This window comes from Tachyglossus aculeatus, chromosome 14 (genome assembly GCF_015852505.1).
Source record: "Tachyglossus aculeatus isolate mTacAcu1 chromosome 14, mTacAcu1.pri, whole genome shotgun sequence".
Lineage (NCBI taxonomy): Eukaryota > Metazoa > Chordata > Mammalia > Monotremata > Tachyglossidae > Tachyglossus > Tachyglossus aculeatus.
Genome location: NC_052079.1, coordinates 20,312,277 through 20,436,172, shown reverse-complemented (window position 1 = coordinate 20,436,172; position 123,896 = coordinate 20,312,277). Strand labels below are relative to the sequence as shown.

Here is a 123,896-nt window from a genome sequence, read left to right as displayed (position 1 = left end):
GACTCATTGCCGAGACTGTTCCACTTGAAGAGTAAAGAAACTATCGCAAATGCCAGTGCATCAGAACCTAAGAGTGGTCGATTATCATGTGCAATTTTTTTTGTAAAGAAATTTTAATTTATAATAAAGTTTAACAGTTTAAAGAACAGTTAATATTTGAACTGCTTTGTACTACAAATTGTTGATACACAACTATTTTGAATATAAGCTCGCTTTCTCGAAAAGAAATTGCTGTCTTTGTTATCCGTGCACTTTTTGCCAACTTGGGGAAAGGGCTGGCACGTTATTCGCTTACCGAAAGCCAAAATCTCACTAAGAGGACTTTTAATGAACGGAGAGCCCCTCACCGAACCCGCTCAGCAGTGCCGTGTTATTCATTCATTCAGTTGTATTTATTGAGCGCTTACTGTGTGCAGAGCACTGTACTGAGCGCTTGATTATTACTGTTGCAGCAAGACCGGGGCAATTTTGAAAATGGATGGGAAAATCCGTCGTCAAAGAACGGTTTCCTAGGCTAGGGCTGAGGCTGCTAGAGTGGGAGCCGTAGTGTTTGTTGAGTGTTTATTGAATACAGAGCACTGTACTAAGCGCTGGGAAAGAATACACAGTTGGGAATAGTCGCGTGACTAGAATTGTCTGTTTTTCCTAAAAACTTTTTCCTTCCCCCCGGGGTTTGTTCATTCATTCAGTCGAATTTATTGAGCGCTTACTGTGTGCAGAGCATTCATTCATTCAATCTTATTTATTGAGCGCTTACTGTGTGCAGAGCACTGTACTAAGCACTTGGAAAGTACAGTTCAGCAATAAAGAGACAATCCCTGCTCACAACGGGCTTACAGTCTAAAAGCAGTGCGGCTCAGTGGAAAGAGCACAGCCTCTGGGTCAGAGGTCATGGGTTCAAGTTCCGGCTCCGCCAATTGTCAGCTGTGTGACTTTGGGCAAGTCGCTTAACTTCTCTGGGCCTCAGTTCCCTCACCTGTAAAGTGGGGATTAAGACTGTGAGCCCCCCCGTGGGACAACCTGATCACCTTGTTACCTCCCCAACGCTTAGAACAGTGCGTTGCACATAGTGCTTAATACATGCTGTCATTATTATTATTATTAGTATTAGAAGGGGGGAGACAGACATCAAAACAGGTAGACAGGCATCAATATAAATTAATCGAATTTTAGATATCTACCCACCAAAGCAAGTCAACAGGCATTAGGGTAAATAAATAGAATTATAGATATGTACGTATTTAGCAATGTTGTGAAGACAGAACTGATGCCATTATTCTTATTAGAAGGGGGAGACAGACAGCCATCAAAACAAGTAGGCAGGCATCAATATAAATTAATCGACTTCTAGATATATACCCACTGAAACAAGTCAATAGGCATTAGGGTAAATAAATAAGATTATAGATATGTACGTATTTAGAAGTGTTGTAAAGACAGAACTGACGGGATTTGGTTACTCTTTCACTGACTTAGTCCCCATGTTCAAGATTGTCCCACCTCACCTCCCCTTTAGTACGACACATCCAGTTTAAGCCTCTTGGCCTTGCGTTGTGCACAGTGTCGCCACATCCCTGCCCCAAAGTGACCGTCACCACTGACCACGTGCGCCAATTTGTACTTCCGAAGCGCTTAGTACAGTGCTCTGCACATAGTAAGCGCTCAATAAATATGATTGATGATGATGATGATTCAGTTCATTTGGGAACCAAGTGACGCCGAGGGAAGCCTACTTGTGGGTTTGCCACAATGAATTTTCTATTTTTAAACTTCAAAAATACTACTGTTTTGCAAGCAGCCTGGTGAAGATTTTGGGTCATTTTTTTTTTCTTGGGAGGGTAGTGGAGGGAGAGAAGCAACTAAAAGCTTTATTTTGCCAGATTAGAGCGGCATCATTCTCCATAATAATAATGATGGTGTTTAAGTGCTTACTATGTGCCAAGCACTGTTCTACGCGCTGGGGGAGATACAAAGTAATCAGGTTGCCCCATGTGAGGCTCACAGTGTTCATCCCCATTTTACACATGAGGGAACTGAGGCCCAGAGAAGTGAAGTGACTTGCCCAAGGTCACACAGCAGACAAGTGGTATTTTAGTGTCTGGGGCCTTTCTGATAGAAACTCCCCAGAGCAGTGTGGAAGCTCTGATTCCATACTGACTTGGAAAAAAAGGTATATCGACCTTCAGTTTCCTTCCCCCCAGGAAGCGTAGGTACGGGCTTTACTTAGCGGGAAGTGTCGCATTTTTTAAAAAGTACATACGTACGAAATGATACCAACTAACCTCTGAGATATTCCTCCAAGTCTAGAGGTGAGAAAGTAAAAATAAGACAGGGGAATTAAATATTAATTTTCCGTCTGCCAGACAACTATCACCGTGGCCCAAGTGGAAAGAGCACGGGAATATTTTCCATCGGCCAGACAGCTATCACCGTGGCCGAAGTGGAAAGAGCCCGGGCTTGGGTTCTAATCCCGGCTCCGCCACTTGTCAAGTCACTTCTCTGTGCCTCAGTTGCCTCATCTGTAAAACGGGGGTTAAGACTGAGCCCCACGTGGGACAACCTGATAACCCCGTATCCAACAGTGCTCGGCACATAGCAAGCGCTTAACAAATACCATTATTATTATCATCACAGCATCAGGAACAACATCACAACATCAGGTGCTGCTAAAACCTTGGTTTCTAAGCGGTAGTAGCTAACAGCTAAAGGGTAAGATCTAAGAAATAGCTGCTACTGTTGTTAATATAGACCAATCTTAAAAGACAGGAGGATCAGAGCCGTAAGCAGCCAGAAGCCACTGGGCTGCAAGTCACTGCAAGAACTACTGGCAAGTCTCCCTCCTGGCAGTGAGCAAGCGAAGCCTGGCAGACCAATGCTTCCCAGAGAGCGGATTTAAAAATAGGGAAAAGCCAAATTCCGCTGGCAGAAGTGGCGGGGTGGGGGCAACGGCAGCATTCCCCGGAACAGACTGGGGAGTTTTCCTCGCGTCTTTGAACGGTGCGGTTGTCAATCCGGGACCAGGCGGAGAGCGGGACTTTGTCGTCACGGTCACAGGGAACGAAAGCTCGTCGCAAAGTGGACTAGGTAGACGCCAACAGGAGGAACACAAACATCCCACACCAGATGTGCACTTGGATCTGAGACCTTCGAGGTGCCCCATCCCCACAGCACGTACGTACGTATATTTATTATAAATTCTGTATATTAACGCCCTCCCTTAGACCGTAAGCCCGTTACGGGCAGGGAACGAAAAGGCTAATTCTGTTGTACCCTCCCAGGCGGTTAGCACAGTGCTCCGCGCATTGTCGGCACCCGTTGATCGATTGATGTGAACAAATGAACATATCGAACGAAATTCAGGGAAAAATTCGGTTACACAAAGCCCCCGAAAAACAAATGCTTACGCAGAATGGAAGACTCAAACGGTTAGGTTTGAAATCCTTCCAGAGTCTGTAGAATCTACCCCTTCCTCTTCACCCTGACTGCTAGTGCCTTTGCACATAGTAAGCGCTTAATAAATGCCATTATTATTATTATTATTATTATTATTGTGATCCAGGCACTTGTACTACCTGATCTCGGTGCCCCCTGGGCTCTGCCCTCTCCGGTCTGTACTTCAACCTGCACCCCTCTCATTTTTCTAAAAAATCATTTTGCGTGTGCCTCACCGCTCTTCAGAAACCTCCGTTAACCATCCATCTCTGCATCAAGCCTAAACCCCTCTCCGTAGCCAGCCCACAAACTTTACTACTTAATATAACCCCAATCCCATCTCTTGCCGTGACTCCTTGCTCAGCCCTCCCTTTGGCCTGGAATTCCCGACCCCTTCATCAGTCGTATTTATTGCGCGCTTACTGTGTGCAGAGCACTGTACTACGCTTAAAAAATAATGGCATTTGTTAAGTGCTTACTATGTGCAGAGCACTGTTCTAAGCGCTGGGGGTGGATACAAGGTGATCAAGTTGTCCCACATGGGGCTCACAGTCTTAATCCCCATTTTACAGATGAGGTGACTGAGGCTCAGAGAAGTTAAGTGATTTGCCCAAGGCCACACAGCAGACATGTGGTGGAGCTGGGATTCGAACCCATGACCTCTGACTCCAAAGCCCGTGCTCTTCTCCACTGAGCCACGCTGCTCCTCCCCTTCATAGCTGACTGACCACAGCTCTTCCCATCTTCAAATTCCTACTAAAAGCATGTTTCAAGGAAGTCTTCCCAACTAGCCTCTCACCTTCCCACCCTATTTTTCCTCCATCATTACAGCACTTATTTTCATTTCCTTTTATCGCGTTGCTTCCCATCTCCCCCTCTAGACTATAGCGCATTGGGAGCGGAGAACATGCCTTACCAACTCTTTTGTATTGCATCATCATCATCATCAATCGTATTTATTGAGCGCTTACTGTGTGCAGAGCACTGTACTAAGCGCTTGGGAAGTACAATTTGGCAACATATAGAGACAGTCCCTACCCAATAGTGGGCTCACAGTCTGTCCCAAGTGCTTATTATAGTGCCCTGTATATAGCGGCGTGGCTCAGTGGAAAGAGCCCGGGCTTTGGAGTCAGAGGTTGTGGGTTCAAATCCTGGCTCCGCCACTTGTCAGCTGTGTGACATTGGGCAAGTCACTTCACTTCTCCGGGCCTCAGTTCCCCCATCTGTAAAATGGGGGTGAAGACTGCGAGCCCCTCGTGGGACAACCTGCTTACCTTGTACCTACCCCAGCGCTTAGAACAATGCTTTGCACATAGTAAGCGCTTAACAAATACCAACATTATTATTATTATTATTATTATAGCGAGTGCTCAATAAATACATTAATTATTTGAAATAAACACCTGGGATATTATCGTACTCAAAAACAAGCCTCGTCCCCAAAGCCACTCCTACCCAGTGGTCCACACCCTCTCATCCATGAGAACCAGAGAAGCAGCGTGGCGCAGTGGAAAGAGCACGGGCTTTGGAGTCCGAGGTCATGGGTTCAAATCCAGGCTCAGCAAATTATCAGCTGTGTGACTTTGGGCAAGTCACTTCTCTGCGCCTCAGTTACCTCATCTGTAAAATGGGGATTAAGACTGAGCCCCCCCCGTGGGAGATCCTGATCACCTTGTAAGTTCCCCAGTGCTTAGAACAGTGCTTTGCACATAGTAAGCGCTTAATAAATGCCACTAAAAAAAAAAAACCCCAAAACCCAGTGCGCACTTTGCTTCTCTAACTCCAACCTTCTCACTGTACCTTGATCTCGCCGATCCCTTCGGCCACATCTTCCCTCTGACCTGGAATGTCCTCCCTCCTCAAATCTGACAATTATTCTCGCCCCTTTCAAAGCCTCATTAAAGACACCTCCTCCAAGAGGCCTTCCATGCCTAAGCCCCCCCTTTCCCCTTCTCCCACCATCTTTTGTGTCGCCCTGACTTGCTCCCTTTATTCACCTAGACTGTAAGTTCATTTTGGGCAGGGAATGTGTCCGTTTATTGTTCTACTGTGCTCTCCCAAGCGCTTTTTACAGTGCTCTGCACACAGCAAGTGCTCAGATTGAATGAGGCACAGCGCGTGGGTCGGCATGAGAAGCAGCGTGGCTCAGTGGGAAGAGCCCGGGCTTTGGAGTCACAGGTCATGGGTTCAAATCCCAACTCCGCCAATTAGCTGTGTGACTTTAGGCAAGTCACTTCACTTCCCTGGGCCTGAGCACTGTTCTAAGCACTGGGGGAGATACAAGTTTATCAGCTTGTCCCAAGTGGGGCTCACAGTCTTAATCCCCATTTTACAGGTGAGGTAACTGAGGCTCAGAGAAGTGAAGTGACTTGCCCGGAGTCACACAGCTGACAAGTGGCAGAACCGGGATTAGAGTCTCAGTAGGGATGGAGGAGACTGAGAGCACAGGATAGCCGGCTGGGAATAGCCACCCAAACTAAGCGGTTACCACAGTACTCTTCCCTGTGGTAACGGAGGGGAAAAAACAAGGAAAGAGCTGGTTAAGTCCATTAAAGCCCAAGGTGAATATTTTCTGTTTAAAGTGGAGAAGGATTGGGCAGACCATTGGAGGTTTTGGAGCTGGGAGACGTGTACTGAGCGATGTTTCATTCAATTGTATTTAGTGAGCGCTTACTGTGTGCACAGCACTGTACTAAGCGCTTGGGAAGTACATGATCTGGACAGCGGAGCGAAGCAGAGACTGGAGAGTAGTGAGGCTGGACAAGTTCACTTTCACATTCACCTTCACCTGAAGGTTCACTTTCATCGCAGATTTTAATATAAAGATCCAACTATTGTTACTGGAATCTCAGGGCTCAATCGTCCGACGCTATTTGCGATGCTTAGCCCCTGTAGTAACGGTGAAAGGGAAATGAAATTTTTATTCATTCATTTCATTCATTCAATCGTATTTATTGAGCGCTTACTGTGTGCAGAGCACTGTACTAAGCGCTTGAGAAGTACAAGTTGGGAATATATAGAGATGGTTCCTACCCAACAACGGGCTTACAGCCTAGAAGGGGGAGACAAACAAAACAGAACATGTGGACAGGTGTCAAATTTTTATAACTGTTTAGTTCCAGGAAATAAGCTATTCATTTTATCCAACAAGAGGAAGATATCAAGGAGATTTGATTATAAGCAAAACACCACCACTCCCACCCTGCAAAAAAAAAAAAAACCAGAAAAAAAAGCAACAAACCTAAGGAAATTGGACGTAAGATCGCCTTTCAATTCCAGCTAGCTCTCTTACATTTATTTCTGCTAAAGAAATAAGTTAAATAGGGCAGGCACCAGTTTTAGTCCATTTCTCCATGTGCTTTTTTCTTGCTCATTTTGAAGAATTTATCCTTAGTACCTGAAGATAAAGAGGTCTATATACGTTGTAAATGAAAATGGGCTTTGTTACAGATAATCCGTCCGCAACAGTGTGAGGCGGCTTGCTTTCAGTTAAAGGTGATATAAACTTATAAATAGAAATATAAATTATATTGCACCTGGAATGCCCTGTTAAATTTTGGCGGAAACCGTACCCAACAGCCAAACAGACGTGGTGATCGGGTTCGGCTACGATTGTGGACTGACTTTATTGGAGAAAGTTGGGTCAATATTTGATCTGTCACAGTTGTGGGGAAAGCTTTTCGGAACAGTGACTGGTGCCAGAATTCCCGGTTCTCTTGAAAACCGCAGCCGTATGTTCACAGATAAATCGCAGGCTCTTGGAACTTCTGATTTCCTGTCTTTGATCTCTCAATCACTTGTAAAAGCTAGAAGGAAATGTTGGGATTTTGGAGAAAGGGGACAGTAGTTTTGTGAATACCATGGCCTTAGAAAATTTAGTGAAATAATGCAGAGTGCAAATAATCTTTTTTTTAATGGTATCTGTTAAGCTTTTACTATGTGCCAAGTACTGTACTAACCATTGGGGAAGTCACTTAACTTTTCTGTGCCTCAGTTTCCTCATCTGCTTAACGGGGATTACATATCTGTTCTCTTTACTACTTAGACTGCGACCCTGGGAGAAGGTCTGGGTCTGATTTAATTATCCCACCCCAGTAATAATAATGATGGTATTTGTTTAAGTGCTTACTATGTGCCAAGCACTGTTAGATACAGGGTAATCAGGTGGTCCCATGTGCGACTCACAATCTTAATCCCCATTTTACAGATGAGGTAACTGAGGCCCAAAGAAGTGAAGTGACTTGCCTAAAGTCGCACAACTGCCAACTTGTTGCCAACTTGTACTTCCCAAGCGCTTAGTACAGTGCTCTGCACACAGTAAGCGCTCAATAAATACGATTGATTGATTGATTGATTGATTAGAGAAGCAGCATAGCTTAGTGGAAAGAGCCTGGGCTTGGGAGTCAGAGGTTGTAGGTTCTAGTCCCGGCCCTGCCACTTGTTGGTTGTGTTACTCTGGGCAAGTCACTTTACTTCTCTGGGCCTCAGTTACCTCATCTATAAAATGGGGATTAAGACTGTGAGCCCCATGGGACAACCTGATGACCTTGTATCTCCCTCAGCGCTTAGAACAGTGCTTGGCACATAGTAAGCGCTTAACAAATACCAACATTAATATTATTATTATTAATTATTGTATCAGCCTCCTTGGTGACCTCCTGTCTCTCCCCACTCCAGTCTTTACTTCACTCTGCTGCCCGGGTCATTTTGCTACCAAAACATTCAGGCCGTGTTTCCCCACCCCTCAAGAAACTCCAGTGATTGCCCAAGCTGGGGAGGTTACAGGGCGATCAGGTTGTCCCACGGGGGGGCTCACAGTCTTCATCCTCATTTTCCAGATGAGGTAACTGAGGCCCAGAGAGGTGAAGTGACTTGACCAAAGTCACCCAGCTGACAATTGGCGGGGCTGGGATTTGAACCATGACCTCTGACTCCAAAGCCCGGGCTCTTTCCACTGAGCCACACTGCTTCTACAGCCCAGCCCGCACACTTAGCTCTTCTAGGGCTAACTTTCTCTCTGTGCCTCGATTTAACCTATCTCACCACCTACCCCTAACCCACGTCCTGCCTCTGACCAGGAACGTCCTCCCTCCTCAAATCCGACAGGCAATTAATTACTCTCCCCCACTTCAAAGCCTTATTGAGGGCACCTTTCCTCCAAGAGGCCTTCCCAGCCTAAGCCCCCACTCTCCTCCTCTCCCACTCCCTTCTGCGTCTCCTTAACTTGCTTCTTTTATTCTTCACCCCTCCCAGGCCCACGGCACTTATCTGTAATTTATTTATTTGTATTGATATCTGTCTCCCCAGCACTCGGCCGTAAGCACTCGTGGGCAGGGAACGTGTCGTCCTGCATCCTCCCAAGCGTTCGGGGCTGTGGGTTCGTGATAACGAGATTGAGGAAGGGCTAGGGGATGGTAAGGGGTTTCTGTTCGATGCGTGTGTGGAGCTGCAACAACTGGAGTTTCTTTCCAAAGGTTTGGGTTTTTAATAGCTTTGTTTTCGTCGCCCAGCCATTCTGTCGGTCCAATGCTCTAGCAATCAGGAGTCCTGGGTTCTAGCCCCAGTTTTCCAATGGGTTGCACCTCTGCCTCTCTCTCTACCCACTCCGTGCCCCAGTGGGAACACTACTGGCAAGCCACTGACCCTATAATGAATTCTTCTGCACAGGTTCCCGGTCCTGACGTCTTCAGGATAGCTCCCGAAGGCTCGTCTGTCACTCCTGATGGGAGAATACATCGGCTCAGATGGTTTTAATAATAATAATGATGGCATTTGTTAAGTGCTTACTATGTGCAAAGCACTGTTCTAAGCGCCAGGGAGGATACAAGGTCATCAGGTTGTCCCACGTGGGGCTCACAGTCTTCATCTCCGTTTCACAGATGCGGTAACTGAGGCCCAGAGAAGTGACTTGCCCAAAGTCACACAGCTGACAAGTGGCGGAGCCAGGATTTGAACCCGTGACCTCTGACTCCTAAGCCCGGGCTCTTTCCACTGAGCCACGCTGGGTTTCTGTGCTTGGAATTGTGGGGGTTTTTTGCTCATTTTTAAAACTGTTTCCGAAACTGATAAGGTGCTGGCTCTAAAATTCAAGACGTTATTACTAATAATGCATTTCGACAACTCAGGTTGGGGTCACATTAATTCAGGACCAAGGGGGACATGTCATCTTAGAGAAGCAGCGTGGCTTAGTGGAGAGAGCACGGACTTGGGAGTCAGAGGTCGTGGGTTCTAATCCTGCCTCTGCCACTCGTCAGCTGTGTGACTTTGGGCAAGTCACTTAACTTCTCTGGGCCTCAGTTACCTCATCTGTAAAATGGGCTTTAAGACTGTGAGCCCCATGTGGGACAACCTGATGACCTTGTATCTACCCCAGCACTTAGTGCTTAGCACATAGTAAGCACTTAACAAATACCAACATTATTATTATTATGATTATTATCTGGATGGCATAGCCCCGATTTTTTTGTCACCTGAAATATTTGGCTAATTGAGATCCATCCACGTTGCTTTTAGGGCCTGGATTATCTGTATTTAATAATAACAATAATGATGATGGCATTTATTAAGCACTTACTACGTGCAAAGCACTGTTCTAAGCACTGGGGAGGTTACAAGGTGATAAGGTTGTCCAACGGGGGGCCTCACAATCTTAATTCCCATTTTACAGATGAGGTAACTGAGGCACAGAGTAGTTAAGTGACTTGCCCAAAGTCACACAGCTGACAATTGGCGGAGCCGGGATTTGAACCCATGACCTCTGACTCCAAAGCCAGTGCTCTTTCCACTGAGCCACGCTGCTTCTCTCAATTTGTATTTATTTGTATTATTCATTTATCTATGATGTCTGCTTCCCCTTCTAGACTGCTCACTGTGGGCGAAATGCGTCTGCCAACTCTGTTGTATTTTCCTAAGCGTTTAGTACAGTGCTCTGCACACAGCAAGTGCTCAGTAAATACAATGGATTGATTGATTGCTAGATAATTTGCTTATGTAGACTTGCTCTCATTTCTTTTATGGTATTTGTTAAGTGCTGACTGTGTGCCAGGCACTGTAGTAAGCGCTGTGGTAGATACAAAGCTAATCAGAATCAATCAATCAGTCAATCAATAGTATTTATTGAGCGCTTACCGTGTGCAGAGCACTGTACTAAGCGCTTGGGAAGTACAAGCTGGCAACATATAGAGACAGTCCCTACCCAACAGCAGGCTCACAGTCTAAAAGGGGGAGACAGAGAAGAAAACCAAACATACTAACAAAATAAAATAAATAGAACAGATATGTGCAGTCCATGTCCCACATGGGGCTCAGTCTGGATCCCCATTTTACAGATGAGGTAACTGAGGCCCAGAGAAGTTAAATGATTTGCCCAAGGTCACACAGCAGACAAGTGGTGGATTGGCCATTAGAACCCAGGTCCTTCTGGTCCCAGGACCGTTCATTCATTCATTCATTCAGTCGTATTTATTGAGCGCTTACTGTGTGCAGAGCACTGTACTAAGCGCTTGGGAAGTACAAGTCGGCAACATACAGAGACGGTCGCTACCCAACAACGGGCTCACAGTCGAGAAGGGGGAGACAGACAACAAACGAAAACATATTAACAAAATAAAATAGATAGAATAGTAAAACCCGCTCTCTGTCCACCAGGCCATGCTGCTTCCTGGGGAAATGCCCTTATTTAAAAACAATTTCAATTTGAAAGTGTAATTTAAAATAATTTAGAACCAAACCAAAACTCCCTGAGATGCCAGTTGAACTTCCATTTGGGGCAGGCCCAGCAGACTGAGAGCGGTCGGCGTGGTGTAAGATAACATTGGTCACGAACTGCAGAAGCAACTAGACATCTGCTTTTGCGAACAGTAATATAGCTGAAATACTCTTTACATTTTACGGTTACATTTTATTACAAATTCTTTTTTATTTGGTACACCAATAGAAAAGGAAGAATGTAATCTATTTACAGACACTTTACATTTACATATATTACATACAGATAACAAATGTAGTAAAATTAGACAAAAGAATGCAATACTTAAGTATCAGGATGCAGCTGTACATGGTTTATTGTCATGTTCCTTACGAGTTATTATAGCTTTACTGTAGTAATAAATACAGTTCCATATTTACACATCTTATAAAAAAATCTCATTAATGCACTTTTCCAATTCTAAGTTAAAACGTCTGATCAAAATATTTCGAACATGCTTATAAAAATAAACGCACCATTTGGTTCGGATGTTTTACAGACTTATAGAGCTCTGATAAAAGAAACGTGAATCCATCTTCTAAGACTTTATTTCGCCTCGCAAACATCTTACATATGTATTCAATATGGCCAAGCCGAGAAGGAATGCCACTGACATCCCGCTGATCAGAACAGATGAAAAACAGTTAAGCCAAGCTAAAGGACAAGATAACATGCGTGGTTGTTTAATCTGGAATGTCAAGTTTCATTTTCTAGCTACATGTTGCACTCCTGAAAGTGCTACACGGATTGAGAAGACAACCACGACTTACTTAACATTTGTCACTTCTGCATTCCGTCATCTTCCAAGGCGTCCATCCATCCAAATCAATTAATTAAGCCCTTACTGAAAAAAAAAAAAAAGAAAATCGTATTTTCTAGGTGTGTCCCTTGCCAGTAATGGCCTTTGAAACCTGCAAATCCAGTTTTAGTCACCAAGGGAGCTCCGCGGGCCCAACAGAAACCATCTTTACTTGATTGACTTGATGGAAATTTGGATTCATTTAGCCCGGGAAATGTCCAACCACGCTTTAAATCAGTCTTGAAACAAAAAGCAGTTGCTCTGAAAAAACAAATTTTGGATCCCGTCCTGATTCCTATACTGTCAGGGGACAGGAGAGATGAGCCGAGTCGGGTATTTCACCAAAGGTGAGTGTTTCCCTAGTTTCTTCATTTTCTTAATACCGAGGTCTACTTTGGGCAGCCCTTCTCCTTCCAGTTAGTTTGAGAAGTTTTAGAAGAGCTTCAGGAGCTCATTTTTTTGAGGAATAGTTTCTTGAGTTGACAGGCCTAGAATGATCCCACCAAAAACCTACCAGGAATTCTCGAATGACACTTGGGTCTACTGCCTGCGATCGACGCTGTGGTAAAAATATCTCCCAAGTCATTAATCGGAGGAGTTCTCAACAGGCCTCTTGCTCACTCGTCCTTCTTCCCCGGAGCTGGGGAGTTTCGGAGTGTTTCCATGTCAGTCGTTCATCTGAGTTTCTGGTCTCAGATACCGTTTTCGGAGGTGGGCCTGAGGAATAGCCTCCCTCTCCGTCGCCTGCTCCGCCAACTTTAGAAGTGCCAACTCTCTTTCGTCCACTTGAATCAGAGACAGGGCACAAATGCCACAGACGAAAGAGCGCAGCTTTCGGTCATCGGACAAGATGGTGGCGTTCGGGAAGCGGAGGATCTGCTGTAGGAGGCTCTTGGAAAGGTCACCAGGGCTTGAGTGGAATCACAGGACTGCTTCTCCACATCATCAGAGTTCACCGAGATCAGGCTGGTGTGATTCGCTCTTCTCCAGAAGAGAGTCTGTTTTCGGAGGCTGCCTATGTCCTCTTTAAAATGTGGATTGAAGAGTATGTAAAGGAGTGGGTTCAGGCAGGCGGGTAAGGGGACAATCACCAGGAGAATGGATTTGATCACTTCGGGGCTGATAAACGTGAGGTTTAATAAGGTGGAAAAGGACAAGAAGGCCACAGGAGAGTAGAGTATACAGTTGGTGAAGAGTAACAGGGCTACGTGTTTCACCATTGAGCAGTCCAGAACCGTCTCTAGTTCACGCTTTTCCACGCTGCAGTAGAGTCTGGTGTAGGCGATGGTCATCACGAGGAAGCAAAGGGAATTCAGCAAGACTAGGGCCACCATATAACCCGTGGGGTTGGGCTCTCCAAAACGCCAGGGTAGACAGAGCGGGGAAGTGCCGCCGTATTCACGGCCCCCGAACAATGGGACCGCCGCGATACACAGGGCCAACAGAAAGCAGAGGAGGGCGGTTATTTTCAGGCCGGAAAGAGAGGCTTTCGTCGCCAGCTTTGCCGAACACCTGACAGAGAAACTTCGCTCAAGGGTCGCCAGGGTAAGTAGGAAAATAGACGTCTCTGAGGCGAAAGTGTTCAGAAAACCTGTGATCTGACAGCCCACCCAACTCTCCCACCACGCACCGTATTGTTCAAATCTGCCAAAAGTGAATGCATCCACAATGGCCAAAACGCTGCTGGAGGCGCCGGTTAAAGCGTTCACCACCGCCATCAGTCCAATTAAAAGTTTGATGGAAGAAATGCCCAGGGGAGCTCTAAAGACCGTCGAGATCACCAGGGTGTTGCAGATAAAGGCCAACCAGACTATGGTCCATACTCCGATCCGGATAAGCCAGCTACCAAACAGGTGGTCACACGGTTTGAAGGGCCCTGAAACGACAAAAGAGAGAGAGGGAAAAAAATCCGGGTCCACGTGTGGTTCAAATAATAATTCTCGGCTTTCTTTTCATTCCTCTTTTTAGGAGCTTGGACCGAAATGGGAGGGAGGAGATAATAATAATAATAATGATGGTATTTGTTAAGCACTTACTATAATAATAATAATGTTGGTATTTGTTAAGCGCTTACTATGCGCCAAGCACTGTTCTAAGCGCTGGGGTAGATACAAGGTCATCGGGTTGTCCCCTGTGGGGCTCACAGTCTTCATCCCCATTTTACAGATGAGGGAACTGCGGCCCAGAGAAGTGAAGTGACTTGCCCAAGGTCACACAGCTGACAAGTGGCGGAGTCGGGATTAGAACCCACGACCTCTGGCTCCCCAGCCCGGGCTCTTTCCACTGAGCCACGCTGCTTCTCTACTTACTATGTGCAAAGCACTGTTCTAAGCGCTGGGGGGGATACAAGGTGATCAGGTGGTCCCACGTGGGGATCAGCCCCATTTTCCAGATGAGGGAACTGAGGCCCAGAGGAGTGAAGTGACTTGCCCGAAGTCACCCAGCTGACAGTCGGCGGAGTCGGGATTTGAACCCATGACCTCTGACTCCGAAGCCCGGGCTCCTTCCACTGAGCCACGCTCCGGGATGCGGTCATGGGTGCAGTGGAGTCCAGCAAGGGTTTTATGAGGTTGGTGGAGGTTCTTGAGGAGTCGGGAAAGTAGGGATGGGCAGGGGATTTGAGGAGGGAGTTCAAAGTCTGTAGCAACTGGAGAGGGCATTGGGCATGGATGTCGATAAGGTTGAAGAAATAATTTTGTTGGGCAGAGCACAGCGCGGTTTAAAAGCAGAAAAGGATAAATTTGAAGTGGACAAGGTTGGCCTGATATGTAGATTTTCGCCAGCAGCCTCCTGAGGCTCACGTAGAGGAGAGAAGGAAGGGAACTGTGAAGGTGATCCAGGGCTATGGGTTAGCGGTACCGACAATCAGTCAATCAATCAATCAATGGTATTTATTGAGCGCTTACTATGTGCAGAGCACTGTACTAAGCGCTTGGGAAGTACAAATTGGCAACATATAGAGACAGTCCCTACCCAACAGTGGGCTCCCAGTCTAAAAGGGGGAGACAGAGAACAGAACCGAACATACTAACAAAATAAAATAAATAGATATGTACAAGTAAAATAAATAGAGTAATAAATATGTACAAACATATATACATATATACAGGTGCTGTGGGGAAGGGAAGGAGGTAAGATGGGGGGGATGGAGAGGGGGACGAGGGGGAGAGGAAGGAAGGGGCTCAGTCTGGGAAGGCCTCTTGGAGGAGGTGAGCGAGGCCCGGCACGGGGCTGTAGTTGCCCCCGTCACACTCTACAGAGAAGCAGCATGACCTAGTGGGAAGAGCACGGGCCCCGGGGGTCGGCCGACCTGGGTTCTAATCCTGGCTTCACCTCCTGTCTGCCGGCTGATCTTGGGTCAAGCCGCGAAATTTCTCCGTGCCTCAGTTACCTCGGAGAAGCAGCGCGGCTCAGTGGAAAGAGCCCGGGCTTTGGAGGCAGAGGTCATGGGTCCGAAGCCCGGCTCTGCCAATTGTCAGCTGCGTGGCTCAGGGCAAGTCCCTTAACTTCTCTGGGCCTCAGCTGGAAAATGGGGATTAAAAGTGTGAGCCCCCCGTGGGACAACCTGATCACCTTGTAACCTCCCCAGCGCTTAGAACAGTGCTTTGCACATAGTAAGCGCTTAATAAATGCTATTATTATTATTATTATCTTTAAAATGGGGATTAAATACCTGAACTCCCTCTGACTACGAGGCCCATGTTGGACGGGCTCTGTGTCCAGCTTATTTGTGCTAACCACAACACTTAGTACAGTGCTTGGCACATCTTCTTCAAATGCCATCGAGTCGTTTCGGACCCATAGCCGCTCCACGGACACACCCTCTTCACAACGTCCCATCTTTTATCATAAAGTCATTCTGGTGTGCGTGTCCACAGAGTTTTCTTGGTAAAGGTATGGAAGTGGTTTACCGCTGCCTTCCGCGCTGTAAAAACCGCGTCTCCGCCGCAGTGTTTTGATCTCTTGAACGCAAGTGAATCGATTTTGTCGGCTTGGCGCACGGTAAGTGGTTTTCTTTTTACGCTACCTGTTAAGCGCTTCCGACGTGCCAGGCACTGTACTAAGCACTGCATTAGATGGAAACGAATCAGGTTGGGCACAGTCCATGTCCCACGCGGGGCTCCCAGTCTGAATCCCCATTTTGTAATCCTTTCTGTAGATAAGGTGACTGAGGCACGGAGAAGTGACGTGACTCGCCCAAGGTCACACGGCCGACAAGTGGCGGGGCCGGGATTAGGACCCAGGTCTTTCGGACTCTGAGGTCCTTGCCCTGTGCACTAGGCCAGTCTGTTCCTAGTGGAAAGAGCATTTAACAAGCAAGTATTTAACAAATACCACAGTTATCATCACTATTATTGCTTGCCACGCAAGCACAGACCTCGGAGCACAGGCCTCGGAGTCAGAAGGTCACGGGTTCTAATCCCGGCTCCACCATTTGTCTGCTGGGTGACCTTGGGCCGGCCACTTGACTTCTCTGGGCCTCAGTTACCTCATCTGGAAAATGGGGATTGAGACTGTGGGCTCCACATGGGGCAGGGACTGCGTCTAACCTGGTTTGCTGGTATCCACCCCAGTGCTTAGTACAGTGCCTCGCACGTAGTAAGCGCTTAACAAATAGCAGCAGCAGCTGTGGGGATGGAGGGGAAGTTGTGCAGGGGGGAGAGGGGCATAGGCTTGGGCCCGTGTGAGTAGGGATAAGAGGAGGGTAGTAGGTAGTCCCCTGCTACTCTCTCCCTCCATTCCAGGGTGTCCATTATGCTTCCCCCGACTTGACGCCATGCTGGGCTTACTGCAGGAGCAGATGACAGACATCTTGGACGCCTCAGGTAGGGGCCGACCCCTGTGGGGGCTAATCTGTGCCATAATAATAATTGCGGTATTTGTTAAGCCCTTACTATGTGCCAGGCACTGTACTAAGTGCTGGGGTGGATACAGGCAAATCGGGTTAGACACAGTCCCTGTCCCACGTGGGGCCACACAGGCTCAGTCCCCATTTTACAGATGAGGTAACTTGAGGCACAGAGAATAATAATAATGAAATAATGATTCATTCAATTGTATTTACTGAGCGCTTACCGTGTGCAGAGCACTGTACTAAGCACTTGGGAAGTACAAGTCGGCAACTTATAGAGATGGTTCCTACCCAACAACGGGCTCACAGTCCAAACGGGCTCTGTTAAGTGCTTACTATGTGCCAAGCACTGTTCTAAGCACTGGGATAGATACAAGGTAATCAGGTTGTCCCATGTGGGGCTCACAGTCTTAATCCCCATTTTACAAATAAGGTAACTGAGGCACAGAGAGTAATAATAATAATAATGATGATGGTATTTGTTAGGTGCTTACCATGTGCCAAGCACTGTTCTAAGCACTGGGATAGATACAAGGTAATCAGGTTGTCCCATGTGGGGCTCACAGTCTTAATCCCCATTTTACAAATAAGGTAACTGAGACACAGAGAGTAATAATAATAATAATGATGATGGTATTTGTTAGGTGCTTACCATGTGCCAAGCACTGTTCTAAGCACTGGGGTAGATACAAGATGATCAGGTTGTCCCACGTGGGGCTCACAGTCTTAATCCCCATTTTACAGATGAGGTAACTGAGGCACAGAGAATAATAATAATGATGATGATGGTATTTGTTAAGTGCTTACTATGTGCCAAGCATTGCTACAAGCGATGGGGTAGATACAAGGTGATCAGGTTGTCCCACGTGGGGCTCAGTCTTAATCCCCATTTTCCAGATGAAGTCACTGAGGCCCAGAGAAGTTAAGTGACTTGCCATCTGGTCCACAGCCCCCATCCAACAGCCCGCAGTTCCCCCAGTTCTGCCCTCGGCCTGACGCATCAACCGGGAAGAGCGGTCGCCCTCCTCCTCACATCACCTGCCTAGCGGCAGGAGCCCAAAACTAACAACAGCTGGTTAGAAATCAATCAATCAATCGTATTTATTGAGCGCTTACTGTGTGCAGAGCACTGTACTAAGCGCTTGGGAAGTCCAAGTTGGCGACATATAGAGACAGTCCCTACCCAACAGTGGGCTCACAGTCTAGAAGGGGGAGACAGTCTAGAAGGGGGAGACAGTCTAGAAAGGCATCTGGTTCCGAATAATAACTTCCCATATCATCATCAATCGTATTTATTGAGCGCTTACTGTGTGCAGAGCACTGTACTAAGCGCTTGGGAAGTCCAAGTTGGCGACATATAGAGACAGTTCCTACCCAACAGTGGGCTCACAGTCTAGAAGGGGGAGACAGTCTAGAAGGGGGAGACAGTCTAGAAAGGCATCTGGTTCCGAATAATAACTTCCCATATCATCATCAATCGTATTTATTGAGCGCTTACTGTGTGCAGAGCACTGTACTAAGCGCTTGGGAAGTCCAAGTTGGCAACATATAGAGACAGTCCCTACCCAACAGTGGGCTCACAGTCTAGAAGGGGGAGACAGTCTAGAAGGGGGAGACAGTCTAGAAAGGCATCTGGTTCCGAATAATAACTTCCCATATCATCATCAATCGTATTTATTGAGCGCTTACTGTGTGCAGAGCACTGTACTAAGCGCTTGGGAAGTCCAAGTTGGCGACATAAGAGACAGTTCCTACCCAACAGTGGGCTCACAGTCTAGAAGGGGGAGACAGTCTAGAAGGGGGAGACAGTCTAGAAAGGCATCTGGTTCCGAATAATGACTTCCCATGTCATCATCAATCGTATTTATTGAGCGCTTACTGTGTGCAGAGCACTGTACTAAGCGCTTGGGAAGTCCAAGTTGGCGACATATAGAGACAGTTCCTACCCAACAGTGGGCTCACAGTCTAGAAGGGGGAGACAGTCTAGAAGGGGGAGACAGTCTAGAAAGGCATCTGGTTCCGAATAATGACTTCCCATGTCATCATCAATCGTATTTATTGAGCGCTTACTGTGTGCAGAGCACTGGACTAAGCGCTTGGGAAGTCCAAGTTGGCAACATATACAGACAGTCCCTACCCAACAGTGGGTTCACAGTCTAGAAGGGGGAGACAGTCTAGAAGGGGGAGACAGTCTAGAGAGGCATCTGGTTCCGAATAATAACTTCCCGTGTCATCATCAATCATATTTATTGAGCGCTTACTGTGTGCAGAGCACTGTACTAAGCGCTTGGGAAGTACAAGTTGGCAACGTATAGAGACAGTCCCTACCTAACAGTGGGCTTAGAGTCTAGAAGGGGGAGACAGTCTAGAAGGGGGAGACAGTCTAGAAAGGCATCTGGTTCCGAATAATGACTTCCCATGTCATCATCAATCGTATTTATTGAGCGCTTACTGTGTGCAGAGCACTGTACTAAGCGCTTGGGAAGTACAAGTTGGCAACATATAGAGACAGTCCCTACCCAACAGTGGGCTCACAGTCTAGAAGGGGGAGACAGCCTAGAAAGGCATCTGGTTCCCAATAATGACTTCCCATATGCCATTCCGGCCTTCGTCGTTTTGCCGGTGCCGCCAACTGAAGCGAACCGTTCCTCTTTCCCATCTGTGGGTGACAAAGTCTCCTTTTGGGTTTACACTGTTTGTCTCTGGAGGTGTCACCAACAAATTGGCTCTCGCATTAAGACCATCCCATCTGGAGACGTCCCCGACCGGCCTAATTTAAGCAGGACGGGCTGAAATTTCGGGGCCCGTCCCCCTTCCCGCTCTAAGTTCCGCAGAACACTTTATGCTCTGAAAGACCTCTTCGTTATTTAGCGCTTCCTGTGTGTCACGCACAGTTTTAAGCACGGGGGTAGATAAATGATAATCAGGTTGGACACAGTCCCCGTAGGCAAGCGGTGGAGCTGGGATTAGAACCCAGGTGATCTGATTCCTAGGCTTGTGGTCTTTCCACTAGGCCACACTGCTTCCCCAAAGACCTAAAGAAAAAAAATACCCTTGACAGATGCATGAATCTTGTATCCCGATACACAGGAGACGTGGGCCTGTGTCGACACCCGTCTCCTTCCATGCAGGCCTGGGACTCTCAGTAATCAAGGGGGGTGAACGGTGGGCATTTTCTGAGCCTCAGGCTCAGGGGTTGAGGGTAGTGTGAGCCCCAAGAGACATCCCCGTGGCCCCAGAGGGACGTGGAAAAAGAGGCGGCAGAAAGTGGGTGTTCTCCTCAGTGTCCTTTTGGTCCTCCTCCTTGTCTGCCACACTTCCCCCATCTCTACCTTCCTCCTTGCTTCCTTCCCTCCCACCTCCCTCCCTCTTTGCTCTTCTATAATAATAATTATGGTATTGGTAAAGCGCTTACTATGTGTCAAGTGCTGTTGTAAGCGCTGGGGTAGATACAGAGCCACGTGGGGCTCACAGTCTTAATCCCCATTTTACAGATGAGGTAACTGAGGCACGGAGATATGAAGTGTCTCGCCCAGGGTCAACGGCAGACAAGTGGCGGAGCTGGGATTAGAATCCATGTCCTTTGACCCCCAAGCCCCGGCTCTTTCCACTAAGCCACACTGCTTCTCTATTATGCTGCTTCTTCTCTGCTATTAGCCCCACTTTCCCTTGCCTTGCCTGTCCCCATTCTTCCTTTTTCCCTTCTCCACTTCTTTTCTTTCCTTCTTGTGCGGTCACTCTAGATTCCATCTACATTTTCAACAGATAATGAATCTTCCCCGGAACACTGCCACTAGGCACCATCGCCGTGTTTTCCAAAGACAGTGAAATTCCAGTATAATGATTCAAAGGATAATCTCTTTGAAATTTCTGCAGGTTACAACTATGAAACATGCATCCGTGAACACAGGTTTCCGATCATTCTCTACCTGGACGCGGTGAGCACTGCACAGAATGATCAACCTTCAGATCTTCCTCGAAGTCAAGCAGAAAATCCTCAAATTCGCGTTCATCTGCGGAGGAGAGACGCGCCTGTGAGTTACATCCCATCCGTATTGGCATATCTCATTCATGCGTTATAGATAATTGACCTTTGTTTGCAAAGAGGATGTCACTGGGGATGATGAGAATTTGGATGGTGATGATAACAATGATGACAGTGGTTACATTCTATGGAATTAGAGTCCTCAAAAATGCTATTTTTGGTGACAGGGAAACCTTTATATGACTTGACTTTGATAAGCGCAGCTGTCGAGAGTACAATGAAAATGTTACGGAACCCATTTCATTGGATTGAAAATGCTTAATGAAAGGTTGGATACCAAATACAAATCCATCAATGGTATTGAGCGCTTATTGTGTGCAGAACATTCATTTATTCATTCTGTTGTATTTACCGTGTGCTAACCGTGTGTCAAACGCTATACTAAGTGCTCGGAAAATACAATTCAGCACTGTACTAAGTATTTGGGAGAGTTCAATACCATAGAATTGGTTTTAATGTTTCCTGCCCTTGAGGAGCTTACAGTCTAGTGAGGGAGAGTAAATTACAGGTAGGCGATGCAGGAGTATAGAAGGGTATGTTCCTAAGCATTGTCGGGCTGAATGTCAAAGTGCTTAGGGTGTATGGACCCAAAGGAATAGGTAACATGGAAGGGAGGAAGAACAGAGTGGGAAGAGGAGAGGTTAATCAGTCAATCAGTGGTATTTATTGAGCGCTTACTGTGTGCAGAGCACTGTACGAAGCACTTGGGAGAGTACAATATAACAGAGTTCATTCATTCACTCAATCGTATTTATTGAGTGCTAACTGTGCGCAGAGCACTGTACTAAGTGCTTGGAAAGTACAATTCAGCCTTTCAGCAATACGATTCAGTCTTTATTGATCACCTGCATGTAGAACAATTGTACTAAGAGCCTGGAAGAATACACTGGAGATAGAAGGGGTGACTGTTGCCCACGATCTAGCGGGAGAAGCAGACGTAAAATCGTTTCCAAGCAGAAGGAAGACGGACTCAAACACTAGAGCATGTAAATCGGTGTGTTCCAAAGTGCTACAGGGAGTTCAGGTTGAGAGTGCCAAAGTGCTGAGATGATAATAGGGAAGAAATGACTTGGGGAGAAGGAAAACGGAAGCCTCTTGGAGAAGGTGGGATTTCGAAGGGCTTTGAAGATGGGGAGTGGTGAGATCTAGCAGATTTGAAAGGAGAGGATGTGCAGGCAGGAGAAAGAGTAATAATGATAATAATAATGATGGCATTTATTAAGTGCTTACTATGGGCAAAGCACTGTTCTAAGTGCTGGGGAGGTTGCAAGGTAATCAGGTTGTCCCACGGGGGGCTCATAGTCTTAATCTCCATTTTCCAGATGAGGGAACTGAGGCCCAGAGAAGTTAAGTGCCTTGCCCAAAGTCACACAGCTGACAATTGGCAGAGCCGGGATTTGAACCCATGACCTCTGACTCATCATCATCATCATCAATCGTATTTATTGAGCGCTTACTATGTGCAGAGCACTGTACTAAGCGCTTGGGAAGTACAAATTGGCAACATATAGAGACAGTCCCTACCCAACAGTGGGCTCACAGTCTAAAAGGGGGAGACAGAGAACAAAACCAAGCATACTAACAAAATAAAATAAATAGAATAGATATGTACAAATAAAATAAATAAATAAATAAATAGAGTAATAAATATGTACAAACATATATACATATATACAGGTGCTGTGGGGAAGGGAAGGAGGTAAGATGGGGGGATGGAGAGGGGGATGAGGGGGAGAGGAAGGAAGGGGCTCAGTCTGGGAAGGCCTCCTGGAGGAGGTGAGCTCTCAGCAGGGCCTTGAAGGGAGGAAGAGAGCTAGCTTGGCGGATGGGCAGAGGGATTGGGGGCATTCCAGGCCCGGGGGATGACGTGGGCCGGGGGTCGATGGCGGGACAGGCCTCCAAAGCCCGGGCTCTTTCCATTTAGCCACGCTGCTTCTCTAGGAGTAAGGGGCTTGGTAGACATGTTCCCTGCCCACACTGAGTTTACGGTCCAGAGGGAAGTCTTGACAGGAAAGAGAAGGACGAGACACCGGAGAACTCGGAAAATATTCCTAAATTGGGTAAGTGCCACGTGACTGGATCTGCTTGGAGACCTTAGGGGGAATGAATGACCACAGGGGGAATGACCTCACCCATTGGGAGCCCCTCCAGCCCACAGCTCTCTGCTCAGCCAAAATTATCCTTCTTCCAACTGACCTTGAAGATGCAGCAAACCAGCGTCTTTCTTGTGGAACTCATCCGGAGTATTGTTGTCAGCTCGGTTCCTCTGACCGGGAGGTTTGTAGAGGTTTTCACAGGCTCCAAATGCACAGCATTGGTAAGCGTAAGGCATTTCCATGACCCTTCGCGTTCAACAAACATACAGTCGAACATTAAATGGGATGGTGTTTTCTTTGTCACTCTTTCAGGCTCTTATAATAATAATAATTTGGTATTTGTTAAGCGCTTACTATGTGCAAAGCACCATTCTAAAGCGCTGGGGAGGATACAAGGTGATCAAAGCACCATTCTAAAGCGCTGGGGAGGATACAAGGTGATCAGGTTGTCCCATGTGGGGTTCACAATCTTAATCCCCATTTTACAGATGAGGTAACTGAGGCACAGAGAAGTTAAGTGACTTGCCCAAAGTCACATAGCTGACAACTGGAGGAGCTGGGATTTGAACCCATGACCTCTGTCTCCCAAGCCCGTGCTCTTTCCACTGAGCCACGCTGCTTCTCTTCAAGCATGACAAGCCTGCACATTTTCCAAACAGAGATCTGGGAGTAAGAGTATTTATTTTGTACATTATGAAGCACAAAATAACCAAGTCACACATTCCCTGCCCACACGGACCTTACACTCTAACAGGGAGGAAAACCGTAAAAATAGCTACAACTCGAGTGGACAAAATACATAGTTGAGTAGACGTGAGTGCTAAGGAGGATGCAAAAAAGTTCATGATTTCTAACTTCTCTGTGCCTCTGTTACCTCATCTGTAAAATCTGGATAAAATAGCCTCTCTTCCTCCCGTTTAGACTATGGGACAGAAACTGCTTGTATTATATCTGCCCCAGCGCTTAGTACAGTGCTTTGCACAAAATAAGCACTTAACAAATACCATGGCTATTATTATTAGAGTTGACCAAAGGGATTGTTTGCCTTGGAGCATTGGAAATTAACGACACGTAAGAATCCTCCAATTTGTTTTCTTTTTTAAAAAAAACAAACTACTCCCTCTGAATTAAAAATATGTAACAGGAGTATTAATAGTTTGAGAAAGAGCTCCCGTTTATTAAATGTTTTATCTTTGGTCCTGTAGATCAATAGATAAGATGTAGTTTGAAGTTGCAGATTGTTGCACATTTACTATTTCATGTGAACGTCAATGGTTCTATTAATTTTAAGGACATACTCACTTCAGTTCCGGAAAGTTCTCAAATGCTATCAAGCTCTGCAAGGCTGGATTTCCTGTTAATTTTAAATGGGTTAAACCACGTAGCCCAGTCACAGGAAAAGATGACAGATGATTGGAAGATAGATCCCTGCGTAACATCAAATAACAATTAGCTTTTAGGAATCAGCTGTCAGAAGAAAGTTGATGTTAAAAAAAATACATTAAAGATCAAATTCTCCAGTAAAACAACTCTGAATGTACTTTCCACCTGAATCAGAAGTGGGGAAAAAAACCCCAAAACACCAAACCATTTTTTCATAAATAGAAGGAATATCTACAAACTTGATGACCCCTTTTTTGCTGTATTCGCATAGGAGAATAATAATAATAATGGTATTTGTTAAGCACTTACTATGTGCCAAGCACTGTTCTAAGCACTGGGGTAATAATAATAATAATAATAATGGCATTTGTTAAGCGCTTACTTTGTGCAAAGCACTGTTCTAAGCGCTGGGCACTGTTTTGAGGTAGCTACAAGGTAATCAGGTTGTCCCACGTGGGGCTCACAGTCTTCATCCCCATTTTACAGATGAGGTAACTGAGGCCCAGAGAAGTTAAGTGACCTGCCCAAAGCACACAGCTGACAAGTGGCGGAGCCGGGATTAGAACCTACGACCTCAGACTCCCCAGCGTGTGCTCTTTCCACTAAACCACGCTGCTTCTCCAGCAGGGAATGAAATACTTACAGTTTGATCAGAGAAGGTAAAGAAGAAAAAGCATCAGGGTGAATGAGTACAATTTTGTTCCAGGCTAAATCCCTAGGAAAAAGCAAATGAGAGAACGATATAAACCCTTAACATACATCCCAAAGGCTACTCTGTAAGATTTGTGGATTTGCATTTCAGTATTTCTTTTTGCCAACAGATTTCTATCTGGCTTTGAAAAGGAGAAAAACATCCTTTGAAATAGGTATGCTTTTCACAAAGAGCATACGTTAGGAAATTTGGAAAAACGACTCTTCGGGTTTAAATTTTCAGGTTTATCCTTTGCCTGTTAATGACTTTGTTTCAAAAGTTTGATAGACCTCATTCATTGATTCTTAAGTAAAGATAAAAAGGATGAGTCCTAAATACCCATTTTTTTTGCGGGGGGGGGGGGCATTCTATATATTCCTACCTATATAATAGCAATGTTATCAAGGGCATACTTTGAAAAAAGCTGGAGAAAGTCAGCATCTAAAACTGATTGGATATTTATCAATAAGTTTCAAAGCAATACACTTCTTAAAAAGGAAAAGTAATAATTCCATGGCTTCAATCAATCATATTTATTGAGCGCTTACTGTGTGCAGAGCACTGTACTAAGCGCTTGGGAAGTACAAGTTGGCAACATATAGAGACAGTCCCTACCCAACAGTGGGCTCACAGTCTAAAATTAGACTAGGCTTTAGATTTTTAAGTAATCAACCAAAGGGGCTTCAAATGCGGAAGCTTTTAAATTTTAAATCATAGCTAAGGCCTAATTTTTAGCTCTTAATTCCAATTATAACAACAACGATAATAATAATAATAACGATAGTGTTTGTTAAGCGCAATGTGCGAAGCACTGTACTAAAGATAATCATCTCTGACACAGTCCCAGTCACCCATGGGAAGGGAAAACAGATATTGAATCCCCATTTTACAGATGAGTAAACTGGCGCAGAGAAGTGAACTGACTTGCCCAAGGTCACACGACAGGCAGGTGGCGGAGCCGGGATTAGAACCCATGTCCCCTGAATTCCAGGTCTGTGCTTTTTCCACCGAACCCATATATCAAAACAAAACACATAAATATCAAAACTTGACTTCAGACAAATTTCTACCCGTCGCCCCAAGGATCTTTACCGGAGTCTTTTTTTTGAGGAGCAAATGGACAGATTACCATTTTACTTCTTTTCATTTCTGTTTCCTTTCTGATCAAAAGGTGTGTATTGTATATTATGTCCACCCCAGCCGCATTATGTTCACCCCAGCACTTAGTGATTGACGGGGCTTGCCACGTAGTAATCGCTTAACAGATGCTTTCATTATTATTATTATTTAAATGGCCACTGAGCAGTCAGATTGTCGAATGTCAGGCAGGTAGGGAAGGAGGGAGGGAGGAAAAGCAAACGCCTGAGGCCTGGACAACACTGAGAGCTAAATTTAAAATTTTCCGGGGAATCCTGTGCTCTTTCATGGGAAGCACTGACTGAATCTAAGAGTGAAGAAGATTAAATGAGAGAGATGGGGGCAGAATAGGCTGATTCAGGGCAACTCTGTTTTGTGTTCAGTTTTCATAAAGCTGTTGCCAACTTGTACTTCCCAAGCGCTTAGTACAGTGCTCTGCACACAGTAAGCGCTCAATAAATACGACTGAATGAATGAATGAATGAATAAAAAGTAATCCCAGCCAATTACAGCTAAGAGATTCAGACTGAACGTTTTCTTTCTTCCTTATTAATGTTTAACTTCTCGAGATCCCTCCCAATCAATCAATCAATCAATCAATCGTATTTATTGAGCGCTTACTGTGTGCAAAGCACTGTACTAAGCGCTTGGGAAGTACAAGTTGGCAACATATAGAGACAGTCCCTACCCAACAGTGGGCTCACAGTCTAAAAGGGGGAGACACTTTATTCCTTGCTATCTGTCAGATCCAAAATGTTTATTCTGCTTGGACAATTAAGGACTAAGGAGCCAAATGTGATTTTTAAAAGTATTTAGCAGAAGGTCTTGAAAGACACAGAAGGCTATCACGTGCTTGAGAACCCAGGAAACAGTTGTAATCCTTGTACTCACAGTGAACGCAGGGTTCTCAGCTCCTGAAATGTGTCGGCTTGGATTTCACAGATTGCGTTGTGCCGTAAGTCTCTGAAATGGCAAGCAGAGTCTGATCATCATCATCATCATCAATCGTATTTATTGAGCGCTTACTATGTGCACAGCACTGTACTAAGCGCTTGGGAAGTACAAATTGGCAACATATAGAGACAGTCCCTACCCAACAGTGGGCTCACAGTCTAAAAGGGGGAGACAGAGAACAAAACCAAACATACTAACAAAATAAAATAAATAGAATAGCTATGTACAAGTAAAATAAATAAATAGAGTAATAAATATGTACAAACATATATATACATATATACAGGTGCCATGGGGAAGGGAAGGAGGTAAGATGGGGGGGATGGAGAGGGGGACGAGGGGGAGAGGAAGGAAGGGGCTCAGTCTGGGAAGGCCTCCTGGAGGAGGTGAGCTCTCAGCAGGGCCTTGAAGGGAGGAAGAGAGCTCCTTGAAGGGAGGAAGAGAGCTTGAAGGGAGGAAGAGAGCTGATTGGATTCAAGGATCACCCTCTCGTAGGATTTAGCTACCCATATGGATCCAACAGACACAATGCCTCAGAACACTTCCCCCATGCCACACCACCAGTGGCGAAATGCATTTCCCTGAAAAAAACTCGATTTATTATTCCGAAACGCTTTGGCGATGCTTACGGACTTACATTTTCTGAAGTTTCTGGCAAGCTGAAAAATGGGGTAAATCTTCAAGCAGGTTATAAGACAGATCGCTGAAAAACAGAAGTAACCAAAGGGGAAAATTACTTCTCTATAATTTAAAAGAAAAACGTTTGTCTCCTTTTAACTCCATTAAATGGTGGTCTCCGGTAGAGAAACATTTCGACTCTAAACTGGAAGCTCTCTGTGATCAGGGACTGTGTCTACCAGTCTGGTGTATTCTACTCTCCCAAGCGCTAATTACAGTGATCTGCACACGTTAAGTACTCAATAAATACCACTAATTGACTGTTCTCTCACAGATAGTAGAGTGCTCAGTGAGGGAGAAGGGAGAGAAAGCCGGGAGAAGAAAGGCTTTATCTGGGAAGGCTTCTTGGAGAAGATGTGACCTTAACAATGCTTTCCATGTGGAGAGACTGGTGGTCTGGGAATTCCAGGTTAAGGGGAAGAAATGGGAAAGGGGTCAAGGGTGAGATAGATGATCGGGGCACGGTGAATTTATTCAGTTTATTTAAACTGACACTAGAGGAGCAGGATATGTGACTGTGAGCCCACTGTTGGGTAGGGACTGTCTCTATATGTTGCCAACTTGTACTTCCCAAGCGCTTAGTACAGTGCTCTGCACACAGTAAGCGCTCAATAAATACGATTGATTGATCGTGGGCTAGGCTGAAGACGTCAGCTCATTGTGGACAGGGAATGTGTCTGTTTATTATTATATTGTACTCTCCCGAGTGCTCTACACACGGTAAGCGCCCAATAAATACGACTGACAGATTGACTTACTGGTAGGCGATTAGTGAGGTGAGGTAGGATGGGACAAGCTGATTGAGGGCTTAAAAGCGACCGTTAAGGAATTTCTGTTTGATTTGGAGGTGGATGGCCAGCCTCTGGAAGTTTTTGAGGAGTGAAGAGACACGGACTGAACATCTTTGTTGCTAAATGATTCATTCATTCATTCAATCATATTTATTGAGCACTTGCTGTGTGCAGAGCACTGTACTAAGCGCTTGGGAAGTACAAGTCGGCAACATATAGAGACAGTCCCTACCCAACAAGAAGCTCACGGTCTAGAAGGGGTCAGAGTGAAATGTGGATCGCATACTTAGAGAAGCAGCGTGGCTCAGTGGAAAGAGCACGGGCTTGGGAGTCAGAGGTCATGGGTTCTAATCCCAGCTCTGCCACATGTCTGCTGGGAGACCTTGGGCAAGTCACTTAACTTCTCTGAGCCTCGGTTACCTCATCTGTAAAATGGGGATTAAAACTGTGAGCCCCACATGGGACAAACTGATCACCTTGTATCCCCCCGCAGTGCTTAGAACAGTGCTTTGAACATAGTTAGTGCTTAACAAATGCCATTATTATTATTATTATTATTATTATTATTATTATTATCATCAGAGGAGACAGGAGGCTGGGAGGTCGACCAGGAGGATAAGGTCTTGGGGCAGCATGGTGCAATTTGGATGGAGATGTTGAGTTTGAGGTGTCAGCGAGCCATCCAAGTAGACCTGACCTCCCTCTTCATCTGCAGTCTTGCTTTTATTTTTGTCTGCCTCTCTCGTCTGCTCAGGTAATCTTTCTAAAACACTATTTGCCCTCTTCCAAAACCTTCATCTCCACATCAAGCATAAGCTCCTGACCCTTGGGTTTAAGCAGTCTATCAGCTCTCTCCCTCTACCTATCCTTTCTTTTGTTCCACTAATGATAATAAAAAATTACGGTATTTGTTAAGCACTTACTATGTGCCAGGCACTGTACTAAGCGCTGGGGTGGATACAAGCAAATCAGGTTGGACACAGTCCCCGTCCCACATGGGGCTGTCTCAATCCCCATTTTACAGATGAGGTAAGTGAGGCACAGATAAATGAAGCGACTTGCCCAAGGACACAGAACAGACTAGTAGAGGAGCCAGGATTAGAACCCAAGACCTTCTGAATCCCAGGCCCGTGCTTTAGAGAAGCAGCGTAGCTCAGGGGCTAGAGCCCGGGCTTGGGAGTCAGAGGTCGTGGGTTCTAATCCCGGCTCCACCGCATGTCTGCTGTGTGACCTTAAGTCACTTAACTTCTCTGGGCTTCAGTTCCCTCATCTGCAAAATGGGGATGAAGTCTGTGAGCCCCATGTGGGACAACCTCATCACCTTGTATCCCCCCCAGCGCTTAGAACAGTGCTTTGCACATAGTAAGCACTTAATAAATGCCATTATTATTATCATTATTATTTATCCGCTACACTCAAGCTCCCATTCTCCATTCTTACCAAGTTCACCTTCCCACTGTGCCTCATTTCTCATCTCTCCCACCTCTGGCCCCTTACTCTTTCTCCGGCCTGCACATCCTCTCATTTCAAATCTGCTAGATCGTACCACTCCCTATCTTCAAATCCCTTCAAAATCCCACCTTCTCCAAGAGGCTTCCGTTTTCCTTCTCTCCAAATCATTTCTTCCCTATTATCATCTCAGCATTTTGGCACTCTCAACCTGAACTCCTTGAAGCACTTTGGAACACACCTGATTTACATGCTCTAGTATCTGAGTCCATCTTCCTTCTGTTTGGAAATGATTTTATGTCTATTTCTCCTGCTAGATCATGGGCAACAATCACCCCTTCTATCTCCAGTGTATTCTTCCAGGCTCTTAGTACAATTGTTCTACATACAGGTGATCAATAAATACTGAATCGTATTGCGGAATGGCTGAATTGTACTTTCCAAGTGCTCTGCACACAGTAAGCGCTCAATAAATACCGTTGATTGAATGAATGAATGCATGAAAGTTAAATTGCTCAATCACTACCATAGTCCCAAACCTTACTGTATCTTCAGCTGGGGAAAGGTAGCTTTTCTTAACAATTTAAAAAAATTCAAGTCCCATCCAAAATATAGTATTAAATGTTGAAATCATTCCACTACAAGGAAAAGAATTCGATCCAAATTCAACAAAGGATAGAGTAACGGAAACATCTGGAATAATTTACAGTAGAGTACAGCTAATCATAAACAAGCCAGGGGAACTGCAGAAATTTCAAATAAAGGAAAGAAAGAGAACAGATAAAAAAGGATATGCATATGTATATTTGCGATTGAGTCTTTTCTTCTATGATAATTAATCAACTAACATGTTTCAGACATGATTCTAGGTTTTTTTAAGTAATCATTCTGCAACTAAAAATGATGCTCTGTTTTTTAAATATCTACCTTTATCCTTTACCACTGGCAACAACATTGCTTGGGCCTTTCAGTTACTTCCTCTAAATTTGATTTCTGGAAGGCAATTAGTTGGTGGTGTAAGCCTGCAATGTATTTTAGTTGGGGAAAAGCAGATTAGCCAATTAAATCTAAGTCACGACACACACGAACAGACATTTTATGAACATTTTGCCCTGATCGCCTCCCTGCCGCCATGGTTGTGTGTGGACCTGGGCGAGAGTCGTGAAAACGGGATTTCCTGAGACTTGGTTAGAGAAAAGCGTAAACCGCGGCAAGCAGTGTGGCCTAATAGGAAGCGCATGGGTTTGGGAGTCAGAAGACCTGGGTTCTAATCCTGGAACTGCCACTTGCCTGCTGGGTGGCCGTGGCTCAGTCACTTAACTTCTCCGTGCCTCAGCTTCCTCATCTGTAAAATGGGGTTGAATACCAGCCCTCCCTCCTACTTAGACTGGTAGATTCATGTCAGTCAGACACTCGAATTTACTGAACGCTTACCGTGTGCAGAGCATTCAATCGTATTTATTGAGCGCTTACTGTGTGCAGAGCACTGTACTAAGCGCTTGGGAAGTACAAGTTGGCAACATATAGAGACGGTCCCTACCCAACAACAGGCTCACAGTCTAGATGTTATTTATTGAGTGCTTACTAGGTGCAGAGCAGTGTACTAGACTCCCCTGAGTCTCAAGGACTCAATACGAGGGTTTTCCTTGACTGACTGAGAGGATAACAACAACAATAATATTAATTGCGGAATTTGTTGAATGACTACAAATAATCGGTCAGACACAGTCCCTGTCCCATATAGGGCTCACAGTCTTAATCCCCATTTTTCAGATGAGGTAACTGAGGCTCTCACTGTACTAAGTGCTTGGGAGAGTACAATGGAACAATATAATAGACACATTCCCTGCCTAAATTGGTGTGGGACAGGGACTGCGTCGGATTGCTTAGTACAGTGCTCTGCACACAGTAAGCGCTCAATAAATTTGATTGATTGATTGATCTACTTACCTTGTATCGACCCCAGCGCTTAGTACAGTGCTTGGCACACAGTAAACACTTACTAAATACCACAACTATTATGATTACAATTATTATGACTATTAATGACTATCAATAATCTCAATGATAACAATCAGAATCGTAAGAATATACTGGCTGAAGGGGAGAGTGTAGGGTCTCTGTAAATGAAGAGCACAGATTCATTACCTCCTTCTCCTTCCCCTCCCCACAGCACCTGTATATATGTTTGTACAGATTTATTACTCTATTTTACTTGTACATATTGACTATTCTATTAATTTTGTTAATGATGTGCATTTAGCTTTAATTCCATTTGTTCTGATGTCTTGACACCTGTCCACTTGTTTTGTTTTATTGTCTGTCTCCCCCTTCTCGACTGTGAGCCCATTGTTGGGTAGGGACCGTATCTATATATTGCCAACTTGTACTTCCCAAGCGCTTAGTACAGTGCTCTGCACACAGTAAGCGCTCAATAAATACGACTGAATGAATTTAGCTTTAATTCCATTTGTTCTGATGTCTTGACACCTGTCCGCTTGTTTTGTTTTATTGTCTGTCTTCCCCTTCTCGACTGTGAGCCCATTGTTTGGAGTCAGAGGTCATGGGTTCGAATCCCGGCTCCACCACATGTCTGCTGTGTGACCTTGGGCAAGCCACTTAACTTCTCTGAGCCTCAGTTACCTCATCTGTAAAATGGGGATTAAGACTGTGAGCCCCCCGTGGGACAACCTGATCACCTTGTATCCCCCCAGCGCTTAGAACAGTGCTTTGCACATAGTAAGCGCTTAACAGACGTCATCATTATTATTATTATTGAGAAGCAGCGTGGCTCAGTGGAAAGAGCCCGGGCTTTGGAGTCAGAGGTCATGGGTTCAAATCCCGGCTCCACCAACTGTCTGCTGTGTGACTTCGGGCAAGTCACTTCACTTCTCTGGGCCTCAGTTACCTCATCTGTAAAATGGGGATTAAGACTGTGAGCCCCCCATGGGACAACCTGTTCACCTTGTATCTCCCCAGTGCTTAGAACAGTGCTTTGCACATAGTAAGCACTTAATAAATGCCATTATTATTATTATTATTATTATTATTATTATTAGGGACCGTCTCTATATGTTGCCAACTTGTACTTCCCAAGCGCTTAGTACAGTGCTCTGCGCACAGTAAGTGCTCAATAAATACGACTGAGTGAATTTAGCTTTAATTCCATTTGTTCTGATGTCTTGACACCTGTCCGCTTGTTTTGTTTTATTGTCTGTCTCCCCCTTCTCGACTGTGAGCCCGCTGTTGGGTAGGGACCGTCTCTAGATGTTGCCAACTTCTACTTCCCAAGCGCTTAGTACAGTGCTCTGCACGCCGTAAGCGCTCAATAAATACGATTGATTGAATGAATGAATGAATTACAAGGGCCCAGAACCCCGATGACATGAGAGAATCCATACTAGAGAAGAGGGACTTGCTGGTTAGCTTACGTCTCCTCGGCCTAGGAAGACCTTGGGCAAGCGCTCTCCTTTGGGCCAAGAAAAGACTCGAGTTGATCCACAGATCGGCTGAGCCTCAAACAATGGGAAATAACGACTGGCAGGAGAGCTGGGCAGCGGACGGGACATTCAGGAGGGCGGTAGCAGGAGAGGGATTGCTTTTCTTGAGCAAACTTCCATGAAGATGGGGTTGTCAAGAGGAAGGCTGAAGAACGGACACAGCCTGAAATGGGGCCGACACTACAGCACACTGCGTTTCCATCCTTAAGTACAGACGACGTGGGAGGGAGTGTTGGCCTGCTGATACTAATATCATTATTATTACAGCACCAGTCTCCTCAAACACCCTCCCGTGTTTAAAATCAACCTGTCGGCCCCTTCATCTTTATATAATTGGGGTATCCGGATATAATTTCACAAGACTTCGTGGAAAGACCACAGGCCCGAGAGTCAGAGGACCAGGGTTCTCATCCCAGCTCCGCCACTTGCCTGCCGTGCCATCTTGGGCAAGTCACTGCATTTCTCTGTCCTTTAGTTTCTCTATCTCTAAAATGGGGGTTAAATAATAATATTTATTTATTTATTTATTTATTTTACTCTACTTATTCTATTTATTTATTTTTACTCTACTTTTACTCTATTTTCTCTACTTTATTTATTTATTTTACTTGTACATATCTATTCTATTTATTTTATTTTGTTAGTATGTTTGTTTTGTTCTCTGTCTCCCCCTTTAAGACTGTGAGCCCACTGTTGGGTAGGGACTGTCTCCATATGTTGCCAATTTGTACTTCCCAAGTGCTTAGTACAGTGCTCTGCACATAGTAAGCGCTCAATAAATACGATTGATGATGATGATGATGACGGTATGTGTTAAGCGCTTACTATGTGCCAAGCACTGTTCTGCGTGCTGGGGGAGAAAAAAGGTAATCAGGTTGTCCCACGTGGGGCTCCCGGTCTTCATCCCCATTTTACAGATGAGGTGACCGAGGCACAGAGGAGTGAAGTGACTTGCCCAAAGTCACACAGCTGACAAACGGCGGAGCTGGGATTAGAACCCACGACCTCTGGCTCCCAAGCCCGGGCTCTTTCCACTGAGCCATGCTGCTTCTCTAAATATTATTAAATATTAATATTAAAAACTCGTTCTTATCCTCCCCTCCTTCATTTAAACTGTGAGTCAGATGTAGGACAGGGGCTGTGTCTGACCTGATTACCTTGTATCTAACCCAGAACTGAGTACAGGGTTTGGCACATAGTAAGTGCCTAATAAATGCCACAATTTTTATTAATTTATTAATTCCCCCTCTCCATCCCCCCCGTCTTACCTCCTTCCCTTCCCCACAGCACCTGTATATATGTATATATGTTTGTACATATTTATTACTCTATTTATTTTACTTGTACATATCTATTCTATTTATTTTACTTTGTTAATATGTTTTGTTTTTGTTCTCTGTCTCCCCCTTCTAGACTGTGAGCCCACTGTTGGGTAGGGACCGTCTCTATATGTTGCCAACTTGTACTTCCCAAGCGCTTAGTACAGTGCTTTGCACACAGTAAGCGCTCAATAAATATGATTGATTGATTAATTTCCCCTATTTAAAAATTACGAAGCAATTTGTACCACTGCTCCTCATCCACTGTAGGCTTCCCTTCTAGAATTTAACTTTCATGTGGCTTTCTTCTGTCGGCACGAGCAGGGAACCTTTCTGCCAATTCTGCTGTATTGTACTTTCCCGAGTATGTAGTTAGTGCTCGGTAAATACCACTGATTGATTGATAGCAGCCGGAGAAGCATCTAAGCACTCACTTGATGTGGTCCTTGGGCATTTGGAAAATCCAGAAGATTGAAGTGATTGACTCCAAACCCACAAGGACCTTCCACATGCTGTAAGACCCAACTCCTGATTTTCAACAATGAGCAGATGAGACAAAACAAGCGGTGTCCCACAAAAGCAACGTTCAAAGCAACATTAGTTCTGCTAAAAAAACTTCCGCCTCCAATATTACCGTTGCAGGAAACTAGATCTCGGGAGAAGGAGAAGTCCAAATAAATGGACTCCACACAAAATCTGCTTTAACAGCTTGTTCTGGATGGACTCCAAACCCCTTTCCGTATTGACGTGATTGATTTGCCACGGGCGAATCTACCCTTCAAAGCATTTACTGTTCACGTACAGTAAAACGAGTCAGAAAAAAATATAATTCATTTCTCCTTCCTCTGGCAATCACAAAAAGATATGATGTGGAAAATGCAGGTGTATAAATAAGTACCTAGTATGTAGTAACTGCCACATAATTTATCTTCTCTTTTCAATATTGGTCAGGTCTTTCCTAGTGATCTGTGTGCAGGATTCTGCAACTGAAGCAAGATTAGACAACTAGAATAGGGTCCGGGGTAGAATAATGGTTTAAATCGTTGGGAAAGAAGCTAAAATTCTTTTGTCAGTGGAAGAGGAACCGAGAGCATCTAAGTAACAGTCTTCAGGTAAGCAAAGGAACAGCACAGAGTCGAGGCTATTTTTTCGTATCTGCTGAAGACAAGAAAGAGGAAATAAGCTTGAATTTGCAGCAAGGAGGATTTAAATTTGACTTCAGGAAAAGTTCCTTATCGTAAGGTTTGTAAGATGCTGGAAAAGATGATCCAAGAATCTTTCTGGACATTTTCAGGAAGAGGTTTTGAAAGGTTTCGTTCTGTCTGAAAGTAGGATAGGCGCAGGTCAGGTCCAGACAATTCTGTTATAATAATAATAATGATGGTATTTGTGAAGCGCTTACTATGTGCCGAGCACTGTTCTAAAGCGCTGGGATAGATATAAGGTTATCAGGTTGTCCCACGTGGGGCTCACAGTCTTCATCCCCATTTTACAGATGAGGGAACTGAGGCCCAGAGAAGTGAAGTGACTTGCCCAAAGTCACACAGCTGACAAGTGGTGGAGCCAGGATTAGAACCCATGACCTCTGACTCCCAAGCCCAGGCTCTTTCCACTGAGCCACACTGCTTCCCCATCTCTCAACAATAACAACAGCAATGGCATTTATTCAACACTTACTATGTACTAAGCACTAGAGAGAGACACACGGTTATGAGATAGGACACGGTCCGAATCCCAACATCGATTTTTATCCCCATTTTACAGATGAGGAAACTGAGGCTCAGAGAGGTCAAATGACTTACCCAAGGTCACAGAGTAGGTTCCCGGCGGAGCTGGGTAACCTTGGTTTTGGCGAGATTCTTAGTGACAGACAAAAAGCTTCAATTAACTAATTACCCCTTCTTCTAGACCGTGAGCCCGCTGTTGGGTAGGGACCGTCTCTATATGTTGCCAACTTGTACTTCCCAAGCGCTTAGTACAGTGCTCTGCACACAGTAAGCGCTTAATAAATACGATTGAATGAATGAATGAATGAATACCCCCGGGTGGACGGATTTGTTGTTCACCTGTGGAAATAATCTTTACTGAAAGATCATCATCAATTGTATTTATTGAGCGCTTACTGTGTGCAGAGCACTGTACTAAGCACTTGGGAAGTAAAGATCAGGTCGATGTCCTATCAGAGCCGTTGAAGAGGTTCTGAAAGGGTTTGGGCTGAAGCAGTTTCCTCTGGTGTGGAAGGACATTGACATTTGCGAGTATTTTTTAATGGCATTTATTAAGCGCTTACTATGTGCAAAGCACTGTTCTAAGCGCTGGGGAGGTTACAAGGTGATCAGGTTGTCCCACGTGGGGCTCACAGTCTTCATCCCCATTTTCCAGATGAGGGAACTGAGGCTCAGAGAAGTTAAGTGACTTGCCCAAAGTCACAAAGCTGACAAGTGGCAGAGCCGGGATTTGAACCCATGACCTCTGGCTCCAAAGCCCGGGCTCTTTCCACTGAGCCACGCCACTTCTACTCTCCCAAGGACTTAGTACAGTGCTCTGCTCACAGTAAGCGCTAAATAAATATGATTGATTGACTGACTGAATTTTAAAAAATGCCACTGAGGAAAAACAAGATCATTTTTACTAATCATTTAGCGATTCCCTTAGCGCTAAATAAATATGATCGATTGACTGACTGAATTTTAAAAAATGCCACTGAGGAAAAACAAGATCATTTTTACTAATCATTTAGCGATTCCCTTCAGTCTGCCCTTCTGGACTTAGGCTGAGGAAACGAATCTGGAAAGGAAGAGTGGATTCGGGAACCTTTTCGACAGAGATGAGAAGTCAGGACGCCACATTAAATGACATATGAAGCAGCTCTGCTCTCTCTATCAGGGGTTGGGACTGTGAGGGAGGGGAGCAACTTCTCTGCTTCCCACACTTTGAATCCTCCCCTTTTCATGTCAGCACCCATCTTGTTTGGCTGACCCCTTTCAGTTTTTTCTGCTCAGTTGAATCCCCTCAGCGCTTATTCCCCATTTGATGTGTTTATTGCCCTTTCCCGGGAAGAAAACCGGGGACAACCGAAACAGTAGAAGAAAACTGCTTGTGACCTGCAACAAAAGGGCGAACAAAAGAACAGATCCCCGGGGTCACTCGTCAGGCCGAAAGAAGAGGAACCTTTCTAATGCTCACTGGCCCCGAAAAGAAGAATAGTGCAGAAAAGGCAGCCAGGCCTTCCTGAAACTTGTGAGAAAAGGTTTCAGTTTGGAAGGATGGTTGCAGCATTCTAAACTATGTCATCCCCAAAAAGCAAAATTTTCATTTGGTCCAATATTATCAACTTTACTGTGACGTACAGCATTTGGAGATTCGGTAACTGATCACAGACGGCTTTGGGAAGAGAGGTGATCTTCGCGCCCGTCAGGGTCCTGTGAAAACACAAAATAGGGCCGTTCTTTTATTGGGCGATCGAATAAAAACTGCTTAATTTCTTAAGGTCTCGTCAAAGTAGGAGCATATTTGTTCGGGACAACACGAAGCCCTCAACTCACGCACTTACAGACTTTCCAGGCTTGTCGTCCCAGTCAGGTCGGGAAACTCAGTTATTTGTGAAGCCCCATTCAGGGTCCTGGAGGTCAGAATATAAGATTGTTATAAGGAGTGGCGCCTAGGAGAAGTCAAGGAACAAATCATTTCAAAAAGGTTTCGAATGAAGTAACCTACAGTGTTCTGAGGTCAGGTAAATGCTGAAAAGCAGATTTCCCAACAAGCTGGATAGGGTTGTCATAGAAATGTCTGTTTATGAAACAAAAGAAAGAAGCGATTGATCTGTATAGAACTTTTGTGTTAAATGATATAAAAAAGTACCAAAACACTTACTCTCCTTACATGCTAATAAATGCACATCTAGCTCCCTTCCCCCGATGACTAAGGTATCATATGGAAGCTTCTGTCTCCTTAGCAAAGGATTCTTTTGTTCAAATTTGGAGATTTGTAAAAATAATAGGTCATGCCCAGCTAAATGAATGTGCAGAAGTGATTTTATTTTATTCGCAAAACATCCCAGAAAGGAAGGCTCTTGATAACACAGAAAAATGACTTGCAGTTAAATGAACGGGAACATAAATAGGTCCTTTTTCAGCATTTAATAGTCGCTCATTAGCGACCGAGTGGCCGACATGGGGTTGAAGAAGCAGCAGAAGCATCTGGCGGGGGGCGGAGGGTGTCTGAAAGGCCCTATTTGGGAATTGTGAGGGAAATGAACAATAGCAAAGACAAGACAACAGCTGTACGTAGACAGTAAACTGAGGAATGGAAACTAAAGAGGATAGAGGAAAAGTGATAAGGACAAGTAAAACAAAGCTTTAGAAAGTGCTGAATCCCAGTTAAAGAAGACTCCCGAGGAGAGAAGCAAACAGCCCTCAAAAAAGTAGAGATTCTTTTTTGACCAAAAGTTCGTCCGGTTCAATCAATCAATCAATCAATCAATCGTATTTATTGAGCGCTTACTGTGTGCAGAGCACTGTACTAAGCGCTTGGGAAGTACAAGTTGGCAACATATAGAGACAGTCCCTACCCAACAGTGGGCTCACAGTCTAAGAGGGAGAGACAGAGAACAAAACCAAACATGCTAACAAAATAAAATAAATAGAATAGATATGTACAAGTAAAATAAATAAATAAATAGAGTAATAAATGTGTACAAACATATTTGTTCAAGAGATTCAAGAGATTAAGAGCAGTGCGGCCGGGACTGTGCATCCCCCGTTGGCCTTTTCGATCACTCAAGCACTCGTAGGCTGAGAGAGGAGTCTCTTTCGAACACGAAGGATGAAGAAATGCATACGTGTGTACATACGTGTATATAGAGATGCGTATGGTCTAAAAGCTAATTTTCACTGTGGTTTTCAACCTATCAGTGGCTAGTGGTGTGGAAAAAGATCACTGCACAGTAGAGGATTCGTAAGGTAATTAGCAGTGAATTATCCCTACTCAGCAAATGTAACAGTTTAGTATCACTGATAGATTTCATTTGCCCCATGAGAGAGACATGAGATGCCTCTAAGATATAAGAAGTAGCTGCTTAGTAATAATAATAATAATGATAATAATATCATTTAAGCGCTTATTATATGCCAAGAACTGTACAAAGCGTGGGGTAGATACAAGATAATCAGGTCTCACAATGGGTCCACAGTCCAAGTTGGAGGGAGAACAGGTATTGAATCCACATTTTTTAGATGAGGAAACTGAGACATTAAGTGACTTGTTAGGTTAGGACACCTGCTTCTTATTTCTCCAGTTATAAGTTAGGTGACTTGTCCAAGGTCACACAGCAGACAAGCAGAGGAGCTAGGATAAAAACCCAGGTCCTCTGACTCCCACGCCTGTTCTCTTTCCACTGGGCCATGCTGCTTCTCATCCTGCTTATTTATTATTTTATTATCCCATGGCTTGATCTGCTTATTATTTCTCCAGCTATAAGTGGCACAGCTGCTGGTACACTGCAAATTTTCAGACACATTTTCTACTGCAGGGGAGATCAGGAGAAATACAGGAACACTATCAAAACTTCTTCACAGTGTTCAAAGACCTTCAAAAGTATCTGGCACTCTCAGCACACCTGGGGCTTCGGCAATTATTAAACTGCCATTATTAAAGGGAGAAGCGGTGTGGTCCAGTGGATACGGCACAGGTCTGGGATTCAGGAGGTCCTGGGTTCTAATCCCGGCTCCACCATTTGTCTGCCGGGTGGCCTTAGGCAAGTCACTTCATTTCTCTGTGCCTCAGTTACCTCATCTGTAAAATGGGGATTGAGGAGGTGAGCCCTCTGTGGGACAGGGATTGTGTCCAATCCACTTTGCTTGTATCCATCCCAGTGCTTAATACAATGCCTGGCATAGAGTAAGTGCTTAACAAATACCACAATTATTATAACTATTATTACGTGGTGACCTTGGGGACACAGAGAAGAGAAACAGCAGAGTTTAGTGGAAAGAACACAGGCCCGGAGTCAGAAGACTTGGGTTCTAACTACCGCTCCACCGCTTGCTAGCTGTGTCACCTTGAGCAAGTCACTTAATTTCTCTGTGCCTCAGTTTCCTCATCTGTAAAATGGGGTTTAAATTTCTCTTCTCTCTCCTTCTTAGACTGTGAGCTCCACGTGGGCTAACATGCACCTTATTACAGTGCTTTTCGCAAGCCTAATACCGCAGTTAGAATTATAAGACGTGATCTCTGCTTTCAATCAAACCAAATCAATCAATAGTATTTATGGAGCAGTTACTGTGTGCATAGCACTGTAATTAGCACTTGGTACTACACACAGAGTTGTCCCTGCCCACAAGGAGCTTACAGTCAAGAGAGGGGAGAGAAACTTACAAGTGAATGGGGAAGTTAGGGAGATGGAAACGGACGAATATAGATTAAAGGAGTGAGAGTAGACAGAACTAACAAATACAAGTAGAGAGATAAATAAAAAACAAAAAAATAAGAGTATATTGCGGACTGCTGAAGGAATGTCTGTCCAGAAAGGTAGGGAATAAATTTGGAGAGCATGCTGGAGGAGGTGGCCTTTTAGAAGGATCTTGATACAAGGTAGCCTTGTGTTTTGGCAATTGTGAATGGGAATGACTTTCCCGACTGGGAAGTTTGGGTCTGGGTAGAAGGATCTTGATACAAGGGAGCCTTGTGTTTTGGCAACTGTGAGTGGGAATGACTTTCCCAAGTGGGAAGTTTGGGTCTGGGTAGAAGGATATTGATACAAGGGAGCCTTGTGTTTTGGCAACTGTGAGTGGGAATGACTTTCCCGACTGGGAAGTTTGGGTCTGGGGAGAGGCGTGCCACTCTTTCTTATCACCGTCATCTAATAAAAAAAACTAGTTTAAAAACTGATAAAGAACTAATTTATTGATATTAATGGCGTCTTCCCCTCTAGACTGTAAACTCGTGGTGGGCAGGGAATGTGTCCGTTTACTGTTATATTGTACTCTTCCAAGCGCTTAGTACAGTGCTCTCCACACAGTAAGCTCTCAGTGAGTATGATTGACTGGCTGACCGAATAGCAATCAAACGTTTATATTCAGCTGCACACCCTGCTAAAGGAAAAGCGGTAGAAAAGGATTTGACTACATGTCTTCGGAACTGAATTCGAAACGAGCCGCTGTTACTTACATTGTTATGAGAGAGGGGTTGCCCACAAAGGCTCGCTCAGGTATTGCTTTAATATTATTGCTGTGAAATCCCCTGTAGGGAAAGGAAAAGATGCATAATCGTTAGAATCGTTATGATGGGAATGGCTTCCTGATGGCTTTATCTGTGCGGAGGATTTCGGCAAGCCCAACATTCGCGATTCCCAATTTGATGCTAAAATTTCACAGGACCCAGCGTTGCTGGAATGTCATTAGTGAACTGAAAGCCATATCCCAGATAAAAACACCGGAGGAGCCTGGGCAGATTCCAAGCATATCGTTTCTGAGATTAGTTTAGAATGTGACAGATTTGGGACCAAAGGTGACTTCGCCGGTTGACAGGCGTTATCCTAAAGATAGAAGTGGAAATTTGCCAATGCCTTCCAGTTTGGGGGCTGGAATATTCGTTGTGCACGATTCTTTGTGGCAGAACTACATGCATCAGTGGTGCAAGACAGAACTCGTACGTACTCAAGAGGTCCAGAATTAAAGAAGGAGCCAAGTCACTGGCTCCTGGCAACCCCCTTTCCGCCACACAGTTTCTGATGTCCAGTGCTCCACCGTCTAAATTTCTGTCTTGCTCCTCGCCCTCTCAAAGCAGCCACTGTGTGGATTCCTCTGTGGAAGTGTCCAAATACTCTTTGGCCTCCCTAAGAGCCACGAAAGTGATCCCATTTCTTCCTGCTCTTCCTTGAGAGGACTCCTGGTCACTCAAAGCATAGGGTGGGGGAGAGAGTCTTTGGCCTTGCTTTCCCGAAACTTTCTGTATTCCCCGGCTAATCCCATGAGCTGGTAGGAGGAGCGGGAATGGTTTCCACTCACTCAAACGAGCGACCAAGGGAAGCAGCGTGGCATACTGGAAGTCAGAGGACGTGGGTTTTAATCCCCGCTCCGCCACTTGTCTACCCTGTGACTTTGGGCAAGCGACTTCACTTCTCTGGGCCTTAATTACCTCATCTGGAAAATGGGGAGTAAGACTATGAGCCCCACGTGGGATGACATGATTACCTTGTATCTACCCTAGTGCTTAGAACAGTGCTTGGCATGTAGTAAGTGCTTAACAAATACCATAATTATTATTATTATTGTTCAGCAGTTCACATGTGGCAGTGGCATTTGAGAGTAAAGAGAATCATCATAGTGGTTGTCGTAGTAGTAGCAGCAGTAGCATTTATTGAGCATTCACTGGTGCAGTTGCACAGTATTTAGTGCTTGGAGATTACAGAATAACGAAGTGACATATTCTCTGTCCACAGAGAGCTTACACTCTAATGGAGATGAACATAATGATATTTACAACTAGAGAGTGTAAAAATAAATAATTGAGCTTGATTATTTATTTTTAACCTCTCTGGCTGCTATAGGTTCATAAACAGTTTAATTGGCTGGAAGGATGATTTGACTCACGGTACAGGGAAATTAATCAGGGAAAGCCATATGGGGGGATGTACTGACATTAAAACTACAGGTTGTAACTCTTAAAAACTGCTAATTTCTTTTTAGTTTTATGACTTTTGGCTGTTTCTATGGTTAGGTGCTGGAACTTCTGTATTTCCATTCCTGCCTACTGACAGTCTATTTTCACAGTGGTTTATCCAGAATCTGTATTAGAAAGGAAAAGAAATTTAGTTATATCATACCCTGGGAAGTAGAGTGGCCTAGTGGAAGGAGTTTGATGCCGGGAGGCAGAGGACCTGGGTTCTAATCTGCTAGTTGCCAGCTGTGTGACCTTGGGCAAGTCACTCAATTTCTCTTTGCCTCAGTTTCCTCATCTGTAAAATTGGGACGTAATACCTGTTCTCCCTCCTATTTAGACTGTGAGCCCTATGTGGGACAGGGATTGTGTCCTACCTGATTATCTTGCTATCTACCCCAGTTCCTGGCACAGTGCTTGGCACAAAGTAAGTGCTTAACAAATATCATCATTGTCATTATCACCACTTAGGCAGACAGTGGGGGATTAACTTTATTATGGCAGGAGCTTGACTTTCAGATTGGAATATTATGTTTAGAATTCAGAGAATTGTAAACTACAGCGTGGCTCAGAGGAAAGAGCAAGTCACTTAGCTTCTCTGTGCCTCAGTTACCTCATCTGTAAAATGGGGATCAAGACTGTGAACCCCATGCGGGGCAACCTGATCACCTTGTATCCTCCCCAGCGCTTAGAACAGTGCTTTGCACATAGTAAGCGCTTAACAAATGCCATCATTATTATTATTACATCAGTGTAGAATGGGGCACCTTGGTTTGAGAGTATTTTGCCTTCAACAGTGCTCTGTAAATAACTGAATCTCTTTTTTATTAAATACAAAACTGTCCAGATGCAGTAGATTTCTACAAAGCATTTGAGAAAATTGGAGGTTAGGGCATTTACAAAAAGATCAATCAATCAATGGTATTTACTCAGTGCTTACTGTGCACAGAACACTGTGCTAAGCACTTGGGAGAGTACAATGTAACAGAATTAGTAAAAAAGGTAATTTATCATCATCATCAATCGTATTTATTGAGCGCTTACTGTGTGCAGAGCACTGTACTAAGCGCTTGGGAAGTACAAGTTGGCAACATATAGAGACAGTCCCTACCCAACAGTGGGCTCGCAGTCTAAAAGGGGGAGACAGAGAACAAAACCAAACATACTAACAAAATAAAATAAATAGAATAGATATGCACAAGCAAAATAAATAAATAAATAAATAGAGTAATAAATATGTACAAACACATATACATATATACATACATTTATGCGCCAAAAGGGAAAAAAAATCAAGCAATTGGGGTATTTATCATTTAAATTGAAAAGTATCTTTAAGGGTTGCCTTCTAGACTGTAAGCTCAGTGTGGGCAGGGATTGTCTCTACTGCTGAACTGTACTTTCCAATAACTTAGTACAGTGCCCTGCACATAGTAAGTGTCAATAAATACGATTAAATGAGTGAATGAATTGTTTTCTTCAGTGCTTTAACTTTTACTCGATTTTCCAGGATGATTATTGGCTTTTTGAAATCAAGTCCCAACAGGGAGGACAAAATTTCCTCCCACAGAATTTGCGCTAAATACTTACAATTCTTTGAGGTTTGAGAGCGTCCTGATAGCAGTGGGGAATTCATTTAGATGGTTGTAATTCAGGTCTCTGTGAAAATAAATACATCGTATTTTTTAGTTTTTCACAAACAGGTCAATGGATATATGTTTCTACTTGCACAAAAATACTAGAGAAGTAGTGTGGTTTAGTGACAAGACTATGGGTTTGGGAGTCAGAGGACATGGGTTCTAATCCTGGCTCTGCCACTTGTCAGCTGTGTGACTGTGGGCAAGTCATTTCACTTCTCTGTGCCTCAGTTACCTCATCTGTAAAAGGGGGATTAAGACTGTGAACCCCACGTGGGTCAATCTGATTACCTTGTATCTACCCCAGTGCTCGGCACATAGTAAGCATTTAACAAATATTATTATTATTATTACTATTTGCTGTGCATCTACTATGTTCCAATGGTTCAAGAAATCCCATATGCCAGATACAATAGGCTTTTCTTAGTCAGATGATAAATTTTCTTTTTAATAAAACACCCCACTGACTACTCCGGGAAGATTACCAGCATCAAAGATCCCATTTGACCAACGTGCCTAATTTCCGAGCACTAACTGCATTTCCCAAACTTGCATTTTGAACTTGCAAACTTGCATTTTGAACTTGCATTCTTAACCCACCTGCCTGAGGGTAAACTCATATTGTTTTATAATTACTGCTGAAATGGTCCGTTTAAAGAGGGCAATGGCTTGCAGTATAATATCAATATATTATAGGTTGTGAGCTCGTTGTGGATGGGGAATGTGTTCATTTCTTGTTGTATTGAACACTTACAGTACACAGTACACAGTAAGCGCTCAATAAATACAACTGACTGATTGACTGATGTAAGGAAATGGAACTCTTGAGGCTAGTTCAGGGCTGAAATGTGCTGAGCGGGAGTGATAATTCCTCCCAGGTCACATGCTAAGAACAAGTCAAAATAATAATAATAATAATAATTATTATTATTATTATGGTATTTGTTAACCATTTACTATGTGCCAAGCACTGTTCTAACACTGAGGTAGATACAAGGACATTCATTCGTCCATTCAATCATATTTATTGAGCGCTTACTGTGTGCAGAGCACTGTACTAAGTGCTTGGAAAGTATAATTCATTCATTTCATTCATTCAATCGTATTTATTGAGCGCTTACTTAATTCAGCAATAAAGACAGACAATCCCTGCCCACAACGGGTTTACAGTCTAGAGAAGCAGCGTGGTTCAGTGGAAAGAGCCCGGGCTTTGGAGTCAGAGGTGATGGGTTCAAATCCCGGCTCCGCCAACTGTCAGCTGTGTGACTTTGGGCAAGTCACTTCACTTCTCTGGGCCTCAGTTCCCTCATCTGGAAAATGGGGATTAAGACTGTGAGCCCCAAGTGGGACAACCTGATCACCTTGTATCCCCCCAGCGCTTAGAACAGTGCTTTGCACAGAATAAGTGCTTAACAAATACCATTATTATTATTATTATTATTATTCATTCAATCATATTTATTGAGCACTTACTGTGTGCAGAGCACTGCTAGGAGCTTGGAAAGTATAATTCAGCAATAAAGACAGACAATCCCTGCCCACAATGGGTTTACAGTCTAGAAAGGGGAAGAAGTCAACAGACAACCAGGTTGGACACAGTCCCCTATCCCACACGGGGCTCACATTCAATCCCCATTTTACAGATGAGGTTACTGAGGCATAGAGAAGTTAAGTGACTTGCCCAAGGTCACACAGCAGACAAGTGGCAGAGGCCGGGATTAGAACCCACGTCTCTAACTCCCAAGTCCACGGTGTTGCCGCTAGGCCATGCTGCAGTCAAAATACTGCAGTTAGGTCCTCAAAAGGGAAGGAAAAAAGAGTTCGGAGTCCGGCCTTACTGATAATTCCTCTTTCCACCACCTCCCGAGTCTTCCGTTTGGCTCTCCTTTTTTTTCCCCTTCAGAAGCATAATGAGATGAGAGAGCAAAGTGGAAAATAGGTAGGTTGTGACTATGTTTACAGAGGATGTTTTGTTTTGTTGTCTGTCTCCCCCTTCTAGACGGTGAGCCCGTCTCTATATGTTGCCGACTTGGACTTCCCAAGCGCTTGGTACAGTGCTCTGCACACAGGAAGCGCTCAATAAATACGATTGAATGAATTAGTGACCGATGGTGATTCTGGAATCCAACCAGCCCACGGTGGGGAAGGTGTAAAATACCACTTCAGTCTATACGGTGGGTATTCCACTTTCCAAATCAAATGCTGTGTGCTGCTCTAAAGACTTGTGACTTCGCCAGAGCAGGGACAGAACAATCCATCTGCATTTGAAAGTTGCATCTTTTGTAGTTTGAAGTGAAAACATCCAAGACTAAAAGAGCCACGGGCAGGCTTTCTGCTGCCAGTAATGGAAGGTGAGAGGCTAACAAATGAGATTTAGAGTCTTTGTTAGAAAAACCTAATCAATGGGGCTGATCGATAAGAGCTCAGGATCCATTTGACCAGAGAGAAGATATTCCAAGAGCACGGACAGGCCCAGCCTGATTAGCTGCAAATTTGGAGAAGGCCAACCAGGTGTGATCTTTCTTCCTCTGACGGTACGTAGGAAGAGGGTGGAGTGAGCTGCAATCAAATCAGGATGTGCTTGGTTAATGAAAATGAAGTCTCAGTTTGGAGCTGCAGAAGATTGGGGTGCTATGTTTAAGGTAACTGGTTCCTTTATGCTAAGGGTCATTAGAGGGAATGAATCCTCAACTAGAAAATCAGAAGAATGTGAAACTTCATCAAAAAAATCAGATAAACGTGCAGGCTTTTTAGCAGACATATTCCCGGGATGATGTGCGGACAGAGTCACCGTTGGAGCCAAAGGTGTCTGAGAGGATACCAGCCCCTGGAGCAGTTGGTGGAGCGGCGTTGAGGAGGTTTGTGAACAAAAGTCTTAGAAAAAGCTGCAAAATAGAATGGACTTAGGGTTTGTGGTTGGAAATGATTAACTGATTTGGTTGTCCTTGAGAAGTTTATGAAGAATTTAAGATTGATTAGTTAATGATGGCATTAATTAAGCACTTCCTATGGGCAAAACACTGTTCTAAGTGCTGAGGAGGTTACAAGGTTGTCTCACAGGGGGCTCACAGTCTTAATCCCCATTTTACAGCTGAGGTAACTAAGGCACAGAGGAGTTAAGTGACTTGCCCAAAGTCACACAACTGACAGTTGGTGGAGCCGGGATTTGAACCCATGACCCATGACTCCAAAGCCTGGGCTCTTTCCACTGAGCCACACTGCTTCTCTGAGATTCTAAGATTATTCCTCTCTGATGTGTTTGGCCTCATCAGAACTGAAGACTTCTTTGTCTAATGTCTGTTGTGTGACCTTGGGCAAGTCACTTAACTTCTCTGAGCCTCAGTTCCCTCATCTGTCAAATGGGGATGAAGACTGTGAGCCCCACGTGGGACAACCTGATCACCTTATATCCCCTCCCAGCGCTTAGAACGGTGCTTTGCACATAGTAAGCGCTTAACAAATGCCATTATTATTATTATTATTATTAATTACTAAAGGAGCAAAGCTGGGTTGGGTCCAGCCTTAATCCACCTATTTTAGGAAGCCATGCTCAAGGCTAAGAAAAGGAGTCAAGAAGATGGTGTTGGAAAACACTTCTGATTTTTTAGGACACTTTTTTAATACAATAAGTTATACACGTATGTTATGTGGCGGCCTTGGGGACACAGAAGAGGAGAAGCAGTGTGGCCTAGTGGAAAGACCAAGGAACTGGGACCCTGAGGACCTGAGTTCTTATCCCGGCTCTACCATTTGCCCAATGTGTGACCTTGGACAAGTCACCTAACTTCTCTTTGCCACAGTTTCCTGATCTGTAAAATGGGGATTAAACTGTAATAATAATAATGGCATTTATTGAGCGCTTACTATGTGCAAATCACTGTTTCAAGCGCTGGGGAGGTTACAAGGTGATCAGGTTGTCCCACGGGGGGCTCACAGTCTTCATTCCCATTTTCCAGATGAGGTAACTGAGGCACAGAGAAATGAAGTGACTTGCCTAAAGTCACACAGCTGACAATTGGCGGAGCTGGGACTTGAACCCACGACCTCTGCCTCCAAAACCCGTGTTCCTTCCACTGAGCCACGCTGCTCTCTCTCCCTCTTAGAATGTGAACCATCTCTTCTCCAAAGAAGCTCTCTACTTCTTCCAACACGAAGATATTTGCATTGTATCCCTTGCTATCCAAACGGTGCTTCTTGTATCATTTAACTTTAAGTTTTGTGGCAACTCTTTTGCGGTGTCAGAGAAAAAACACCTATGGTGAACATTTTTCAGAACTGGAGTGCCGATGGGGAACATTCTCATTCTCTGTCTCACCCTCCCTGCCCCACCTGAAAAAAATACCAGGACTGGCAAAGCTCTATTAGTCGAATAGGGCAAAGAAGAGGAAGGTGGGTGGTAGAGCAATACCTTCCCCTTGAACAGTTAGAGAAAAACAGCTTCCTGATGAAATTATCTGTTTCAGTAGGGTTCCACCCAGTTAGGATGGAGACTCAACTCATTAGCTACCCAGAGTGTCCCCTGTTGAAAATTTATCACCCTTCAGAGGGCAAGAGGCCGAATCTAAGGGGATTGAAGCAGTGATTTCAGGCTCCCACTCTAGTCCTGTTATCAAACAGCACTGAGCACTGGTGGTGATGAGGACGGGTGCGTAGAATCCCTGACCTGTCAGTGTGGTTTCTTGTGTGTGCAGTGGAGGAGGGAGAAAAGGCCCAGAGATGAGTGTGTTTGCAGTGGAGGAAGGAGAAAAGACCCATTCATTCATTCAATCGTATATATTGAATGCTTAATGTGTGCAGAGCACTGTACTAAGCGCTTGGGGGAGTACAATACTGAGCTTCTATTCCTCCAATTCTCTATTTTTTTTTTAAATGGCATTTATTAAGCGCTTACTATGTGCAAAGCACTGTTCTAAGCGCTGGGGAGGTTCCAAGGTGATCAGGTTGTCCCACAGGGGGCTCACAGTCTTAATCCCCATTTTGCAGTTGAGGTCACTGAGGCCCAGAGAAGTGAAGTGACTTGCCCAAAGTCACACAGCTGACAATTGGCAGAGCTGGGATTTGAACCCATGACCTCCGACTCCAAAGCCCGGGCTCTTTCCACTCTATTGTGGGGAAGACCTGAGACTCTTGGCTTGAGTTTCACCTACTCTTCATGATCCATTTTCATTCTCAATAAATACGATTGAAAGAATGAATGAGATGTGACCTTTAATAAGGCTTTGAAAGTGGGCAGAGTGGTGATCTGGCATATGTGGATAAATGTCATTGATTGATCATTGATTAATTGTTTGATTAGAGGGGGAGGGGGCTCCAGATAAGAGGGATCACAATGCAAAATGGTTCATCTAAAGACATCCATGTGCCAGCCACTGTTCTAAGTACTGGGGTGGATACAAGGGTAATCGAGTTGGACACAGTCCCTGTCCCACATAGGGCTCCCAGTCTTAATCCCCATTTTACAGATGAGGTAACTGAGGCCCAGTGAAGGGACTTGCCCAAGGTCACACAACAGATAAGGGAAGAGCTGGGATTAGAACCCAGGTCCTTCTGAATCTCAGGACAGTGTGCTATCCATTGTGATTGAGGACCGGTTTTGTTTTCTCCCAGGGCATTTGGGATGTTTTCACCCTTTAATGCCGAGTCCCGCCAGAGTCCGCCTGGCTGTTCTCTGAAGCCCAAATTAGTGGCTCCACCACTTGTCAGCTGTGTGACTTTGGGCAAGTCACTTCACTTCTCTGTGCCTCAGTTCCCTCATCTGTAAAATGGGGATGAAGACTGTGAGCCCCATGTGGGACAACCTGATCACTTTGTAACCTCCCCAGCGCTTAGAACAGTGCTTTGCACAGAGTAAGCACTTAATAAATGCCATCATTAGTGGGGTGGCCCTGCTAGCTGTAGAAAGTTTAAATGGCAGTTTGACCTGGAGTCTTCTGTGACTTCATGTCCCCCTGCAGCAGGATAGAGAAGCAGCATGGCGTGGTGGATAGAGCATGGGCTTGGAAGTCGGAAGGTCATGGGTTCTAATCCTGCCTCTTCCCTTTTCTGCTGTGTGACCTTGGGCAAGTCGCTTCACTTCTCTGGGCCTCAGTTCCCTCATCTGCAAAATGGGGATTGAGACTGTGAGCCCGCCACGGGACAGGGACTGTGTCCAACCTGGTTTGCTCGTATCCACCCCAGCTCTTAGTACAGTGCCCGGCACATAGTAAGCGCTTAACAAATACCATAATAATAATTAATATTATAATTTGGTGTCTGGGAGCACACAGTGGTGGTGAAGCTGGAGGAAGGGTTTAAAGCATCAGGGTTCTACCGGAGAGCTTACATAGCCACAGGGTTCTCCTTCCTCTGGGAAAACCCCCACCAGTGGCCATCTTCTCTGGAATACCGTCATCTTCCAGCTTTCCATTCAGGCTAAGGGGTGTGCTGCCTTTGAGGGAGAGGGCAGAGCAAAAGCTCCCAGCCTCTCACTCTGCATCCCCCCAAACACTCAGTACATAGTCCCATAGGTGGGCTGGGGGCAGGGCAGAAGAGACCCACCCTGAAGAAAAAGGGATGGATGGAAAATAAAAATCCCTCATCGGCAGGAGAGACGAGGAAAGAAAATAAAACCAGCCCAGGGAGAAAAGGGAAGAAGGAGTAAACCCAAAATGGAACATTAAAACGAAATGGAATTCCAAAGGAGGACTGGGGGAAAACAGGGCTTAAAGGAGGGCAACAAGAAGCGGCACGGCCTAATGGAAAGATCACGGACTTGGGAGTGAGAGGACGTGGGTTTTAATCCTGGCTCTGCCACTTGCCTGATCTGTGAATTTGGGCGGGTCATTTCACTTCTCTGTGCCTCAGTTTCCTCATCTGTAAAATGGGGATTCAATATATTTCCCCTAGACTGTGAACCTCATGTGGGACAGAGATTACATCAGACCTAATTTGTATCAGCACTTAGCAAATACAATACTACTACTACTACTGCTGCTGCTACTACTACTAATAAAAGACCTATCCCTAGGAGCTCCACTCTCACAGGTTACAAATAGCTTAAAGAAAGTTTTGAATCTTTCCCTGACAGAAAAATAATTGAGGGATTACTAAACAGGGAGAATCAGTGAATGAACAACTTCCTAGCTACCCCACGTAAACCTTTGGCTGATGAATCAAATGTGGTTCTCTGTGGAGAATAAATGTTTTTTAACTGTCACTTGATTGGTAAGTCACTTAATTGTGCTGTCCTCATACGGGCAATGTTTAAACCTTATTCTGGGCAGGAAATTTCTATCTGTGATAGACAGAAGTCAAAGATGAAGTTTTGTGGCAGTCAAATGCTACAAATAAGGAGGCAGGGATTCAGCCAGTATTCCATGGGGAAAAAGATAATGCAGGAACCAGCAAGGTTGCCCTCCTTGCAGTCCTGCTCACCCATGCTGCTGGGAAGTTCCCAAATCCCTAGGTTAATTACCAAGCTTAGGGTAAGGATTCCGTTTTGTCCTTTAAGATGACGGTGGCAGTCGGGGGCTGGATTGGCCCCACAGGATGCTGGGAATATCTCAGTCATCCAAGGACCAGGTGGGCCACATTTAGCTCCATGCAGCAAAGTACTTGATTGGTGCCCAGAGCAACCAAGGGGTTGCCTGAAGCTAGTTAGAGCAACTTTGTGGAAAAAAAGACATACAGGATTTTCCAGTCCTCAAACCCACACCCCCTGGTTTCCCAGTAAGCGTTTCTGAGCCAGTTTAGTGCTATGGAGAGTTCCGATTATTGCCTACTGTTAGGGAACCCATTCTCCACCTGCATCTTATGTGACTGGTCTGTGCCAAACTGGGATGTTGAACCCGTTGAATAAGTTCCTCGGAGACTCTGAAAGACAACGCTTTGCAGGTCGTATAATCCCAAGGCAGAACCACCAGTCACTACTGCCCAGCTTGGCAAAGAAGGCAGCAATTAGGAAGACAGGCCTTCCCTACCGTTGATTCTGAAGAAGGTCCAAGTGCTCTTCATTCTTCCGAAAGCTGAACTATCAAGACATGAGTGACGGCTTGGCCCAGTGAGAAACAGGGGAAGATGTGGACAAGGATTTGTGATTTCCCAGTTTACTGGTTGGTTTTAGATATGGCTTCTACCAGGGCAATAGTTCCTCACATGTGCTCAGATGATTGATTGGCAATTCATTCATTCAATTGTACTTATTGAGCACTTACTGGGTGCAGAGCACTGTACTAAGCACTTGGGAAGTACAAGTCGGCAACATATAGAGACAGTCCCTACCCAACAACGGGCTCACAGTGTAGGAGGGGGAGACAGACAACAAAACAAAACATGGAGACAGGTGTCAAAACCGTCAGAATAAATAGATATATTCTATCTATTGGCAATGACCACTCAGGTCTTCCCCTTCCGACCAATCAGCCCTTTCGATCAGTCCGGGACCGGTCCCTGGTTCTTCCGATCGATTCTTTGATTTTTGCTGTCTCCGGGGAGGTGGGTGCCCTCCTTTTCCACTGGGCAGCCAGCTCGCGCTTTATTCAACTAACCCACACCCTTCCGAAGCCTCACGCGAGACAGAATTCAACGATTTTAAACTGAATAATTACAGCGAATTGGTCCTGAAAATGTGACTATTTCCTAAACAAACGAGCATAGTTATTTCGCAGTACAGTGGCAGGTGTAATACTCATTCTACTTATAACGCTACAAAGGAAAGGAAACCATCCCACAAACTTCAATTGTATTGTTTAGAATTGAGTGGGTATTATTCAGTCATCAGAAACAATCGTTTCAAGCCCTTAGCAATTAAGCAAACCAAAAGTATGTCTGGCTTTTCGGCTACTTTTATTCTTTTGGAAACACTGAAAAAGGGAAACAAGGAAAAGGTCAACTCACAAAGTTTCTAGGTTGTGGAGCCCATCAAAGCACTTCTTTCCCAGGGAGTTGATCCTATTGTTATGAAGATGTCTGAAGGAGGACATGGAGAGCTCAGTCAGGCCAGCACACTGCAAACACTGGATTTGAGCTAAACATTGTGACGGGTTAAATCACAAGATACTTATTTTCAAGGCTGCGCTAACCAGAGGCAAGCCGTGTTTTGCCGAGAAGATGTGTTCGCCCTTCCCTCCCTCCCACAAAGACACAGGCTTTCTTTTCAATGCTTCAGAAATTCACAGCGAGAAAAGAAAAGCCCGAATCCCGTTCCATCAAGTTCATTAACCTAATAAGACTATGATTTTTTTAATGGAGTAGGGATGCAGAAGCTTATTTGCTTGGTATATACCACAAAATCTAGACTCCACCTGAAACAGTCTGACCAAGCAGATTCTTATATTCTAAAACTGAGCCCTGAACTCAAAACGTTCGCCCAGGAAGCGAAGCAACAATTATACCTTTGATCAGTAACGGGGTTCTAGGTATTTCTCGCCATGAAAAAAAATGTAAATTAATCCAATTTTGATGCTTCACTGTGACTCACTGTAGGAGTCAGGAGCGATATTTGCAAAACAGAGAGAAGGCAGTACTTCTGGGACTCATCATTCTAGAGGCAGAGTGTCTGCTTGCTCCTGTAATGCCAGATATAGAAGTTGATACAGCGCCAGATTTTTTTTGGTAGTTAAGTGCTTACTATGAATCAGACGCTGTACTAAGCACTGGGGTAGAAACAAGATAATCAGGATGGACACAGCCCACCACATTCCATTATTCACTTACAAACTATTAAGGAAAATGGCCATCCCAGCTGTAATTCATTCTTGCAAGCACATTTCCCCCCATTTTATATCTATACGTTCTAGAGCTGGCGTATTTAGAGATCTCCCCTGTACCCAACATACTTTACACTCCTAGGAGGCTGGGACCCCAGTGGCTCAGTGGATAGAGCCACCTGGGAGTCAAGGACCTGGATTCTAATTCTGCCTCCATTGCATGTCTAGTGGGTGACCTGGGGCCTCGGTGACCTCATCTGTAAAATGGGGATTGGCTGTGAGCCCCATGTGGGACAGGGACTGTGTCCAATCTGATTAACTCGTATATACTCCAGTGCTTGCAACAGTGCTGGGCATTTACTAAGTACTTAACACATACCATTATTATTATTTCAAGTGCTTAGTGCAAGTGCTCTGCACCCAACAGGAGCTCAATAAATACTCGAGAATGAGTGAAAGGATGTTGGTCGCCACCAAGCATCCACGATTAGGAATCATGGAAGCAGTTATATATTTATTCTCTTCTTCGGGCTCAGTCAAGATGAAGGGATGAAGACCCCCACAAGTGGGACAGGGACTGTGACCTGATTATCTTGCATTCACCCTAATGCTTAGTACAGATCTTGGCACGTAGTAAGTGCTTAGCAAATTCCATCATTATTCTTATGAGAAGAGGGACTCCCCTTCCACTTCTCCTGTGGCACGTACCCTCCTCAGAGCTCAGGGGAATAACGAGCCGAAGGAACGATAACGACCCGAAACAAACCACCCCTTGGTATCCGTGGCCTTATTGCTACGGAACTCCCTCGATCAAAGTTTCAAGCCCAGCCTTTTGAAATGAATATTGGGAAAAGGCCGGGCGCTTACAGTGGAGTTATAAATTACAGACTAGCAATGAAACCTACAGTACGACCAAACTGGAGAGGTTTCCAAAGGCGTGATCTGGTATGTGGTGAATTTTGTTCAGGGCCAACGTCATGGCCTGCAGGGCTGGTAGACTCCTAAACGCCCGGATAGGGATTTCCGTCAGAGAGTTGTCATCGAGCCAGAGGTGTCTGAGAGAATGCAGGCCGCTGAAGCAGTTGGGTGGAACGGAATTGATGTGGTTGGCATCCAAACGCCTACAAAAAGCAGCAGAGCAGAAATGACCGACTCAGTGTACGCCCGAAGGAGCTTCTCAGTGCTTTCTCTGGATGTCCCCAGATAACCGAAACCTTTTCTTTGTGTTCTTCTATCCTAGGCTTCATCTGGTCGCTACCATCTGCATAGATCAGAGAGCCATGATCCCATCTGCTCCAGGAAAATGTTTGGTTCAGAGGGATGAGGCCAAAGGCTAGTCATGTAGATAATAAAACACAAATCTCCCTAGGGATTTGGCAGACTCCAGTTAATTGTCAATGCCCAAGTCAGATCGACCCAAACGGTATCCCGGCCTTTATGTATTTATGATCATCCTCAACATCTGTGTCCGTATGGAAAGTCAATCGGATGCTCATTTGGTCTGATTTAATCTGCTATTTCCTTCTGGCATTTTCATTCCAATACCTACCTGCTCTTGATTCCTCCTGCTATATGCTAATGTCGTTGTATGATTTTCTCCCTGCTTCGACGGGAAGTTCCTTGTAGGTAGGAACAGGCTGTTTTTCTTCTGGTATACTTTCCCCAGAACTTAGTACAGTGTGTTACTCAGTAGACACTCCAGATCTTCTTCTCATTCTTTCATTCAATTGTGCTTATTGAATGCTTACTGTGCGCAGAGCACTGTACTAAGCGCTTGGAAACTACAATTCAGCAATAAAGACAGACAATCCCTGCCCACAGTGGACTTAAAGTCTAGAAGTCATCCTTAGGCTGTGAGCTCGTTGGGGGCTAGTGACTGTAACTATATCTCAGCCGTGTATTTCTTTCCCCGGGCTTAGTACAGTGCTTTGCACATAGTAAGTGTTGAATAAACATTACCATGACTAAGTACCACTACTACTACTGTTTCGATATGTTTAAATTCTATGTTTGAATCGGTGTTGGAACTTCTTTTGGAATGATTTTGAAGTTTGCTGGCTTGAAGTGGGCAGGGGATGTGTCTACCAACTCCAAATTGAGTTATATTGTGCTCTCCCAGGTGTCTTGTATGGTGTCCTGCACGTAGTAAAAGTTCAGTGAATATGATTGAGGAGAGTAGACTAACTTTTTTCTCCCCAAAGTACCATGTTAAAATGGCTCTAAAATCAGCCCTTTCCTCTCCATCCAAACTGCTACCACACTAAGGTCACTCATCCTATCCCTCCTGGATTACTGCATCAGCCTTCTTGCTGACCTCCCAGCCCCCTGTTTCTCCCCACTCGAGTCCATACTTCACTCTGCTTTCCCATATCATTTTTCTACAAAGACATTCAGAACCTGTCTTCCTGCTTCTCAAAAAACTCTCGTGGTTGCCCATCCACCTCTGCATTAAACAAAAACTCCTCGACTTTGGCTTTAAAGAATGCAACCACCTTGCCCCCTCCTACCTCCCCTCACCACTCTCCTTCTACAACCCAGAAAACACATTTCACCCCTCTAATGCTAACCTTCTCACTGGACCTCAATCTCATCTATCTTGCCACCGACCCCTCGCCCACTTCCTTCCTCTGGCCTGGAATGCCCTCCCTCCTCAAATCCGACAATACTCTTCCCCTCCTTCAAAGCCTTATTGAGGGCCCATCTCTTCCAAGAGGCCTTCCCTGACTAAGCCCCGCTTTTGTCTTCTCCCCTTCCTTCTGCATTGCCCTGACCTGCTCTCTCTGTTCATCCCCCTTCTCAGCCCCCAAAGCACTTAAGTACATATCTGTCATTTATTTATTTATACTTATGTCGGTCTTCCCCCAAGCCCCCCAGACTGTCAGCTCGTTTTGGGCAGGAATGTGTCTGCTTATCATTGTACGGTATTCTCCCAAGCGCTTAGTAAAGTGCTCTACACACAGTCAGCGCTCCAGAAATACGATTAAATTCATTCAATCGCATTTACTGAGCGCTTACTGTGTGCAGAGCGCTGTACTACGTGCTTGGGAAGTACAAATCGTCAACATATAGAGACGGTCCCTACCCAACAACGGGCTCACATCTAGAAGGGGGAATTAAATGAATGAATAAAGTCCCCGGATGCCAACTCCACCCTACTTAGTTTACTTCCTTACATTCATTAGATAATTGTCATGGCATTTCTAACAATCCTCTTGTCATTTGATTTCTTTCTTTTGAGCATGTGGCTCTAACTTGTGAAGAAATCCATGCTTGAGAAGAGTGTCTGTGAGCACTTTACACAAAACCAGCAGAGGGTGTACAATACATTCCCTTGGATCTGGGCAAAACCAATCTCGGAACACGATTTTGTCTGAGAATACTTTGCACATAGAAACGATCATTTATGTGCACAAAGTTCACGGCATTCTGCAGAGAGTATTTATCGGCGTGCGTAATATAATTCTAATACATTTCAGCTTGTCTAAGTAATTCTAAGATGCTCTTGCAGCTCAAATAAACTATTTAGCCACATGGTGCAGGGTTCTCCTTTTTCTGGAAGGAGTAAAGGCAGCACTGATGGATTCTGAAAAATGTTGAGGTAGGGTTTGGAAAGTGGTTGTTATAAAAGACCCAGAAAGCATAGAAACAGAACCAATCTCTAAACCACATTCACATAGTTTTGAGAGGAAGGGAGATGTTTATAATAATAAAAATAATAATAATGATGGCATTTGTTAAGCACTTACTATGTGCAAAGCACTGTTCTAAGCACTGGGGGGGGTACAAGGTGATCAGGTTGTCCCACGTGGGGCTCACAGTCTTCATCCCCATTTTACAGATGAGGTAACTGAGGCTCAGAGAAGTGAAGTGACTTGCCCAAGGTCACACAGCAGACATGTGACAGAGCCAGGATTAGAACCCATGACCTCTGACTCCCAAGCCCGTGCTCTTTCCACTGAGCCACTGACAGGTGCCTTCCCCATTTTGAGTCACAGATGTCAGATCCACTCTGTCTCCCCAACCGTACCATTTCTTCCCCCTCAATGGGAAACAAACAAACAAAAAACGGATTTATTAGGCTGTAGCCCAAAGGCTGGCAAATAACTGGAACAAGGTTGGGTGGAAAAAATTTTGTAAGTTCAGTGTCAGAGCCTTTTTGCAATTAAATTTCCAGTATATTAACTGACACAGAATTGAGTAGAAACACAAAGTCCAAAATAACTCAAGGTTTTTATCAACAGATGGTGCTGGAAATCTTAAAAAAAAAACCAAAACTCAACTCAATCCACCCTCTAAACCTGGCCAACAGTGGACTTTTATCTAATTTCATCAGGGGGAAAAGGGAGTCGTCTGTCATTTTGTTATAATCAAAAGAGAAATAATTTCTTTCTGTGAGATGTGTATTAATAAGTGAAGGGGTTAGAGCCTCCCTTAACTTCGGAACTGATTAAAGAATGGGACTCTAATTTCAATAATATGCACTCCTGCATTTCTCTTAACATTTTTTCTCATCCTCCATAGACATTTCCTAAAACTGTTGCAAATAGTCTGCATTTCCCACATTCAGCATCATTGTAAAAGTAATGCAATAAGTTGCTTTTCAGGTCACTTAGAACTTCTCATTTCACCACCCTATTCAGTCTCCCTCCTGCATTGGTCTCCCAATGCATTCGGGATTGTAATAATAATAATGATGGCATTTCAGTGCTTACTATGTGCCAAGCACTGTTCTAAGCACTGGAGTAGATACAAGGTAATCAGGTTGTCCTACGTGAGGCGCTCAGTCTTAATCCCCATTTTACAGATGAGGTCACTGAGGCACAGAGAAGTTACCTCCCGAGCCCGTGCTCTTTCCACTAAGCCACGCTGCTTCTATCCCTACACGTATGTAGTGTAGGGTCAGACTTTACATTCTTAACCTAATACTGCAGGGAGATTTGTTCTTTGAAATACTCAAGTAAGATAAATGAGTCCTTCCAGAATTCCAGAATACAATTTAGAACTTCAAATGGAATTAAGACAATTATTTGGGTAATTCACTAAAAAACACAAATACTGATTCTTGCCTGAATTATTCAGAAAGTTATGCTAGTTCTCTACTGTAGTATCCTGGAAAGAGTTATTCTGTATAACACAGATATGTTTACGTAGTTTACACACTTTTCCTGACCATAAAACCAAGCACAAAGATAACTCTACTAATCGCTGAAGTTCTAAAAATTCTAATAATAATGATGGTATTAAGTGCTTACTATATGCCGAGCCCTGTTCTAAGTGCTGGGTAGAAACAGGGTAATCAGGTTGTCCCACATGGGGCTCACAGTCTTAATCCCCGTTTTACAGATGAGGTAACTGAGGCAAAGAGAAGTGAAGTGACTTGCCCATGATCACACAGCTAAGTGGCAGAGCTGGGATTAAAACCCACAACTTCTGACTCCCAAGCCCGGGCTCTTTCCACTGAGCCACGCTGCTTCTCACAATACTAATAACTTCTCACAATACTAATGTATGGGGATCTGGGAGGGGTTAGTTTTTGACTTCTTATTGAATTACCGTAACCTGATCATATATCTCAAATAATTATGACAGAAATTTCTTAGTGAAGTATAACTCACTGTGAGTTTGATTACAGTTTTTACTGCAAAAATGAAAAGGAAATCAAGTTATATTTGATTTTACTATAAAAAAAAACTTGTTTGGATAGTCATTACTGTAATGATTGCCAAATGTACATACTATATATAATGGATAAAATATATAGTTGTCAAGTTGTTCGGTTGAGTTCTGGCATATATTTCTCCCCACTGATTTCTCCCTCCTGTAACTATCGTAATCATTATCATTAGTATCATTAGTATCATTATCATTACTGAAATTGTAAATTGTAGATCATGGTGAAAAAGTTTAAAAAAGCACACTCTGCCACCTGTTCATTAATTGCAACATTTAATATACGAAAATATAAACACAGGTGTTCCTCTCAAGCACAGGTATTCCTCCCTTAAACTTGTCCTAGTTGATATTTTTCATTTTGATGGCACAACCAAAGCATTAGGCAACCAGCAAGTATTCTCTGAACGTCTCTAGCTCTCTGCTATTGTACCACTCAGATTAAAACATCCAGCAACTGATAGAGGAGTGCTGAGCTGAGGAAAACTTCTAATTTGACTGTTAAATCAAATGCTTTCCAACCATAATTACTTCACCATTTGAGTCAAGTTTTGCAGTCATCATCGGTGTTGAATTATTTGAAATTGTTTACAATATACGGTGTAAACCGAGAGAGAATATGGCCTAATGAAAAGAGGATGGCTCTGGGAGACAGAGGACCTGGGTTCTAATGCCGGTTCTGCCGTTCATCTGCTGTGTGTCCTCGGGCATATCACTTAACTTCTCTGTGCCTTAGTTCCTTCATTTGTAAAACAGAGATTAAATCCTTCTCACTCCTCCTTAGACTGTGACAAGAACTGTTTCCAAATTGATTATCTTGTATCTACTGGGATACAATGGTTAGTAATAATAATAATAATAATAATGGGGGTATTTAAGTGCTTACTATGTGCAAAGCACTGTTCTACGCGCTGAAGCACTGTTCTACGCGCTGAAGCACTGTTCTAAGCACTGAATTGTTTAACCCGTAGTTAAGCTCTTAACAAATATTATTATTATTATTATTATTAGGACTATTATATGTAAGCATAGAATTTTGGTGAAAAATCCTTCTGCCTCCCCTTTATTTGTATTCATTCTTATGGCACATTGAATTTGGTTAAAATTGTTTCAGTTGAAGACATATATTTTCAAGAATAAGGCTCCAACACTGAGTGAAGAGTAGCCGTGCAATTTACTTAACAAGGTAAATTTTTAGTTGTATAGCATTGTGTCCCTCTGTAGCCTGTAAAATCCATCACTGGAACTGCACTCTAAAAGTGATAATCGAGGCGTTTACCAAAAGAGGTCTGGAAATATAGTTCAGCCTGAAATGTCAGGATAATTGTTTGAATTTTTCACTTCATTTTGTTAATATAGGCCTTCAGTGCTTAGAACAGTGCTTTGCACATAGTAAGCGCTTAATAAATGCCATTATTATTATTATTATTATACTAAGCTTTCTTTAGAAGTTATTTTCAAAACTCAATAGGCTTGCTAACATTCCCTTGCATTGTGCCTGTTCTCTCCTTCACCCTGCATTTCCAAATGCTTTTTTCATCTTCTATTACAACCTAGACTACACTTCCACTCATGTAGATGAGGAGGGGATGTTCTTTCAGAAGGGCTTTCAAGATGAGGAGGGCTAAATACTACTGCTTAATTGATTGATTTCTAGTGATCCCCTACACAGACTAGGCAAGTAGAAACATCCTCCACGGCAATATATTTTGTATTCTTCCATGAGCACCTATTCCCAAGCCAACCAAATGCTCAAGGAATAGAAAGTTGATAAGTAATTTAATAAGGTCTTCAGAAATATGAGTCACCAGCTCCAAGAAGACAGCCTCCCAGCAGGCAGGATCTCAGTCACAAATACACATTCAAATAAAAATCTCCCCAGGCTAGTTTTGCTTCTAACATGGAGAGCTAGATAAAGGCCTAAATGGATGAGGCTCCTTAAATTATGGAATGGAATCTCCTCCTCTGGAGGTTGTTGAAGATGTTTTTAAAGAAGAGCATTGGTGGAAAAAAACTAAGGCAGTGAGTGTAATAAAAATTGTGGTATTAAGCATTTACTATGGGCCGAGTGGTACTAAACACTGGGGTAGATTCAAGTTAATTGAGTTGTACACAGTCCCTGTCCCACTTGGGTTGCCAAGTTGTGTTGCCAATTTGTACTTCCCAAGCGCTTAGTACAGTGCTTTGCACATAGTAAGCGCTCAATAAATACGATTGATTGATTGGGGATCACAGTCTAAAGTATAAAGGAGAAGAGGTATTTAACCCTCTTTTACAAATGAGCAAACTGAGACTCAGAGAAGCTAAAGACACTTGACCACAGCCCAAAAGTGTGGGAAGCAGCATAACCTAATCAATAAAACAAGGGCCTGGGAGCCAGAAGATCTGGGTTCTAATCCTGGCTCTGCCACCTGTCTACTTTGTAACCTTGGGCAAGTCACATCTCTTTGCCTCAGTTTCCTCAACTGCAAAATGGAGATTCAGTACCTGGTCTTCCTCATACTTACACTGGGAGCCCCATGTGGGACAGGGACTGTATTGGGCCTGATTAACATGTATCTACCAGGTTTTAGAACAGTACTTGACACACAGTAAGCGCTTAACAAATGCCTTAAAAAAAAGTGGCAGAACTGGAATTAGAACCCAGATCCTCTGACTCCCAAGCCTGTGCTTTTCTCACTAGGCCACTCTGCTCTAGGAGATTGTAGGAATGGGAGGAAGGAGATGGGGCGATAGCTGAAGGGGACCGTAGGGTCAGAGTGATGGCCCTTTTTTTTTTTTGTGGGAGACTTGTGTGTACTATAATGCAGAGAAGGAGCTGTTAGAGAAGGAGATGAAGATGGCAGTGAGCAAGTGATTTTTGGATGATATTTTAGGGAACTCAACAGCCTGGGATGGTCTAACCAGAATCTTTTTGAAGATAGGAGACAAGCTAAGAAAAAACTAACCATCCAATTCCCTTCCCCCTGCCCCCAATCTGGATTCTCTGACTCCCGCAGAGATGGAAAATTGATGACCTCCTAGGTTCTTTTTGAACTTCTAATCACATGATTGCGTAGTTTCTGAAAATAAGAAATGGTGGTTGAGAGTCAACCCCTAAACTCAGTTTCATGTTTGTGTAATAATCTAATTGGTTTGCCCAATTGCTTTCATTTCTAAAGTAATTCAACTGTTATTTGCTTGAAGTTATTAGAACAGAAAAGCTATTAGAACCTAACGTTATGCTCACGAATTTTAAAAAGAAAAGCAAATGTAATCCAGGTGTCTATTGAACTTAAACATTTAGATAATTTTAATAATTTAGACATTGAAAATATACTTCACTTAAAAGCATACCCATTTACGCTGTTTTAAAACACTGGTATTTTCCCCCTAGTTTATTTTTAGTTTTAAAACAAAAAACCCATAAAAGAGACTTGTAGGGCTACATGGGGATGTAGAGTCATTTGCTTTTCATTAAGAATTGAGCTGGCTTTGATGTCATCATAAATATTTTTGAGGGCATAAAGTAAAGGATCATGTAGTTGAGACTTCGGAAAAAGGCATTGCTGAATTCTTCTCATGGTAGGCTGGTATTCCAGTGCCTACCCTCAAGACTGCCCTGGCTGCTGCTTGAAGCTGTTTTCCCTACTGGGAGATGAGGCCCATCTCTAGATTATGAGTTCTTTAAAGGCAGAGAATTGTGTCTACCAACTCTATTGTATTATAGTCTCCCAAGTGCTTAGTACAGTGTTCTGCACACAGTAAGGGCTCAATAAATACCATTGATTGGGTGTCCTTCAAAGCTCTGTTATGGAAACCCTTCTCAGTCTACTTTCTTGGGGAGCTCACTGGCTCCTATGGCTTCAACTAGCTCCTCTATGTGGATGACTTCCTGTGATGGACGGTTTCCACTGGTCCCCCACATTCAGGAGTGGGAGGAGGAAGCCAGGAGAGTCACTCTGTGGTGCCCCTTTTTGAGTGAACTGTAAAAACTTAGCCCAATCAAGCAGAGGGAAGGATGGAGAGAAAATGGTGGGGGTGGTCAGATAATTGAAGAAAACCCTAGGCCACCTTGAAGTTTCTGAATGTGCATAGGATAACAGGATATTGGGTCCCTTGGACCCCAGACAGACACAGGGCAAAGGAGGAGGAATTCCATGTTAGGGTTAGGATTCCCTGGAAGATCAGGTTCCAGTGGCTAGAACTCCAAAAGGGGAGAAAAGCACTGAAAGGCCCTGGCAACTGAAGAACTTGGAGAGGGTGAAACCGGAATCTGAGACAGCCTGAGAGAAGTGGGGAAAGGACCAGGGGAAGGTGAGCCCCAGGACACTTACAGGGAAGTATCAGAACAGTGCTCCAGCGCTTAGAACAGTGCTTTGCACATAGTAAGCGCTTAATAAATGACATTATTATTATTATAAGTACAGAGGGTCTTGGGGGAAAAAAATCAGAATCATTTTCATTGCTAACAAATGAAGAAACTATGAAACATTGTTGAGATCTCAGATCTTGGCATGGGCAGGAAATAATAATAATAAATACTATGGCATTTGTTAAGTGCTTACTATGTGCCAGGAACTTTTCTAAGCCCTAGCCCTTACAAGCAAATAAGGTTAGACACAACCCAAGAAAAGAAGCAGTGGAAAGAGCAGAGGCCTGAGGGTCATTTGATCTGGGCATTTTCCTCACTTCATTTCTCTCACTTAGCCACGTTTTCAATCTCAGCAAATTCTCTGGGTTCTACCTTCACAACACTGCTAAAATCCACCCTTTTGTCTCCATCCAAACTGCTCTTAAGCTAATCAAAGCATTTATCCTATCGTGCCTTGTCTCCTTGCTGACAACCCTGCGTCCTGTCTTTCCCCACTCCGGTCCGTACTTCATTCTGCTGCACAGATTGTTTGTCTGAGAAGAATTCAGTCCATGGTCTCCCCACTTCTCAAGGACCTCTAGTGATTTCCCATCCACCTCCACATCAAATAGAAACTCCTTCCCACTGGCTTGAAAGCATTCCATCAGCTTGCTCCCTTACCTCACCAATCTCCTGTCGGAGCCCAGCCTGCCCATTTCACTCTTCTACCGCCATTTGCTCACTACGCCCCGATTTCATCTATCGCATCACCTACCATTTTCCCACATCCTCCCTCTGGCCCGGAGCTCCCTCCCCGTCCACGTATGCCAGACCACCTCTCTCCCTACCTTCCAAGCCTTACTGATGTCACATTTCCTCCAAGAGGCCTTCCCCAATTAAACCCTCTTTTCCCCCGTTTCCCTCTCCCTTCTTTGTCATCCATGTATTTGGATCAGTGACCTTTGTGCAATTGATATTCACCCCACAGCACTTACAAACATATCCATGCCTTCTAGACTGGGATAGGGAATCTGTTATAGTATACTCTCCCAAGCACTTAATAAAGTGCTCTGAACATAGTAAGCACTCAATTAATATGATTGATTGAATAACCTATAAATTATATATTTTATACTATAAATTATTAGCATCAGTCTCTCCTTCTGGACTGTAAACTCGCTGGGGACAGGAAAGTGCCAACTTGTTGCCAACTTCTACTTCCCAAGTGCTTAGTACAGTGCTCTGCACACAGTAAGCGCTCAATAAATATGACTGAATGAATGAAGTATATATGAATTCTGTTGTACTCTCCCAAGCACTTAGTACTGTACTCTACACATAGTAAGTGCTCAATAAATGCCATTGATGATGATGATGATGATGATTGCTAATGCCAAACACTGAGCTAAGTGCTGGGGTGAGATAATTAGATTGGACACAGTCCCTGTCCAACATAGGGCTTAAAGTCTATGAAGGACGGAGAATAGGTATTAAATCTCCGTTTTACAGATGAGGACTCTGAGGCACAGAGAAGTTAAGTGAGATGGCAGCGTGGCTCAGTGGAAATAGCCCGGGCTTTGGAGTCAGAGGTCATGGGTTCAAATCCTGGCTCAGCCACATGTCTGCTGTGCGACCTTGGGCAACTCAACTTCTCGGAGCCTCAGTTACCTCATCTGTAAAATGGGGATTAAGACTGTGAGCCCCCCGTGGGACAACCTGATCACCCTGTAACCTCCCCAGCACTTAGAACAGTGCTTTGCACATAGTAAGTGCTTAATAAATGCCATTATTATTATCATTATTATGTTCAACATCACGTAGCAGGAAAATGCAGAGCAAGAATTAGAACACAGGTCGCCTGGATTCCAGGCCCACGTTCTTTCCACTAGGCCACACTCCTGATGGATTGGAAAAAGTCAGAAGGAGGAGAGGATTTAGGAGGCAAGATAATCCAGGCAGTAGGACGTAGGGAGAGTGAAGATGTGAGGCAGCTGATAGGGAAGTCTCGGAAGGAGACATTGAGGTCTGGAACTAAGGTAGGGGCTGTAAGGGTGAAGAGAGAGGGATGGATCCAAGAATTATTCTAGAGGAAGAACTGGGAGATTTAGACAGACTGATGTGGGAAATAAACAATGGAAAGGAGACAGAGGAAATCAAAAAGTCCTCTCCACTTTGGAAATTGCGGAGACTAACCAATCAAAGACTTTCACCACAAAGATCCTAGTTTATTCACTCTGTTGCATATAAATAGTTATAATTCCTCCATTATCTTCCAATATCAGATGGCCAAATGGCAAGGGATATTGTTATTATTATTATTAATACTAATAAACAGCACCTCCAGGAGTAGCTTTCATTCAAGCAGGAGGGGTATAGGAAAGGGACAGTTTCATAGTTTCAAAATCGTATAGTTGGCTATGATGCTGAAAGTAAAACAAACCAAAAGATTCAACTAAAAAAGGATAACATTTGGTAAAATGCTGGTTAGTAATTATCTTAGCATACCACACGTATTCATCATTTCTAAAGGGAATATATCCAAGGAAAGCAGTCCACTGAAAAATACCTACTTGAGACTGTTAATGAACATCACTCAAATCAACACCAAGCCAGAAATGCCCATTAAGCAGCTTCAAAATTCTAACTGAATTCAAAAAAAATGCACTCTTTTCTTTTTCACAGCCCAAATATTTATAGGGTTTCAAAAAGTACCGAAATTGGTATTGTGAAACAGCAAACAAAAATGGCAACATCTGGTGAACAGGAAAACTTGTAGACTGATCAAGAAACTAAATCTGTTCACCTTTATCAGACTGACAACAAAGAAACAAAAGAATCACGGTTTTCTTTTCCTCAAAGAATTCCTTTAGCTAGTGCTCTCTTTCAACTGAGAGAAGCGTTTAGTTACAAACTCTTATCATCCCATCAGCTGTCTGCTACACAGCTGTTTGGAGTGACTACTGTGATTATCTGCATTTGAGTCACTGCTCTTAGCCCTTTTCGCTGACAACAGTCTTTCGGTTTTCTGCTTCTTTGACTTCTTTGGGGAAAGGCGCTTTCAAGAATGAAGGATGGATACTTTCACGCTATTAAGAACTAGTGCTGAAAATTTTACAGAATTTCCAGACAGAACAAAGAATCCCTGTAGGTTTGCTTATCTTTGGTCCAAAGAACCAAAGTCTAACATAATGAGAATTTCATATGAAACCTATGATGTTTGAAGAAAACAAATGATCCGAAAGTAATCTCGAGAGCAGAATGTTGCTTTTGTTAAAACGCTGAATGTCATTTGATGGTTTTCTATTATCTTTCCCACCCGCTGCTTTCCTACTCAAGAACGATGTTAATTTTGCATGCCAGACATGAGATTTTGACAATTTGTTAAACTCTCTACACAAAGTCAAAATCTAAACTCTTTTGTAAGACTCCGATCAGATGGGAATTAATTCTCAAAATCAGTCTGATGAAGTCCAACTGGCTAAGATTTTCGAATCATTTCCAGAATGTGTTTGTTGATAACCCACTGGATGTATCTTACCGGGATTTAAGATCTTTATAGTAAGCATGTCTCTATGGCCATGCCTGTGTCATCATCTAGAATGCATTGTTTATCCAAAAGGATTTTATGCTGAACTTTTGCAATCATTTACTCAGTCAGCAAGGAAAAAGAGCAGGGAGCATTTGGGGCTCAAGGCTATAATGGATTGTTCTATACGCTAAGCTCTGAGCAGTTGCATGGAGCAAATCGAAGAGGTGTCCCATACAGTACTGCAGATGTTCCGAGGATGCTAGTCATTCATTGTCATTCAATCGTATTTACTGAGCGCTTACTGAGCGCAGAGCACTGTACTAAGCACTTGGGAAGTACAAGTTGGCAACATATAGAGACGGTCCCTACCCAACAACAGGCTCACAGTCTAGATGTTATTTATTGAGTGCTTACTAGGTGCAGAGCACTGTACTAGACTCCCCTGAGTCTCAAGGACTCAATACGAGGGTTTTCCTTGACTGACTGATATATCCTCTTACCTGAGGATAACAACAACAATAATATTAATTGTGGAATTTGTTGAATGATTACAAATAATCGGTCAGACACAGTCCCTGTCCCATATAGGGCTCACAGTCTTAATCCCCATTTTCCAGATGAGGTAACTGAGGCACAGCTCTCTGACGGTGGGGGTCGGGAGGGGCTTCTAACAACTCCCACAGATAGTTTTGGGTTGACTGCGTGACAGCTCACCAGAATTTGGTCAGAATTCTCACCTCAGTGGGAAATTTTTGATAAGCATTTAACTGGAGGACCAGGCTTTAGCTGCTGCCTATAAGCATATTTCCAAGTTTGCTTCTTTCTCATGTGCGTCTGTGTCACTAGCAAAAGTATCACGGCAATAATTGATGCTCACAGGGCTTTTCACATAGTGCCATTAAAAAAAATTGAGGGCTATAATATGCAAAGAACTGCACTGAGGGAATTTACAGAACAAGAAGCAGCATGGCCTAGTGGAAAGAGCACAGGCCTAGGAGCTGGAGGATGTGGGTTCTAATAAACAGCTCTGCCAATTGTTTGCTGTGTGACCTTGGGCAAGTCACTTAACCCGTCCGAGCGTCAGTTTCCTCAACTGTAAAATGGGGGTTCAATATCTGTTCTCCCTCCTACCTGACTTAATTAACCTGTACTTACCCCAGCGCTTAGAACAGTGTTTGACACAGTAAGTGCTTAACAAATTCCATAAAAAAAGCCATTTTGGCTCCCTAGAGGGGGACTATTTTCAAGTAGATATGACCTCAGTGAATAACCTGAAATATCAAGCTCCGGTTCAGGAAATACAGGCAGAGAGGAAGCATTAGTGACAGATAATTCAGGCTATGGGAATATATCTTTCCTCAGATTCTGATCCAATTCAGAGACTGTAAAATGTCCGTTTCTGATACGAATCACTTCTCTAATTTCCCAAAGAGAGTGTACAGCTGTATTTCGTAGTTTACCCATGGCCCGCTGTTGGTAAGATATACTTTTCCACTCTTCAAAACTATTCTAAGACTCTTTGCAGTCTTGGGCTGGTCTCACTGAGGGAGGGAGACAGTGGGGCCATTTGATAGCCCCCTGGGAGTCTCAGAAATGCTAACCCAAATGGGAAAGGGCCAGAGAAGGTGCTGTAATGTATTTTCTTAGGCTCAATGCGTAAGTGTGCAAGGAGAGATTCTTTCTCAGTGATTCATGCTGACTGTCAGCAGCAATGTCGCCACCTCGAAGGAGATACTATTTAATCCTGGGAGCCCAGTGAATCCTGAAATGCAGCGTGGAGGAAAAGAGATACTTGCAGGGATTGAAGACTTCGCAGATTCTGCAGTGCTTCGGAGGGAACCTGTCTGAGTTGATTGTTCTGCAGCATGCTGCCGTGGAGAGACAGAGAGAAAATCATTAATGATATAGACTCACGGCGGTAAAAGAGCATATTTTCCAAACTTTGAAGCTAAAGATCAAAACCTTCCCAGTGGCAACTACAAAATTCTCCCTTCGGTAGAAAAACCTTTTCAGGATATGAAAACACAATGAGGTAGATTTTCCTTCTTTGAGGTACACTCTCTTCTTGCAACTCCTGCAGCATAATAATAATAATGATGATGGCATTTAAGCGCTTACTACATGCAAAGCACTGTTCTAAGTGCTGGGGAGGATACAAGGTGATCAGGTGGTCCCACATGGGGCTCACAGTCTTTATCTCCATTTTACAGAAGAGGTAACTGAGGCCCAGAGAAGTTAAGTGACTTGTCCAAAGTCACACAGCTGACAACTGGCGGAGCTGGGATTCGAACCCATGACCTCTAACTTCCAAGCCTGTGCTCTTTCCACTGAGCCACACCGCTTCATGACTATATGCCCTTGGGAGGGACTGAGTGGTGTGTAACTCAGCTTTTTCCCAGGGTTTTCTCATGGAACCCTGGGTAGGTGTGGTCTCCTGGGAATATGGGAATTGGTATGGACTAGTGGAAAGCAACACATGGGAGTCAAGAGATCTAGTTCCAGGTCTAACACCTGCCCACTGTGTGACTTCAGCGAAGTCACTTAACCTCTCCGGGCTTCAGTTTTCCAATCAGTAAAATGGGGAGAATCAACCTTCTCCCTTACCCCCTGGAGTGAGGGGAGGGTGAAATGTGGGCTTTGGGAATGTAAAAGCACTCTCCAGATTAAAAGTAATATTACTGTACATTCAGAATCCCACTCTTGGCCATGCCCACAAATAGGAAAATGTGTGTGTAGTAATGAACTGAGGACTGATGCAGATATGTCCCCTGGAGTAGCTTGAAGGATTGGACATTCTCATTCTATAAAGGAAGTAGGATGAGAGTGGACTAAATTTAGATTGAATATATTGGACCTAGATGCACCTATCTACAAAAGCGTAGATGCCGATTTTTGAAACAGAAAGCTGATTCTGGGGAAACCGGACTTTTCTGAATGATTGAGAGATACCATCAGGGAAGAGACATGGTTCGTTTTCCATAATGCGGTGCTGTTGTTTATCTGAAATTCAGTAATTCAGAAGCATTTTCTTCAGGAATTCATCTTGGAAAAGTATGTATTCCCAGCAATTGGGATTAAAGGGCATATTGATTCAAAGGGTGCCCCAATCAAAATCTAGATCCATATATGCAGACTGGATCTGAAATAATGTGAATGTGAGAGAAAGAAAAAATCATTGCTTTCTTAAAATAGGCTCATGAGAAGGCTTTCTAAACCATATGTCTAAGCAGATGCATGAACAAATATTTGAAATTAGTTGGATATTTTGCTATTAAGTTTTAATGGCTTTCATGACATAGATTGTAATTCCATGACTCAATGCATCTTCAAACAAATTGTAAATTTCAATATCATGGTTTCATAGACTCGATCATTTCCCATCCACTCGGGAAATTTTTTTGAGCCTATATCACGTGTGTGTGTGAGAATATATATGAACTTCAGGCTCAAAGTTAATGCTTTTGGTGGTGGGATTTTATCAGAGTGTTCCTGACAAAATCAGTCCATGATGGGTACTGACCCCACATGAAAGGTTTGAAAAGGGTGTCCCTTCTAGCAATATTGCATTTGCCATCTACAGTGTGTACCCCAATTTTTGGTCATAATTTTTTGGTTATAAATCCAATAAAAGCATTGTTCCTAGTTGCTATATGGCAGGCTGGTCTGTCTCCTGCAGTGACTTCCAACCATCCATGGCTGTATCTTGACAACCCTGGTGAACGGTTCGGGAAGTCTATCTGACTGTCCTGAACCATAAAAAAGGATGAATTCTATAACTGTGATCCCAGCCCTTCAATCTTGTCTGAATCCTTGATGCTGTTGACATTTCAAAGTCTTTGTCCTGTGATTTTGTTGACCAACTTGTGTCTCTGTACATCATTAGACAGAATTAGCAGAATTCTGTGACTCTAATTCATTGATGGAACTCTCAGCTGTTCCGTGTCCTTGATCTTCATTAAACTATTTCAGTTCAAAGCATTTTGCTGATTCCGAAAAGAGATTTGCCATCAGGAGCATGTTTTCATGTGTGTATACACGTGTATGCACATGTGCTTCTGGAGGATAGTCAGCAATAAATATCAGCTCTTATATAAGCGATTCATGGACATTTGATGTTATGTTCAATTTGCTGAAACATCAGGTTTCCTTACTGTGATCACAAGCACCATGGTCTAGAATAGACTGAACAAGACTAGTCATAAGATATAAGCCTGTCCTCTCCCTTGGGGATGGGAGAAAGGATCAGAAAAAGACCATCTAATTGGATGTGGCAGGAATATCTTTGGGTTATCATAAGGCCCTCTTCAAAGTGCCAAATACTTTTGTGTTAATTTATTATTAACAATTATTGAGCCTACTTTGTGTATAGCACTGTCCTAGATACTTGGGAACCGTACAAAGGAGTTGTAAATTGAAGGCAGTTACCATCCACCAAAAGCTAGCAATCAGGAGGGATGGGAGGGAAGAATGAACACAAATACAAGGGGAGGGAGAAGAGACAGTCTGAAGAAATTCACAATCAAAAATATATTTAAGGGTAATGGTTATTGATGCCCCTGTCCTTTCTTCCTCTTCCTCCCCTAGAAAATTAAATGAAGTCAATGAAAAATCCTCAGTGTTCTAAATGCGCCACACACAGTAAGTGCTCAATGAATTCGACTGAATGAACTTACAAAAGAGCCCATAGTTCACTTCAATGGTCAGATACCATTCTGTATCTGAATTACAGTAAATCTCAGGTCCAATGAATCGTATTTACTATGTGCAGAGCACTGGTAAATTGTACTCACCCAAACATTTAGAATCCTTTGCTCTCAGAGAGCAGTGTACCTCCTGACTGCCATATGCTAGCCTAGATTTCCTGTCACACTATTCTCCCACCAATCCACTGCTGTACCTCATTGTTTGAGCCTTGCCTCACTATATCTTGAAAGCTTTTGTTCACCCCTTTCCACTGGCATTTGCGTTTTCCATTTGCTACCCAACTGCAGGTATTATCCTTTGCCCAGTCTGGCTTTTCTCAGATGACATTACCTCCAAGCTGGTGAAATGGCCACACTGTGGGTCGTTACCATTGGCAATCCCATATTACAATCTAGGAGCAATGACTTGAGTGTGATGAAACAGATTTCCTTCTGCTATAAGTCCAAGACTCAGAGCCATATAGAAGCACTGAGAAGCAAAAAGTAAGATATGGTTTATTCCACCCCCTTAGCCCTGGTGGGACAGGAACTATAATAATAATAATGATGGCATTTATTAAGTGCTTACTATGTGCAAAGCACTGTTCTAAGCGCTGGGGAGGTTACAAGGTGATCAGGTTGTCCCACGGAGGGCTCACAGTCTTCATCTGCATTTTACAGATGAGGCCCAGAGAAGTGAAGTGACTTGCTCGAAGTCACACAGCTGACAATTGGCAGAGCCGGGATTTGAATCCATGACCTCTGACTCCAAAGCCCGTGCGCTTTTCCACTATGCCTGCTCTGTTTCTCTTGTTCCTATCCTACCTCTTTCACTAACTGGATTTCTTTTTACTCGTAATACTGCTGTTTCGGCTTAAAGCTCGCCCTGGCCAGCACTCTCCTTATCTCTTGTTCTTTAGGGAAGCAACAGGATGCATGTTGATTGGTTAAAAAGCTTCAACAACCTGGCCAGGAGTCTCTAACAACCTACTCTTTCTACAGCAATATTAGCGATAGCCAGTTCTAGCTATCCCTCAAGACTGTAAGCTCACTGTGGGCAGGGAATGGGTCTGTTTTATTGTGATACTGTACTCTCCCAAGTGCTTAGTACAGTGCTCTGCACACAGTTGAGTGCTCCGTAAATACAATTGCCTGACTGACTTCCCGCTATCGCACTGCACTGACCGGTTTGGGCAACAAACGCGTGTGTTGTTGGCAATCAGTTCAAATGTGATTCTACTTAATAGGGACGCTTTCAAGGAATATGCATATATCACGATACTTTCTAATGATGGTGAAATGAGAGAATTAGCATAAGTGACTTGTTCTAATAGTTGGTGGGTCTCCTGAGCACAGATTTACAAGTTAAATCCTTACAAGGGGTCAGCCTGGAGGTTTACTAACTCTTCTGTAGTCTCTCAAGAATAATAATAATAATGACAGTATTTGTTAAGTGCTTACTATGTGCCAAACATTGTTCTAAGCTCTGTGGGAGATCCAAGGTTATCAGGTTGTCCCATGAGAGATTTACAGTCTTAACCCCCATTTTACAGTTGAGGTAACTGAGGCACAGAGAAGTTAAGTGACTCGCCCAAAGTCGCACAGCTGACAAGTGACAGAGCCGGGATTAGAACCCATGACCTCTGACTCCCAAGCCCCTGCTCTTTCCACTAAGCCACACTGCTTCTCTTTCCACTTTCCAGCACCATCATCGAAACAGGAAATCATCATTTTATTTCTTTTATGCCTCAAAAGTACTGAAACAAAAGTGAATTATCTTCAAAATATCCCTCTAAATCTCCAATTATGGTGGCAGTGGCTAAATTTCTGCTAAATTAATTACATTAGAAAAAACAAATTTTAAAATATTTTCTCTCTGTGTGCAGTACAACGAAAAAAGGCAGACTATCCCTGGTAACTTTCCTTTACAAAATCTTCCTCATGGAATTCTTCAATAAAAGCAGATTTTACAATGAACAGGATATGCAACTGGTTGCCTTTGAGTTTGTTTTGCAAGCACCAGGATAAAAAAAGTAATGGAAATATGTCCTATGAAAGTAAACTCTTCCTACTTCATATTTCCTCTTACTCAGGGTCTCAAAGTAGTTTTCAAACCCTGGTGAATTCAAAATAATATGATTGTTGCACATAGAAAGACTGAAATAGAGGTGCTTTCAGGGTTCTAGAAATGGGGAAAAAATCCTCTTTCCTTTTTGATTATCAAGAAAACCAACATCTGACAGAGTTGAACTTTAGCATCCAGAAATTTCCATGGACTTCAATAATTTTGACACATTTTCACATAGTTTCTTGGCATCTCAGTGTCTCAGTCATATTTATTGAGTACTTAGTGTGTGCACGGAACGGTACTAAGTGCCTGGAAGAGTACAAAATAGATCTGGTAGACATGGTCCCTGCCCACAAGGAGTTTACAGTCTAGAGGGGGAGATGGACATTAAAATAAATTAGAGATTTGTACATAAGTGCTGTGGGGATGAGTGTGGGGTGAATAAAGGGAACAAATCCAAGTTCAAGGGTGACAGAAGGGAGAACGAGTAGGGGAAATGAAGACTTGGGGAAAATCTCTTGGATGAGAAGTGATTTGAATATGTTTTGAAGTTGGGGAGAGTGATGATTTGTTGGATATGAAGGAGGGGACGCGGACTCCAGAATAGAAGCTGGACATGGGTGAGGGATTGGGGGCCATGTAGATGAGACTGAGGTAGAGTATGCAGGCTGGTTTAGAAGAGTGAAATGAGCATGCTAGCTTGTAGAAGGAAATCAGGGACGTAAGATAGGACGGGGCAAGATATCTACAACCGGTGGTCTGGTGGAAAGAGCACGGGGCTGGGAGTCAGAGGACTTGGATTCTAATTCCAGCTCTGTCGCTTGCCACTAGAGAACCAGCGTGGCTCAGTGGAAAGAGCCCGGGCTTTGGAGTCAGAGGTCATGGGTTCGAATCCTGGCTCTGCCACATGTCTTCTGTAAAATGGGGATGAAGACTGTGAGCCCCATGTTGGACAACCTGATCACCTTGTATCCCCCCAGCGCTTAGAACAGTGCTCTGCACATAGTAAGCACTTAACAAATGCCATCATCATTATTATTACTATGACTGCCTGCTGTATGATCTAGGGAAAACCACCTAACTGCTCTGTGCCTGTTTCCTCAGCTGTAAAATGGGGTTTTAATAGTTGTTCTCCCTCCTTTTTAGACTGTGAGCCCCAATTTGGGACAGGAACTGCATCTGATCTGATTATCTGTGTTTAGCAGAGCGTTTAGCACAGAAGTGGTGCTTATTAAATGTCATTATTATTAATAATTTGCCATAGGAACCTACCCGGCTCAAATAAGGAAAAGCACTTTCATGACTTTAAATGCATTCATTCCGTCCATCATTTATTGAGCACTTACTATGTGAAGACCACTGTACTGAGCATTTGGAAGAGTACAATACAACAGTGCTCAATGCTTAGAGCAATGCTTGGCACATAGAAAGCGCTTAACGAATACCACCATTATTACTAATAATAAACAGACACATTCCCTGCCCACAATGAGCTTGCAGTCTAGAGAAGGGGAGACAGACATCAATACAAATAAATGTTACAGATATGTATGTAAGTGGTGTGGGGCTGGGAGGGGTGAAAACCAAGGGAGCAAGTCAGGGTGATGCAAAACGGAGTCTGAAAAACACCAAGGGCAGTCAATTGTCCTATATCGAGGGGGTCATATTTTTGAAGAATTCCACATTGTCTTAAGATACACTTGCCGTGAGTGGTTTTTTTTCTAGCACTGCACAACACTCTAGCCAGACCAGCGTGAATTGTCAGAAAAAAACATTCCTTAATTCTTCTGCCACATCCTACCCAGGAAGGGTAGTGACCACATGACTTCTAGAATTGACCGCATTAACTCTGGGTGGTAAATGTGTGTTCTCAGCAAATAAAATCTTTTTATAAGAAAGTGACCAAAACCAACCACCACCGGTCGATTTTCTGTTTGGCTTATACATGTATTCTGTCCAGGTATATAAATGGCAGGTCTACACTGCATTACGGAATGCATTTTTAAAATATGGTATTTAAACACTTACTATGTGCCAGGCACTGTAATAAACACTGGGGTAGATACAACTAATCAAGTCGGACACAGTCCATTTCCCATTCATTCATTCATTCAATCGTATTTATTGAGCGCTTACGGTGTGCAGAGCACTGTACTAAGCACTTGGGAAGTACAAGTTGGCAACAATTGTATTTATTGAGCACTTATTGTGTACATATCTATTCTATTTATTTTACTTTGTTAGTATGTTTGGTTTTGTTCTCTGTCTCCCCCTTTTAGACTGTGAGCCCACTGTTGGGTAGTGACTGTCTCTATATGTTGCCAACTTGTACTTCCCAAGCACTTAGTACAGTGCTCTGCACACAGTAAGCGCTCAATAAATATGATTGATTGATTGATTGCAGAGCACTGTACTAAGCGCATGGGAAGTACAAGTTGGCAACATACAGAGACGAGTTCACAGTCTTACAGTATTACTCCGCTTTACAGGTGAGGTAACTGAGGCACAGAGAAGTTAAGTGACTTGTCAAAAGTCACACAGTAGACAAGTGGCGGAGCCGGGATCAGAACACGGGTCTTCTGATTCTGTACTTAAGTACAGTGCAAAATAGTTGGTAGACACATTTCCTGTCCACACAAAGCTTTCTATTTGGTGAGTGTAGTCAGCGTATTCTACCAAACTGAATATTTCACACTCAAATTCCCTTATATTTTTTTGACTATTTTGGGAAAAATATTTTTTAGCGGTGAGTTCCTGAATGAGCTACATAGCTGCAGTAATACAGTCGTGGTTCAGTGACACTTGACCTATGCTTTAACTTAAGCTCTGACTTGTCTGGGGGATCAAAACCACTCCATTTAATATTGTCACCACAAAAAGCAAGTTGGCAAGAATATTGTCTTATTTGTACTGTATGTTGAATGGGTGATACAGTCAGGGACTCTGGTACAAAAAACTGACCACAAGATTTAGCATTATGGAACTTGTGCGATGCAACACAATTCTGACTTGAAGAGATCACTTTCTTGTGTATATAGAAACGCTTACCATAGAGTATTAACCATAAGTGGCAAGTAATTTCCTTTGAGACCAGGCTGGTAGATATAAATTCCAGAACTGCACCTGTCCAGTTTTCATTTAATTAATTATGGTATTTTTTAAGTGCTTACTATGTGCCAAGCACTGTTGTAAACGCTGGGGTAGATACAATGTAATCAGGTTGGACAAATCCCTGTTCCACATGGGGGTCACAGTCTCAATCCCCATTTTACAGATGAGGTAAGTGAGGCACAGAGAAATTAAGTGACTTGCCCAAGGTCACACAGCAGACAAGATTAGAACCCACGACCTCTGATTCCCAAGCCCGTGTTCTTGCCACTAGGCCATGCTGCTTCTCTTCATTCTCGTGCTTCATCCTCTTTCTCTGCTTCTTGGGAAACTTCCACACGGCAGTTTAGTACAGTGCTTGGCATATCGTAATTGCTTAACAAATACAACAATGAATACTATTGCAGATTTAATTTGGAGGTTAATGGGAGAGAAAATTAGGCTCTAGAATGAGGATGATGGCATTGTGAAATTAATTTACATATATGTCAATTTTGTAAACAGAAACAAAATTAAATATTTTGTAAATTGTATTTATACTTTAGAAGACCAGATTAGTCATCAAAAGCAAAAACTCCTGAATATCATTTTTGGTATCCTTAATTTAACCTCAAGGTAAAAACTTCAAATACAGAAGAGTCATAATCTAATAACACAACATTCCATATAATTTATACATTATTTTCAGCCCTCAAAATTAGATAAAACATTCTCCCTAATCTTATTTTATCACAGCAAAATGATCTGGAAAGTTTTGGAAAGTACATTTTTAGGGCAAATAATTTATTTGGGAGAAAATAAAGTGGTCCCTGATTTTAATTTTTTTTTTCATTCTTAAATGCACACCAGTACAATGTAGGGTTATAGTTTCAATATATTGCCCTCCCTCTGAATTATCCTATGTGATATAAACACTTCATTAGAGCACTTAAAATTTTACAAGTTAATTAGTTCTCTGGACTACTGCAGTCTTAAAATACAAAAAAAATCAAGCAATACACAGTTTACTTACAGCACTTTCAGACTGGAAAGGCCAGCAAATGCCCCTTTGGGAATAGACGTTAAGCCATTTCCAGCAAGACGTCTGTAAGGGCAGAGAGAGAGAAGGAGAAAGTAAATACAAGTCTTTTCATGTGGAATTAATTTACTTGTTAAAAAATGCAACATAATTATGTTCAAGCCACAGATGCCAAAAGCAATTGTTTCAAACCTGTTTAGTTATATTTTATGGAAAAAAAAAGAAATCCTGTAAATTTACAGTCCAGTTGTTGGCAGCTCGTATGTTCTGGGTGAAATAAATAACCAATTTCACCATGAACCTTCCTGATTTTACTGCTCCCTAATTGTTCTGCTTAAAGAGCAAAAATATTGCCTAGCGATTTATAGTAATCCTCAAAAACTTGCACATACAGATTTAAGTGTGGTATGTATTAAAATCATTTTTAAAACAGTCGGATAAAAAATACTTGAGAAAGCAATCAAAACATGATTTCATTTTTTAAAACATTCCCGTGCCCTAATGTGACATTGAAATGTTTTATCTTGTCAACAAACTTGCCAAGCAGCGATAACATATTCCCCAAAAGAACGATTTAAAATTCCTCTAGAATATTTAAAATCTCAGCATTTTCATGCCATATCTGTAGGTTTAACTGTCAATTAAAAAGTCAATCATAAAAATGATTAAATATTTTAAATCCAGTGTAAAGCAAGAAACAAGTGAAAGAGAAGGTGGTGTGGGTATTAATGAATAACTTGGAATCTCTTTCAACAGTGCTTTAGTTGTTGATATAATTAATGTGAAACAAAAAAACACCTATGGGAAGTTCACAAATGACAAGATGTGGTAGTTGAAAAGCGCTGATGCAATATCTTTTTTACAGTCATATCAAAGTTGTGAAAAGCAAAATAATAAATGGAGACCATAACACGGAAAACCTAAGAGCAGAACCATTCATTTAGAACATCACCTGCTCCAACCAGACATTTTGGGAGTAGCTATATAATTTAATGGCCTCTCAGATGACTCTTAAATTTCATTTTGTTTCAGCATGATGAAAAATGTTCTTCATAAATGGATTACTCTATTGAAATTTCTTTGGACGGTATTAATCTCTCTGCTGTGTGTTCTCTTACCTATGATGGGCCTTTATTTCCTCTATTCACCTGTATTCTTTTCTTTAAACTCTGTTTAATCCTGGATTTATTTTAGCTCACCATTTCTAAATGTTTTTCACACTATATCGATGAAATTTTCACTTGGAAATCATGAATGAAATCATGGAGAGCTTCATCCTCTTTCCCGTGTCCCAGTGGAATATTTCATTATTTGCATTTATTTATAAATAACTCAATAGCTTTTATTGTGTGCCTATTCTAGCCACAGCGCTGCACTAAACGGGTCAGCCCACAAAAAAATTCGAACGCAGAGTCCCTGCTCTCTCAGGGTAAAGGGACAGACATTTCAAATGTTACAGTTAAGAAGGAGCAACAGAGTTTAGAGATAGTACATAAGTACTTTGGGGTGGGGGTGGAGGGTTAGTAGTGCTTAGGGGGTGAGGAGAAAAATAAATAGGTGATATGGAAGTCTTAGAGTAGCAGTAGGGCATGAAAGAGATGGGGAAGAAGAGAGATTAGGCAGGGAAGGCCACATCTGGAATAGATGAGTTTTTAGTGGGGGAAAGTAAAATGGAATAGAGCAAGGGTTCAAAGGTAAGAAGGAGCTACACTGATTAGGTCGGCGTTAGGCGAGCAAAGTATGTGGGCTGGTTGTAATGGGTGAGGAGTTGCAGAGCTGCACTTTTCAAGCACTTAGTATAGTGCTCTGTGCACAGTAAGCGCTCAATAAATACGATTGAATGAATGAATGAGTGAAGATACACAGTGGGCAAAATTATTTCTCTATCCTTTTGATAGATAGGTGTGATGTTGCAGAAGGCTTTTGCGAATACCATGGACTGCCTGAAAAACAGACCAGTGGATTTTGGAGCAAATTAAGCCAAAGTGGTCTTTGGAAGGCCAAATGACTCAACTTGGATTAGCATATTTTGGACCCATCATCAGGAGGACTAATTCTCTGGAGAAGACACTAATGCTAGGAAAAGGCCAGGGAAAATGTGGAAGAGGCAGAACAGCAGCTAGATCATCATCATCAATCGTATTTATTGAGTGCTTACTGTGTGCAGAGCACTGTACTAAGCCCTTGGGAAGTACAAATTGGCAACAAATAGAGACAGTCCTTACCCAACAGTGGGCTCACAGTCTAAAAGGGGGAGACAAAACCAAACATACTAACAAAATAAAATAAATAGAATAGATATGTAGAAGTAAAGATATGTAGATATGTAGAAGCTAGATGGACAGAGACCATAACAACAATAACAGAAGAACCATTAGAATGGTTGCAGATTATGGCAGAGGACAGGACGTTCTGGGGAAAATATATCATAGAGTCGTTATGAATCGGAAATGACTCGACGGCCCATAATACTAATAATTTAAAAATCCTATTGATACCCACGCCCATTGCCTTCTTGAGTTTTTCCAGATGTTTAACTCCCTTCTCAAACCCCCTGCCTCCCAACTCCCCCATCTCTTTCCCCTAATGACCTGGCCACCTACTTTATTGAGAAAATTGAAACCAACAGGGATGATCTCTCTAAAATCTCCCCTGCTCCTCTCCAGTCCCTGCCCTCCTCCTGCCCCTTCTTCAACTCTCTCATCTATCCCAGCAGTATCTCAAGACATCTCCTGCCTTCTTTCAAAATTCATCTCCTCTGCCTGTGCCTCTGACCCCATTCCTTCACACCTTATCAAAGCATTTGCCCCCTCCCTTCTTCCCTCCCTGACTGCCATCTTCAACTGTTTGCTCTTTTTTTATGGTATTTGCTAAGTGCTTACTATGTGCCAGGCAATGTACTAAGTACTGGGATAGATACAAGATAATCAGGTGGATAGATATAAGCTAATCAGGTGGATAGATATAAGCTAATCAGGTTGGACACAGTCCATGTCCCACATGGGACTCACAGTTTTAATCCCCATTTTACAGATGAGGGAACTGAGGTGCAGAGAAGCGAAGTGACTTGCCCAAGGTCACACAGTAGCCAAGTGGCAGAGCTGGGATTAGAACCAGGTCATTCTGACTGCCAGGACCATGCTCTCTAATAATAATAATTACAGTATTTGTTAAGCACTTACTATGTGCCAGGAACTGTACTAAGAGCTGGGGTGGATACAACAAATAGGGTTGGATACAGTCCCTGTCCCACTTTAAGGCTCAGAGTCTTATTCCCCATTTTACAGATGTGGTAACAGGCACAGAGAAGTGAAGTGACTTGCCTAAAATCACACAGCAGACAAGTGGCCGAACTGGGATTAAAACCCATGACCTTCTGACGCTCACGCCTGTGCTCTATCCACTATGCCATGCTGCTTCCTTATCTACGAGGCCAAGATGTTCCCTCCAATGGCTTTTCCCCTCTGTTTTCAAACATGCTCATGTCTTCCTTAGCCTAAACCCCCCTCCCCCTTGACCCCAAGGTTCTATCCAGTTATTGTCTCATCTCCTACCATTAATCTCAGACTCCTTGAGTGAGCTGTCTACACCCTCTGTTTCAAGATTCTCCCCTTAACGCCTTCCAATCTGGCTTCCGTCTCCTTCGCTCCACAGAAACTCCCACCTCGAAGGTCACAAATGATCTCATTCTTGCCAAATCAAATAACCTCTACTCCATCCTAATCCTCCTCGACCTCTCAGCTTCTTCTAGAAACATTATCCAACCTTGGCTTCACTGACACTATCCTCTCCTGTTTCTCCTCCTATCTCTTTGGCCACTTATTCTTAGTCTTTTTCATGGACTCCTTCTCTGCTTCCCACCCCTAACTGTGGAAATCCCTCAAAGTTTAGTTCTGGGTTCTATTCTCCGTCTAAACCCACTCCCTTGGAGAATTCATTTGGTGCCATGGCTTTAACTTCCACCTCTATGCAGATGATTTCCAAATCTACATCTCCAGCTCTAAGATCTCTCTTTCTCTTTCTCTCTTTCTTTTCTTCTCGTTTCTCTTCCCTTCCTCCCTCCCTCCCTCCCTCCCTCCCTCCCTCCCTTCCTTCCTTCCTTCCTTCCTTCCTTCCTTCCTTCCTCCCTCCCTCCCTTCCTTCTTTCCTTCCCTACCCAGTGCTTAGTACAATACTTGCCAAATGAATGGTACTTAACAAATACCACAGTTATTATTATTATTATTATTATTATCACTATGGACTCCTCATGTTAAGGGCATCCAATAATTCCACACTTCCAGCATTGCGTATTGCTCTGAGTTGAGCTGAGTGACCCAAGCATATTACACTAATCACAGGATCATTCATTCCGTGGGCTAAAAATTTCATACTTCCAGAGGCAGGAGGAAAAAAGGTGGAATCTGTGATCCTCCCCTATCCTCCCCAGAAGGGCTTGCTTGATGAAGCCCAGTTTGAGAATCAGTAAGGTCAAAGATGTTTTGCCACCACGTAAGATTCTCCCAAGTGCCAAGCAAAGACTTTGCGAGGACATTGTTGGAGAAGCAGAAGATAAATTGAGGTTAAAAAAATAGAATAAAAAGGGAAAAGAAAGCAATACTGATCCATCAATTGCATTACTTACTGTGTTCTAAACTCTTGGGAAGGTACAAAATAAGACACATTTCCGGTCCACAAGGAGCATACAGCTTACTCACTGATAACCTGACAACTAAGAAACTCTTTCATAAATTCTTGGTGACTGGCTCATTTGACTGTGTTTTTATGGCTTATATGTATTTCAGAGTTTAGGTTTATTGGGTAGAAGCTGTGAATCCTGCATACTGTCAGTAAATACTAAAATACCAGGAAATGAAAATTGTGCAGTGTTATTTTCAATGTCATTAGATCTCCTACTAATATCTTGGATTTGGTTTCTAGTCATAAGTTTTCGGGTAAACATGCATAGCTGATCCTGGCTAGGTTCAAACTCTTCTAAGGTCAAAACCTCCATTTCCAAGTATCACATCTTCAGAGGTCTAATGTTCTTTGATACATCATTTAGCTCATTTAAATTCCTACTTAAAAGCCATTGGACTTAAAAAATTGGCTGTGTTATTGATCCTCTATTTCCCAGAGCCCCACAAATGCAGACATCAAAGAAATCACCGAGTTTCACTGCACTGAGGGTTCTAGCCTCAGACAACGTTCTCATTCCAATGAAGAAAGGCCTGCATGTTAGAGATATAACATCTAAAAATTATTCTTAAGAAAGACTCTGTAGAAAGCCTTTTCTCTCTCTCTGGCTAGGAGAAAAAATAGCTTTCTCATATTCGTGCAATGCCATTCCTTGAATTCCTTGGGATGGGAATGTCTGTGGGATAAGTACTTGACCATCACAGAGAATTGGGAAGAAAAGAGATAAGCACTAGATAAGGAGGAGTCAGGGGAAAAAAAACTTACTGGGATACTGAGCTTTCATAAGGACTGGATACTTTTTTTCATGATACTTGTTAAGTGTTTACTATGTACTAGGCCCTGTACTAAGCAATGGGGTAGACAATGATGATAATAATAATGATGGCATTTATTAAGCGCTTACTATGTGCAAAGCACTGTTCTAGGCGCTGGGGAGGTTACAAGGTGATCAGGTTGTCCCACGGGGGGCTCACGGTCTTAATCCCCATTTTACAGATGAGGTAACTGAGGCCCAGAGAAATTATGTGACTTGCCCAAAGTCACAGCTGACAATGATGGTAATTATTAAGCGCTTACTATGTGCAAAGCACTGTTCTAAGCACTGGGGAGATTACAAGGTGATCAAGTTGTCCCACAGGGGGCTCACAGTTTTAATCCCCATTTTATAGATGAGGTAACTGAGACAAAGAGAAGTTAAGTGACTGGCCCAAAGTCACACAGCTGACAAGTGGTGGAGCTGGGATTTGAACCCATGACCTCTGACTCCAAAGCCCGGGCTCTTTCCACTGAGCCACGCTGCTTCTCTAGATGCGAGCTAATCAGGTTGGACACAGTCCATATCCCACATGGGGCTCACAGTCAATCTCCATTTTATAGATGGGTCACTGAGGCACAGAAAGCAGCACGGCTCAGTGGAAAGAGCACGGGCTTGGGAGTCGGAGATCATGGGTTCTAATCCCAGCTCGGCCACTTGTCAGCTGTGTGACTTTGGGCTAGTCACTTAACTTCTCTGTGCCTCAGTTACCTCATCTGTCAAATGGGGATTAAGACGGTGGTGGGACAACCTGATCCCCCCAGCACTTAGAACAGTGCTTTGCACTTAGTAAGCACTTAACAAATGTCATCATTATTATTATTATTTGGTGCAATTCAGAGAGAGCTTTGGCTTCTGATTAGAATGCAAGGAGTCTATTACTATGAAATTTTCAAATCTGAACATTTTTGATAGAATTCCATTTTCTGTTTTGTTAAGCTATAGTAGAATTGGCCTGGACTTTGAGTGAAATCTAAGGCAGGATAGTAAATACCTTCTTCTCTTTTGAAACAGAGTATTGGCCAACCCAACCTACACAGCAGCACGCTATAGTCAGTTAATAATTTCTGCAGGTGGTAGCAGCGGTTTGTTTTAAATACTGTGTACCGAAATATCTCCTTGATGTTATTTGTAAATGTTTTACCATTCAGCAAATAAATAAAGCTGCTTTAAGTATTTCACCTACAGTTACCCGATTTCTTTGCTTCAGAATGATCACACTCAAGGCTAGGTTCAAGGCAATCTGATTTTATGGGCAGCTGGACCCGATTCTCAAAAGTTGAACTCCCGAGGCCATTAAAGTCCTCCTCCAAAGCTGGGCAGAACAGTTCAGTCTCCTTTATTGTCTGCCAGAAGTGGTTTTCTGTGGTAAATCGGGGATAACTGGTGCTTGCCTTGCTGCCCAAATTGGGATTCTGAACTGGGGGTTATCCTTCACAGGGAACAAAGCAATGACCATTGTGATTCCAGCAACGACTGGAATGGGTGTCCACTGGCTACCCCAAAAACCTCATGAGAAATAGTGAGGCCTCATGGAAAGAGCACGGGAGTCCGAGGACCTGGGTTCTAATCACAGCTCCCCCACGTGCCTGCTGTATAACCCTGGGTAAGCCTTCTAATTTCTCCGTATCTGTTTCCTTATCAGTAAAATGGGGATTCAGTACCTATTCTCCCTCCTGCATACACTGTGGAACCGAGATTGTGTCTGATCTGCACATATTGTATGTAGCAGAGTGTTTGCTGCAGAGTAAGTGCTTAACAAATAGCACAATTCTTCACACTGTTATCACTGTTATTATTGCAACCTTAGTTATGGGTTGGTTTGGGGTAATGTGCTGGCATGGGGAAGCCCTGGGTAGAGTCCTATCAGGGGATAGACATGCAGAACAGAGCAGGGGAGGGAAGAATTTCCCCTTTGAGAGCTGTTTTTAAGGGCTTATGACTAACAATTCCACTGGGCAGGTTGTGTGAAGAGAATCGATGTCAGCAGGATGCCAAGCAGTTGCTTTACGGGGAACTAAAAGCAAAGGAAAGTAAAAGCACAGTCCCAAGAAAGAAATGGGTTACAGCCAGTGGACTGCTGGGAGATTACTGCAGCACAAGACCACCCTGAAAGGCAGCAATCAGGAGAGGTGGCTCCTTGAGCAAAGACTGTGCAAAAATTGGGTTAGTAAGAGGCAGACTTGAATAAGACAGACAGATTCTGGGGCAAACCAATTAGTATGACAAGTATCTACTCTTCCAGGCTGACAATGTAGAAAAGAGGGTAAGTCATGCTTCTGCCTTTTTAGCTACAATCACCATGAAAAACAGCTCTTGCTCGCTTTCTTTTTCTTTCTTTCTCTTTCCTTCCTTTCTTTCTCTCTTCCTTCCTTTCTTTCTTTCCTTCTTTCTTCCTTTCTTTCTTTCTTTCTTTATTTCTTTCTTTCTTCCTTCCTTCCTTTCTCTTTTCTTTCCTTCTTTTTCTCCTTTCTCTCTTTCCTTTCTCTCCTTTCTTTCGTTCTCTTTCTTTTTCTTTCTTTCTCTTTTTCTTTCTTTTTCTTTCTTTCTCTTTTTCTTTCTCTCTCTTTTCTCTCTCTCTTTCTTTCTTTCTCTCTCTCCTTCCTTCCTTCCTTCCTTCCTTCCTTCCTTCCTTCCTTCCTTCCTTCCTTCCTTCCTTCCTTCCTTCCTTCCTCTCTCTCTCTCTCTCCCTCTCTCTCTCTCTCTCTCTCTCTCTCTCTCTCTCTCCATTCTTAGGATATAATAATACTGATTTTTGATAGAGGGAGCACTAGGCTATTATGACTGAAAAGCACTTTGCATGTTTTTCTTCAGAAAGCTCAATAACAATAGAGAAAATCTGATCTTTCAGTAGTGATAGTGTGAGCGCATTCCAACTAGGTGAAAGGGTTTTTACTAGTTGAGGTGAGGAAATCATTTTTCCCATCTTCAAAGCCCTACTGAAATCATATCTCCTCCAAGAGGTCTTCCCTGACTTAACCCCTCATTTCCCCACCCTAATAGTTCTCCCTTCTATGTTGCCTATGGAACTGCACCTATTTTCCTTAAGCACTTTAATACTCACTCATCTCCAGTCCCACAGGACTTTACACTCTGTACATGACCTTACACTCTGCCATTTCCCCTATCTGCAACTTAATTTAATATCTGCCCCCCCCTCTAGACTGTAAGCTTCTTGTGGGCAGGGATCATGCCTAACAATTCGATTTTACTGTGTTCTCCCAAGAGTTTAGGATAGTTTTTGGCACACAGTAAGTGCTCAGTATATATGACTGATTAATAAACTCTATTCAGTAAAAAGAACTTAAGTGCCTAGAAGATATTCACTTATTTTGTACTGGGGGGAGGGGGGAGAAGGTGGCAGGGAATTCTGTTTTCAGATAACGGTTTCCTCTAAATTAGAGTAAGGGATACAAACTTGCAGAGACTCTATCAATCAATGAATTGGATCTATTGAGTGTTTACCCTGTGCAGAACATTCTGTTAGGCACTTGGGAGATAACAATAGTAGTGAGGCCTAGTGGAAAGAGCCCAGGCCTGGGAATTAGGGGACCTGGGTTCTAATCCCGACTTTGCCACTTGGGTGCCGTGTGACTCTGGGCAAAGTACTTAACTTCTTTGTGCCTCAGTTACCTCATCTCTAAATGGGGATTAAATCTTACTTCCTCCTATTTAGACTGTAAGCCCCATGTGAGGCAGGAACTGTTTGTCAAGAACTGGTTCTGATTGTCTTCAGATTTGGTTCTAATGATGTTTGTCCAGAACTGGTTGTGATCGCCTTCAGAACTGGCTCAAATGATTTCTGTCCAGAACTGGTTCTGATCATCTTTAGAAGTAGTTCTAATGATGTCTGTCCAGAACTGGCTCTGATCGCCTTCAGATTTGGTTCTAAAGATGTCTGTCCAGAACTGGTTCCGTTAATCTCCGAACTGTTTTTAATGATCTCTGCCTAGAATTGGTTCTGATCATCTCCAGAACTAGCCCTAATCATCTCTGGAGGTGGGAAAGGGATGGGGCTGTCCCCACAGCTCTCCCTCGGTCTCTAGACTGTAGGCTCCTTGTGGGCAGGGAATGTGTCTGCTTATTGTTCTACTGCACAGACCCAAATGCTCAGTTCAGTCCCCTACACACGGTGAGGGCTCAATAAATATGATTGAATGAATTAATGAATGAATCCCACGGCTTCCCCAACCAGGATAGACCCTTCATTGTGGATGTTTTCTTGTTGCTTTGGGGCTGTTCAGGCGTGTGACTGGCATGGCCTGGGCTCTCAGTGGGTCTGAGATCACAACAGTCAGAAAGCACTGCGCTTACTCTCTGCATTGCCAGAACAGCCCAGATACAGAGGCAGGCGCATGTCTACCGCAGTCCCCAAATTGAAACAAGGATATGTAGCAAGGCTGGACTTCCATCTGCAAACAGTTTTAGAAACACATGCAAAGCAGAAAGCCCGACCAGATCTTGAAATTAATTTAATGGGCTACAGAGTCCAACCTAATGAGTGTGTCATTCCACTAAGCTATTTTATGGAAACCACTCCATTTCACTGGGGTACAGTATTATTCTGCACAATTGACACAATATGCTCAGGAAGAAGAGAAAGGCTTAATGATTTTATTTGTGCCCAAACACCCTCCTCTTGTTAAAGGTTAGTACTGGGCATATTTTGAGGCGAAGATTCTGCCGTGAATGGGATTTCCTGCTGAGAAAGTAAAGTTTGTTTTGGAAATCTTCATTAACAAAAGTCCTGTAAAGCTTTTCAAAAGCAGGGACCTCTGAGCCTGTCATCAGTTAAGGTCTTATTTTGTGGATGACATCAAATTTCTTTGAACTATAGAAGGAGCCTCAGCAAAATGAGTTCTTTCCCATAATGTTCTTGCACCATGTATCTTTAGTCTATTACGCCATTACCGCTATGTTTGAGGAAGATGGGTTGTTGCTCTTTTTCTAGAAAGTTCTATTCCTGGCTCCATCACTTGTCTGCCGGGTGACCTTGAGCAAGTCACTAAACTTCTCTGTGCCGTAGTTTCTTCATCTGTAAAATGGGGATTAAATACCTATTCTTCCACGCTCCTAGACTGTGAGCTCCATATTAATTCAATCGTATTTACTGAGCGCTTACTGTGTGCAGAGTACTGTACTAAGCGCTTGGGAAGTACAAGTCGAAACAAGGCCTCTATCCAACTTGCTCAGCTACCCAAGAGTTTAGTGCAATACTTGGCACATAGTAAGTGCTTAACAAATACCAAAATCATTGTAAATTATTACTGTATTTTCTCACCTCAGATACGGGATTTCTTTTTCTTTCATGAAAAATTAACCGTATTTCCTCTGCTTACAAACACTTTTACTCTCAAATTCCAAGTTGTGCTTTCTTGCTATACAGGAGGGGTCTCAGTTCCAAGCATTTGTTTTATTCCACAAATAGAAGCAAGGCCCAAGTTTAAGGACTGAAAAGCCCTTTGAAGCCCTAGTGTGGGGATGGCCCAGGCTCAAGAACTGAAGAGCCAAAAACACACTATGGCCAAGAGCTGCAGATAAAATAAAATAAAATAAACAACTCTTTAATTAGAGTGAGGAGCTGGTGTTTCCAGTGGGAGGGGATGGTGGTGAAATGTAGAGCCAGGTGCTGGGCAAGAAAGCCAGAACAAGGGCTAGGAATGGGACTGGGTGACATTCCCCTCTCTCCTCAGGCCTATGTTAGAATTATCCTAGTTAAATACTTACAAAGTACCAAGCCCTGAACTATGCACTGGGGTAGATCAAAGATAATCAATTCAGACACAGTCCCTGTCCTAAAAAGAGCTCACAGTCTAAGTAGGAGGGAGTATGGATATGAATGGAGAATGAATGGAAAATGAATCCCCATTTTACAGATGAGGAAATGGAGGTACAGAGAAGGTAAGTGACTCGTCCAAGGTCACGCAACAGTCAAGTGGCGGAGCTGGGATTAGAACCCTGGTCTGTGTTCTTTCATCTAGGTCACACTGCTTCTCACTGCGGCCCTACCCCCAGAAGGGCTGGGGCAGAGGTATAATAATAATAATGATGGCATTTATTAAGTGCTTACTATGTGTAAAGCACTGTTCTAAGTGCTGGGGAGGTTTCAAGGTGATCAGGTTGTCCCATGGGGGGCTCACAGTCTTTATCCCCATTTTACAGATAAGGGAACTGAGGCACAGAGAAGTGAAGTGACTTGCCCAAAGTCACACAGCTGACAATTGGCGGAACTGGGATTTGAACCCATGACCTGTGCTCTGCACACAGTAAGCGCTCAATAAATACGATTGAGTGATTGATGACCTCTGACTCCAAAGCCCGGGCTCTTTCCACTGAGCTACGTTGCTTCTCCTATGTTGTACAAAGCTCACTGGTGTAGTGACAAAATAACAAGTGCATGTAGGAGAGTCCCACAGTGAAGGAGAATTGTGTGTGGTTCACAAGACTGGTGTGTATTTCTTTCTTAATCCTTAGAGAAAACCCCTTACAAGTCACTGCAAGGTGATAGATAAGAAACTAAACAGGCCCAGAACTCCTGACTCTCATCAATCTGAAGTGACTAAATGCTTAAGAATACTAGGGTCACTTCTCCCCACATTCCGGAGATCACAAGCTCTGCGGTTGACTTCCCGGCATGGAGGAAAGAAACCAACCCCTCTGCCCAGGATCTGGATCCTTCCCTGGGGAGGGGTGGAGGTGGGCCGGCGGGGGGAAATGGGAGGAGGGCAGGTTTCAACTTGCCAACTGTCTGGAACATGCAGCTCGTGCAGGAGCCAAAAGAACACTTCGTGCTGAAAATCACAATCAATCAGGCACCATGAGCCCTGGATTCTCTTCCTGGCCCCTTTCCTCCACTCCCGCAATTGGGCGATTCTGGAAGTAGCATGGCGCAGTGGAAATAACAGGAGCCTGGGAGTTAGAGGACCTGGTTTCTAAACCTAGCTCTCCCCCTTGTCTGCTGTGTGACCTTGGGCAAGTCACTTCACTTCTCTGAGCCTCGGTTTCCTCATCCGTAAAATGGGGGTTCAAGAGAAGCAGCGTGGCTTCGCGGATAGAGCCCAGGCTTGGGAGTCTGAAGGACCTGGCTCCGCCATGACTGCTGTGTGACCTTGGGCAAGTCACTTCACTTCTCTGGGCCTCATCTGTAAAATGGGGATGAAGACTGTGAGCCCCATGTGGGACAGGGACTCGGACCAACCTGATTAACTTGTATCTAACCCAATGCTTAGAACGGTGCTTGGTACATAATAAGCACTTAACAAGTCCCATAATTAATTAATCTGTTCTCCTGTCTACTTAAACTGTGGAACAGTTTAAACATGTGGAACAGGGACTGTGTCCAACTTATTGTATCAACTTATTGTATGTTGCCAACTTGTACTTCCCAAGCGCTCTGCGCACAGTAAAGTGCTCAATAAATACGATTGAATGAATGAATGAATACCCTAGCCTTTAATACAGTGCTTGGCTCACAGAAAGTGCTTAACAAATACCACAATTATTATTGAACCACTGGTGGTAATCCAGACACCAGGCTGGTTATGGTCACTTCTCATTCCCCTCATCTGCTATAACACTGCCCTCTCTTCCGCTCGGCAACATTACTTCTCCCTCATCAGTTATTCCAGACTTTTTAACAACTTTCTGAAGTCTCCAACTGCCCTCAATGATCTCTGCAAAAAACTTGGTTGACAAAATAGAAGCCATCAGGCCGAAGTTCCCCAAAGCCGCCCGTCCAGCTTTCCCTCCAATGCCCATTCATTCAATCGTATTTATTGAGCGCTTACTGTGTGCAGAGCGCAGTACTAAGCGCTTATGTCCACTCACCCATCCTTTCCAGCTACCTCTCAAGTGGAGGTCTCCTGCTTTCAGCAGTTCTGACCCCTTCTCCTCCTATTCCTCTAAAAACTCTTGTACCACAGTTTTTCTTCTCAAATTCAACACCACTTGCCGATGGCTTCCTTCTACTCTGCCTTCAAGCATGCTAAAGTCTCCCCTATAATAAAAAAAAGGTTTCTCTGGGTCCACTCCATCCCACCCTCCAATCAATCAGTCAATCAGTAGTATTTAATGAGCAGCTATGGAGTGCAGAGCACAGTGGTGAGCCCTTGGGAGAGTACATGAGCCTTAGAAGCCCTAAAAAGCTTACAAATCTAGTAAGAGAAACAGATAGAAGAAGAGGAAGACTGGAAATGTAGAAGGATAAGTGCTCAAACAGTAAGACGTTTAAGTACACAGTTCTTGCCTAAATAAAAACTCCTGACTTTAAGGTTCTCCACAAACTGTTTACTTCCCTCCCACCCATTACCATGGCCTAGTGGATAGAGAATGTGCCTGGGAATCAGAAGATCATGGGTACTAACCCCGGCTCTGCCACTTGTCTGCTGTGTGACCTTGGGTAAGTCACTTCACTTCTCTGGGCCTCAGGTCCCTCATCCGTATAATGGGGAAATGTAAAATCTCTAAAATACTTTCCCACTTTTATTCTCCTGCCTGGATTTCCTTCCTAGCTGGACTGCTAGTAACTAGGGTTACATAGTTATCCGGAGAATTGCTATTTAGAGTTATAATCTAAAGTGAGAATTAGGCTCTGGATTTTCCACAAGTCAAAAATCGAAAACAATTGCTTTATTGTTTCCACCTCAAGCCTAATTTTGTTATTGTTGGCATATCAGTAGGGGTTGGTTCAAAGGTTTAGTTTGGCACAGAGATATTATAGAGCTTACTAGCACTGTGGTAAAATCCACATGTGCCCAGTAGAAAATAGCTCATGAGCAAATAATTGGGTTTTGGCTAGAATTAAAAGGGCAATTCTGAGAGTATCTGAATGACAGATTCAATGGTCACTTTCAAATTTAATAATTAAACTTTAAAACAGCTGGAATGTACAAATTCTTATTACTACTATTGTTGACAGGCTTAATGATTTTTTATAAATCACATTTGGAGAGTGCCTACAAGGTAAAAAAAAAAATGAAACTGAAAACTCCATTTCTGCTAGTCTCCATTATTGTTTGGGTAAATATTTTTCTGTTATTTTTTATTGTAGCTTAACTGTCTGTTTTGCTTTTCTGGGTAAGGATTTTTAATGCATCCTTTCCTGTATTCAAACAAATTTTTGGAGCCATTGATAAAGGTTATCAACAAAGTCTGTCTTAAAACAGAGGAATTTATGCTGCTTCATTAGCATTTTGTCTGGCCGATGAAAGACCATTCTCATGCACAAAAACTGAGAATTAAGTAGATCCTTGGGCATTTCTCTCCACATCTTTTCTCCCCATGCAAGGTCCTTAACAATGACTTAAATCAGTGTCCATAAATTATAAAAAATAACCATTGTAGTAATGGATGATGAGTCATGACGATTCAGTTTTATTCACTGTTACCACTGAAAACTCTGGACAAGTCTGTGAGCTAACAGAATCATGCCCTACTGATTTCCAGCTCTCCAGATGTAAATGTAACTTTTAAAGGAAAAAAAAAAGAACATAGGCCACCTCACTGACTCATCTCATTAGAAATGTTGCATCATAGAGAGTGAGCAGGGCAAGAAATTAGGAAATGTTTGTCCAGATTAGGTTCTGCCATTGATCTGTTTGACCATGGCCATAACTTCTGAGGGTCTCAGTTTCCTCAGCTATAAAATGGAAAGGCACAATACATGTCCCATCATTCCTCAGGGTTGCCGGGAAAATAAAATGAGATAATTAATGTCACGGAGTGGTTCAACTCCACAGCTACAGTCAAGTAACAGACCAGACTTTACAGGATTACATGTCTGTTTAGTCTTTTCCTACAGATGTCCAGGGTTGGGGAATCTACGATTTTCCCCTGGTTGTTCATTCTGTTACACTTTTGTTATGATAGCCAAGATGTTCTTCCTATGCGCAGATAGAATTTCCCTTGCTCTAGTTCCAAGTTTGAGCACAAGAAAAGCAGCATGGCCTAGTGGAAAGAAATCTAGGAATTAGGGAACAGGCTCTGCCACTTGCCTGCTGTGTGAACTTGGGCAGGTCACTTTACCTCTCTGGGCCTCAATTTCTTCATCTCATCTGTAAAATGGGGATTCAGTGCCTGTACTGCCTCTTATTTAGACTGTGAGGCCCTCTTTGGACAGAAACTATGTCCAACCTGGTTATCTTGTATTACCCCAGTGCTTGGGCTTCAGGGCTTGGGCTTCAGGGCTTGGGACCTGGCAAGTGCTTAACAAATTCCACAATTATCATAGCTCAAACCAATCTTCTGTTCTTTGATCCCAAGTGGACATGGAGAGCAATTAGCATCCCCCCTATAAAACTCTACTTGAAGACAGTTCAATCAACCAATCCATCATATTTATTAAGCGCTGTATGCAGAGCACTGTACTAAGCGCTTGGGAGAGTTCAGCATAACAATACAACAGACGCATTCCCTGCCGACAGTTAGCTTACAGTCTAGAAGGGAAGGCAGACATTAATATAAATAAATAAATTATGGATAGGTACATAAGTGCTGTGGGGCTAAGAGTTGGGGGTGAATAAAGGGAGCAAATCAGGTTGACACAGAAGGGAGTGGAGAAAACGAAAATGAGGGCTTAGTCAGGGAAGGCCTCTTGGAGGACACGTGCCTCACTGAAGGCACTCTGAAGGTGGGGAGAGTAACCTTCTGTCGGACATGAAGAGGGAGGGTATTCCAGGCCAGATGCAGTGAATCACTCTGCGGTTCGCTTTCTCTTCCCCATCATCGACATTATAAACAACTCTTATTACGCAGCCCCTGGGAGCAGAGGACTGTACTAGCCCCTTTGGACCAAATATAGAAATGAAAGATATAGTTCCTGCCCTTGAGGAGTTAACAATGTAAGGTCCGTATGGGCAGGAAACATGCCTCATGTTTCTCTCTTACCTCTGAAGTGCTTAATATAGTGTCTTGCACTTAGTAAGGACACGTTGTCCAGGATCAGAGGAGTGTGACACTGTGGAGTGGTGGATATATTATCTGTGGAGCACTTCCTTTCAGAATACAATGTAGCATTGAAATCAGCATTAATATTATTTTTTGGAAAAAAGCTCCTTGACTTCATAGAGCACACTTGTTTTTCTAAACCAATCTGGTGCTACTACGCTAAAAAGACATCTCAATTCCCTATCAAATCTGTAGACGTATAAGTAATATTTCCTCTCTCAGCTCCACTGATTAGACCCTACTAGACCAGAATTCTAATCCCAGCTCTTCCATTCATTCATTCATTCAATCGTATTTATTGAGCACTTACTGTGTGCAGTGCACTGTACTAAGCGCTTGGGAAGTCTTTTGGCCTGCTGTGTGACCAAGTCACTTAGCTTTTCTGTGTCTTGGTTTCTGTATCTGTAAATTGGGGATCCAATACCGGTTCTCTCTCCCCCTTAAACTGTGAGCCCCATGTGAATATCTTGGATGCTCCCCAGAGCTTAGTACGTACAGTGCCTGGCATATAATAAATGCTTATCAAATACCGCAGCATTATTATTATTATTATTAATAACCCTGTGGTAATCCTCCTCTAGCTCTCTTTGCCACATTTAGCCGCGTTCTTCTAGAACCTTTGGCAGCTTCAGTTATACCAGCACAGATTTCTCCTGGTCTCTTTTCACCTTCCTGACTTCTCCTTAGCAGTTTACTTGATGGCTTTTTGTCTCACCATCCTCCATTGTCCTGCATGGCTAATTCCTGAGCCTTCTACTCTTCTGGACTGTATGCTTGTTATGGACAGGGAATGTACTGTACTCCCCCAGGCACTTAGTACAGTGCTCTGCACATAGTAAGCACCGAATAAATACGATTGATTCTTATTCCACACACTCACTCAGGGTACCTATGCAGTCACATGGTTTTACTGCTGCCAAACTACAGAAAACTCCCAAATCTAGCTGACTATCCCTAATTTACAGATAAGGAAACCAAAACACAGAAAAGTTAAGCGACTTGGTTACACAGCAGGCTAGTGGAAGAGCTGGGATTAGAATTCCTGGTTCCCTGACGCTCAGGCCCATGCTTTTCCACTTGGGTGTTAGTCTTTGCCAGAAGAAGATCACTGGTGAGAGTGCGCTTCAGCGGGTTGAAAGAGGGGAAATCCAGATTGAAGGAAATGAAGAGAATTGTGGAGAAGAAAAGAACGGCCATGGGTGAAATACTGATTTCAATACTAAACGTTTTTGAAACAAATCACTTTATTCTGAGAGGAAACGCTCCACAGAGCCACACTCCTCTGAAACTGGACAACTTTAATGAATAATTTGTCACAAAATCAATTCATCAGTGGTATTTACTGAACACTTAATGTGATGAAGCACTGTACTAAGTGCTTGGGAGAACACAGTACAATAGAGTAGGTAGACACATTCCCTGCCCCCAAGGACAAAAAGGATAAAGATCCTTCATGTACTTAAACAGACATCAATGCAATTATTCAAATAAGGGTATTTCAGAAAAGATGATTCTGGAAAAGTCCTCTCCAACATTTCTTTAAAAAAGTAACATGAAGTTCAAGAAATTGCTCTGCACCTGCATACAGATTAGAATTCAACTGAAGATGCCTTTGTTGTTTAGTTTGTAAAATGGAGTTATTTGAAACTTACTCCCAAATCTTTCTGTAAAAGAAACTGTGACACCCACCAATTAGAACAACCATAGATTTTGGCTCTCTGTTCTATGAAAGCACCTGCTTTGGGATGCTGAATAATAGTAAACTGATAAAAAAAAAATCACCTGGGTTCCTGCCCATTTCATCCAGCTTTTGTACTTAAGGAACAAACTTCACTATGTTAAAGGAAACCAAATAGCTTTCATTCATCTTTGCTCTAATGAAGTTGGGCATTCTCTTAGTGAACTTCTTTAAGACTTCACAGATTCCATCATTTACTAAACCCACATACCCCATGGGTGGTTTGGTTTTTTTTTTAAAGTTATCGACTCTAAATGCGGGGTAATTTCAAAAGAGCTGCGTCATCCTGATCTATCCAGCATTTTTCTAGAAAGAGATCTTGATTTTTCCATCTTGAAAGCACTTCATAAATATTATCCACTGTTCACATTAGCCCTTTGGAATTGAAGGAGGCAGAGAGAGTTGTCTCTTTGGATCCACTCTGATCGCCAGCCCCGTCCTGTCAATCAATCAATCAATGGTATTTTGGGAATATTTACCATGTTCAGAGCACTGAACTGTCTCTTGACTCAATCAACCAATGGTATTACTGAGCCTTTACTATGTTCATTAATTTATATAACTATGTACTAAGCACTCAGGAGAGTACAGTACAACAGAATTAGCAGACATGTTCCCTGCCCATAACAAGCGTCTAATGTAGAGGCTACGGCTTTGGTTGTGAACACCTTGAGGGACAAGGTCTGTGTCTAATTTCCACGTGTATATTCTTCTCCAGTGCTTAGTACAGTACTCTGCATAGTGTGTGGCTGATGATGATCATAATAATAGTAATAACAATAAAGATAACAAATACACCTTAGTTACTCCCAGTACTTACTGGACAAAGTCTATTCTTAATTTTTTTTTTTTTAAAAAGCTTGGAGTCCAAGCTACTTGAGTGAGACCTAATAACAAAATCTAAATAGATTGGAGAAATACAGAATGTTACTTCATCTGTTTCATTTTGAAAAATTTTAAACATCAGGTTACTTTGACTTCCTCCTCAAATTGAGAGAGACAGCTGAGAAGCTGGGATTAGAATTTAGGATTTTCCAACTTCCATTCTTTGTTAATCAAGATGTACTGACAAACTGAGATAAATGCTGTTCTAGGACTATCACTATCCAAAAAAGCTCCTTAGACTTGGAGGTTCTCTGTTTCCTGAAACAAAACCGACAAATCATTCTACTCAGACCCCTAAATATGCAAGAACCACACATTTTTCTACAGAAAGTCTTCAAACATTTGGTGGTATTGTTTTTCTTTCAGGTCATGCAAAGGACAGGACAGTGTAATCTCTCAAGTACTTAGTACAGTGGCTTGCACAGTAAGCACTCAATAAATATGATTGAATGAATAAAAACCAAGTGGGTATTCAGAAACTTTTCTTGTTTCTAAATAAGAAAAATAGGAAAATGTACATTTTCCATTGTTTAGCATCGAGAGATGTAAACCATGGAAACAAAACTTTAATTAATTAAACTTTAATTAATTAAATTAATTAAACTTTAATTAATTAAATTAATTAAAGAATTAATTAAACCTTGACTAAGGCTGCTTTTTCGTGAACTCCCAAGCCTGGTTCTCCAAATGAATGAAGTGTCTTTAGGGTTTTGAACAGTGAACAAGAGAGCAAAAACAATGAAGTCACATGGTAGATGACAGAATTATCCTACTCAAACAAAACTGCTCAATACCATTTCTCTGATGATCATGGGAGATGATAATTTAAATAATGATAGTAATAATGATGATAATACTATATTTTAGGCACTTACTATATGCCAAACACTGTACTAAGAGATGGGGTAGATGGGAAGGAGCATTACTTGGTGAATAGAGCAAAGCAGCGTGGCTCAGTGGAAAGAGCCTGGGCTTGGAAGTCAGAGGTCATGGGTTCTAATCCGGCTCCGCCACTTGTCAGCTGTGTGACTTTGGGCAAGTCACTTAACTTCTCTGTGCCTCAGTTTCCTCATCTGTCAAATGGGGATTAAGACTGTGAGCCCCACATGGGACAACCTTGATTACTATGTATCCCCCCACAGTGCTTAGAACAGTGCTTGGCACATAGTAAGCGCTTAACAAATACCAACATTATTGTTATTACTAAAGGCCTGGGAATCAGAAGGACCTGGGCTCTAACATTGACTCTGCCACATGTCTGCTGTGTGACCTGAGGTAAGTCACTTAACCTCTTGAGGCCTCAGTTACCTCATTTGTAAAATGGGGGTTAAGGGTGTGAGCCATGAGCCCCACGTGGGACGGGGACTGCGTCCAACCTGCTTAACTTGTATCTACCCCAGCACTTAAAATAGTGTTTGGCACATAGTAAGTGCTAATGAAGTACTACTATTATTATTATACAAGGTAATCAGCTCCCACAGGAGACCCACAGTCTAAGTAGGAGGGAGAACAGGAATTAAATCCCCATTTTGCAGATGAGGTAATGGAGGCACAGAGAAGTTAAGTAACTTGCCCAAGGTCACACAGCAGAAAACTGGAAGAGCTGGTATTAGAACCTAGGTCTTCTGATTCCCAGGCCTGGGCCCTTTCCTCTGGGCCACACTCCTTTCAGTAAATCACAGAGATCCAGCCTCAGGGTTTAAAATTTTTAAATTAATAAAGCACTAGTTTCACGATATTTAAGACCATTAACAAGCTGTTCCCCTTTATGCTTCCAAAACCCCTGCAGGTCAGGGCCATGTTTCAATTTTTAAGATCAGTGCTTTGCAGACTGTTGAACTGTATCCTGTCTAATTATTTCATGTCTAATCCAGGGTTTAGAGCAGTGCTTTGGCACCTAGAATAGCCTTACTAAATTCTATAATTCCTAATTATGATTATAGTTAAGCCTTCGGGTATGCTGTGAGCTAGAGTTTACAAGCCAGTAGCATATTTATTAATTTCGATGAGATGCACAGAAAGGACTGCAGTCAATCTCCGGGGCCAGCAGTCAAGGAATCAGTGACCTCAATAAAGAGGCATGGCCACTGGTTTATGCTAATATGGTTTAGCTGGAAATTCGCAGCTGCTCCAGAATCAGCAAGGCTACCCACAATTGGCCGTTTATTCCAGAATGGAATTAGAGATTCCGTGCATTTTGCTCCTCCTTCGTAAATTGCCTTGATCACATTCAAGGTGTTCCATAATGCTAGTGAGGCCTGAAAAACTCCACTTAATTGCAGCTCTTTCCAATACCTTGATCTCATCTATGTCACTGCCGACCTCTGTCTCTATATGTTGCCAACTTGTACTTCCCAAGCACTTAGTATAGTGCTCTGCACACAGTAAGCGCTCAATAAATACGATTGATTGATTGATTGATATATCCTGTCTCTGGTCTGGAACGCCCTCCCTCCTCATATCCGACAGACAATTACTCTCCCCACCTTCAAATCCTTATTGAAGACACATATCCTCCAAAGGCCTTCCCTGACTAAGCCCTCCGTTCCTATTCTCCAATTTCCTTCTGCGTCACACTGACTTGCTCCTTTTATTCATCCCCATCTCCAACTCCACAGCATTTTTGTACATATCTGTAATTTACTTATTTATATTAGTGTCTGTCTCCCCCTCTAGACTAAGCTCATTGTGGGCAGGGAATGTATCTGTTTATTGTTAAGTTGTACTCACCCAAACATTTAGTACAATGCTCTGCACACAGTGTGGCTCAGTGGAAAGAGCCCGGGCTTTGGAGTCAGAGGTCATGGGTTCAAATCCCATCTCTGCCACTTGTCAGCTGTGTGACTTTGGGCAAGTCACTTCACTTCTCTGGGCTTCAGTTACCTCATCTGTAAAAATGGGGATTAAGACTGTGAGCCCCCCGTGGGACAACCTGATCACCTTGTAACCTCCCCAGCGCTTACAACAGTGCTTTGCACATAGTAAATGCTTAATAAATGCCATCATTATTATTATTATAAACACGACTGACTGAACTTTTGAGTTTCCTTTTTAAAAGGAGTACATATTTTCAACAACCATGTACCCCTCAGTACAGGGCTCTTAGTACAGGGCTCTGCACACAGTAAGTGCTCTCAACATAGTAAATGCTCTCAATAAATATTTTGGATTGATTGAAAGTTTTAACACTGTATTCCAGTTACAGAGGCCTCCTTCAGTGATTGGTACTTTCCCGGGATAATAATAATAATTATGGTATTTGTTAAGCACTTCATATGTGCCCAGTGCTGTACTAAACGTTAGGGTAGATAAGACAATCGTGTTGGACATGGTTCCACATGGGACTCACAATCTAGGAAGAAAGGAGTAGGATTTAATAATAATAATAGCATTTATTAAGCGCTTACTATGTACAAAGCACTGTTTTAAGCGCTGGAGAGGTTACAAGGTGATCAGGTTGCCCCATGGAGGGCTCGCAGTCTTAATCCCAGTTTTACAGATGAGGTCACTGAGGCAGAGAGAAGTTAAGTGACTTGCCCAAAGTCACACAGCTGACAATTGGTGGAGCTGACATTTGAACTCATGACCCTTGACTCCTAATAATAATAATAATAATGGTATTTGTAAAGTGCTTATGATGTGCAAAGCACTGTTCTAAGCTCTGAAGCCCATGCTCTTTCCATTGAGCCACACTGGATTTAATTTCCTTTTTACAGGTGAGGTAACTGAGGCACAAAGACTTGCCCAAGGTGTCACAGCAGACAAGCGGCAACCTACTCACTATCTCGCCACCAACCTCTCGCCCAAGTCCTGCCTCTAGCCTGGAACACCCTCCCTTTTCATATCCGACACTTACTCTCCCCACCTTGAAAGCCTTATCGAAAGCACGACTCCTCCCAAAGGTCTTCCTTGACTAAGCCCTTGTTTCCTTTCTTCCCACTCCCTTCTGCATCACCCTGACTTGCTCCCTTTATTCCCTACCACTCCCCACCGCTACCAGCACTTATGTCTTGTCTTACGCCGTCGAGTCGTCTCCGACCCATGGCGACGCCATGGATGCATCTCTCCCAGAACGCACCACCTCCATCTGCAATCGTTCTGGTAGTAGATCCGTAGAGTTTTCTTGGGAAAACTATGGAAGCGGTTTACCATTGCCTCCTTCCGCGTGGTGAAATTGAGTCTCCACCTTCAAATCTCTCCCATGTCACTGCTGCCTAGCACAGGTGAGTTTTGACTTATAGCAGATTGCCTTCCACTCGCTAGCCACTGACCCACCTAGGAATGGAATGGGTAGGCCTCTGCTTGACTCTCCCTCCTGTAGTCGAGACTAGTAGAGTACTGGAAACTCTGCAGGTGCAACCCTGAAAGGGAGCTCCTATGTATACAACTATAAATTCATTAATTTATATTACTGTCTGTCTTCCCCTCTAGACTATAAGCTCAATATGGGCGTGGAATGTGTCCATTATATTGTTGTGTGGTACTCTCCCAAGCACTTAGTAAAGTGCCCTGAACACAGTAAGCATTCAATAAATATGACTGATTGATTGGGATAAACACTCCCCCGGCCCACGTCATCCCCCGGGCCTGGAATGCCCTCCCTCTGCCCATCCGCCAAGCTAGCTCTCTTCCTCCCTTCAAGGCCCTACTGAGAGCTCACCTCCTCCAGGAGGCCTTCCCAGACTGAGCCCCTTCCTTCCTCTCTCCCTCGTCCCCCTCTCCATCCCCCCGATCTTACCTCCTTCCCTTCCCCACAGCACCTGTATATATGTATATATGTTTGTACATATTTTTTACTCTATTTATTTATTTATGCATTTTACTTGTACATATCTATTCTATTTATTTTATTTTGTTAGTATGTTTGGTTTTGTTCTCTGTCTCCCCCTTTTAGACTGTGAGCCCACTGTTGGGTAGGGACTGTCTCTATATGTTGCCAATTTGTACTTCCCAAGCGCTTAGTACAGTGCTCTGCACACAGTAAGCGCTCAATAAATACGATTGATGATGATAAACACTCAGGCCCTCTGATTCCCAGACCAAAACTCTTTCCACTAGGCCACACTGCTTCTCAGATATCAGTTCATCCCATTCCGTTAAAAGTCTAAGCCAAGGCTGAGGTCCGAAACAAGTCATAACGTTTATTCTATTCTAAACTAATTGTAAGTTTATTCTCTAAGTTTATTTTTATGAAAAAGAAAAATAGGCTCCCTTTGGAAGGCCTATACAGAGGAAAAGAGATTTTCTGAAACTCTGCCTGGCAAAATGTGGGCTGGAAAGGCAGTTCTCTTGGCTCCTCCTGGATTTCCCTTAGATAAATCAAGATCTTGTATGATCTTCTGTAAAGAGGAAATGTAAAGGTGATGGCAAAATCCGGAACCCACCACTTTAGCAAACAATGAAACTGTGTCCATGGATTGCAAAACACAACAGAAAATGTGACTCTCACCTGCATGCACTTCTTAAAGCAGATATGTCTTAAATTAGTATTTAAATGAGAGAATTAGGGGTTCGGACCTTGTGACAGAATCTAAAATATGTTACAATAGAGTTAGTGCCTTAAAAATCTGCATTTATATGGTTACAATGTACCATTTCTTTCCACTGCCTATGGTGAATTTTGGGATACATAAACAACACTTTAAATTACCCTCAAATTTGGATCTTGAGTTTAGTAGGATTTTCAAAGGAAGTAGATTCAAAATCGACTGCCTGAACAGTTCCTTTAACCAATGTCAGATGATCGTACAGTGCTCTGCACACAGTAAGCGCTCAATAAATACAATTGATTGAATGAATGAATGGTTGCCACCACTGTCGAAGCCCACTTCTCCCCACTAAGACTTGCATATGTCACTACCCAGCTCTCCATCACTCGAGGTTGTAAGAGTCTCTGTTTTGTTTTTAAATCCGGATTTTTTGGTGTACGTGAGGTCATTCGTCTTCTGGCATGGAATGACCGAGTTTAATCGAAATTCTTCTGCAAATCATTAGCTAATTTTTGCTGCCTGCATAATTTTTTTAAAAAGCAAACCTGGACTAACGCAGCTCTAAATTACTTGCGGGATTCCATATTTTATGGTTAGCCTTAAGGGTAGCTAAATTTAAAAGTTGGGAAACAGTAATTAAAAGCGTTTCAGACAAGAAGAGTTGTTGCAGTGAAGCCTGGACTCAACGGCCCTTGAATCAAACTGAACCGAGCAGTTGTTTTTGGTTTTGATTATGGCCGGACTGGTTATTTTAATCAAGGTGAACCCGTCTTCAAACATTACTCTCCCGCTGCTTAACTGTTTCCCAAAAGCTATCCAGCCCTTTAAAAAAAGCCCTGGTTTTACATTTTTAATTTGTTTGGCTCATTTTCCTTAGAAAAGCTGTAGCCTCCTGGTAACTCTGTTTTATAAGTTCATTTCCAGATTCACAAGCAATTCGTTCGGTCAACTGTTTCCTCCTGGGCCAGAAGTGTTAGTTCTGACAGGTTTCCCTCCATTGTACTAGTTGGTTCCCACAGTAAGTAGGGGAGACAAACACAGGAATTTGTGCCATGATAATTTGAGACAATGATACTCACAGCTCTTCCAGGAAATGCAGATTGCGCAAAGTGTTCGGGGGCAGCTCAGTAATGTTGTTCATACTGAGATCGCTGTAGGGGAAAACAGAGTGTTCATCAGCATATGCCACAGGCCCCAGCTGTTCATTCCAGACATATTCAAGTAATACATTTGCAGGAATTAGTTCCTGCACCATTGCGGTCAATTGCTGCTTTGCATTTCATGCAATCGTCCTGTCAAAACCCTACGGGCCTCATCCCTGCCAAAGCAGTGGACAACCATTATGCCATTTAGGATCATCTCAAGGGGCCAAAACGTTTCTGACCGCTTCAGATTGAAGGGGCGAGACTAAATGCAGTAGGTTGGGCGAGGTAGAAAGCATGGGCATTTTAGGTTTTAATTCGCATTTCGAGATGACAAGGAAGGTCATTATTGCTGTGGCACTTATTTGCTCTGGGCAGGCGACTTAAGTACCTTGTAAAAACAAATATTTTGATTCAAAGAAACACACTAAAAAAAAAAAGCACATTCTTCCCTCCTACCATGCTCCTTTTGCAGGTTCTCAGATTGCATTCAATAAGTGAAATGAACCATAAAACAAGGGTGTAATGCGATCCTTCTATGTAGCGCTAACATACTTCCTGCTGGGGTTCCACACTAGTTCCTGGCATAGGAAGCAACTGGCCACTCTGGGCAGAACTCAATCAATTCTTGTTTTAGGCCAAATTCCCTGTTATTTGATTTTATTCTATTTTTGCTATTTTCTCTACTGTCTCCACAACAGCATCACCAGGATGTGCTTTACATGCTGCTTAGGCAAAAGGAAAGCCATCCCAACATGGTGTTTGTCTAGGTGTGGTCTACACAAGTAGAATTATTTGGGCAAAGGCGAGGGTTTCCTTGTTTAAACTAGACAGATAATCCCCAAACCCAAATGAACTGGTTGACCATCCTGGATTCGCCATTCTACAATCCCCCCGTTTTCTCCCCCTTCACCTTCTGCTTTGTAGACCCACAGGTAGCCGTATACTCAAATCCATCGGCCGGATTAATCATATAAAATAGCATTACCTGTCAGAAAGAATGGTCACTTGGCCATCTAACAACAGGTTTGAATTCATTAAGAATAATTATTTAGAATTCAAAATACATTTTTTCTTCTTTTATGAATGGTTTACTACCTAATTGGATCATCCATTCAATCAATCAATCAATGTTATTTTCTGAGTCCTTACTGTATGCAGAATGCTGTACTAAGTACTTGGGAAAGCCCAATAAAACAGAGTTGGTAGATATGTTCCCTGCCCAAAAGGAGTTTACAATCTACAAGGGGAGATGACCATTTATGTAGATTAGGGATAGGGGAAATAATATAGTGACACTAACATAAGTATTGTAGGGCTGATGTATCAGGATGCTTAAAGGATACACACCTGAGTTCACAGTCGACACAGAGGGGAGGGCAGAGGGGGTAAATATAGAGGTTAGTCGGGGAAGGCCTCTTGGAGGAGGTGTGATTGTAGGAGGGTTTTGAAGGTAGGGAAAACGGTGGTCTGTCAGGTATGATGGGACAAGGAGTTCCATGCCAGAAAGAGGACATGGGCCAGGGGTCAGCTGTGAGATAATCAAGATTGAGGTACAGTTGTAAGGTCATAGAGGAGCTAAGTGTGCAGGCTGGGTTGTACTAGGAAAGCAGTGAGGTAAGATAGGAGGGGCTTTCAACTGGTGGGGGAGACAGGCACTAAAATTACAGATAGGGGGAAGCAACTGAGTTTAAAAATATATAAAGTGCTTTGGGTGTGGTCCTGTGGAGTGTCTTAGGTGACTTAGTGCTGCAGTAGCCAGGGAGAGATGATATATTAATCAGGGAAGGCCTCCTGGAGGAAGCAAATCCCACAACTGCCCCTGCAGAGCTTCTAGGCCAACTCCGTACTTATCCACATATCTGCGGCATTTCTGTATATATTGATTCACATACCTTACTATTTAAGCACTGATATCCGCATACACACTATTCCTTGTTTCTACTATATTTAAATGATTCCAGAGTCTAGCTCCCACAAAGAGCTGGGATTGGGTCTATCCCAACCACATAGAACAGTACTCTGCACACAGCAGGTGCTCAGTAAATACCATCAATTAATTAACTATCTCTACATCGGGGTTAGAAAGGAACCTCAAAGGCCTTGTGAGGTCCACCACTAAAAACAGTAATAATTGTGGTTTTTGCTTAGTGTTTTCTACATAGCAAAGACTGGAAAAAAAAAATCAGATCAGACAGACCTGTCCCATATCAATCAATCAATCAATTGTATTTATTGAGCGCTTACTGTGTGCAGAGCACTGTACTAAGCGCTTGGGAAGTACAAGTTGGCAACATACAGAGACAGTCCCTACCCAACAGTGGGCTCACAGTCTAAAAGGGGGAGACAGAGAACAAAACCAAATATACTAACAAAATAAAATAAATAGAATAGATATGTACAAGTAAAATTAGTCCCATATGGGACTAAAAGTTTAAAGGGGAGGGAGAACAGGTATTTAATGTCCATTTTACAGATAATAATAATAATAATAATGATGGTATTTTTTAAGTGCTTACTATGAGCAAAGCACTGTTCTAAGTGCTTGGGGGATACAAAGTAATCAGGTTGTCCCACATGGGGATCACAGTCTTAACCCCCATTTTACAGATGAGGGAACTGAGGCCCTGAGAAGTTAAGTGGCTTGCCCAAGGTCACACAGCTGACAAGTGGTGGTGCAGGGATTTGAACCCATGATCTCTGGCTCCCGAGCCCGTGTTCTGTCTACTGAGCCACACTGCTTCTCTGTGCCTTTGTGTGGTAATCTCTCTGGGCTCAGTTTCCTCATCTGTAAAATGGGAATTTAATTCCTCTTATTCTTCCTACTTGGACTGTAAACCCCATGTGGTACAGGGGCTGTGCTCAACTGGATTTTCTTGAATCTATCCCAGTGCTTAGTGCAGTATTTGGCAAGTACTTAAATGTTATTATTATTATTATTACTACTACTATTATTATTAGTCTTGTTCCAGCATCCATTAAGTGGCCAAGGAGAACCTGGGAATCTGCCCTCCAGTCAAGAGGTTCCAAGTTAGGATCATGAGTATCTACTGAAAACCTATTTTGAACAGACCTATACATTATTTTTCAGTTACAGAGTAAAGACACACTAATCATTCAGGGCCAATGTTGGAGACTGCAATTACTTCCAATTGCTATGTAACAACCAATTAACCTCAGTTCCTTCATTTGCGAAACTGAAATAAATATTTGTTTATTCTGTCTCCATAAGTGATGTAATGAAAGTTAATGAGAGAAGACTTGTGGAGAGCAAATTTTTTTCTGAGACATACAGTACGGATATAATTTTCCAAGGTTGAAGTATTTCCCTTAAAAGACTATCCAAACTGACGGGAATCGGATACAGCAATAAATGTTACAAGATGATGACTGAATAACTTGTATAGAGAATATTTTAGGGCTTTCCCTTAAAATTCATCCTAAAACATCGCTGACTTGAATGCTTTGCGGACAAATTAAGTACTATAAGAATTGTTCAGTATAGAACAGTTTCCTCCTAGACTGTAAGTTCATTGTGGGCAGGGAAAATGTTTCCCAACTCTGTTGTACTGTACACTCCCAAGTGCTTAGTACGGTGCTATTCAGACAGTAAGTGCTAACAGACAGAGTAATTAATTGATTGATATGCTAAGCACCTTAGTGCTGTGGTAGAGACAGTATAAGCAGATAATAATAATGATGGCATTTATTAAGTGCTACGTGCAAAGCATTCATTCATTCATTGATTCAATCGTATTTATTGAGCGCTTACTGTGTGCAGAGCACTATACTAAGCGATTGGGAAGTACAAGTTGGCAACATATAGAGATGGTCCCTACCCAACAGCGGGCTCACAGTCTAGAAGGGGGAGACAGAGAACAAAACAAAACATATTAACAAAATAAAATAAATAGAATAAATATGTACAAATTAAATAGAGTAATAAATACGTACAAACATATATACAGAGAGGACTGTTCTAAGCGCTGGGGAGGCTACACGGTGATCAGGTTGTCCCACGGGGGGCTCACAGTCTTAATCCCCATTTGACAGATGAGGGAACTGAGGCACAGAGAAGTGAAGTGACTTGCCCAAAGTCACACAGCTGACAATTGGTGGAGCCGGGATTTGAACCCACGACCTCTGCCTCCAAAGCCCGTGCTCTTTCCATTGAGCCACATTGCTTTTCTATCAGACACAACTCCTGTTCCACATGGATCACACAGGTTAAGAAGGAGGTATGTCACCCCCAATTTTACAAATGAGGATACTGAGGCACAGAGAAGTTGTGACTTGCCTAAAGTCACACAGCGGAACCCAGATCTCCTGATTCTCAGGCCATTGGGCCACACTTCTTTTTTATCATCAAAAATATTCATTAAACATGTCTCTCGAGCATCCTTGAAGAAGAGAGATCCAGAATGTTGCCTCACGGGGAGAGATCATTAGGGAGCTGACCCCCATGATCTAACCAGCTCTCTCCCCAGCCCCGTGGCTTTCGGTTGGTCTAGTTCTTGGTTTTAAGGCAGTCAGCCAACGAGCTTCCCTCCTCTCGCCTTACCTTGCTCACTTATCCTATGACAATCCAGCCCCCCTAACACCAATTTACTCACTGTATCTCTATTTCATCTATCTCGCCTCTGACCCCATGCCCACATCCTCCCTCTGGCCTGGAATTCCCCATTCCTTCAGAGTCGACAGCCCTACTGAAATCATATTTTCTCCAAGAAGCCTTCCCCGCCTGAACCCTCACTTTCTCCCCCTCTTTGCCTTCCCTTCTGCATCACCTACGCACCTTTGGCATTTCAATATTCATCTCACCCCCAGCCTCACAACACTTATGTGCCTATCTGTATACTCCACTGTTTCCTTGTCTGTAATTTCTTTTAATGAGTTCTCCTCCGCTAGAATGTAAGCTGTTTGAGGGCAGGGATCGACTCAATTGTATTGAACTCTCCTAAGCACTTAGTATAATGTTCTGCACACAGGAAGCAATTAATAAATACCACGATTTTTTATATATATGCTATTTGTTAAGCGCTTACTTTGTGCCAGGCACTGTACACATCCCACGTGGGGCTCGCTGTCTAATCCACATTTTACAGAGGTGGTAACTGAGGCCCACAGCAGACAAGTGAGGGAGCCAGGATTAGAACCCAGGTCCTCTGACTCAAAGAACCGTGCTCTATCCACTAAGGCCACGCTGCTTCTCAGTCGATTGCCCAACGTTTTGGGTTAGGACTGGAACTATATCATCTCAGACTCCTTTGGGCAGTAGACCTTGGGATAACCACCAGACAACCCCCTTTCTCAAGAAGCGAAGGAACTGGTCTGGTTTGCCCTCATTGGCCATCTAGGTCATTTCAAGTGGTCAGTCCTAAAACTCATGGGGTCTACGGAGCAAGCTACCCAACCCTGCAGCAGTGTGGCTCAGTGGAAGGAGCACGGGCTTTGGAGTCAGAGGTCATGGGTTCAAATTCCGGCTCCAATTGTCAGCTGTGTGACTTTGGGCAAGACACTTAACTTCTCTGTGCCTGTTACCTCATCTGGAAAATGGGGATTAAGACTGTGAGCCCCCCGTGGGACAACCTGATCACTTTGCAACCTCCCCAGCGCTAACAGTGCTTTGCACATAGTAAGCGCTTATTAAATGCCATCATTAGTCTTATTATTATCTATTACTCTTCCTTTTCTTCACCTTTGGTGCTAGTAGCAACAGATCTTCAGGAATTCTTGGGCCCCAGGTGGCATGAATCAATCCACCCTGCTGCCTTGGATTTCTGTATGACAGCTCCCAGAGAATCCCAGTTAATAATCAATCAGTTGTATTTATTGAGCACTTAGTCTGTGCAGAGCACTGTACTAAGCACTTGGGAGAGTACAATATAACAGATTTGGAAGACACATCTCCTGCCCACAAGGAGTTTAAAGTTTAGGGGTGGAGAGAGACATTGAAATAAATCGCAGATTTGTACAGAAGGGCTGAGGGGCTCAGGGTGGGGGGAATAAAAGATACAAATCCAACTGCCACGGTGATGCAGACGTGAGAGGGAATGGGGGGGAGATGAGGGCTTAGCTGGGGAAAGCCTCCTTTGAGGCAGATTGATTTTGACCCAATCAATCAATCAATTGTATTTATTGAGCGCTTACTGTGTGCAGAGCACTGTACTAAGTGCTTGGAAAGTACAAGTTGGCAACAAGTTGACCCAAACCCTTAAACTCCTCACAGGGAGGGAAACAGTGACTTTAGGTGGTTAAATATCTATTTCTCCCAATCCTAGGCTGCCATGAGTTCAAATCAGTGGTATCTACTGAGTGCTTACTATGTGCAGAGCACTCTACTTAGCACTTGGGAGACTACAGTACAACCCACTTGGTAGAGACATTCCCTACCCTAGGGAAACAAGTGAACAAGGTAAAATTTTAAAATCTCAGGCTTTTAGATTAAGTGTTTATACTTATTTTAGCATACCTTCCAGTGTAGGACAAAAAAGAAAAGCAGAAAGTGAGATAAGACCATATGTGATGTCATTGCTGGGTGAGACCAGATCCATGCTGCCCAGCAGCTTAGCCTAATGGATCGAGCACAGGCCTGGGAATTGAAGACCTGGTTTCTAATCCTGGCTCCACCTTTTTCATTCATTCAATCATATTTATTGAGCACTTACTGTGTGCAGAGCACTATACTAAGCGCTTGGGAAGTACAAATCCGCAACATATAGAGACGGTCCCTACCCAACAACGAGCTCAAAGTCTAGAAACCGGCTCACAGCCTCTTGTCTGCTGTGAGACCTTGGGCAACTCATTTACTTTCTCTGTGCCTTAATTACCTCATCTGCAAAATGGGGATTAAGACTGTGAGCCCATGTGGGACAGGGACTGGTCCAACCTCTTCAGCTCGCGTGGCTCAGTGGAAAGAGCATGGGCTTAGGAGTCAGAGGTCATGGGTTCTAATTCCGGCTCCGCCATGTCTGCTGTGTGACCTCGGGCAAGTCACTTAACTTCTCTGGGCCTCAGTTACCTCATCTGTAAAATGGAGATTAAAACTGTGAGCCCCACTTGGGACAACCTGATCACCTTCTATCCCCCCAGCGCTTAGAACAGTGCTTTGCACATAGTAAGTGCTTAACAAATGTCATTATTATTATTATTATTATTATCCAGCTCATAACTACCCCAGTGCTTAGTACAGGTTTTGACACATAGAAAGTGCTTAATACCACAATAATAATAAAACCATAATTAATAATATGTGTCTGGCAGTGGTGACAGGATGCTTGGAGGATGATGAGATGGTAAGTGACCTTTCTTTAATACTTTAGGGATAGTTTAGCTAACAGGCATAACTTTTTCCTTTACAAATCAGCCCATTATGTACCTCTAAACCATGAATCCATCCAAACCCTTCTTGAACTGACTGATATTTTTGACCTTTGCAATTCTTGTGGTCACAGATGCCATAAATCTGCCACTGCCTGACTGTTTGTTTTGAAGCTACCATCTCTGTTTCAATTATTTTTCCAATCTTACCGTTAACTCCTGTTGATCATTTAAATTTCAGTCATATCCCTTTCAGCCTTGACCTAATCTTTTCAGGCTATTCTCTGCTCCTCTCATCACCACGGCCACTCTTCCCCGTTGCTTCTCTAGTTCTACAGTGTCAGCAGTGTGAGGGATTCTTGCTGTTGCTCATTCTCCCAGCATGTCCCTCATCTGTAAAGTGGAATTTGACGCATTTTGTCTCTCCTCCATAGATTGGGAGCCCCTTGTGGCACAGAACCTATTACCTTGATTACCTACCTATCTCCCAAGCCTTCTCTCAATCCATCAGTGGAATTTTTGAGCACTTCTTGTGGGGAGAGCACTGCTCTAAGCACTTGGGAAAGTACAGTACAGTAGAATTGGAGGAAGCCGTCCATAGTCAAGTGCATAGGTGATGCAGAGGGGAGGTTGGGTAATGGAGATGAAGGCTGAAGTCTTGCCTTCTTCTTCATCATCATCATCAACCGTATTTATTGAGCGCTTACTGTGTGCAGAGCACTGTAATAAGCGCTTGGGAAGTACAAGTTGGCAACATATAGAGACAGTCCCTACCCAACAGTGGGCTCACAGTCTAAAAGTCTTCTTCTTTCTTCTTCTTCTTTCTTTCCCACCCCCAGTAGCAACAAAGATGGAGACCCCTACCTGAATCAGTGGCATCTGTGGACTTCTATTGCATCCATCATCATCAATGGTCTTTACTGAGTACTTACTGTGTACAAGAGTACTGTACTAAGCACTTGGGAGAGTACAATACAAGCTAGTTGGTAGGTGTTCCCTGACCACAGCAGGCCCCCCAATTAACTTCTCTTCACCCAAACTATACCCCTTCAGCTCCCTGTGTACTCACAACCACCAGAAACACTTCTGTGTATATTTACATATGCTACTAATTAAGCAAAGCTGGCATACATATCCACTTTTTCTTCTTCCAATTGTCAGTTATTTCAGTTCTGTCTCCCCTGCAGTTTTGTAGGCTCCTTAAAGGCAGGGATCTAATCCACTACCTTGTACTCCCCAAGTGCTCAGCAAAGTGCTCTGCACACAATAGGCATTTAAAAACTATTGATTGATTCTAAGTATCTTGTATAGTCATTCTCCACAAACGTCCCTTATTGTCCTCATCTGTAAAATGGGGATTCAACACCTTTTCTTCCTCCTTCTTAGACTGGGTGCCCCATGTGGCACAGACGCTGTGACTTGACTATTTTATATCTCCCTACCCATCTCATTCAATCGTAAATATTGAGCGCTTACTGTGTGCCACGTGGGACAGACACTGTGACTTGACTATTTTATATCTACCTACCCACCTCATTCAATCGTAAATATTGAGCGCTTACTGTGTGCAAACCACTGGACTAAGAGCACAGGAGAGTACAAGTATAGTATCTTGCCCTCTAGACTGTAAGCTCGTTGTGAGCAGGGAATGTGTCTATCAGGTCTGTTGTACTGTACTCTCCCAAAAGCTTAATACAGTGCTCTGCACACAGTAAGCACTCAATAAATACCATTGATTATAATAATAATGACGGCATTTATTAAGCGCTTACTATGTGCAAAACACTGTTCTAAGCGCTGATAGTGCTCTGCCCACAGTGGGAACCCAATAAATACTAAAAAGATAATGGTAAGCTTGTCCTGGCTGTGGCCAGAGACACTGCACTGTAACCTTAGAAGAAAGTGTCATTGAGTACCTTACACATTGTGTGTCCTCAGAAATTAACCAGAATCATCAAATAATACTTAATATGAGTAAAGAGTTTTGTGGAGATAAGCAAGGTTTGCTTAGGTAGCCCACTACGGTCAGGTGGTCAAGGAATTTCAGTTATTTGTCCAAAGGCCATTTTGTAAATCAAAAGTCACTGGATGAAATTAGGTAATAAAATGAAGGAATTTTGTCCATTAATGTGTCAAACATTTAAGTAGCTGAATTCACATACACCAAGTGCTTAGGGCTACTTATTTCAGGTAATCATTTGTAAATAATAATCATGGTATTTGTTAAGCGCTTACTATGTACAAAGCCCTGTTCTAAGTGCTGAAAAACAACTAAAATAAGAGGGCATCTTAGCAATTCATCAGATTGGACCTTCAGATAAAATGTTTGTCAACTGGATTTGTTTTAAACTTAAAAAAATGGCTCTTTCATGTTAATTATGAGTAGGGTCAGAAGCAGGGTGTTCCTCTTCTAATGCTCCTAAAATGCCTAGTACCTCTGCCTCTACACAGTAAGTGCTCAGTTTAACACCGATGATGAAATGATTTAAGTGCTTAGTACAGTGCTCTACATGCAGTAAGTGCTCAATAAACACGATTGAATGAATTTAATTGAATTCTGGAAGGCAAAATACTCTGCCATATAAGAGCACTATTTGGCCAGTACTGTAGATTGTAAGCTCCTTATGCTCATATCTACCAAATCTGTTGTAATATAGTCTCCCAAGCGCTCATTATAGCAGTGTTCAGTACATAGTAAGCCATCAGTAACTATCATTGATTGACTATATACAGTGAGCCCTCAATAAATAACCTATTACTTGATTAAATCAACATTTTCCTGTTCTGGAAAAAAAAACCCCAAGCAGTCATTTGTATGGCGAACATCAATTTGGGGGAATAATCCTCTCCAGTTCATTTTTATAAGCAGCCAACTTGTACTTCCCAAGCGCTTAGTACAGTGCTCTGCACACAGTAAGCGCTCAATAAATATGATTGATTGATTGATTGATTGATTACAGTGATAACTTTTGGGGCACACCTAGGTAAAGATGACTGTAAAAAGAAATGAAACTTTCATGCGGCAGGGTTGATAACATTAAAATTCCTTTTCTCTCATTTCTAAAATTTCTCTACTGGGGGCAAGATCTTCATCAGAACCCTTCTGCCCCACCTAGAGAAAAATACCAATAACCGCCAATGTCTGGAGTCACACTGTGACTTCAGTCTGGAACAAAGGGCTGCTAAAATGATCTTTGCTGGGCGGCAGACCCTCAAATGGTGCGGGGGGTACCACCAAACCCTCTAAAGTATATTGCTGAACAAAGCAAAGACTGAAATCCCAGCAGCCTTTGTGCTAGATTATCCCATGGGAGAGAAAGCATCTCAGTCTCTGCGTCATGGACACTCAGGAGGGAACACTCCAAAGTGAAAGGGAATAGACATCAATGGTTTTATTTTACCCTGGAACTCAAAGGACGGATGGACAGACACGCTCTCTCTCTCCACTAGGAATTTAAGAGTTCCAACACTTTTCCTTTCTGCTCTTCTAGGGCAGCCTGTAAGCAAGAAGAGCCCTGGTCCATACTTGTGACATATCATTCACCTTGCTGGGACTCCCTTCCTACCAAAACCTTCCTGGACCTTATGCTGATAATAATAATAATAATAATAATAATAATGGCATTTATTAAGCGCTTACTATGTGCAAAACACTGTTCTAAGTACTGGGGAGGTTACAAGGTGATCAGGTTGTCCCTCGGGGGGCTCACAGTCTTCATCCTCATTTTACAGATGCGGTAACAGGCACTGAGAAGTTAAGTGACTTGTCCAAAGTCACACAGCTGACAATTGGCGGAGCTAGAATTTGAACCCATGACCTCTGACTCCCAAGCCCAGGCTCTTTCCACTGAGTCACGCTGCTTCTCTTAAACACTTATTGGGTTCCAGGCACTGTTCTAAACGCTGCAGTAGATACAAGTCAATCAGGTTTGACACAGCCCCTGTCCCACATGGGGATCATAGTCTTAATCCCCATTTTTACAGATGAGGTAACTGAGGCCAGAGAAGTGAAGTGACACTTGTCCAAGGTCACACAGCAGATAAGTGCTGGAGCAGGGATTAGAACCCAGATCCTTTTGATTCCCAGGCCTGTGCTCTATCCACCAAGCCACCCTGCTGATGGCAGCCCCACCACTTTTCCTAGGAAACTCCAGCCTTTCAGGAAGCAGGTTTGACCACAGAAGGGTCACTACGACTACGGTGTCCCTCTCTCACGTAAGAGAGCTTGTTATTAGTGAAGTCGACATTTGTAAACTATCGCTCCCTTGAGAAGTAAGGGAAGACATTCCAATTCCCTCCACCAAACTCCATCTGTGGGCGGATTTAAATACGTGCTTTTTTGAAGCCACAGGGATGCTTTCGGAGATGCTTTTTACCATAATACTGTCAAGTAAAAACAATCTCCTGGAAAACAGGCACATATGATTCAAACACCACACATTTGCTGGTGGGCTCACATTTCCCCCACCATCCTTCTCCTGTTTCCGCTCAAGTACATGACGCACACTGTCCCAATACCACAATTCTTTGTTTGTTTTAAAATTTTCATTAAGAAAAGAAAAACAATCCCCCTAAGCCCCTTCACATGTGAGCTGCACTTGGAATCGACAAACCTTTGGTGTTAAAATGTTCTAATGGGAGGAATCCAAGCAACAAAGGCTGACCAGAAGCCTTTCATGTGTCGTGGGCTGCATATGTTAGCAAGCCACAAACTTATCTGTGTGCCTTCATCACTCCTGGTGTATTCACACCCGCCCCTTAAACTTGAACAATTTATTTGCTTAATCAGTGGTATTTCCTAGCTGGAGACGATAACTGGAAAAAATCTCAAGTCTATTGTAGGGACGCTGCCTGACGATTTTCACACATTTGGAGTCTAATTTCGGGACTGCCAGCAGGAACTGTGTAACTTCCCACTGAAATTAATAATGGGAGATGAAACCACTAATGCAGACAGATTAAAAGACAGATGCACTTATTCTTTATTTCCTAATGCCTTCCCTCTTTACTTGGAAAAGAACATCAAAGGAAACTCTGGGTCTGTTAACCTAGGGTGCTTAATCTTACATGGCCAACATCAAAGTTCTAGAGTAACTTTAAGCTAAGAAGCTCCTTTTCCTCAACCTCCAAGTTCAAGCATTGTACAGGTCACTTTACCAGCCCCATTTGTGTCGATAGTTTTCATCCTGTTTGTGGTTTTGTAAAATGATCAAAAGGAAAACCTTTCCAGCTTAAAGTTACGAAACTGATTTTTCTACTCCAGAACCAGAATACAAGTAATGCGTAGGGCACGTAATCCAAAACGCACCAACCCAACTCACCCCCAATTTTTTAGCTTCAAGCTTTAAATATCACCGTGTTTTACTAGTGGGTTGGAAAACTCTTGGAATCAACTATTCATATAGCTGGTTTAGGAAATCCAAACTAACCCCTGGGGGGAAGGGATGAGTCATTTTGAGGGGAGACTCTGAGCTGTGGGAAAATCTTTCAAAGCTCAGTTCTTGCTGACTTTCCCCACATGGCTGTTTAAACTAGAGAATGACCCATAGATTTCCCAGGGAGGCAACCTTCTCTTTGCTGTGCTTCCAAAAGTAGGACTGGCTTTAAGAGACTTCAAGCTGAACATGTGGATGGGTTGGAGTTAAAATTCAAGTCTTGGTTCAAGTCCTAGCATTCTGGAAACTGAGCAGAATGTACTAGCCTCTGAAAACAAAGGGATATCTAGATTTCTACACCTTTCAGTGCTGCTCCCTTTATTGGTGAAGAAACCAATATAGAATGGGAATAAAAGGCATGGCTTTTGATGCAGAATGTCCCTAGGAGCCCAACTTGTATTCTAGAAATTCTGACACACTATTTTTCCACTTGTGGAAATTGCAGAATAAGAGCAAAATTAAAACACTGCTGGAGTGCTTTTTAGGGGAATATAGATTTACATGGATGCTTTACATATTTTCTGCAAGGAAACCTAGGAGCCTTGTATATCCCTTTTTAAACATATCCTGCAGAGTTTTGTACCCTTCCTGTTCCATGCAACAGTATAATACCTGATGTCCACGTGCATCAGAAAGCTGAATGAAGAGAAGACCTGTATGGTGATCAGTTGGTTTTCACTGACGTTTTGCTAATGGATATTTTTCCAGTTTAATTTACTTCAGCAGTCAATACTGGGTAGTTCTAAACAGAATTAACTCACAAGTGTTCGCCATTTAGCAACTTCAGACCAGGAGAGAGCTCTTTCCACCCATGGTTGGGACAGTAGTGATTGGTTGGACTGCCAGAAATGACACCGGAGATGAGGAGTGACTTGTCAAGAAAGTTGTCTTACTCAAGTCTGTACAAAACAGATTCAGGACAGATCTTATAAAATAGATTCCCCACTATCTCATGGACAATTCTCTCTCATTTATTCCAAAGAGAATGAGTTTGAAATACTCCAAGGTCGTATCTACCTTGGACAAAATGACAACATTTCCAACCCATTGTATAATTGGGCTCTTCACGCTTCTCCGCTTTCTACCCTCCACCCTATATTCTGTGCCTATAAGGTGCTTGTTAAATAGCAACTCAAGAGCTAGGCCAACCAAGAGGCTATAATCGTTTGCCTCATCAGGTGTTACTCATGAAAATCAATAATAAGACATTTGTCTGCAACTCTCAATAACAAACATAAACACTTTGGAAATGAATCAAGCATTTTTTTCTCGTGTAAAGTCAGGTCTCATTTTCATAAATACCTATGTCATTAACACTTGTTGATTCTTTCCCCAAATTTTTGTTCACAAACCTGTGAAGATAGTCTAAATTTTCATTTTTTTTTCCCCATGGAAAAAACTGAATAAGACCCGTGAATGGAACCTGTTTGGAGAAACTTTAATTTAGGAGAACAAATACCCAACTGGACTATTTCCAGCTTCCATATTAAAATCTATTAGCAGAAAAGAAAGCCAAATCTGAGTCCAGAAACGGTTCTTTTCAGGACTCCTACAAGAACAAAAGTATGTCAGAACATTTTGCAGTATACAAATAGCCCTCAATGAAATCTTACTCTCCTCTTTTCCAGAGTGAGGGTTTTGTGCCCTGAAAAAAGCCAGCTAAAGATTCTGAGTAAATTAGGGTAAAAATAACCCGATTCCACACCCCCCAGAATCTGGGGGCGGACCATCACAGACATTTTTTAAAGTCTTCTACCATAGTGGGAGGGTTTCCCTTCAAATCTCTTTCAATGGCATATTGATGGCTTTGAAAGCTTAAATGGCATGTGTCAACCATCAGTAAATCTTTAAAACTGTTTCTGCAAATAGCCCAACTTAGAGTCCCGGCTTTGCCCATTAATTCTCGCGTTAAGGCCGCTGCAGACTTTCAGAGGCCAGATAATGCCTAGATTAAAAGTTCCATTCAGCAGAGAAGCTTTAGCATTCCCCTTGTGTGCATAGCCATTTCTTCAGTGGTATTCAGGGCTTGTTATTTCAACTCTGAATTGGAGCTGCAAACAAGACTCCTTGCCCCAAAGGTTTTGATGGAGAATCACTGAAACCTGGCCCTTCTATTTGCTGCAGGTTGTCATTTTATTAAGTGTATTCAGTTCGGATAGGAGTCCTAGATTGACAACCTTACAATTATGTTATGACAGCAGTTCAAAGAAGGGTTCACTTATTCTCGATTAATAACAATATTGCTTAAAATATAGTTTTGCCTCGATAGTTACCTGCTTCTTATTTTTTCTCTCAAAAGGTATAGGAAAAGCAAATTATTTTTTTCCATTGTAAAACTCATACTATCTACCCTTTACGTTAATGCTTTTGTTCAGAGGAAAATTCTACATGCTGATTTTAGGGCTGATATGGGGGCATGAGATTCGCAATACCTGGGATAATTTACGCTATTTATTTTATGATATTATTGGGTTTGGGTAAGAATACCCATTGTTTGCAGAAATGTTAAATCAGTAGTCCTGGGTCCTTATCGCAACTCCATCACTTGTCTGCTGAGTACATGGCACTAAGCTTTTCTGGGCCTCATTTTCCTCATCCATAAAATAGGAATTAAGACTGGTTCTCCCTTCCCCTTAGGCTGTGAGTCCCATGTGGAATAGAGATTGTGTCAGAGCTGAGGGCTTGACACAATTAGTGTCTGGTGCTTCTGGGTTCCATATCCACAATCCATGAAGTGGGCCACCCTGAGATGGGGAAAAGAGTTTGAGCCTCAGGAATGATCTTATATTGTTTTTCTCTTTTTGACCTTCTAACTTTCCAGAAAGACTTTATCTTCTAGATTTTTACAATATCGCCAGCCATTTCATAAGCTTCACAGAGAGCAGTCAGATCTCTTAGGGCGGTCACTAGGTACTAAATCGCCACCAAAACAAGAATTATTTTTGTCAACTCCCCCTCAACAATTTATCCCAGGTCTTCATGACATATCTGGACTCGATACAAAACAACCTTCCCTCTCTTTTTCTATACATACATCCCCTTAACTCTGCCTTCTTCCCACCTGGTGCTGCTTTCCTCTTCAAATCCACCTGATCACAACTTTTTCCATCTTCAAAAACATCCTGAAGTCTCCCCTCCTCCTGAGGCTTTTCCAATTCCTTTTCCTCCTCCTTAGGCCATACCCCTCTCAGTGATCATCTCAGGACTTTGGCACCTTCTTAGCATTTAAGCTCTCACAACCACTTGTAGCAGTTTCACACACGGCGAATGACATCATCAGAGGAATTTCTTCAAATATGAAGGACAACTACATATAGTGTGACACACCGTCTGGCCCCTCTCAGGATCGCACCTGGAGAGTTTCTAGTACTCTACCAGTCTCAGCTAGGTGAGGGAAAGTCAGGCATGGGCATACCCATTCCATTCCTAGCTTGGGCAGTGGCTAGCGAGTGGAAGGCAATCTGCTACAAGTCAAAACTCTGCTGTCCTGGGCAGCAGCAGCATAGGAGAGAGTCGAGGGCGGAAACTGAAGTTTACTGCATAGATGAAGGCAGTGGTAAATCACTTCCATATATTTACCAAGCAAACTCTATGGATAGACTACCAAAACGATTGCAGATGGAGCGTTCTGGAAGACATGCGTCCAAGGAGTCGCTATGGGTTGGAGATGACTCAACGGCATAAGACAAGACACTGTCTGACTTAAGTGCTTAGTACAGTGCTGTGCACACAGTAAGTGCTCAATAAATACGATTGAATGAATGAATGACTCATCCTAATTGTTTAATAAATACCATAACCAGCCAACCAGCCTCCCTGCTGAGCTCCCTGCCTCCTGTCTCTCCCCAGTCCAGTCCACACTTGACTCTTCTGTCCGGATCATTTTTCTACAGAAGCATTTGGTTCACGTTTTCCCACTTCTCAAGAACCTCCAGTGGTTGCCCATCCACCTCCGAATCAATCAGAAACTTCTTTCCATCGGCTTTAAAACACACACTCACCTTGGCCTCTCCTACCTCACCTCACTACTCTCCAACTACAACTCAGCCCTCCCTCTTCATATCTGACATAATACCACCCTTTCCCCCAGCTTCAAAACTTATTGAAACTCATCTTCTCCACGAGGTCTCCCCTGACTAAACCCTCTTTTCCTTTTCTTCCACTCCCTTCTGTATTGCCTTGATTTACTCCCTTTATTCACCTCCTCCCCATAACTCCCAGCCCCAGAGCACTTATGAACATATCTGGAATTTATTTATATTGTCTGTCTCCCCCTTTAGACTGTAAACTTGTTATGGGCAGGGAATGTATCTGCTATATTGTACTCTCCCAAGAACTTAGTACAGTGCTCTGCACACAGTAAGCACTCAATAAATACGATTGATTACTAAGGGTTTGGGAGAGTAATGATGGTATTTGCTTATTGGTATTATTGTTTATTGGTATTACAATATAACAGAGTTGGTAGATATGCTCTCTGCCCACAAGGAGCTTACAGCCCAAAGGATGAGCTTACAATCGTTCAATTTTTCCTCTATTAAGATTTTCTGGATCCATCATTTCCTTTCCATCCATCCATCCATCCATTTGGCTGCCATCTTGGTCCGGGCAGTTGTCATATCTCTGGCTGGAAAGAGCATCCTTTCTCCTTACTGGTCTCCCTGCTCCAACCTCTCCTCACTTTGCTGCTCAGGTCATCTTTCTAAAACAGCATTCTGCCCATGTACTCCCATTCCTCAAAAACATTCTAATCCTCTCCACCTCAAGGAGAAATTCCTGACTGTTGCCTTTAAGTCACACCACTACCTTCTCCCTCTTAATTATTGACTTCCTTCTTCCAGCTCTCAGTCTCTGGTCCTCCCAATATCACCTTCTCCCTTGTCCTTGTTCTTTACTCTCTCACATTTGATCATTTGCTTTCAACCTTCTTCCTGCCTGGACTCCCTCTCCTTTCAACCTAGAGCACAGCTCTTCCCATCTTCTAAAGCTCCAGGAGATTTTTCAATTTAAATTTTCTTCTCCCTAAATCACACCCTCCCAACTAGAATCTAAGCACTTCTCCAAAGACCAATACTCACTCTCTGATTAAAATAAATAAGTGCTAAGTGTTTCTGAGAGACTGCTGTAACTTCAGGTATTGGAATTATTCCAGTAAAACTTCCGAAGGAGGTGGCATTTTAGGAGGGTTTTGAAGATGGGGTGGGCTATTGCCTGTGGGATTTGAGGAAACAAGTGTTCCAAAACTGGGGAGTATTGTAAATTACTGGAGGCAGGAAAGGTGAGCTTGAAGTACAGTTGCAAGGTGAACATGGGAAGAACAAAGTCTGCAAGCTGGAAAGTAGCTGTTGAATACAGCTGGAGAGAACTGGTGTAGAGCACAGAAACAAACAGTAGCAAGATTTTTCTCAGTGCAGGTAGAGATGAGCAGCCATTGGAGGGTTCCAAGGAGGGGAAAGATCCATGCTAAAAATGGTCAGAAAATTAATCTAGGGAACAGCAGGGAGTATGGATTGAAGAGGCTGGAAGGCTAGCGAGGGGACTGAAACGGTCATCAGGCTGGGATATGATAAACGCTTCATCTAGGATGGTGGCTGCTTGTTTGGCTAGGAAGGGGCAGATCTGGAAAATATTTTGAAGGAAGAATTGGAGGGATTTAGCAGTTGATGGAATGTGAGAGTTGAAAAACAGTGAGAAGCTAAGGATCAATCAGTTGGTGGTATTTACTGAGATAGTAACAATAATTATGGTATTTTTTTTAGCACTTACTATGTGTCAAGCACTGTTCTAATCACTGGGATAGATACAAGGCAATCAGGTTGCCCCACATGGGGCTCATAGTCTTACTCCCCATTTTACAGATGAGGTAACAGGCACAGAGAAGTTAAGTGGCTTGCCCAAGGTCATACAGCAGACAAGTGGTGGAGCCGATATAATGCTTGGCATATTTTAAGTGCTAAACAAATACCATAAGCAGCGTGGTAGTAAGCGCTTAACAAATGCCATTATTATTATTATAGTAATAATTATTATTACCGGTGAGCCTTCCGAGGGACACGGATCCTGTCTAATTACACCCAGTGTATTCTTTCCCACTGCCTAGTATAATGCTCTGCATAGAGTTAGTGCTTAACAAATACTACAACAACCTTCACTTTGCAAGCCAAATGTACAATGTGTAGGACTACGAGGT

General features: G+C 43.1%; 1 protein-coding gene and 2 non-coding genes across 3 annotated transcripts; 1 reads left to right on the top strand and 2 right to left on the bottom strand.

The window, feature by feature from the left end:
- Positions 1-11,358: 11,358 nt before the first annotated feature.
- Positions 11,359-105,932, bottom strand: LGR5 (leucine rich repeat containing G protein-coupled receptor 5). Its single transcript, XM_038756789.1, has 18 exons — positions 105,865-105,932; positions 104,889-104,960; positions 79,257-79,328; positions 70,183-70,254; positions 55,760-55,975; positions 54,043-54,114; positions 45,122-45,190; positions 42,041-42,112; positions 38,591-38,662; positions 38,427-38,495; positions 38,224-38,295; positions 27,774-27,839; positions 27,074-27,145; positions 24,998-25,069; positions 24,274-24,399; positions 23,072-23,217; positions 20,760-20,843; positions 11,359-13,854 (listed from the first exon to the last, which is right to left on the bottom strand). Exons 1-18 carry the CDS (start codon positions 105,906-105,908, stop codon positions 12,770-12,772), a joined length of 2,553 nt encoding a protein of 850 aa, XP_038612717.1. The 5' UTR covers positions 105,909-105,932; the 3' UTR covers positions 11,359-12,769.
- Positions 102,554-102,691, bottom strand: LOC119937361. Its single transcript, XR_005454036.1, has one exon. It is a non-coding gene; the product is annotated as a small nucleolar RNA SNORA7 (small nucleolar RNA).
- Positions 105,933-121,040: 15,108 nt separating the features above from the next.
- LOC119937428 lies at positions 121,041-121,178 on the top strand. Its single transcript, XR_005454097.1, has one exon. It is a non-coding gene; the product is annotated as a small nucleolar RNA SNORA7 (small nucleolar RNA).
- The last annotated feature ends 2,718 nt before the right edge of the window (positions 121,179-123,896 follow it).

Bases quoted from the DNA above. Each gene is read 5' to 3' on its own strand.
- LGR5 (XM_038756789.1), bottom strand. From the start codon at position 105,908: ATGGATTTGAGTATACGGCTACCTGTGGGTCTACAAAGCAGAAG. The intron at 79,329-104,888 runs GTGAGTATCATT...CTGCCCTTACAG, and splicing joins CTGCATTTCCTGGAAGAGCT to ACGTCTTGCTGGAAATGGCT. The intron at 55,976-70,182 runs GCAAGTATCTCT...TGCTTTTTGTAG, and splicing joins CTGCGAAGTCTTCAATCCCT to GCGTTTGGATGCCAACCACA.